Consider the following 110,237-nt stretch of genomic DNA (forward strand, 5'->3'; position numbering starts at 1 on the left):
TCCCTTCCAGGATTTCAGCACAAAGTCTAGGTTGACCACTCCAGTGCAATGCTGAGGGGTTTCTGCACTGTCTGAAGTGCTGCCTTTCTGATGAGATATTAAAATGAGACTCTGCCCTCTTAGATCCCATGGCACTATTTCAAAGAAGATTAGGGGACATTTCCTGGGCCAATGTTTATCCCTCAATTAACATTCCCAAAAAAACACCAGATTATCTGGTCATTATCACATAATGAGATTTTACTGTGCGCCAATTGGTTGTTGCATTTTCTGTATTACAACAGTGACTACACTTTAAAAGCACTTCATTGGCTGTAAAGCACTTTGGGATGTCTTGATGTGAAAGGCACTACATAAATCTGCATAAATACAAGTCTTTCTTTCTTTCTAATGGTTGGGTTCCACAATTAATTTATTAGTCACTAGTTTGCCTCACTCACAGCACAATAAGCTAGCTAGAAGAGTTGCTGTCTGGTTATAATGATTTGCTGATGCAGATGGGATGTCAAGGAGCAACCTATACTCTGATAGTTGCTAGAGGAAAGACTGCTACGTGACTCTTTGGTGATGGCCTCATTATATATTGGGTAATGTGCCAAAACCACTAGAAAAAAATCACCTTCCAGGATACTCAAATCAGATAAAGTTACTCTAAATAATGTAACCATTTTTTATTTCTTTAACCTGTGCAGTGTTGCAGAAAGTTGAGGCTTCATTTTATTTTGCCTTGTACACTAAAGAGGAGATGCTTTATGTGTTTTTGTTATTTAAAAATGTCCTTTATGAAAATTTGATTGAATGTATTTCGAAAGTCGGACTTCAATTAGCTGATTAATCAGTGCACCTGGACTCAGGCTGTGTCTGTGTTCTGACAACTAAAGAAATGCTAGATAATATATTAAAGATACTATGAAATTCCATTCACTTTTATCTTTTTTTGTATAAATTTGTATGTTAGGCTTTTAATCACAAGATCAGTTTCGATGAAGAAGACATTTTGGACGATTTGATCTCATTCCTTCACAATTCCAATCTCCGATCTGAACCCTCGCATCCCAACCCTTCCGAGACAACCTTTCCATCCCAATTCTTCCACCCCAACCCACCAATTCCATCCCTTTCATCCCAGCACTTCCATCTGAACTTTCCCTTTCCAATCCTCCCATACCAACTTCTGATTATAACCATGTGATCAGCTGACAACCCTGATCACTGTCTGTATTGAAACACTTCCTGATGTGTGTCCTAACATTGGCAATTACTACCTTGAACTTGCAGCCAATTGCTCTATTGTTTGGGAACAAGCTGAAAGTTGTGTCCTGGGCTTACATTCACAATCCCATTAAGGAGCTCATACACTCTCTGGGATCTAAATCTGTTCGCATAAGGGATACGTGCATACATTATGTTTCATACATCAAAAGTTGCAATCATGAGATCACCAAATCATGTGCAGATGTTGCATATTGAGTGTGCATGTATGTGTGAATACACATGTGTGGTTGTGTGTTCATGTCTATACAAGTAGTGATACCATTATCAGTCGCTGATATGTGGACGAATATGGAACATATATTTGCAAGGCTTCCACTCTCTCTGAGGAAATCCTGCCTCCCAGAGTCGCATCATAGTTCCATAGCCCTTTCTGCAGCAGTGCAGTCAGGAGGTTCATTGAATAACAGCACACATAATTCAGGATCTTTTTGTATATTGGTAAACAGGAATCTTCCTTTCCGGAATACCTAGTCAACAAACTCACATTTCCCATTCCATTGGTGGAGATCCAATAAAAGCCGAGATTGGTTACCCATCCACTAAACTGAGGATTCTCTGTCTTTCTCTTTCCACCTTCCCAACCCATCCATATTCCTTATCCTTCTCAACCTGTCTGTGGTCACACAGTTGTCCACAACATCCTACTCCAACACTTCGCTACCTTGGGACTGCTCTGCCTGGTTCCATTTTATCTATCTAATCGTAGCCAGAGTATAACTTACAATAGCTTCTCTTCCTGCTCCTGCACCATTACTTCTGGTGTCCCCCAAGGATCAGTCTTTGGATCCCTTCTATTTCGCATCTACCCCTCACCTTCTCATCCAAAAGCACAGCATTACTTTTCACTTGTATACACTACCTTATTGTCTCCTCTCTCAACTCCTCCACTGTTGCTAAATTGTTAGACTGCTTCTCTGATATCCAGTACTGAAAGAGCAGAAATGTCTTCTGATTAAACATTGGGAACTCTGAAGTCATTGTCTTCAGTCCTTGCTCCAAACTGTTCCCTAGCAACTGACTCTATTCCTCTTCCCTGGAGATGGTCTGAGATGAAACGAGACTGTTTGTAACTTTGTCGTATTTGACCATGAGATGAACTTCCGACCACACATCCATGCCATCACTAAAGCCGCCTATTCCCACCTCTATACCATCGCTCGACCCTGCTCCTCCTTCTTCTCATCTGCTGCTGAAATTCTTATTCATGCCTTTGTTACCTCTAGACTTGTTTATTTCAATGCACTGCTGGCTGATCTCCAACATTCTACCCTCAGTAAACTTGAGGTCATCCAAAACTCTGCCTTACTTGCATTATGCTCCACTCGCCTATCACCTCTGTGCTCAGTTCCCAGTTCAAATTCTTATCCTTGCTTTCAAATCAACCTATGGCCTTGCTCCTCCCTACCTCTGTAGTCTTCTCCAACCCATAAGCCTCCGAGATCTCTACACTCATCTAGTTCTGGCCTCTTGTGAATCCCGGATTTTAATTTTTCCACCAGTAGAGTTTCTGTAGCCAGGCCCTACCCTTGGTGAATTCCCTCCCTAAACATCTCAGCCTCTCTACCTCTCTTTCTTCCTTTAAGACACTCCTTGAAACCTACCTCTTTGACCAAGCTTTTGGCCATTTGCTATAATATTGCCTTATGTGGCTCTGTTTAATTTTGCTGTATAACCCTCCAGTGAAGAACCAAGGGGTGTTTTATTACATTAAATGTGCTATATAAAAATAAGTTGTTGTTATCATTGTTGCTGGTAATGATGTGGTTGCCTGTGAACATTCTGTTCCTAGGCTCCTCTTGCGTATAGGCAGTGTTTTGAAGAGTAGGTTTTTAAAAATACATATGTATTATATTGGAAACAAAGTACCACAATCATCCAGTTTAGTTTAAATGTGGTTTGGTCAGTAATGAGGGAAAATAATCCCTTATTGCAATTCCCACACTCTTTTCCAGTTCTATCACCCTCTGCTGTCAGTTGCAAGACATGTCTGTCAACGGGGCTGACGTTGCTGTCCTGTGCAGATAAACTTGCTGCCCTAACTATGAAATGCCTGCACTGTGAGTGGTAGTGGATAACCTTTCTGCATAGCTCCCTGAGAGGCTGCGGTTGTTACAAACAGTTAACCATCTTAAGGTGGTACCAGAAAGTACCACAAAGCTCTGCGGGAGTCAAACTATTTGTGGGCGAGAAAAAAAATACATCTGTAGGTCACAAAAGGACATTCTTGTGTTTTTGATTAGTGGTTAGGACAGTGTAATGTTTATGTTGGCGGACTTGTAATTCCTGTAGAACTGGACTAATTATTCCAGAGGATGTCAGTTCAAATCCCTCTACTGCAGTTTGAGAATTTGATCTCAGTTTTTTAAAAAATCATAGCACTAAAAAAGTCATCATCAGTAAAAACAAAGTGACCTTGAAGCTGTTAGATTGTTGTTAAAAACCCACAGTTGGTTCCCTAATGTCCTTTAGGACAAGTAATTCTGCCCATTTGTGAATCCAGTCCCACATCAATCGTGGTAGATTCTGAAATTTCTTTTTAATACGTTCAATTATATCAAACCGTTCCCACTGTTTCCATCAGCCCCTTCTCATGTTAACCAGCGACACTGACATCCTGAGAATTTTTTTAAAAATAGAGCCTGGAAGTGACAGGGTTAATCTCAAAAAGGGGGAAGGCTTTCACCCTCACTCTTTCACTCTGCTGGGACCTCACATTCAGTTTTACGAACATACAACTTAGGAGCAGGACTAGGCCATTCAGCCCCTTGAGCCTGCTCCGCCATTCAATAAGATAATGGCTGATCTGATTGTGGCCTCAACTCCACATCCCGTCTGCACCTGATCACCTTTAACTCCCTTTGTTAGTCAAGAATCTATCTCTGCCTTAAAAATGTTCAATCACCCTGCCTCCGCCACTCTCTGGGTAAGAGATTCCAAAGATTCACAGCCCTCAGAGAAAAAAAATTCTCCTCATCTCCATATTAAATGGGAGACCCCTTATTTTTAAACCGTGTCCCTCTGTGGAAAGAGGACAGAAGCTGGCATTATCCTCCCTAGAGCAGAGAAGGTTAATAGGAGATTTGAAAGAGGGTTTTAATCAAAATCATGAACAGTTTTGACAGAGCAACTAAGGAGAAACTATTTCAGTGGCTGAAAGGTCACAGCACGCAAATGTAAAGTGATTGGCAAAAGAAGCAGAGGAGACATGAGAGAAACATTTTTCATCTATCAGATTAATGATCTGGAAAGCGCTATCTGAAAGGGAATTGGAGACAGATTCAATATAACTTTCAAAAGGGAATTGGATAAATACTTGAAAAGGAAACATTTTAACAGGGCTATGTGGGAAAGAGCAGGGGTGTGGGATTAATTTAGTAGTGCCACCAAAGAATTGGTATAAGCATGGTGGGCAGAATTTATCTCCTTCCTGGGCTGTATCATTGTAGAATCTCATATTGTGAGAAAGAGACTAGTGACCCTTATTAATATTTCAGTAGTAACATTAATGGAGAAAAAAAAAGTGGACACCACAGACACTGATTACCCAGCTTGGATAAAAGCAAAATACAGGGATGTTGGAAATCTGAGATAAAAACATAAATGCTGGAAAACCTCAGCAGGTCTGGCAGCATCTGTGGAGAGAGAAACAGAGTTAACGTTTCAGGTCCGAATGACTCTTCTTCAGAGCTAAAGAGAAGTAGAAATGTGATGGATTTTATACTGTTTAAGAGGGGGTGGAGCAGGTGAAGCAAGATAGAAGGTTAGGGGTAGGTGGGAGCTCAGGGGAGATTGACAAAGATGGCATGGACACAAGACAAAGGGGGTGTTAATGGTAGTGGTAAGGACTATAGAAGTTGCTAATAGTGGCAGAATGTGTAAATAGCAGAACAAGGGTGGGCCAGTTGGGGTGGGGAGGGGTGGCATTGGGGAAAAATGATTAAAAAATGAATAAATAAAAAAATGAAAATAAATAAGAATAAAAATTAAAATTAAATTGAAATTAAAAGATAAATTGGATTAAAAAAGGAGTAGAGATGGTGGAAGAGAGTTCATGCTCTGAAGTTGTTGAACTCAATGTTGAGTCCAGAAAGCTGTAAAGTGCCTAAATACAAGATAAGATGCTGTTCCTCCAGTTTGCGTTGGGCTTCACTGGAACATTGCAGCAGGCCAAGGGTGGACATGTGGGCATGAGAACAGGATGGAGTGTTGAAATGGCAAGTGACAGGAAGATCTGGGTCATGCTTGGGGAGAGACCACAGGTGTTCTGAAAAGCATTCACCCAGTCTGACAAGGGTGGTGCTGTTGTTGACTGGCGTACTGGCCTATACCTTGCAGAGACTAAGCACCAACTCTCAGACACTCCTTCCTACCTCCCCCTGGATCATGACCTCACCACCACCAATCAAACCATTGTTTCCAGGACTGTCACTGACCTCATATCCTCTAGCGATCTTCTCTCCACAGCTTCCAAGCTCTCAGTCTCCCAACCCTGCACAGCCCGCTTCTACCTCTTTCCCAAAATCCACAAACAGGGCTGTCCCAGTCTTCTTAATGGCAGTGGTAAGGACTATAGAAGGTGCTAATAGTGGCAGAATGTGTAAATAGCAGAACGAGGTGAGCGCTCTGTGAAAGCACAACATAGAAACAAGTGGCAGTTAGTCCTGTAAGGTGGGGGGTGAAAAACACTAAGGGGCAAAAAACGTTAGTGGCGGTTGTATATAGACCCCCCAAGCTGTAGTGGTGATGTTGGGAATGGCATTAAACAGGAAATTAGAAACACATGCAATAAAGGAACATCTGTACTTATGGTTGACTTTAATCTGCATATAGATTGGGCAAATCAAATTAGTAACAGTACCATAGAGGAAGAATTCCTGGAGTGTATATCGGATGGTTTTCTGGACCAATATGTTGAGGAACCAATGAGAGAACAGGCCATCCTAGACTGGGTTTTGTGTATGAGAAAGGAATAATTGGCAATCCAGTTGTGCGAGGCCCCTTGGGGATGAGCGACCATAATCTGATAGAATTCTTCATCAAGATTGCGAGTGATATAGTTGATTCTGAGACTAGTTGATCTTGAAGCTTAATAAAGGAAACTACTATGGTATGAGGGGCGAGTTGGCTATGATGGATTGGGAAACGTTACTTAAAGGGATGACGGTGGATAGGCAATGGCAAACATTCAAAGAGCGCATGGGTGAACTACAACAATTGTTTATTCCTGTCTGGCGCAGAAGTAAAACAGGAAAGGTGGCAAAATCATGGCTTACAAGAGAAATTAGAGATAGTATTAGATCTAAGGAAGAGGCATACAAATTGGCCAGAAGAAACAACAGACCTGAAGATTGGGAGCAGTTTAGAATTCAGCAAGGAAGGACCAAGGGATTGATTAAGAAGGGGAAAATAGAGTATGAGAGTAAGCTTGCGGGGAACATAAAAACTGACTGTAAGAGTTTCTATAGGTATGTGAAGAGAAAATTATTGGTGAAGACAAATGTAGGACTCTTACAGTCAGAAACAGAGGAATTTATAATGGGGAACAAAGAAATGGCTGACCAACTAAATACATACTTTGGCTCTGTCTTCATAAAGGAGGACACAAATAACATACCAGAAATGTTGGGGAACATAGGGTTTTGTGAGAGGGAGGAACTGAAAGAAATCAGTATTAGTAGGGAAATGGCGTTGGAGAAATTGATGGGATTGAAGGCCGATAAATCCCCAGGGCCTGATAATCGACATCCCAGAGTATCTAAGGAAGTGTCCCTAGAAATAGTGGATGCATTGGTGGTCATCTTCCGAGGTTCTATAGACTCTGGAACAGTTCCTACAGATTGGAGGGTAGCTAATGTAACCCCACTATTTAAAAAGGGAGGTAGAGAGAAAACAGGGAATTTTCGACCAGTCAGCCTGACGTCGGTAGTGGGGAAAATTCTAGAGTCCATTATAAAAGATTTAATAGCTGAGCACTTGGAAAACAGTGACAGAATCGGACAGAGTCAGCATGGAATTTACGAAAGGGAAATCATGCTTGACAAATCTACTGGAATCTTTCAAGGATGTAACTAATAGGGTTGATGAGGGATAGCCAGTGGATGTGGTTTACTTAGACTTTCAGAAGGCTTTCGACATAAGAGATAAGCACGTAAAATTAAAGCGCATGGGATTGTTTGTAGTGTATTGAGATGGATAGAATACTGGTTGGCAGACAGGAAACAAAGAGTAGGAATAAACAGGTCTTTTTCCGAATGGCAGGCAGTGACTAGTGGGGTATCGCAGGGATCAGTGCTGGGACCCCAGCTATTCACAATATATATTAATGATTTAGACAAGGGAACTAAATGTAATATCTCCAAATTTGCAGATGACACAAAGCTGGGTGGGAGGGTGAGCTGTGAGGAGGATGCAGAGATGCTTCAGTGTGACTTGGACAAGCTGAGTGAGTGGGCAAATGCATGGCAGATGCAGTATGATGTGAATAAATGTGAGGTTATCCACTTTGGTAGCAAAAACAGGAAAGCAGATTATTATCTGAAAGGCTTTAAATTGAGAGCAGAGAATGTGCAACGAGACCTGGATGTCCTCATACACCAGTCACTGCAGGTAAGCATGCAGGTGCAGCAGGCGGTAAAGAAGGCAAATGGTATGTTGGCCTTCATAGCGAAAGGATTCGAGTACAGGAGCAGGGATGTCTTGCTGCAATTATACAGGGCTTTGGTGAGACCACACCTGGAATATTTTTGCAGTTTTGATCTCCTTATCTGAGGAAGGATGTTCTTGCTATAGAGGGAGTGCAGCGAAGGTTTACCAGACTGATTGCTGGGTTGGCAGGACTGACATATGAGGAGAGATTGAGTCCGTTGGGATTATATTTGCTGGAGTTCAGAAGAATGAGGGGGGATCTCATAGAAACCTATAAAATTCTAACAGGACTAGACAGGGTAAATGTAGGAAGGATGTTCCCGATGGTGGGGGAGTCCAGAACCAGGGGTCACAGTCTGATGATACAGGGCAGACCATTTAGGATTGAGATGAGGAGAAATTTCTTCACCCAGAGAGTGGTGAGCCTGTGGAATTCACTACCACAGAAAGTAGTTGAGGCCAAAGCATTGTATGTTTTCAAGAAGCAGTTAGATATAGCTCTTGGGGTGAAAGGGATCAAAGGATATTAGTTGGATGGTCAGCCATGATCATAGTGAATGGCGGAGCAGGCTCAAAGGGCTGAATGGCCTACTCCTTCTATTTTCTATGTTTCTATGACCCATCATGTCAGCCTGATCCTGCCCCATGGAACTCATTTCTTCCTATCTTGACCCCATTCTCTCTCCCCTTGTCCAGTCTCTTCCCACATACATCTGCGATTCTGCTGATGCCCCACATCATATCAACAACTTCCAGTTCCCTGGCCCTAACCGCCTCCTCTTCACGATGGACATCCAATCCTTCTGTACCTCCCTCCTCTACCAGGATGGTCTGAGGGCCCTCTGCTTCATCCTTGAACAGAGGCTCGAGAAATCCTCATCTTCCACTACTCCCCTCCGTCTGGCTGAACCTGTTCTCTCACTGAACAATTTCTCCTTTAAATTGTGTCACTTCCTCCAAATAAAAGGTGTGGCTATCGGTATCTGCATGGGCCCCAGTTATGCACGTCTTTTTGTGGGGTATATGGAATATTCCTTGTTCCAGTCCTACTCAGGCCCCCTCCCACAACTCTTTTATCGGTACATCGATGACTGTATTGGTGACGCTTCATGATCTCGTCTGGGGTGGAAAATCTTATTGATTTTGCTTCCAATTTCCACCCCTCTCTCACCTTCACATGGTCCATCTCTGACACTTCCTTTTCTCCCTTGACCTCTCTGTCTCCATTTCTAGTGATAGACTGTCTACCAATATTCATTACCGACTCCCACCGACTCCCACAGCTACCTCGATTACAAATCCTCACACCCCGCTTCCCGTAAAGACTCTATCCCATTCTGTCAGTTCCTCCACCTCAGTCACATCTGTTCTGATGATGCCACTTTCAAAAATGGTGCTTCTGACATGTCTTCCTTTTTCCTTATGCAAGATTTCCCACCATGGTTGGCAAGGCCCTCAACTGTGCCCGACCCACCTCCCGCACCTCTGCCCTCACACCTTCCTCTCCCTCCCAGAACCATGATAGGGACCCCTTGTCCTCACTTTTCACCCCATCAGCCTCTGCATTCAAAGGATCATCCTCTGTCATTTCCGCCAACTCTAACGTGATGCCACCACCAAACACATCTTCCTGTCACCACCCTTCCCTCGCCCCCCCATCAGCATTCTGTCGGGACCCTCCAATCCATGACACCCTAGTCCACTCCTCCATCACCCCCAACTCCTCATCCCCTTCCCATGCAATCGCAGAAGGTTCAACACCTACCCCTTTACCTCCTCCCACTTCAGTGTCCAAGGCCCCAAACACTCCTTTCAGGTGAAGCAGCGGCTTCACTTGCACCTCCCTCAGTTTAGTCTACTGCATTCACTGCTCCCAATGTGGTCTCCTCTACATTGGAGAGACCAAATGCAGACTGGGTGACCGCCTTGTGGAACACCTTTGCTCAGCGTCCAAGCATCACCCAGACCTTCCTGTAACTTGCAATTTCAACACCCCATTCTGCTCTCATGCCCACATGTCCATTGCCTGCTGCAATGTTCCAGTGAAGATCAACGCAAACTGGAGGAACATCCTCTATTTAGACACTTTACAGCCTTCCGGACTTAACATTGAGTTCAACAACTTCAAGCCATGAAATCTCTTCTCCATCTCTACTACTTTTTTAATCCAATTTTTTAAAACCACAATTTTATTTTTTATTTTTATTCCTATTTATTTCCATTATTTTTTATTTATTTATTTATGTTTATTTATTCATTCTTTTTTCTATCCTTTATCCCCAAACACCACCAGCACTCCCACACCCCACCCCCCAACAGGACCATCTATCACTTGTTTCTTTGTTGTGCTTTCACAGAGTGCCTACCCTTGTTCTGCTATTAACACATTATGCCACTAATCGCACCTTCTCTACTCTGTACCACCACCATTAGCACTCCAGTTGTATTGTGTCCAGGACATCTTTGTCAATCTCTCCTTATCCCTGACCTTCTATCTTGCTTCACCTGCTCCACCCCCTCTTATACAGTATAAAATCCAGCACATTTCTACCCCCTTTAGCTCTGAAGAAGTCATACGGACTCAAAACATTAACTCTGCTTCTCTCTCCACAGAAGCTGCCAAACCTGCTGAGATTTTCCAGCATTTTATGTTTTCATCATTATCCAACTTGGATCCTGATTCCTTGAGCGCAGCAGAAGATTCAGCTTGCGTGTTCCCGATCTAGGAAGCTTGTCCACACCTGCGGCAAGATGACTCCTTCACAGTAATTAGAAACAAGCTATGGTTTGTTTCTCATTCATTCACAGGATGTGTGTGTGTGTCATTGGATAGGTCAGCATTTAATGGTCATTCCTAATTGCCTTGAGACGGTGGGGGTGAGCCGCTTTCTTGAACCACTGTCGTCCATGTGATGTAAGGAGGGAGTTCCTGGATTTTACAACAACATGTAATTATATAGTGTCAGTATCATAATAAAGCATCTCCAGGCACTTCACAAACCAAATATAACACCAAGCCACATAAGAAAATGTTAGGTTGGTTAAAGAGGTAGGTTTTAAGGAGTGTCTTAAAGGAGGAATGTGAGATAGAGAGGCAAAGAGGTTTAGGAAGAGAATTCCAGAACTTAAGGCCAGACGGCTGACAGCGCGTCCACTAATGGTAGAGGAATTAAAATTAGGGATGCTCAAAAAGCCATAATTCAATGAGTGCAGATATCTTTGAGGGTTGTAGGGCTGGAGGAGGTTACAGAAATAGGAAAGGCCGAGGCCATGGAGGGATTTGTAAACAAGCATGAGAATTTTAAAATCAAGACGTTGTTGACTGAGAGTCAATACAGGCAGCAAGCACAGAGGTGACAGGTGAAAGGGTGAGAGTTAAGACATGGCCAACAGAGTTTTGGATGACCGCAAGTTTATGGAGGGAAGAATGTAGGAGACCTCCCAGGAGTATGTTGGAATATATGAGTCTAGAGGTAACAAAGGCACGAATGAGAGTTTCAACAGATGAGCTGAGACAGCAGCAAAGTCTTGTGATGTTAAGGAGATGGAAATAAGCAGTCTTAGTGATAGCGCAGATATGTGGTTGGTAGTTCAACTTGGGGTCAAATGTGATACCAAGATTGCGAACAAACTGGTTTAATCTCAGACTAATACCAGGGAGAAGAATGGAGTTGATAATGTAAGGAACAGAGTTTGGAGTGGGGACTGAAAACAACAGCTTCAATCTTCCCAATATTTAATTGGAGAAAATTTCTACTCATCCAGTACTGACCCAGCAACTGTGAAGGAATGGCAATATATTTCCAAGTCAAGATGATGTGTGACTTGTGGTTGATGGTGCTCTCATGCATCTGCTGCTCTTGTCCTTAGTTGGTAGAGGTTGCAAGTTTGTTCCTTCTCACATTCCCCTCTTCCCAGGATAAAGTCCAGTTGGTCCATGTGGCTCATGCAGAGAAAAAACATGTGCATTCCTAATGGGTTGAATAGCATGTAATATTCTATTATTTCTAAGCATTAAATGCTTCAACTAATGCTGGTGCTCCTGATACAGCCTCAGCCTAACCTGCCCACCTGCCCTTCATTAATGGTCTATGACAATGATAACTCATGCGCCTCAAGGTCCAATGCAGCAGCCCCGTCAGGCTGGGAATCAGCTAACCCAGCACAAACTGGAGATGGATGACATTTTTAAGCAGACTTGGGTGTCCGCTGTAACACACCTGTGCTCATGGGGCCTTCAGGAGAGAGGTGGGGGGTGGGGCGGGGGGGGGGGGAGGGGTGGTGGTTGGAGGATTAACTTTTATAAAATGACAAAGATGGGAAACCATCGACAATATATTGAGAATTCTCCTCCTACAGTGGAGCTTGATTTAGTTACATCTGCAAAAATAAAAGCTGTATTCATGTCTTAAATCTCATATCTCTATAGAAATAAAACATTGAGTCTGAAGTTTACATATATATATATACTTTAATTCAAATATTCAACAAAAATAGCCACTTTCTTTGATTGTCTACACATTTTGCCAAACCAAATAGTATCAGTTTCCCTTAAGGTTGGGCTCAAATTTTTTCAGAAAATATATATATTTTATATATATATTTATTTAATTGAAATTTTATAATTTCTACAAATCCAACATATTCACCATAAAGAACTGATTTGATCATTTCATGATTTTCAAAAGTCAGAAGCAGAAAGGGTGGGGGGAGTAATCATTTCACGTAAATAGAACAAGGATGAGAGTCAGTTTTGAGACAGGAACTTCCACGTTAAGCAGCTGCATCAGGAAGTTTGTTGTTGAGCTACCTGACCTGGCCTTACGAGCATACATGTTCATGCTGCTCAGTTTGACCACAATGATACCTCATGTAGAAAAAATAGTGTGTCGAAATCCATTGATGTGCCATGGGTGCTGAGACCTGAAAAATATCTCCATTTTCCATAAATTCCATAAACACCTAGTCATATAAGATAAAGAATTCAGTACAATGGAGGAAGGAAGGTTTAATCAATAGATTGAGATTCTTATTGAGATTCAGCAGCCGCCAATGCTGCAGGAGATCGAACAATATTGTCAAACATGTCCTTAGTTATAGTTAACATGCCAAGTGGGGGTTGTACACGTGTGAATCAAACATGCACCCATGGCCAACTCTAGTGCCCGGACAATTCCTAAACTGGAAAAAAGTAACTTGGCACACACCAAGGATTGGACTTGGGATCTTCCTGTTCAAAAAGTCTCAGTGCTGCCTTAAACTAGATAGTTATTTCAACTCTCTTCAGCCACCTTCAACTTGGTTGCTCAGGGATGAGATTTTCCGAAGTCCTACATCAGCTGCAGGATCTCACAGTGCTGGGTGCTATCAGAAAATGGCCAGCAAAGTGGCTACGGTTTCCCATCTAACGAGTCAATGGGCTAGATATCCACTGTTTTCCAACAAACCTTTATTCCACGCCAGAACCTGCTAAAGGTGTAGGGTGACTAAAGTTCTCCCAGTTTTACCTTTTGGACTTTAGCTGAATTTAACTTCCTTCCACCTTTCTACTGGAAAGTACAATATTGATTATTACAACAAAAATCAGCTGGCAGCATCTTTCAACCCTCAGTCAATTCACTCAAAGAACAGCACCAAACAACTGAAAAAATAAATCCATTATATCATTTTCCTTTCATTAAATGGCATCTATTTTTCCAATGATCCTGCAAAATATACCACTAGAAATTGCTGACCCGAAGCAACTCATCTTTATTCTATTGGTAATAAATTCAAAGAAATGAAGGTAAAATTGAGATTTTTTTAAAAAAAATTATGGCACTGATACTCAGGTTGCACCTCGGAGGTGTAGAGAGGGTGGACTCAGTGACCTTTCAGGGAGGGAGATGAAGGGGTTCTCCCTGGGGTATTCACAAAGCAAGGCTGAACAGCTTGTGACCTATCGTTCAGGTTTGTTGCCCTGGCTTCGGAAACAGTGTTATCAAGGGCAACACTGCAACCGGGGTCAGAGGCTATGCTTGCTTTGGGACATCTACGAGGTGGTTCCATTCCCTGTCTCTGTGCAGAGAGAAGGCAAAGCCAACTGATAGTGGGAGTAAATGGCTGATGCCAAGGATAGGAAGGGTTACACTTCACTTTGGCAAATTGGGTTGGAGGTCTCAGCTCTGCCCATTACTGCCCAGCTGTGCCATTGCTGACAAAGTCTGGAAATGCCTGAAGCTGGAATCCAAAAGTTGCAGATAAAATCTTAATGCAATTGTGCTAGGTATCCAAACTTTGCTATTTTAAACACACTAACTGGCCCATATTCATGTAAATACACGACACAGAAGCTGCAACATTGACTGTTAACAAGCCCTTAGCTGTGGACTATCACAGGAGCCCTGGACTTGGGCAGTCTCAGAGTATGGTGTCAGCTCTAGCTCAGTGAGAGCCATACTTGTCCCTGACTCAAAGTTGTGGGATCAAGTTACACGTCAGAGATATGAGGACATAGTCCAGAGACGCGAGGACATAATCCAGAATGACGCTCCTAATGCAGTACTGAGGGAGTGCTGCACTGCCGGTGGTGCTGTCTTTCAAATGAGATGTTAAGCCAGGACCCTGTCTGCTCTCTCAGGTGGATGTAAAAGATCCCTTGGTATTATTTCAAAGTAGAGCAGGGAAATTGTCCCTAGTGTCTTGGCCAATATTTATCCCTCAAGCAACATTTACTAGAACAGATTATCTGGTCTTTGTGGCATTTATGGGACCATAACGTGCAATGTTTCCTACATTAGAACAGTGAACATGCTTCGAAAGTATTTCATTGACTTAGGGATACCTTGAGCTTGTGAAAAGGTGCAATTTAACTGCAAGTGTCAGCTGTGACTCAGTTGGTAGCACTCTTGCTTCTGCACCACAAGGTTCAGGGTTCAAGCCCCACACTAGTGCTTGTGCACATAAAAGTCAAAGCTGACATTCCACTGTAGGCTGAGGAAATTGTCATTGTCAGAGGTGCCATCTCTTGGATGAGATATTAAACTGTGGTGCTGTTCAGGTGGATGCCAAAGATCCCATGGCACTATTTTGAAGAAGAGTCATCCCCAGAGCGCAGGCCAATATTTTTCCCTCAACCAACATCACAAGAACAGACTATCTGGTCATTATCACATTGTTAACCACACTCATAAATGTTGGTGAAATACTGTCCAGCTGTGATACTGACACAACCAAAGTAGAAGTTCTTTTACTGTTGAGAAAGTTTGCTGCTTGCCACATTGAATTGGGAACCACTTAATATTCAATGGTGACATCTGGAAGTGTCACCAGTTGTGTGCTGATAGCTCTAGCTGGTGTCATTTTACTCTTATGCTGTTGCTTATGGGCCACCTCCCCTCTGCACACCAGCGTAGTCTCTCTTATTAAAACTGAGCTGGAAGGTGCAGTTGCTTCATATCTGCTATAAATCCAGAATGACTGGGGCAGCCTAAGTCAAAGTGACACAACTTTAGACCAGAGCCAAGCCATTCAGGAGTGAAGTTCAGAAATATGTCTTCAGACAAAGGATGGGAAAAATCTTGAAAACTCTCCAACTAATTAATAATTTTGAAACTGAGATTGATGAATTTTTGCAAGATAAGAGTATTAAGGGATGCAGAGTCATGACGGGTAAATGAAGGTATGATTGGGGAAACTATGGTGTAGTGTTAATGTCACCGGACAAACAATCCAGAGGCCCAGACTAATGCTTTGGGGACATGGGGTCAAATCACAGCTGGCAGAATTTAAATTCAATTAATGAAATCTGGAATTAAAAGCTAGTCTCAGCAATAGGAACCATGAAACCTTTGTCAATTATTGTAAAAATCCATTTGGTTCACTAATGCCCTTTAAGGAAGGAGATCTGCTGCCCTTACCTGATCTGACCTACATGTGTCTCCAAACCCACAGCATAGTGGCTGACTTTTAACTACCCTCTTATCTGGCCTAGCAAGTCACTCAGTTCAAGGGCAATTAGGGATGGGCAACAAATGCTGGCCTTGCCAGCGACACCCACATCCCATGAAAGAATAAAAAAACCAGATCAGCCATCATCTCATTAAATGACAGGGCAGGTTCAAAGGGTTGAATAGCCTCCTCCTGTTCCTATGTTCAGTTGGACCAGCTCCTGTGTGAGGTAAATCAACACAGAGCTTAATCCACTTAAATTAATACTTGTGATAACAGCACAGAATCCGCTACAAGTGCATTAAACATTTATACCAAGAACAGTACCAATCCTAATGTCTACCCAAATGTGATAAGAACTCTTTCATCACTTAGATAGACAGGCAGAGGAATGAGCCAGCTGACTGATTGAGAGGCACAGCATGAGTCCCAAACTGTTTCAACAGCAACAACTTGCATTTATATAGTGCCTTTAGCATGATAAAACATCCCAAGGTGCTTCACAGGGGTGTTATGAGACAAAGATTGACTAGAACCAAATAAGAGGATATCAGGGCATGTGACCAAAGCTTGATCAAAAAGGCAGGTTTTAAGGAGTGTCTTAAAGGAGGAGAGAGAATGGAGGGGTTTAAAAAGAGGGAACTGCCAAAGGCTCTTACTTTTTGGAGAGAGGGGCCTCCGAGAGCCAGCATGACTACACTCTCAAAAACAGAAACTTGAAAATGAAAATAAATGAGTTGGAAAAATAACTGAGTAGGAAGAGAGAGAGAGAAATGAAAATAAATCGATGCACAGAATAAAACTCTTTTTCTGATGTGCTTTTCATACATTCTGTGACTGTGACTAATCATCTTGCAGGATTTCATTTAATGCAAGTGGGGTTAAGAGACAGTGAGGATTCACATTCCTCCCACACTGAAACTATTCTCATTTCAGAGAATGATTCAGCCCTTGGCATTTTCAACTGACTCCAACTCAATGCCACCAGAATAGAAACTCACTGACAGTGACGCCTCCTTCCACTGACAGATTTTAATATTTTTTCTCAGGAGGTGGGTGTCACTAGCAAGACCAGCATTTATTACCCACACCGATATAACTGGCTGACACGTTAGACTGCTTCAAAGGGCAATTAAGAGTCAGCACTTTGGCATGGAACTGGAGTCACATATAGGCCCAGACCAGGTAAAGGCAGCAGCTTTCCTTTCCAATCCAACAGTTTCCGGTCACTTTTACTAATACCAGGTCTTTCATAGCCCTCTTAGTTAATTGGATCAAAACTCCTGCAACTCCTGAAATCCTGCAAGATGATTAGTCACAGTCACAGAATGTATGAAAAGCACATCAGAAAAAAAGTTTTATTCTGTGCATCGATTTATTTTCATTTCCCTCTCTCTCTTCCTACTCAGTTATTTTTCCAACTCATTTATTTTCATTTTCACGTTTCCATTTTTGAGAGTGTAGTCATGCTGGCTCTCGGAGGCCCCTCTCTCCAAAAAGTAAGAGTCTTTGGCAGTTCCCTCTTTGATTAGGACTTATGTTTTACTTGCTTTATTAGCCCAGGTCTCTAGATTATTAGTCCAGTAATGTAACCTGCACTGCAGCATCTGGTCCGTCAGGTCAGCAATGGGGTAGAGGAGTTCGGGCTAGGGTGTGCTGAGGGCTATAATGACTGGGAAATCAGCACAAGATTCACATCCTCACTTTCCAGATGCCCCATAGAGCAGGAGACCAACTGAGGTCTACAGGAGTGGTAATCTAGTAGTTGTGGTTAGGCAACACCAAACTTTGGTTTTTTACTGCTTGCTGGATTACACATGGGAGTGGAAGCTATAGAAATTAATGAGTTCCACCATCTGGAAATGAATGAATGAATGAATGAAGTGTGAAATAGAATGAGATGAGCTTTCATTTCGATAAGGAATTCAAGTTCAGGTTGAATTCGATCCTGCCTCAGCTCATCTGCAGCTGGAATCGTCATAGTTACTCCTAGACTTGACTATTCCAAAGCTCTCTAACCAGCCTCCCATCTTTCACACTCCATGAACGGGGACTCTTCCAAGATCGCTGCCCAAATACTAACTCACACCAACCACCCAATCACACTTTGTGGTCGCTCACCTATACTGGCTTTCAGTCCTGCAACACCTCAATTTTAAAATTCTCATCCTCGTTTTCAAATCCCCTTATGGCCTTGCCCCTCCATCTCTGTAGCCTCCTCCAGCCTTACATCCCTCCAAGATCTCTGCACTCCTCCAATTCTAGTTTCTTGCGCATTCTCCATTTTAATCGCTCCATCATTGATGGCTATGCTTTCAGCTGCCTGGACCCTAAGCTTTGGAGTAGGCTGTATATAAATGCAAGTTATTATTGTTGAATCAGTTTAGTTCCACCAGATTTGGCTCAGTTTAGATCAAAAACCATCAAAATGCGGACAGGAGTTAAAGTCTGAAGCTGAGGTCTGGAATTTTCAGCCATGCCCGTGGTTTAAGAAAGAAAGATCTTGCATTTATATAGCACCTTCCACATGTTCAGGGCATTCCAAAGTACTTCACTGCCTGTCATTACATTTTAAGTGCAGTCACTGTTGTCACAGATGCAAACGCAGCTGTGAATTATCACACAGCGAGATCCTGAAACTGCCAAGAGATAAATAGCCAGTTAATCTGACTTTTGTTGATGTTGGCTGAAGGGTGAATGTTGGCCTGGACTTCAGCAGCTCTTCTGCGAAGAAGTGTCCATGTGACCATGCAGACAGGACCACAGTTTAATGTCTCACCTGAAACACCAAATGTTGGGAATGCTGCACCAATGATTCTAGGCCTGGAATACTTCACGCCATTTTAAGGGAGTGCTTAAGGCTAATATTAAAAATAGCACGCTCTGGGCTTACTGGCTAGGTTCCAAAATTAACCACGCTAGTTATTTAAAGTGACCTTGGAAGTTCTTCCATCTGTGGCGGTATGGCACTGTTTGCTCTGCTTCACCTCAACTATTTGCTGCAGACCTATTGCTGAATGGTGCACTGACATCTTGCAACTGGTTTCCATGCTGCAGGCGGTGATCGCAATACATAACACTTCCCAAACCTAAAACTTCCCCCACCTAGAAAGACAAGGGCAGTGGGTGCATGGGAAACAACCATCACTGAATGTGCCCCCTCAAAGTCACACACCATCCTGACTTGGAACTATACCGTCATCGCTGGGTCAAAATTCTGGAACTCCCTTCCTAGAAATATCGTTGGAACACCTTCCCCTCCACAAACTGCAACGGCTCGCGGCTAAGGCTCATCACTGCCTTCTCAAGGACGACTAGGGATGGGCAATAAATTTTGACCTTGTCAGAATGAACATTTTATTTTAAAAGTGACTTCCACCAATCACTTTGAGGGTGATGAGCTCGGTTAAACAACCCTTCCAAACACAGGACCTTGGGAACATCAAGGAGTAACAAAAATTATATGACCTTTATTAGGAATATAAATTATGAAGAGGTCGGGTCTGTTTTCTTTGGAATGGGGGGGTGGGGAGGTGGTGTCTGGAGGAAATCTCTTGAGCATTCCAAGATTGTGAGTGAAAAACCAACAATACAAAGTCTTGGTGCATTGTTTGTGGCGTTGAGAGGTTTTTAAATTGCAGGGAAATGAAAAGTTATGAGTAATAAGGCAATTATCGAGTGGGTCATTTTCACCCAGGACAATCAGTTTGTTGAAATTGCTATTAGAGAGGGTTATTAAACCGGGGAATTGTCTGCAGGGCTCAAGGGCAACTTAGATGGAGAACAGGGTTACCAACTCTGATTGGACAGGCCAGACTCCGGTTTCATCACAAGAACTTCAACTGCCCTGTCCTCCCACTCCTGCCATTGGTTCTGCAATAAATACATCAATCCTCATTGTTCCTACTTTTCCACACCCATAGCAAACGGACTCTTTGTTAGAAGTGAGTGGGTGATGATTGACAGTCGATCAAACCGTTTCCCCACCCACTGCCCCCTCCCCCCACCTCTGATTTTTGTTATGTGCCTATGATTTTTCTCCCCAGTTTTGCTCACAGTGGAAATTAATCTTTTACTCCTGGAGAATCTAAGATGAGCCTGGAGGGTTGACAACCTATACAGGCAATAGGGAGATAGAGGGTGGAGTTCAGGTTTATCAAAAAGTTTTGTTTAAATCTAATGAACTCCTCTTGCTCTGAAAAATATTTTTTTTTATTTTCTAGCAAACAGCTGTACCAGTTACAAACGTATAGGAAGAAAAGGCTTGTATTTCAATCGCACTGTGCGCTACCTCAGAATGTTCCACTCTTCACAGACAATAGCGTCATAGAGTAAGAGGCGACTTAATTGAAGCCTTTAAGATCCTGAGGAGTCTTGACAGGGTGGGTGTGGAGAGGATGTTTCCTCTTGTGGGAGAATCTAGAGCTAGGGGTCACTGTTTAAAAATAAGAGGTCGCTCATTTAAGGCAGAGATGAGGAGAAATTTTTTCTCTCAGAGGATCGTGATTCTTTGGAACTCTCTTCCTCAAAAGGTAGTGGAAGCAGACTCTTTGAATATTTTAAAGATAGAGTTGGATAGATTCTTGATTAATAAGGGGGTGAAAGATTACCAAGGGTAGGCAGGAATGTGGGGACAAGGTTACATTCAGATATGCCATGATCTTACTGAATGGCGGAGCAGGCTTGAGGGGCTGAGTGGCCTACTCCTGCTCCTAATTCATATGTTCTTCTGAAGTGTAGAGACTGTTGTAATTTTGGGAAACTCCGCAGCCAATTTGCACATAACAAAATCTCTCAAACAGCAAATGGCAAGATTTTTTTTAATAATATTGGTTGAATAATAAATATTGGTCAGAGAGAACACCTCTGAACTTCTTTGAAATAGTGCCCTGGGATCTTTCATACCTGCCTGAGAGGACAGAGCTTCGGTTCAATGCGTCATTTGAAAGATGGCACCTCTGACAGTGCAGCACTCCCTCAGTACTGCACTGAAACTGCCAGGCTAAAGTTTTCTGCTCTAGTCTCTGAAGTGGGACTTGAACCAATGATGTACACTCTGAGGTAGGAGCACCACCCATAGAGCAACAGCTGACGCTGATGTAAAAAAAGGTTAAATAGCAAGAAACAGAATTAAGTGTAAGGGGGAATGAACAGTGCTATGTAACTCACTCTTGAGTAATATTTTAAATCCTGGTTGAGGGAAGCAGAAATCACTGAAAATTGTATGGTTAAAACTCCCTGGTCTCAACATCAATAAAAGGAATTCTTCACCTTTCACTATCCCGAGTGTAATCATGTCAGAACACAGCAGGGTTCTAGAAATCCAGAAAGAAACAGAAACCTCAAAAGCATTACCAGCGCAAGGTGTAGTAATCAGAGCAGAGTTTAAGTATAATCCATCAATTCTTTTTTAAACAAAACCTTTTTTGCAGGTGTTTTTTTTTCCTAAAAGCACTTTGCACCATTCTGGGCAGGATTTTCATTAACTTGTTCACTTGTTTGAAGATGCAAAAATAGTATAACCCCACAGCTTCAAGTACTTTTCAATTCATCTGAACAGCATTAACACAAGAGGGGATCAAAACCTAATCCAAGGTCAATGTGAACAAGCCACCATCTTTACCTCCATTTTAATCATTTGGTTACATTGTTGGCGAGGGATTGGTGGGGTGGGGGGGGGGGGGGGGGGGGAGAGAATTTTCTGCTCATCAAGTTTAGCTCCAGATATGGAATATTTTTATATATATAACCTACTCTGAGTTAAAATGGAGCACACAGTCACAGAGTGGAACTCCCTCTTCTTTACACCCAACTTCCCTCTAAGTGCCCTCTATTGCACCAATGTGGCATTTTGTACTATGTCAGGAAGCATTTTCTTTAACATCCTTAAGGAGCTCAGGGCATCCCAGAGAGCTGAAGCATAGTAACTGTTGTAGTGTCATGAAACTCGGCAGCTGATTTGCACACAGCAAGATGCCCAAAACAACAACAAAGATAATCTGAGGGTTTTTTTTAAAGCAACTTTGGTCGAGGAATAAATATTTGCCAGGACAAATTGGAGAACTTCCACTCCTTGCTTCAAAATAGTATCAGGGATTTATGTACACCCAGGAGAGCAGTTGGGATCTTGCATCAACAAGCACCATTGACGCCCAGGTCAGATAACCTACATAATGATGCTTAGTGCCTTGCTATATTGTGTCACAGCAACATGGTGCTGTCAGGAACTAGAGCTTCTTTAAAATGAATTCTTTGTACTCAATGCCGGGTCAGTGTTAAATGTCCTATCCCAGCTTATAATATTCATGTTTTTGATAACTTACAGAAAAATAAGTGGGCACAGGCCTTTTGAAGCCAAACCCTTTGCCATTTTGGTCTGTACTATCAATGGCAAGTCAACAAGCCACACTGAGGGCTTTAGTTTCTTGTTCTTTTAATATGTCACATGACCTGACATGTTCTCAGCTGATTCACACAAAGGCACACTGCACACAACCAATTATTTTGTTGTCCTTCTTAAAGGGTTCTCTAACAACGAGGTTGATCAAGGAAAGTTTTTCCTTTCAAACTCATGTCAGCGCTAGTCATTCCAGGAAATAATGCAGGGTAGATGCAGAGTTAATTCTACCTTAACAATGCAACCTAACTTTCAGAGCACTCTTAAGAAATCAGTGTGACATTTCTTTTACCCCAACTCCTTGGGATTACTACATATGCAATTGCTAATTTGTACACTATAGACATACACCAGGTAGGAAATGGTGTCCCAGATCCATTTGAGTTAGAGAAGATATCCAGCAAACTGACCATCATTGCATTAGGCTAGGTTGGATTCCAACCTTGGGCCACAAAGGTGAAAGGATAGCGTTCCAACTAATTACAGTACCAATACACAGTCAAGAGTAGTTAACTGCACAATCCAGATCTCTGTTAAGCATTGTTCCATTGGTCCTGGTGCACTGTCTCAAACAGTGACCAGAAACATTAGCCACAAGCAATGAAAACCAAAGGGGTTGAACTCCATGTGACATTAGCAACAAACAAATGCAGGGACTTCAGCTACGTGTCAAGATTAGACAAGCTGGGATTGTTCCCTTTACAGCAGAGATGGCTGTGTGGATATTTAATAGAGGCCATTGAAGACTATGAAGGCTTTTGACAGAGCAGATGGGGAGAAACTGTCTCCACTGGCAGCAGCTTAGGTAACCAGAGGACAGATTTTAGATAATTGACAAAAGAACCAGGGGAAATGAGAAGATGCTTTTTTGAAAAAAAGCGCAGCAAGTTATGATGATCTGGGAAGAACTGTCAGAAAGGTTAGAGAAGCAGTTTCTGAATTAGCTATCAAAGGAAATTGGATTTACTTTTTGAAAAACAGAAAATTTTGCAGAGCTAAGGAAGAAGGCAGTGTGAGGATGGGGTGTGTGGAAACACGAATTGGATAGTTATTTCAAAGAGTCAGTATAGGCACAATGGACTGAATAGCCTCCTGTGATATTTAGTTCTAATAAATGAATGTGCTAAAAGGATAGGTTAATGCCTTTGATAAACAAAAAGGGAGGTTCATGTGAATGAACTGTGTATTCCATTCTAATATCACAGTATTTCAACCCCTAAGTTCTTTGTCTGGCAGAGATGTAAATGCAATTTATGATCAAACACATTACACCTTTACATTGACTATGTAGTCAAACAGCACCTATATACACAATTCCACTAATCACTAGTCAATCTGAAGGTATAAAGTATTAATAACTGTAGTGTCAACATGCTCTGATCACTTAAAAGCCCACAGATAGATTTTCAGTAAATGGAGGTTAATCCATAATGAATAAGCCCTGTTTGATCAGTTAACTGTTCAGTAACATAGATGTGATATTGCATGGCTCTTTACACTTTACATATTAAAAAATAATCAATAAACATGAACTTAAGACTTTTTCCCTTTTGAAACCTAAGTGCCATAGATACATTAAATAAGAATGTCACTGTTGAAGCCCCATAGCCTTTTTGGCTGATTCAGTTTCCTCAATTACATTAAAGAAAAAACACCCTAAGTCATCCTCCCTGATTTAAGGCTATTGGAAGCCGCCCATCTTTGGTCAAGAAGATGGGAGCTACCTGATGCCGTCTTGCTAATGGTACAGTTTACTCACTGTTAGGAGGGATGGCATCAGTGCTTGCACTGGATTAAGAGGAACTCTTCCTGGACATAGGGTTACCAACTCTGATTCCCAGAGGTTTCATCCCTGCCTCTGATCTTCCTGCCCAGTCAAACAGCCCTTTGCTTAAAAAAAATCTCCAATAGTTTTGTAATTAACAAACAAAAGCATTTGAAGAAAACATTTTTTTTTAAAAAAAACACTACTTTTTTTCCCTCCTAAGCAGCGACCAGAAGATTAACCTTTAATTCCTGGAATCTCCAGGACATTCCTGGAGGGTTGGCAACCCTAGCAACCCTAGCATCAATGAGCAGGGACTTAGCACAAGCAAGTTGGGGCTCTGCATTTTGGGTGACAACCAATTTCACACCATCATGGTTACGTCAGTTGGTCTCATGACCAATTTTTCAGTGCTATCCCCCTGCTGCCTTCCATGCCATGTCCGAAAAATATCGTCACAAAGCTCTCAGTAATAGACGGTGACTAATTTTACAACTCTCTATCCACCAGTTCCTTTCTTTCCCCATTGGTTGCCAGCCACCCAGTCTTGTCTTTCAGTGAGATTTTTTTTCTCTTTTAGAAATTTCCAAAATGTAAACAAGATGCAAAAGAAGTCTGATTTTTTTTTAAAGCTAGACTACATTTTTCCTCCTCTGCTAAGGAGGTGTTTGTTCTTAAGGATTCCGATGAACTTCCACCTTAAATGAAACAAATGAGCCCTCATCATCCTGCTCACATCCCTGAAAAGTTTTGAAATTGGCACCCCTAGTGATCGATTTCAGAGTTCTCACTAATTAAGGTTCTCTCCGCTTCTGCTGTGTTTTCAATACCAGGAACGATCCCACATCCCTTGTCTGTGGGATTGGGAAGCGAGTACCATTATCTACTGATGGTTATGCACTTGCAAGAACCAATGGAGACATTTACTCCACTTGCGAAACAGCAACCACCAATCAGCACTGGAGCCAGCTTAAAGCAGATTGAATAATTCTTTTAAAAGAGGGGAACCTTCTCAACTCACTTGCGTTCATTGAAAGTTAAGGAAAAGCTTTAAGTTCCATTAGGTTCAACTCCATTGCATTTATATTCTGCCAACTTGTTTCACTGTTAAATTCACTTGGTGCTGGTTAATGCTTGGCCACCTCAAGTGCCCAGAGAGCCTCACTCCGTGCAGGTTCACAGTCTGCCAGTTCCTTTCCATTAGTCCATTGGCGATTGATAAACAGATGCAACAATTATTCAAATCAAAATATCTGACCACATCATTAGAAAGTGTTCTTGTTCTCAAAACTTATTGGATCAGAGATTGTTACCGACTACCTCCATTGCCATTGTGCTGGCATCATCAGGTCTCGACTGCATCTGGCCCGAGCTCGATTTCAATTTGGTTGAGCAACAACTTCAATATTGATGACGCATGCTTTGATATATTTGCTGGAACATCTGAAAGGTGCTTTCATACAATGAATTCCTTTGTGAAGTGCAGCCACAGTAGCTGTACAGGCAGCTGAGGCAATTGTTCCACACCTGTAGCATCTCACGAATGCCAACGAGAAGAATGACCCGTTAATCCCTTTCCTTTTGTAGCTGCTGTTCGTCAAGGGAGGAATGTTGGCCAGAAGACCAAGCCAACAACCTTCTCTTCTCCAAATCACACCAACCTTTATGCCCACTTGAACCCCAAAAAAGCAGACAGCACCTTGGCTGATTCCAAAACATGGTGACACTACCCCTATAAACAAGAAGAAACACTCTTCAGCAATTAATCAAAGATTTGGATTGATGTGAAACAAGGCTTGGTTGGATAGGTTGAGCTGCTCGGGGGTTGAGATTGGCAAGCTGCTAGGATGCTGGCTACTAAATATGGCAAGTATTTATGTCTGTCAGTGTGCGGAATTCCTTGAATTGCAATGAGGCTAGGATTCAGAAGACTAACACAATATCAAAATTGATAATGTACCATTAATAAATTTACCAAAAAAAACCCATTTCCCTCTTTTTAACTTTAAAAGCACCAACCGTGTACATAAACATGCGGACATGATCCAGTAAAGGTCCACTTTAGTGGGAAGAGAACTGCTGTGACAATCATCACCTCAAGGAGGGAGTTTGGTTTTAGCACCTACCTGGAAGGATTTATATTGTGTGTGCAAAACCCACACAAGATCAGTCTTCATTCTAGTTAATAAATCAGCCCCCACCCTATCAGAAAAACATAGACACACAAGAGGAGATTTCGCCTACCTAGTGTTAAATACAACAACAGAAACTGATGCTGAATTTCAAAGAGTGCTTCGTCATTTTCCAACCTTCTTGCTGTAAAAAATGACTTCAAGCTTTTTCACTGCTCCCTTGCACAAAATTAACTTACCATTTCTTTTCGCAACTTTGAACTGAAAACCTTGAGCTGACTTGAAGGGCACTTTAAATCCATCTCATGATCAAGGGATTAGCCAGTGATGAAAGAGTGACGGTGAGAATGACATCATGCATATGATGGAGCAGAAAACGGAAGAAATGCTGAAGGACTGCAGATAGTATTTGCTGATTAGTGAGGGAGGGTAAAATACACTGAAACTTCCTATATAGAAGGAAAGGTGCACTGAATCAGAGGTGGAGATGTTATGACAGGATTGAACATTGGACTTAGGAGGAGTAGGCCATTCGGCACTTGGAGCTTCCTCCACCATTCGATAAGATCATGGCTGACCTGGTTGTGGTCTCAACTCCACCTTCCTGTCTGCCCCTCACAACCCTTAAACTGGAATTGGACGGGTAAACATGGGACGGGGAGGGATAAATAGATTGAAGGATGGGAGATGGCAGAATAGACAAACTGAAGGGTGGAAGATGGAGAGCTAGGCAGAATTGGAGGTGAAGTTAATGATGATTACTAGAAAACTGACAAGGGTATCTCGAACAAAGCTACAATGTAACCTGGGTTCAGTTGGTAAATCTAATTCTTCCACTCTGGCACAGCACCTTTGCCAAGCTGCTCTGAAGTGAAGTGGTGTTCATGAATTGCCACATAGGCACATTTGCAGAATGCCCTGATGCAATAGGCAAGAAGGAGCACACAGCATGGTCCTACAAGTCCATCACGTGCACATTGCAGACGTTGGACAGACCCTGCTTTGTCAGTTATAATTCACAAAGGCGGATGATCCTAATAATGGATACGAGGCAGGTCCATAGAGAGGAAGAAGAGGAGCAGGCTGCACCAATGATATGAAGTCTGGGTCCAGCTCCCTGAAGTCAGTTGCATGTCTGACCCTAATTCAGTCTCAATAATCATCATTTAATGAGGGAGCACTTTGAAAATTGTTGTTCACAACCTACAAATGAGTTGCAATCAGATACGATCTTCAGGGGTGTGACATGAGCTGTTCTTGGTCTTCCAGTTATCCATAATCTTCACCCTAAAACCCATTAATCAGTGAGTGTACAGACGAGAGAGGCAGCAATACAGATCTAAATAAAATGTCAACTGTGTCCCTGGAGATCACTTCTTCAAGCCAAACAATAAATTCAGTACAGGTGCAGGAGCCCCAAAATAACAACTAGATGGTTTCATAGAAATTGTGAGATATGCAAAAAGTTGTCCATCTTTTATCACTTGCATTGATACAGCATTAAATCTTGTCACAGTTTCTTGATTAAGCGGATTCAGTAAAAGAAGTGGATTCCAAATCAAATTTTTAAAAAATAAACAAAAATGGATCCTATCATTGCGACAGTTATGCCAGCATGTTGTGCTGCTCTGGGCAGGGACCTTTGATTACCGCTACCAGCACCGAAGACTCATAGACGTGGGCACCAAAGATTTTGAATTAGACTGGTTGTCATTGCCACCGGTCCTCTTTGTCTCTCAGATAGGGGTTCCCTTTGTAGCCTTGTTGCACAGCCATGCCTTTTTGACTTGTTAGGCCTTCTGAAGGTCTGGTGACAAGGATGCCGGAGTCGATGAGCCATCAACACTTGACAATGGGATCTGCATGTGACTGTTGGCGATATTAGGGAACTGCAAGGAAAGAAAACAGTTTCATTTTTTTTGTTTTTGCCGCTGCCCTTCTTTAAACTTTTCATCTTTAAACTGCAACTTACATTTATATAGCACCTTGAGCAAAACAAAACATTGCTTCACAGCAGCCATATTTGACTCTGAGTCATACGATATGGAAACAATCTGTAAATGGATAATTCTGAGGTAAAGGTTCCTGGCATGTTGATTGAGGAAAGGAAAGTGACTTTCACACCCAAATCTCTACTCCAGGCAAGGGCAGATAGGATTTGGTTTGATGACTCATCTGACAGTGCAGCATTCCCTCAGTACTGCAAAATCCAGCCTGATAGTTCAGTGCAGTACTGTGGGAATTTTATTCTTATTCACTTTTGGGATGTGGGCATTGCTGGTAAGACCAGCATTTACTGCCCATCCCCAACTGTCTTTGAAAAGGCTGTGGTGAGCCACCTTCTTGAGTACAGCCGAGTGGTTTGCTAGGCCATTTCAGAGGGCAGTTAAGTTACATTGCTGTCGGCCTGGGTTCACAGGTGGGCCAGAGGGTCGGGTAAGGACAACAAATTTTCTTTCCAGGTGGGTTTTTAATGACAATCCAGTAGATTCATGGTCACCGATACCAGCTTTTTAATTCCAAATTTTATTTAAATTTAAATCCTCCAGTTCCCACTGTGAGAATTGAACTATGCCTCTGGATTACTAGGGCAGTAACATAACTACCATGCTCCACTGGAGGGTCGGCCTAGAATATATACTCAAGTCTCAGGGATGAGACTTCAAACCACAGCTAATTCAAGAGGCAATAGTGTTACCCAATGAACCAGAGCTAACACCTTGGTCCACCTTAGTCCTATGCCTACAGTTAAATGCTACAAATTTAGGCTTTTATAACTACCTTGGGTCCTGTGATGTCAGTTACTCATGTGGGCAACTGGCAAAACAACCAAAGAGATAAGTGAGAAAGATTTATGCAACAAGTTGCTATAATCCAGAATACACTCCCCGACTGGGTGGTGGAAGCAGATACAATAATAACTTTCAAAAGGGAATTGTATAAATGCTTGAAAGGCAAAATAATTGCAGGGCTATGGGGGCAAGATTAGAAGTAGAGCTAATTGGATAGTTCTTTCAGAGAGCCGGCACAGGTCTGATGGGTCAAATGGCCTCCTATGCTGTATTGATCCATATGCCTCATTTTGACTCACACTGGTTGCACATTCGTCCAATTCTCTTCTTCACCAACAGTGTGTTCAACCAGTGCTGAAAGCTCTTGAAGCCCTTTGGGTTTCTTCATGCTTAGCGCCTCAAACTTTCAGAAAATATTCTCCTGGAAAAAGGACTGGAATATTAGCTTAAGTGAAGAGTGTCAAAAAATCAGCATGAAAGTCCTAATTGAGGTCATCAGAGCATTTGGACATTTTAAGGGGCTCTGATTTGGTGTCATCGCTGACTCTCTGTGCATCGATGCTGTCTTGACGAGGTTGAGGTCCACACAGGCATTTCAGAAGAGAAAATTTCTGATTGTGAATAACATATAATGTTTCCAGCATCTATGACTTGTAGTTTGATCCCTCCTGGACCATATAACTGGGTTTTAGTTGTCTTCAGCCTTTATTTTACCAGCCACAGCTCTTTATCTGACAAGACTGTTACAATTGCTCCTGTGTCCAATTTGAAATTAGCGATGAGTGCGTCAACCCAAATGTCTGCATTCCAGAACGTGCATCCTGGATCTTTGATCTCACCCAGGAAACATTGTTGTTCTTCTTCTTGCTGAGAGTCCTCTATTTCATTAATTGCCTTGCGTGCGAAGATTCTCTCTTATCGGCTGCGTCTCCAGAAGTTTTAGTTCCGCACATCTTTCCAAAGTGACCAAAACTTTTACAATGAAAGCGCTCTGCAGGGTTTGCAGGAGACTGTTCGCCCCTGTGGGGCTTTATAGCGCCACAGCACTGGCATGGGTTTGATGGCGTCTTGAACTTTTATTCCATAAGGCGTCTTTTTCCCTGGGGTGTCTCTGACATTCTTTTGTTTAATAAGCTGTGCTATCAATGGGGCTCTTGCGAACCATGGTTTGTCTTTCTCTCTTAGTATGGTTCTATTTTGCTGATGGACTTCTGAAAGACTAACTGTAATCGCCTTCTCCAAAGTTAAGTTTTCTTTGGTGTCAGAAAGAGTGTCACCGGTAACCCTGACTACGATGTGGTGTCATATCAGCTCAGATTTAAGATCACCGTATTCGCCACGTGATACAGGTCATTGATAAAAGTATCTACAGATACATCAGGCTCTGGACCCTGTTGTTGAACTTGGTTCTAATATCCTGTTACTCCGTAAATTAAAATAATTATCAAAGGCTTTTAAGACCTCTTCAAATTTGCCTGATGTTTCATAAATGCCTTGTCTTGCTATCGCATGATCAGCAATTGCTCTAATAGAGTATAGTAATGTATTGATCAGCCTCTTGACTTATTGTTCAATCCAGATGCAATTTTGAATCTTAAGAATCTCTTCCTCCATTGTGCCCAATTCTGTGTTTGGTCTGGTCCTTCCTTGTGCCTGAATCAGTCTGTCAAGGTGAATTTGGAATCCATAGCTCTTTTAAGCGCCCAGGTTTGTCTGCATTTTTTAAACTTCTGTTGCAGTAATGGAGTTTTCCCACATTAAATTGGTCTTTCCCTGATATCCACTGCAGATACTGACCTTTTCTGGTAATCGTTTCGAAACTCTGCGGAATGTTTTGAAATAATCATTGGGAATTACTATTAATCTCTGTTCACTGCTTTCCTCCCAGCAGGGAATCGTGTTTGGGCAGCCAACTCTACCCCCTCTCACACCCCCCCAACACCCCCCCACCGCCGCACCCCCCCCCCCCCCCCCCCGCCCCCCCCCAACGCAACCCCCCCCCCAACCCGCCCAATTGCTGCCACACGGTTGCCACTTGTAATGGTGCCAACCTCAGACCCGAGCTGCGGGATGTATCCAAACCCGCGCTCGCCAAAAACGCCAGATTACTGTGCTGTTAATCTGAAGGTTTTGAGCTCTTTTCAAGGTTTGCTCACCCATTCTCAATCGCCGCCAAGTTCTTTGACTCTGCTGCTGAACCGGAATGTTTCACAGGCCGCCACGTGCTGTGGTGTAGCCCTGAGTAAGCTGAACAGTTGATTTTTTTTTTCTGCCCCCTTTCTGCCTCCATGTCTTACCAAAGGCTTTTGTTTTTTTTTAAAGTCGTGTCTTTGTTCAGGTCAGATTTGCAAACATTTTTAAAGTTGCTTTGCAGAGATTTTGGGATCACACCACTGCCACCATGTTGTATGTGGGTTGTGATTGGCTAAGGAACGGTTGCAGAGACATAGATAGGTCTGAAAAATAACTGGTTTATTGGATGAACATAACTATTTACGGATATACAGTGTTACTCAGTCTGAGCCATGAGCTTTCTCCCTTTAGACTCCAAGTCATCTGGCTCTCCCTTATGTCATCATGTGGACAGCACTGTTTCTCCAGTCCCACATGTTAACCCTTTCAGCCCTGAATACCCTGATACTACAGACCTGAAGACGACCAATACTTACTTGAAATAAAGTGCTGGTTCCAGGGATTCTGGCAGGACTGAGTGAGGCCACAGGACTAAGAGTGCTCCAGAAATGGATGCTGGAGAGCAATGGACTGGGAGTCAGTAAGAATGGTGTCTGAAACAGAAAAAAGCAAAGATTAGAGTTGTCACTAGCTACAGATAAAAAGGACAAATTCACTGATCCAGCACTCCAGGCGTCCTTGATCCCAGGGAAGGCCCGCCACTAGCCAGGTAATATGGTGGACCTTCCCCAAAAGGATGCTGGAAATCTGAAACAAAAACAGAGAATGCTGGAAAAACTCAGCAGGTCTGGCAGCATCTGTGGAGAGAGAAACAGAGTTAACGTTTCGAGTCCGTATGACCATTCATCAGGGCTTGGAATTTGGAACACCAGAAACAGAGAGAAAATGTTAATATTATTTCATTAGCGAGTTGCTGAAATTCTATTACAGTAATTAAACCAGTCTTCCACCAATCAAAAAACCAAAAAAACCTATCAATCTCAAATTTAACATTTAAAGCTGATCTAGCATCAATTGCCATTTGCGGAAGAGAGTTCCAAATTTCTACTACTCTTTGTAAGAAGTTTTTCCTAATTTCACTCCTGAAAGACTTGGCTTTAATTTTTTGCCTCTGTGCCCTGGCCCTAGAGTTTCCAACTAAAGGAAAAGTTATTTAATAGGCAAATATCCATTTACCAAATCAGGTAGCAGTCATGAATCCCAACTGTTTTATAGTAAAATGATCATTCTGTACAAATACCAGTTTCCACTCTTCCCTTCTGGACCCTCTCCATGTCTAAAAGGAAATCTCAACTACTGGGGAAAAATCTAGCTCTTAAGCACAGGCTTCAATGAGCATCACTTGCTCTCAACTCACTCTGAAGCTTGTCCTGGTTTAATCTTAAATGGACCTGAATTTCTAACATTGTCAATAGTTTCTCTGAATCTCTCTGTTCCCCCAAATATCCTGAAAATTTTGCTCAAATCACTCCTTAATTTTCCAATGTCCAGGGAATACAACACTAGTTTATTTAATCTCTCCTCGTATCTTAACCCCTGGAGCCCAGGTATCATTCTAGTAAATCAAGACTGCACTCCGTGCAAGGCCAATATATCCTTCCTAAGGTGCTCTTATACAGCCCCTAAGATAGTCCAGCTCAGGGGAGCTTCACCGGAACGTAATCAAACAAAATGTGACACTGAGCTACACAAGCACAGGTGACCAAAAGCTTGTCCAAAGTTGTAGGTTTTAAGGAGTATCTTATGGAGTGTCCAACTATTCAAGAAAGGAGTCAATCAAAATATGTGTTGGGTTTTCTCGCAATGGCAAATGACAATGGTTAGCAACAGCCATTCTCAGGACCCGGTATTGTGTGATTGAGGGGAATGTTCTGTCTGGCTGCCTGCCTGTCTTCTGCAGCTGTGTCTGCACTCAGATGTCCCTGGAGAAGGAGCACGTGGGGTCCACTGATGTTTGAGGCTTCCTGCAACCAGTGGACACTGGAGGGGCTGATGTGCATCATCGACACGAGGAACAACATCATGATTTAATATTTAATACTTGTAATTTAAAGTTATTATTTGTTCCACTATGAAACGATGGCATTTTTGCCAATTTGATTTTTACTGGTGAGTTGGTTTTCATAGATGGCGAGAGGCTGCTTCTTCTAGATGGGGAATTAGAGCACTGGGTGACAATTGCAGAATAAGGGGTCGACAATTTAGCACTGAGGGGAGGAAAAATCTCTTCACTGAAAGGATTGTGAATCTTTGCAACTCTCTACCCCAGAGAACTGTGGATACTCAGTCATTGAGTATGTTCAAGACTAAGATTGGAAAACATTTTGGGATTAAGTGATATGAGGAAAGTGCAGGAAAGTTGAGTTGACTTACAGGATCAGCCATGAGCTATTGAACGAAGGATCAGCTCAAGGGGCAGTTTGGCCTCCTCCAGCTCCTCTTTCTTAAGTTTCTTTAACAATGCTATCCTAATTGAAACTTTTAAGAGTTAGACCAGAAATTTCATTAAACTCAACAGGAAATAAACACTGGGTCTGAAGAAAGTTCAGGATGGCTGACCTGGGCTAAGTAGGCCGGTGTTAGTGAAGCCGCTGGGAGGGGAGGACTTGGTAAAGCCAGAGGGCTTGGGTCACTGCTGGTAATGACCAATGCCGGAGTCAGTTCCAGTCCCTTAGGCTTCTTTGACCGGCCCTTTTGATGTCTGGCTTCTGGATTGTCCAACAACGGATCTTCCCCATCCGAGGAGAGCTCCAGAGGCCGCGTCAAGTCATCCGAAGGACTGGCAGCCAGCTCAGTCTTGACTGCTAAGGTAGTGGGAGGATCCAAGGAGGAGGCTAAAATGGGTGAGCCAGGGCTCAAGGGCAGGGGTGTGGAGGGTGAGACGGAGGAGATGGGCGGAGTAGTGGTAAAAGATGCTACGATGTTTGGCACGGACAGGGAGTCTTCCATTAACACCGGCTTTGGTGAGGTCACTGCAACTGAGGGCACCATTGCAGGTTCTACCACAGAGACTGGTGGCGGCCTTTTAGGTGGGTTGGTTATGAATTTAATGACGGTCACTGGTTCCTGATGAGAGGGCTTCTTCTTCTTCTCCTCTGGCAGTTTCTCGGCTGGGTTCTCGATTTTAATTGACTTAAAGATGTTCGGGTTGGTTTGCAACGAATTCAAGGTGAAGGACGAGTAGAGACCTGAGTGGATGTAATCGTTGCGGCTGGAGATCTTGGAGGACGAGGTTGCTTTCTCCTGGCTGTGGTTCTCCTTGTCCTTCAGTGGTCTATTCATTTCAGGAGAGCTTGTTTCCATCCCATTCTCAGCCCTGGCCACCATGTTGAGGTCCATGTTTAATATCTCCGGATAACACACAAATTTATATACAAATTTCTGTCCGTTCACCTTTTTAATAATGTTCTGTGGATTAAACAAAAAAAAAAAGAAACAGAATTAAAGAAAGAAGTGAACACTCCTACAATTCTCTCTCCCCGCCAAGGTATATGCCTTTTCTTTTTGAATTACAGCAAGACTCTGAATATAACTGAATCATGCGCATAGAAGCAAGGGCGGAATTCCCCATCAGTGATCCCAGGGACTTGGGGGAAGGTCGAGGGTATTTGGCCCCTCGAGCTAGTTGTGCCATTCACAAAGATCATGGCTGCTCTGTATCTTACCTCCATCCACCTACCTTGGCTCCATATCCTTTTATACCCTTGCCCAGCGAAAATCTATTGGTCTCAGATTTAATTGAGCTGGCATCCATTACTTTCCGTGGGCTACACTCCTGTCATGTTGTGATAATGGCATAGGTGCCAATCGCTCATAAGGGATTACAGAAAGACATTGTGGGTTCGTTTGTGTACACTAGGCACATGCGAACATTCATGTAAAGGCAGAAAACTTGATGACATCGGAGCTGTGCTGTGCTCTGCTCACAGGCAAAGGTGAAACTAAAACTGGATCGCATGACACACTTCCTTTCTCATGATGTCATGCCGTTGCATCTGGAAGGCATATTACAACAACTTCTACCGTTTCTATCATCCTTTGCAAAAGAAAAAACGTCGTCTAACTTCTCTTCTGATGAAAACTGCAAGTGCTGGAAATACTCGGCAGGTCTGCCAGCATCTGTGGAGAGAGAAACAGAGTTAACGTTTCGAGTCCGTAAGACTCTTCTTCCAAAGAAGAACGTCTTCTTCTGAGACTACTACATCTCAAGATGAGTCATATTCAACTCAAAATGGTAACTCTCAGATGCTGCCAGACCTGCTGAGCTTTTCTATCACTTTCTGTCTTTATTTCAGATTTCCAACATCTGCAGTATTTTGCTTTTATTCTCTCCCGAGTGGCTGGGCTCTGATTTGAAGGCTACCTTCCCTTGTCCAAGAGTCCCCCCAGCTAAGAAAATTTCTCTTCTATCTACCCTCTGATTCTTTCAAAATGCAAAAACTTCAATCACCCCTTCTACATTCCACGGAATTCAAGCCTAGTTTATGCAAGCGCTCCTCATAATCCAACACTGGGAGCCTGGTAACATTGTTAGGTGAAGAGATTAGGGGCGGAATTTAATGGTCACTGTGAGGTGGGCCTATCCACTGACTGGAAAACTGATGGCAACCCCAGTGTGGCCGTTTGCGGGAAGCCTGGTGGGATTAAGTCCTGATCAAGCACTTACCTTCCTGCCATCTGGCTTCCTGGAATTTACCTCCAGAGATCTTGGTGCGGGGCAAATGTCCCGCTTCTGGGAGCTGCCAGCCAGTCAGAGGCCATCAGCTCTCCCCTACCAGAGGCGTCATCTGAAGCATTGGCCACTGCTGGTGTTGCAGTGCGGCCTGGGCAGGGGATCGGCAATGAAGCGCCAGTAATAAGGTGAGCGGGGGGTTAGGATTGCTGAAGCCAGACAGGGAGGCCCTGGACCGCGGTGAAGAGAACCAATTTGAAAGGCAGTGGAGGGGGGGTCTTACTCTGGGTCCCTCCTTCCCCAATGGCTGATGCCTCTGTCGGGCACAGAATGTCTGGCAAAAAAGGACCTGCTTACTAGATCATTAGATTTTTGAGGACACCAAGAGAATTAAGGGCAAGTCTGAGAGCATCTCTGGAGAGGAACACAGTTAACGTTTCGAGTCCTTAAGACTCTTCATCAGAACTGAGGGAATATAGAAATGAGGTGAACTATAAGCTGGTTGAGGTGGGGTGGGGGGGTGTGGGGTTGGGGGGGGATGGTTGGGGGGTGGGGCGGGGACAGGTAGAGCTGGGTTGAGGGCCAGTGATAGGTGGAGGCAAAGGAGAGATTGCCAAAGATGTCAGAGACAAAAGGACAAAGGGGTGTTAACGGCGGTGATATTAGCTAAGAAATGTGCTAATGGTGACATTAAGGGTAGAAAGCAGGACAAGCAAGTAACAGATAGCCCTAGTGAGGGTGGGGTGGGGGGGAAGGGATCGAAATAGGCTAAAAAGTAGAGATGAAACAATGGATGGAAATACATTTAAAAATAATGGAAATTGGTGGGAAAAGAAAAATATATTTTAAAAATATATAAATTATTGGAAAAAGGGGGATCAGAAAAGGGGTGGGGATAGAGGGGAGAGTTCATGATCTGAAGTTGTTGAATTCAATATTCAGTCCGGAAGGCTGTAAAGTGCCTATCCGGAAGATGAGGTGCTGTTCCTCCAGTTTGCGTTGAGCTTCACTGGAACATTGCAGCAGGCCAAGGATGGACATGTGGGCATGAGAGCAGGGTGGAATGTTGAAATGGCAAGCGACAGGGAGGTCTGGGTCATGCTTGCAGACAGACCGAAGGTGTTCCGCAAAGCAGTCACCCAGTCTGTGTTTGGTCTCTCCAATGTAGAGGAGACCGCATTGAGAGCACCGAATGCAGTAGACTAAATTGAGGGAAATGCAAGTGAAGTGCTGCTTCACTTGAAAGGAATGTTTGTGCCCTTGGACGGTGAGGAGAGGGAAGTAAAGGGGCAGGTGTTGCACCTTCTGCGGTTGCATGGGAAGGTGCCGTGGGAGGGAGTTGAGGTGTAGGGGGTGATGGAGGAGTGGACCAGGGTGTCACGGAGGGAATGATCCCTACGGAATGCCGCCAGAGGGGGTGAAGGGAAGATATGTTTGGTGGTGTCATCATGCTGGAGTTGGCGGAAATGGCAGAGGATGATCCTTTGAATGCGGAGGCTGGTGGGGTGATAAGTGAGGACAAGGGGGACCCTATCATGGTTCTGGGAGCAAGTGGAAGGTGTGAGGGTGGATGCACGGGAGATGGGCCGGTCACAGTTGAGGGCCCTGTCAACCACCGTGGGTGGAAAACCTCGGTTAAGGAAGAAGGAAGACATGTCAGAGGAACTGTTTTGGAAAGTGGCATCATCAGAACAGATGCGTTCTTACATTAACTGTAACCAGCTTAAATAATAACCTGTACCTTATCATAATAATATCGTAGTGCTCTACTCAGCTTATCATAATTCATGTTGGGCTTGTTTTTGCGAAATCCCCACAGTTTAGCCACATCCTCAGCCTTGAGCAGTTTGAACTCGCCATCATTCGATGTCCAGCAGATCAGGTGGTCATTCTTGGGCTCCAGAAGAAGTTGCAGCAGGAACTGCCACAGCGTGATGGTGCTGTCCATGCCTGGCACTGCCACCTGTGGAACAGGCAGGAGAGCTGGTTAAAGAGAAAGCTCTGACTTTAAACATTATGTCCCCTCAACGTGGATTCCTCCAATTGTTCAGCACTGGGAGCTAAACAGCAGCAACTTGCATCTTCCGTCTCAGTTTTAATGAGAGACTTGGCCAATGCAGGTGAGGAAGGTGAGCCATAATCAACAGTAATTAGAGCAAAGTTTCCCCCGTTACATCTTCAGATACATTTATCAGTTCCCAGCCAGGAGCCTTACCAATATAGCCTTTGAGGTTTGCGTGCCTCCTGCCCAATGTGAAATCCATAGCTGGCAAACGTTCCCAATGATAAAAGAAAGATCTTGAACTGATATTTTCACAAGCTCAGGACATCCCAAAGTGCCCACAGTCAATAAAATACTTTTGAAGTTGTGATGTAAGAAAAGCATCAGCCAATTTGTGCATAGCAAGCAATGAGATAATGACCAGATAATCTTTTTTTTATATATTTTGTAAATATTGGCGAGCAGGCCAGGGAAAACTCCCTTGCTCTTTCTTTGAATCTGTGCCACAGAATTTTTTGTATCCACCTGAGAGGGCAGAAATGAGTAAAAACAGAAAAGTGCTAGAAGTAGAGTCATACTGGACTTGAAACGTTAACTCTGTTTCTCTCTCCACAGCTGCTGCCAGGCCTAAGTTTTTTTCCACCACTTTCTGTTTTTATTACAGATCTCCAACATCACAGTATTTTGCTTTTATTTTAGGGCAGAAAGCGGCTCTGTTTAAAGTCCCATCTGAGAGATGGCAGCTCCGACAGTGCGGCACACCTTCAGGGTTGACTTGGATTACATGATAAAGCGTTTGGAGTGAATCTTGAACCCGCCACCTACTGACTGAGAGGTGAGGGTGAAACCCGCTGAGCCAAGTTACATTAACTAAAAATTTAAACTGCCTGCATCTAGACATTGCCATTCTCCAAGATTATCATGGGTGGAACTTAATGTCCTTCCCCATGGGGTATTTGGTAGCAATGGGAAACTTAACTCAGGCAGGAGGGTGGGGACCTCGCTGTCTTCTTGCCTCCACCTTAATTAAGTCTATGGCGGGAAGGCCCTCAGACCCGCCCTGCCACCAATTGAGGCCCTTAAGTGGATTATCAATGCCCACTTAAGGGCCTCATCCCACCGCTGTTGGCAGTAACCCAGTGACAGACAGGGAGCTCGCCACGCAGGGAGCAAGACAAGCAACTCCTGCTGGCTCCGTGGGGGTGTGTGGGGGGAGGGTGGGGGTGGGTCCCCTCATCCAAAGGCATTCAGTGCCTGACTGAGGGACCTAGCATTGGGGGGGGACCTGATGAAAGCCATCTCGCTGCCCTTGCTGCCAACCCCACCCTCCCCTATGACTCCAACCCCATGAGCCTCCTCCCACCATCATCCACCTATGGCCTGGGATCCAGCAACGATACTAGGCCTCAGGTGGGTGTTGTACCAGCAGCCACCACCGCCTCCCTGGTGGCGCTGCCGTTCAATGGAGCTGTTGGCTTCCAATTGGCTGGCGGCTCTCGGTAGGCAGGGCATCCACTGCCAGCAGCCTGACAGGAAAGGCCCACTGCTGTCCAGATAAGTGCCTGATAATTCAGCGGGCCTTCTTTAAAAGGGGTAACACGGGGCTGTCTAGCCAGCAGGCGAGAAGCCCGTTGTCTCTATTAAATGCCGCCTCACACGTATTCACTCACAGCCATGTCAGACCCTCCTGTTCAAAGCAAAATAAAAAGAGGAAAATGCTGGTAACATTGGGCAGGTCAGGCAGCATCTGATAGAGAAAAGCTAAGTTAGGTCAATGTTCCAGGATGAATGGAGAGAGACAGAGTGGGCGGAGAAAGAGAGAGAGTGCTTGTAGCAGAGGCAAAGAGAAAAGGGGGCTAGAAAAAGAAGGGAAGAGCAATGGAGCTGGGAGATACAGAGGATAGTGAAAGGGAGATGAAGGAAGCAAGGAAGGAGAGAGAGAGAGGCAGAGATGCAAAGGAGAGAAACAGGGAGTATAACAAAGAGGTGGAGGGACATATAGACAGAAAGTAGCTGGAAGGAGAGAGCAGAGAGGGAGCCAAAAGAAAATGTTAAAAATGAAGCAGAAATACAAAACACATTCAATAGAAATGTAGACAATAGGAGCAGGAGTAGGTTATTTGGCCCTTCGAGCCTGTTCCACCATTCAATATGATCATGGCTGATCCTCTGTCTCAATGCAGCACTCCCACTCTCTCCCCACACACCTTCATACCTTTAGAGTTTAGAAATATATTTCCCTCTTAAATATGTTCAGTGACTTGGCCTCCACAGCCCTCTGTGGTAGAGAATTCCACAGGTTCACCACCCTCTGAGTGAAGAGGTTTCTCCTTGTCTCAGTCCTAAATGGTCTACCCTGTTTCCTGAGATTGTGACCCCTTGTTCTAGTCCCCCCAACCAGAGGAGACATCATCCCTGCATCCAGTCTGTCCATCCCTGTCACAATTTTAACATATTTATACAAATAAACATCAAGTCAGAGTGAGGAAGTGGAAAGGCAGGTTGACATGTCATGTGGGACCTTTCATCAGATAAAAACAAAAAAACTGCGGCTGCTGGAAATCCAAAACAAAAACAGAATTACCTGGAAAAACTCAGCAGGTCTGGCAGCATCGGCGGAGAAGAAAAGAGTTGATGTTTCGAGTCCTCATGACCCTTCGACAGAACTTGAGTTCGAGTCCAAGAAAGAGTTGAAATATAAGCTGGTTTAAGGTGTGTGTGTGGGGGGCGGAGAGATAGAGAGACAGAGAGGTGGGGGTGGGGGGTGTGGTTGTAGGGACAAACAAGCAGTGATAGAAGCAGATCATCAAAAGATGTCAACGACAATAGTACAATAGAACACATAGGTGTTAAAGTTAAAGTTGGTGATATTATCTAAACGAATGTGCTAATTAAGAATGGATGGTAGGGCACTCAAGGTATAGCTCTAGTGGGGGTATTTTTTATATAATGGAAATAGGTGGGAAAAGGAAAATCTTTATAATTTATTGGAAAAAAAAAGGAAGGGGGAAACAGAAAGGGGGTGGGGATGGGGGAGGGAGCTCACGACCTAAAGTTGTTGAATTCAATATTCAGTCCGGAAGGCTGTAAAGTCCCTAGTCGGAAGATGAGGTGTTGTTCCTCCAGTTTGCGTTGGGCTTCACTGGAACAATGCAGCAAGCCAAGGACAGACATGTGGGCAAGAGAGCAGGGTGGAGTGTTAAAATGGCAAGCGACAGGGAGGTTTGGGTCATTCTTGCGGACAGACCGCAGGTGTTCTGCAAAGCGGTCGCCCAGTTTACGTTTGGTCTCTCCAATGTAGAGGAGACCACATTGGGAGCAACGAATGCAGTAGACTAAGTTGGGGGAAATGCAAGTGAAATGCTGCTTCACATGAAAGGAGTGTTTGGGTCCTTGGACGGTGAGGAGAGAGGAAGTGAAGGGGCAGGTGTTGCATCTTTTGCGTGGGCAAGGGGTGGTGCCATAGGAGGGGGTTGAGGAGTAGGGGGTGATGGAGGAGTGGAGCAGGGTGTCCCGGAGGGAGCGATCCCTACGGAATGCCGATAAGGGGGGTGAAGGGAAGATGTGTTTGGTGGTGGCATCATGCTGGAGTTGGCAGAAATGGCGGAGGATGATCCTTTGAATGCGGAGGCTGGTGGGGTGATAAGTGAGGACAAGGGGGACCCTATCATGTTTCTGGGAGGGAGGAGAAGGCGTGAGGGCGGATGCGCGGGAGATGGGCCGGACACGGTTGAGGGCCCTGTCAACGACTGTGGGTGGAAAACCTCGGTTAAGGAAGAAGGAGGACATGTCAGAGGAACTGTTTTTGAATGTAGCATCATCGGAACAGATGCGACGGAGGCGAAGGAACTGAGAGAATGGGATGGAGTCCTTACAGGAAGCGGGGTGTGAGGAGCTGTAGTCGAGATAGCTGTGGGAGTCGGTGGGTTTGTAATGGATATTGGTGGACAGTCTATCACCAGAGATTGAGACAGAGAGGTCAAGGAAGGGAAGGGAAGTGTCAGAGATGGACCACGTGAAAATGATGGAGGGGTGGAGATTGGAAGCAAAATTAATAAATTTTTCCAAGTCCCGACGAGAGCATGAAGCGGCACCGAAGTAATCATCGATGTACCGGAGAAAGAGTTGTGGAAGGGGGCCGGAGTAGGACTGCAACAAGGAATGTTCCACATACCCCATAAAGAGGCAGGCATAGCTGGGGCCCATCCGGGTACCCATAGCCACACCTTTTATTTGGAGGAAGTGAGAGGAGTTGAAGGAGAAATTGTTCAGCGTGAGAACAAGTTCAGCCAGACGGAGGAGAGTAGTGGTGGATGGGGATTGTTCGGGCCTCTGTTCGAGGAAGAAGCTAAGGGCCCTCAGACCATCCTGGTGGGGGATGGAGGTGTAGAGGGATTGGACGTCCATGGTGAAGAGGAAGCGGTTGGGGCCAGGGAACTGGAAATTGTTGATGTGACGTAAGGTGTCAGAGGAATCACGGATGTAGGTGGGAAGGGACTGGACAAGGGGAGAGAGAAGGGAGTCAAGATAAGGAGAAATGAGTTCTGTGGGGCAGGAGCAAGCTGAGACGATCGGTCTACCGGGGCAGTTCTGTTTGTGGATTTTGGGTAGGAGATAGAAGCGGGCCGTCCGAGGTTGGGCGACTATCAGGTTGGAAGCTGTGGGAGGGAGATCCCCAGAGGAGATGAGGTCAGTGACAGTCCTGGAAACAATGGCTTGATGTTCAGTGGTGGGGTCATGGTCCAGGGAGAGGTAGGAGGAAGTGTCTGCGAGTTGACACTCAGCCTCTGCGAGGTAGAGGTCAGTGAGCCAGACAACAACAGCACCACCCTTGTCAGCGGGTTTGATGACAATGTCAGGGTTGGACCTGAGAGAATGGAGTGCAGTAAGTTCAGAGAGAGACAGGTTAGAATGGGTGAGAGGAGCAGAGAAATTGAGATGACTAATGTCGCGCCGACAGTTCTCAATGAAAAGATCGAGAGAAGGTAAGAATCCAGAGGGAGAGGTCCAGGTGGAGGGAGAATATTGGAGATGGGTAAAAGGATCCGTTGAACTGGGAGAGGACTCCTGCCCAAAGAAATGAGCCCGGAGACGATGACGGCGGAAGAAGAGTTCAGTATCATGCCGAGCTCGAAATTCATTGAGGTGAGGGCGTAAGGGTATGAAACTAAGTCCTTTGCTGAGCACTGAACGTTCAGCATCGGAGAGGGGAAGGTCAGGGGGTATAGTGAATACACGGCTGGGGTTGGGATTGGAAGAAAGGGTGGGGACGGAGGGACAGGCAGGGGTGGAGGGTCCTAGATGGGTGTTGGTGTCGATGAGTTGTTGGAGCTTGCTTTCCTTAGCACTTGAGAGAAAAAGTTTCTTGTTGAGGCGTCAGATGAGCCGAAGGATAAAATGAAACTGGGGGCACGCGCAGCTTTGAGAAAGGGTACGGCGGTGCTGCTGGAGGGAGAGGTCGAATGCGTTCATATGGCGGCGCATGGCACTCAGTGTGGATTTCAGAATGTGACAGGAACCGCAGTCCGAGAAACATTTTATGTCCCGGAGATACCTGTAATCCTGGGTACCTTCTCTCGATCTTTTCATTGAGAACTATCGGCGCGACATTAGTCATCTCAATTTCTCTGCTCCTCTCACCCATTCTAATTTCTCTCTCTCTGAACTTACTGCACTCCATTCTCTCAGGTCCAACCCTGACATTGTCATCAAACCCGCTGACAAGGATGGTGCTGTTGTTGTCTGGTGCACTGACCTCTACCTCGCGGAGGCTGAGTGTCAACTCGCAGACACTTCCTCCTACCTCTCCCTGGACCATGACCCCACCACTGAACATCAAGCCATTGTTTCCAGGACTGTCACTGACCTCATCTCCTCTGGGGATCTCCCTCCCACAGCTTCCAACCTGATAGTCGCCCAACCTCGGACGGCCCGCTTCTATCTCCTACCCAAAATCCACAAACAGAACTGCCCCGGTAGACCGATCGTCTCAGCTTGCTCCTGCCCCACAGAACTCATTTCTCCTTATCTTGACTCCCTTCTCTCTCCCCTTGTCCAGTCCCTTCCCACCTACATCCGTGATTCCTCTGACACCTTACGTCACATCAACAATTTCCAGTTCCCTGGCCCCAACCGCTTCCTCTTCACCATGGACGTCCAATCCCTCTACACCTCCATCCCCCACCAGGATGGTCTGAGGGCCCCTAGCTTCTTCCTCGAACAGAGGCCCGAACAATCCCCATCCACCACTACTCTCCTCCGTCTGGCTGAACTTGTTCTCACGCTGAACAATTTCTCCTTCAACTCCTCTCACTTCCTCCAAATAAAAGGTGTGGCTATGGGTACCCGCGTGGGCCCCAGCTATGCCTGTCTCTTTATGGGGTATGTGGAACATTCCTTGTTGCAGTCCTACTCCGGCCCCCTTCCACAACTCTTTCTCCGGTACATCGATGATTACTTCGGTGCTGCTTCATGCTCTCGTCGGGACTTGGAAAAATTTATTAATTTTGCTTCCAATCTCCACCCCTCCATCATTTTCACGTGGTCCATCTCTGACACTTCCCTTCCCTTCCTTGACCTCTCTGTCTCAATCTCTGGTGATAGACTGTCCACCAATATCCATTACAAACCCACCGACTCCCACAGCTATCTCGACTACAGCTCCTCACACCCTGCTTCCTGTAAGGACTCCATCCCATTCTCTCAGTTCCTTCGCCTCCGTCGCATCTGTTCCGATGATGCTACATTCAAAAACAGTTCCTCTGACATGTCCTCCTTCTTCCTTAACCGAGGTTTTCCACCCACGGTCGTTGACAGGGCCCTCAACCGTGTCCGGCCCATCTCCCGCGCATCCGCCCTCACGCCTTCTCCTCCCTCCCAGAAACATGATAGGGTCCCCCCTTGTCCTCACTTATCACCCCACCAGCCTCCGCATTCAAAGGATCATCCTCCGCCATTTCCGCCAACTCCAGCATGATGCCACCACCAAACACATCTTCCCTTCACCCCCCTTATCGGCATTCCATAGGGATCGCTCCCTCCGGGACACCCTGCTCCACTCCTCCATCACCCCCTACTCCTCAACCCCCTCCTATGGCACCACCCCTTGCCCACGCAAAAGATGCAACACCTGCCCCTTCACTTCCTCTCTCCTCACCGTCCAAGGACCCAAACACTCCTTTCAAGTGAAGCAGCATTTCACTTGCATTTCCCCCAACTTAGTCTACTGCATTCGTTGCTCCCAATGTGGTCTCCTCTACATTGGAGAGACCAAACGTAAACTGGGCGACCGCTTTGCAGAACACCTGCGGTCTGTCCGCAAGAATGACCCAAACCTCCCTGTCGCTTGCCATTTTAACACTCCACCCTGCTCTCTTGCCCACATGTCTGTCCTTGGCTTGCTGCATTGTTCCAGTGAAGCCCAACGCAAACTGGAGGAACAACACCTCATCTTCCGACTAGGGACTTTACAGCCTTCCGGACTGAATATTGAATTCAACAACTTTAGGTCGTGAGCTCCCTCCCCCATCCCCACCCCCTTTCTGTTTCCCCCTTCCTTTTTTTTTCCAATAAATTATAAAGATTTTCCTTTTCCCACCTATTTCCATTATATTAAAAAAAAACCCCACTAGAGCTATACCTTGAGTGCCCTACCATCCATTCTTAATTAGCACATTTGTTTAGATAATATCACCAACTTTAACTTTAACACCTATGTGTTCTATTGTACTATTGTCGTTGACATCTTTTGATGATCTGCTTCTATCACTGCTTGTTTGTCCCTACAACCACACTCCCCCCCCCCCACCTCTCTGTCTCTCTATCTCTCCGCCCCCCACACACACACCTTAAACCAGCTTATATTTCAACTCTTTCTTGGACTCGAACTCAAGTTCTGCCGAAGGGTCATGAGGACTCGAAACGTCAACTCTTTTCTTCTCCGCCGATGCTGCCAGACCTTTCATCAGATGCTATTTTTATTTAGGTGGCATTTATTTGTGCTGTAACATAGGAGGAGAATTGCATGCGCATGTGCTGAAGCATTACACTGACCGTGTTGCATCTACTGTACGCTCCAACCTAAAAGTATGCCTGAAAATGAAGGCCAGGATAGCAAGACCATGACAGAGTAAAAAGGGAAAATGTCAATGAGAAAGTAGTGGCAGTGCCAGCAACAATAACTGGTTCCCTAGGTGCTCCATCCAAATGGCTTCCAATGAAATGTGTCAACTGTAACGTTTCATCATGGAGCAAACCATCTCTGCCAAAGAATTGTGCTCAAACTACCTCGTCCAAAAAGTTTCTTGTTCAGTTAGTTGAGTGCAATTTATTACCTTGTTATATAAAATATTAAAATCATCACCTAATGTGGGGTTGGAGACCCTGACCCTGGGCCTAAGAGTCCCACTAACTACCAGCTGAGCCGCAGTCAGGCTGTACAGGAACTTAGCCATAAAGCCCTTTGACAGCCTTGCGCTGCTCAGGGATACGATTGCCTATGTGCTGGACAGAGGTGTGGATACCTGCCCCATCAGCCTGGATCAGGAGAAGGCCTTTGACAGAATATCACACACCTACATGGTGGATGTGCTCTCCACAGTGGGGTTTGGGGAGGGAATTCGCAATTGGATCCAACTGCTCTACACTAACATCAGTAGCGCAGTCTCAGTCAATGGGTGGGAATCAGATAGCTTTCCGATTAAATCTGGAGTCAGGCAGGGCTGCCCTCTCTCCCCTGTCCTGTTGGTGTGTTGCATAGAACCCTTTGCTGAGTCCATCAGTAAGGATCTGCGCATAAGAGGAGTGACGATCCCAGGCAGTGGAGGCACTCAGGTCAAAACCTCCCTGTACATGGACGATCTCGCCGTCTTCTGCTCGGATCCACTGTCGGTGCGCAGACTGATCCACAACTGCGACCGGTTCGAACTGACCTTGGGAGCCAAGGTAAATCATGGGAAGAGCGAGGCCATATTCTTTGGGGTCTGGGCTGACCGATCCTTTGTCCCCTTCACCATTAGGGCTGACAGCCTGAAAGTGCTGGGGATATGGTTCGGAGGGACCAGGGCATGCGTTAGAAACTGGAAGGAGCGATTGTCTATGGTGAAAAGGAAACTGTGCATATGGGAGCGACGCTTCCTCTCCCTTGCAGGTAAGAACCTGGTCATCAGGTGTGAGGCATTCTCGCTGTTGCTGTACGTGGCGCAGGTCTGGCCCATTCCACACTTGCGTGGTGGCGATCACCAGAGCTATCTTCCGCTTTATCTGGAGGTCGAAAATGGATCGTGTCCGCAGGGACGCGATGTACAAGCCTCTAGATAAAGGGGGAAAAAACTTGCCCAACATCGCCCTCATACTGATGACCACCTTTGTGTGTGGCTGCATCAAGCGGTGTGTAGACCCTCGGTACACAAACACCAAGTGTCACTACATGCTGAGGTTCTACCTGTCCCCAGTGTTACAAAGGATGGGTCTGGCCACGATGCCGCGGAACGCTCCAAGTAGTTGGTCCAAGTAACGTCTTAGAGGCCCTGCGGGAAAAGGAGAGGGTGGATCCTGTGGGATGGTTCCCTGAGCAGACTGACAAAGTCATTTGGCAGAATGCCTCATCGCCAGAACTTTCCAAAAAGCACCAAGACGTAGCTTGGCTGGTGGTGAGAAAGGCCCTCCCCATCAGATCCTTCCTACACGCCAGGAGTCTCACCCCCTCTGCACGTTGCCCTCAAGGTGGCTGTGGTGGGGAAGAGACCGTTGTTCACCTCCTTGTGGATTGTGCCTTTGCAAAGAAGGTCTGGAGAGAGATGCAGTGGTTGCTGTCGAGGTTCATCCCGAGCAGTTCTGTGACACAGGACTCTGTGCTCTACGGGCTGTTCCCAGGGTCACACACCGAGACAAACATCAACTGCAGCTGGAGGATCATCAGCTCGGCGAAAGACGCTCTTTGGTCTGCCCGAAACTTGTTGGTCTTCCAGCGCAAAGAGTTGACCCCGACTGAGTGTTTCAGACTGGCACATTCCAAAGTCCAGGACTAGGTGCTGAGGGACGCACTAAAGCTTGGGGCAGCTGGCGCAAAGGCGCAATGGGGAAGGGTCGCTGCCTAAGATCTTTCTGCCTCAGTGCACCAAGGGACTGGGAATTGTGTGGACCCCTCGGGCTGTACAGCTCAAAATGAATGTCTGCAGTGAATACTAATTGTATTATAATTGTATTGAAGCACCTCAGAGTGCAACATGATGTATGTTGATAACTCCAATACCATTGTCAGATTGTCTGCATTGACCATATGGAAATGATTGTAATATTCATTGATTGTATTGATGCACCTTGTGATCCACATGTAAAAGTTGAATCTGATTGTAATTTTGTGACGGTGATTTTGAAATGTTTTGGAATGTTCTTCCAGATATTTTATGAATAAAGTATATTTTTCAAAAAAAAGGTAAAGCCCTTTGACAGCTCCACAACTCACTACCCAAAACTCTTCCTCACCAGTGTGAGCAAGAAACCTTTGTGCAAGGTAGTTTCTTCAGAGTTTTTAAAGCAACTTTTAAAAAGTTCACCAATGCCCCTGCCAGCCACAAAGGTATCAGGAACAGTTACACATGTGCCAGCAGGAGTTAGTGTTTTATTTATTGCAGGTGGCTGCAATGCTGCCTTCAGTCTGTAGATGGCACTCAGTAATAATTCACAGAATCATCGAATCATAGATAATTCAGCTCTGAAGAGGCCATTCAGCCCATTGTGCCTGTGCTGGCTCATTGAAAGAGTTATCCAAATAGTCCCACTCCCCCACTCTTTCTCCATGGCCATGCCAATTACCTTCCCTTCAAATAGTCATCCAATTCTCTTTTGAATTGCTACTATTGAATCTGCTTCCACCACCCTTTCGGGCAGTGTGTTCGAGATCATAACAACTCACTGGGTAAAATTGTTTCCTCAAGCCACCTCTGGTTCTTTCACCAATCACCTTAAATCTGTGTCCTCTGGTTACCAAACTATTCTGCCATCGGAAACCGTTTTTCCTTCATTCCAAAGACATTCATGATTTTGACCACCTCTATCAAATCGCCTCTTAACCTTCTCTGCTCTCAGGACAACAATCTCGGCTCCCCCAATACCTGATCTTAATTCAGGCTGTATTTTAACACAAGACAACAGGCCTCCCATGAGCTTGCCATGAGTGAAAGACCAGAGACAAAGGGCAGAATGTTCCAGCTCTGCCAACAGCGGCGGGGGTGGGGAGGGGGAGCTTAGTTTGGCAGGAGGTCAAAAATCAGTTTCCTGACCGTGGGGTGAACTTCAGGAATTAAGGTCTCGGGACTGTAAAGGAGGGTTATAGGTGGATCGAGCTTCCTTGCCAGTCTGAAATTAGAACGTTCACAGTCACCACTGTATGCAAGTGGTATGCATCTTCCTCTAAGACTTTTGAGGTGAGTAGATGTTGATTTGGTCTTCTTGGGGACCGCTCACAAATCTCAGCTTGACTCAGACCGGGTGCCGCTAGGCCAAGCTGCACAAAGACTGGAAACGAGGGCAGGCTAAAGATGGAAGGGTGGGTTAAGGTGGAAGGGTGGAGTGGAGGCTGCTCAGGGGAGGCAGGCGAAAGGCGGGGGTAAGGGTGGGTGGCTGTTCGGGGAAGTAAGAGACAGTCCGAGGCAGGGAGGGAGGGAGGGAATGCAAGGGGGCAGTGACAAGGGGATGGAGGGGAGAGCCTTGTTTGCTGGGTCCGGGGGTCCTGTGGTTAGGTGGGGGAGGGGGTTTCCGAGCAGGAATGGTGGGAGAGAGATGGTCCTAGAGGGCAGGGTCAGTGCTGTCGACAGTGGCACCCTGGGGGCTGAACTGAGGGTACTGGGCAGCGGAGGGGACAGTCACAGTGAGACAGAGGAGTGGGATGTGGTAGGGTGGCAGGTCCAGTGTGATAGCTGGGTAGGTGAAGGCTCAGTATGTGGAAGGCTGGGGAGGACGAGGGGGTAACAGAAATGGATGAAACAGGTGGCTTGGATAATGGGAGGGGTCAGGGTTAGGCTGGGCTTGGGGATGGTAATGGGTGTAGCTCAGTGGGGAGGGAAGGCATGTGGAAGTGGATGGTAATTGGTACAAGGGTAATGTGGGGAGGTTCAAGAGTGAGAGAGGGGAGAGGAATGGCTATAGTGGGTGAGTCAAGGGTGATGGGGTGAAGTTGGTGGGTGACGGGGGAGGGTAGAAGGCAGTGGAGAGAGTCTCGAATCTCACATGCTCCACTTTGGGATTCTCACCAATACAGCTAATGTAAAACTGTGATACCGCGAAGTGCGAGGAGGGTCTTTTCGGGTGGGTGGAGTTAAAGGTCAGCACAAGTGGCCAGTTAAAGGGACATCCTAATAATCATGAGGAAACTGGATGTCGAAGTTGCTCAGTTGCGTTCTCCTCTCTATGGTGAACCCACACAGCAGCAGGTTTGTTCCCGACTCATGGGTCTCATAACATGGAGATCCCAGCAAGGTGTGGAGCTGCCGTTCATTCTGTGCCATATGACATGTGCTGCTGTCAGGGGCAGGGATGAAGGGAGGGATGAAGGGAGGGAGGGAGGGATAAAGGGAGGGAGGGAGCTGGATGCCTCCAAGGGGAACGGCTGGTGGACGGCAGCAAACTCCCGACTCCAAACCGCCATCCTCCTGGGTGGATGGTCATGGCTGACAAGGACTCGTGTGGTTAGTCTCTCTATGCTGCCAAGGCAATGGTCTCTCTATAGAGTCTCGAGGGTAGGGGAGGCAAGTGGGATAGTGTCAGAGGGAGGCTTCCTGCACATGGCCCTCATCACCCTGGTCAAAGAGCAATGTCTCCCATGCGCAGTCATGTATGAGTGAGAGGAGCATCCATCTCTGGTCCTCCAGGATTTCTTTCACCTGGAAGGGGTGGGCTGGGGATGCCATGTTTAGAGAGAAGCCGGGCACAGGGCTGAGCACTGGCTTGGTGGCTGCAGTTCATGTTGGTGTAGATACACCCACAGTGTTGTTAGGGAGGGAGTTCTAGGATTTTAACCCAGTGACAGTGAAGGAACGGCCGATATATTTCCAAATCAGGATGTTGTGTGGCTTGGCAGGGAACTTCCAGGTGGTGGAGTTCCCAGGCATCTGCTACCCTTATCTTTCTAGGTGGTAGAGGTCATCTGTTTGAAAGGTGCTGTTGAAGGAGCCTCGGTGAGTTGCTGCTGTGCATCTTATAGACTGTACACACTGCTGCCACTATGCAATGGTGCCAAAGGGAGTGAATGATGAAGATGGTGGATGTGGTGCCAATCAAGCAGGCTGCTTTGTCCTGGACGGTGTCAAGCTTCTTGAGTGTTGTTGGAGCTGCACGCTTCCAGGCAAGTGGAGCGTATTCCATCACACTCCTAACTTGTGCCTTGTAGATGGTGGACAGGCTTTGGGGAGTCAGGAGGTGAGTTACTTGCGACAGAATTCCCAGCCCCTGACCCACTCTTGTAGCCACAGTATTTATATGGCTGGTCCAGTTCAATTTCTGGTCAATGGTAACCCCCAAGATGTTGATAGTGGGGTATTCAGTGATGATAATGCCATTGAATGTCAGGGGGAGATGGCTGGATTCTCCCTTGTTGGAGATGGCCATTGCCTGGCACTTAAGTAGCAAGTTACATGTGTGCAACATATCAGCCCAAGCCTGGATGTTGTCCAGGTCTTGCTGCTTATGGACATGGACTGCTTCAGTATCTGAGGAGTTGCAAATGGTGCTGAACATTTCGCTGACGATTATACACATCTCCAGTTCTGATCTTACGATGGAGGGAAGGTCATTAATGAAGCAACTGAAGATGGTTTGGCCTAGGACAAATGCCAAAACTATATACAATGGTTGTACACCCATGCCACCTCTGTGCCTTCAAATCTTCTTTATCTTTCTTTTCCTACCACTATGTCTAGGTGCAGCCTCAACATCTGCAGCTAAGGTGGGGACAGCCCGCTGAATGTCATGTTGACTGTGATGACTGTGGTAGGCCTCTGGTGTCCGGAGGCCTAGAGGAATGCAGTCTCCTGCTCAGGTACTGGTGCACCCCCCTCGGCTTGAACTGCTGGAGGTGATGGAGTCAATGGCAGAGGGCGGGTGTAACGGAAAGGCACCCTTGAACCATCCTGCTATGAAGTCCCCGGGATGTCTGGCTGGTACTCCTCCTCCGTGTGTGTGTCCGGTGGCACCTCCCTGATCCCCTAAGGAGAAGAGGGACCTGGAGGGAGGTCAAGGTGCCCGTCCCCCTCTCGCCTATCCACTGCTGCACTGCGCCCATGCCTAGAGCGATGAAGTGCAGGTCTAAGCACTCAATCGGCAGCCACTGTGCGTTCCGCTGGACCTAGGTCTCCAAAACGGCCGCCACCTTCTCCACAGAGGCAGCTAAGCATTTGCATGCCAGAGTCATGTCATCAGACAGAATGTGGAGCCTTTGGTCCAGTCTGCACATGGCCTCTGGCATCTCTGCCTGACATTCCCCTGCCTGTCTCTACATCTGCAACAGGTCTCTTAGGGCCAAGTCCACAACTCATCATCTGCATAGGGCTGAGCAGGAGCCTGGTCTCCAGCAGACCTCGGAGTGTCAGGGACGTCAGCTGTCCCTTCTCTGCCAGCTGTTGACCCGTGCTCACCAGATTGTGGCCCCGAGCCGACTCTAGGATGTAGACAGACTGAGGTAGCTGGTGCAGAGTTCAGGTGAACGCCGTGATGGTGCATTCTCTGAAGCATCCTCCTCAGCGGTGGGGTTGGAGATGGAGCTGTGGCCGTTCACCGCTGTGAGCCTCCCGCTTTTCTTGCTGGTACCTGGAATGGAGAAGAGAGAGATTTAACGGATGCCTAAGCAGGCTCCTCAATTAAAGCCATGTGTCACTCTGAGGGGCACAGCTGACAACTGCAGATTCGAGGTATCCTCACTGGCTTCCCGGGGAGTCCTATCTCACCTTCTGCACAGGCATGATCCTGCCCCTTTCCGACTATCTCAGCGGCCTGCTCCTCATCAGGGGTGAGGGCTCGAATATCCAGAATGCTGCCTCTGATCTTGGCCCACTCCCTCTTCTTGTGGACAGTCTTGTCCTATAGACTGACAGAAGGATTGAGTGTCATCCCAATGGATGCATGAGCAGTTTAGGAACATGCATGCCTATGGTAGCTGCTGAGCCCTTCCCAGTAAGTGATTAATAAGCAGGATGTCCTGCAACTGATAGAATATTGAGAGCATGAAGTGGCTGGCACACATTTACTACACATGTCCCATCAGCTGGTGAGTGCTCCAACCCGGACCTTCGAACCCATGAGGTAACGGCGGGGAGGATCACTTCCTGCCCGTGCCTAGCATGAGATTCGCTGAGCTCCTTGCGGAATGAGCTGACCAGTGCAAGACTGTGCATGGTCAGCCATTCCGACCCCCAGCGGAAATCACTTCTACTTCCGCTCCCACCACTGACTCCAGAATGGAAGAACCCGGACAAAGTTTGCAAATAGTTTGATGAAGGAGCGAAGAAAGCATTGTAACATGTTTTCTCATTAAATTCCAGCCAAGCAGAAAAAGGTGAGTTTTTTTCTTGCAGGCATGATTGGTGCATGATATGGTTATACTGGAATCTTTAATATATTAATAAACTATATATATAAATAGAATCATACAATTTTACAATGTGGATGGGGCCATTTGGCCTAACGTACCTTATAGATCCACAAGTTTCTCCTTCTCAAGTATATATCCAATTCCCCTTTGAAAATTACTGTTGAATCTGCTTCAATCAGCGTTTCAGGCAGCACATTCTAGGTCATAAAACCTCGCTGCATTGAAAAGATTCTCATCTCCCACCTGTTTATGTTGAGAGATTGTTACCCTGAAGGTGCGAGGAGATCATGTTTTTGGCCCCATTTGTTAGTCTGTAAACAATACATTTCAAAAACTAATGGGTGGATTTCAACGAAAATTGACACACAGATAGGATATGACCCAAGGAAGAACTGATTAGTTTATGGCAAGAATGCAGATCCAGATCCTGGAATTTTTTTTTAAAGGATCCATTAACATTGGGAGATAGGGCAAATTGACTTATATTTTAGAATGTTTTGAATTGGCTAATTGAGAATGTTGTTTGCTGTCTCAGCTGCTGAGTTGGAATTTGTCACAGCTGTCAAAATATGAGCAGAATTTTCAGAGCAGATTGTTGGATGCGGATTGGTCTGAAGCCTCCTTAGTGAGATGGAAGCTCTTAATAGAAAGATTTGTTTTTTTCAGCTTTGTAGTTACAGAGCATCTACCAGGCAGGGAACAGCCTCAAGGAAGAACTGCGTAACTGTAATAATATTGAGCCAACGTAGCATGGAGGAGGTATGCGCTTTACTGAGTGCTCTCTTCACTTGTCTTATATATGTTTCCGCTGGTTACCAGCATTCCTGCCAGTGGAAACAGTTTTCCTCCCTATTAACTCTATCAAAACTCTTAATAATTTTCATTATCTCTATTGAACCTCCCCGTAATTACTCTACTTAAAAGAGAAAAATTCCACCTTCTCCAATCTATCCAGGTAACCAAAGTCCCTTGTAAATATTTTCTGCACCCTCTCTAATGCCTTCATACGTTCCTAAAGGATAGTGCCCAGAATTGGACACAATACTCCAGTTGACGTCAAACCAGTGTGTTATAAAGATTCACCATTGGGTTTGATGTCTGAATTTTTTTTAAGCTTCCAACCCACACCTTCAGGCAACCATTCTCTGCTGCCTTGTTATTTCCTGGAAAGCCAGTTGATGAAGGATGACACTGGAGCCAGTCTTTACTTAGTCTTACATTTATTTATGGAGTGGAATATTACAAGCATACACCTCCTAACTCAACCACAACACGGTTTCAATAAGTGTCTTTCTATTTGTGCTCAAGTGAACCCCCAGTTTGACACAATACTCAAGCTGAGGCCTAACCAGTCAGTTAAAGGTCAGAATAATGCCCTTGCTTTTGTACTCCATGCTTCTATTTATAAAGCCATGAATCCCAGATATGTTTTTTAAAAAAAGACAGATGTTGACGATATCTACATACCCTACTTTACTAATGTGAGGTGTGGTGCTCGGTAAATTTGTCTATGTCACAATGAAGTCAATGAGATTGTTCTTTGGGAATATGTTACATGGATACAATAGGAGCTGCTCTTCTGGGATCATTGGCACAGAGCAGCGGGACCTCCTCTCCCCAACCTAAAGTACGGCTCAAAAGTAGCTCTGCTCTCTGTATCAAACCTTCTCAGATTGACCAATAAAATTTAAAAATTTACAAACCAGCTATTAGTCTACATTTTACACCGAGGACACTTTCTTTGAAATAACATGTCCAGGTTCTGCATTGAAAAAAAATCAGTGGTGGTCCGCTATCGATTAAACAGCCTATCCTGGACTTCGCCATTAGTCCCTCAGTAAACCAGCAGGTAGGTAGGAACAGAAAGAGGCTATTCAGCCCCTCTAGCCTTTTCATTGAGTTCTTGGCTGATCTTTACCTCAACTCCATTTATCCATTTTTGATCCACATCCCTTGATAACCTTCCCCAACAAAAAACTGCTTTGAAAATTTCAGTTGTCCCCCAGCATCTATAGTCTTTTAGGGATGAGAGTTTCAGATTTACAGTGTGTGTGAAAAAGTGATTTCACTTCCCGATTCCACTCCTAAGTAGCTTAGCTCTAACTTTAAGATTATATGCCCTCATTCTCAATTCCAGTCCCAGAGGAATTCATTTCTCAGTATCTCCTCCTTCAGGTACCATGTCCTTTGGTCATTCAAAAAGTTTCAGCCCAATCCGATAATATGCAATCTCTAACCGTTCCCTATCACTAAGCTCCATATACTGACTAATAAACTCTTACTTCTCCCTTATTTTCATTGCCAACTGTGTAACCTTCACATCATCCAGTGTCCCTGCCATTTGACCAGCAGTGCTTACCAGATACCCTTAATGCAATCTACTCTTCTCATTTACCTGATCTCAATATAACTATTTTTCTGTACTGTGAGTCTATAATAACCGTCCTCACCCTCCTTCAGGTACCATGCCCTAAGAGGGTGTTGGTGACCACGGACTTCCAATGGATTGGCCCACAATTAAGCTTGGCCAAATGCTGCAGTGGTTTGCCTTGCTTTCTGCAGTATGGCTGACGAGGAAACTCTCCCGCTATTACCATCTGCCATTAAGCATATTGGAAGGATTTATAGGTTGATAATCAACCTGTTTGGCCATGTTATGGCACCTTCCATGGTCATCAAGTCCCTGAGTTGGAATTGAACCCAGAGCTTCTGACCCAGAGGTAAATACGCTGCCACTGCCAGTGTGCCACAAGACCTCCTCTCTCTGTATCTATCTTATGAAATTCCTTTACATTTTAAACACGTGATTAGAACACCTCTCAACCTTCTAAACTTAGTGACACAAGCCTATTTTATGTGCCTTGTCTTTTAGCTCCGGCATTATTCTGGTGAATAAGGAGAATAGGAAGCTAGGTAAAGATTGAAGGGTAGCATTGTTAATCAATGATGGCATTTGTGCAATAGTTTCAGGATGTCCTTAGTTCAGGAGATCAGGATGGATCAGGTTTGGATGGAGATGAGGAATAGTAGGGGAAAGAAGTCATGAGTGGGAGTGATCAATAGGCCCCTAACAGCAACCACAATGTAGGATGAAGTACACAAGAAGAAATATTGGGGGCTTGTGAAAAAGAGACGGCAATAATCATGGCCAGTTTTAATCTACATTTAAGCTAGAAAAGTCAGATTGGCAGGAATGGCCTGGATGAGAAGTTCATAGAATGCTTTTGAGATAATTTTTAAAAACAGCACATTCCAGAACTAACCAGAGAACAGGTTATATCGGATTTGGTATTGTGTAATGTGACAGGGTTAATTAACGACCTCTGGGTAAAGGCACCCCTCGCAGCAACCACAACATGACTGAGTTTTACACTCGACTCAAAAATTCTCAAAAAACATTCGGCATTTGAAGAGTTAAAGAGTTGGCGGTTTGAACTAAAATACGACATCCAAGCCAGGGCAGCAAAGATGGTTGATTGACATGGCAAGTAAGCGATTTATTGAAAAATTCCTCACAAAGAGATTAAGCAGGAATGATGCATTGGATTTACATGGCTGTATCCAATAATAAATTAATCTAGACTCCATTGTGTGGCTAGATCACAAGTCATCCCTGCTGATGGCCTTTCGTCGAGAATGGCTTGAGGAAACTATGATTGATGGCCACACAAACAAGTAGTAATCTGGCTTTAATCAAACAGAAAGAACCTGCAATGATATAGCACCTTTGACGATTGCAGAATATCCCAAACACTTCATAGCCAGTCTTGAAGTGTAATCATTGTATCATTGTAGAAAACCTGGCAGCAAATTTGAAACTCCCACAAGCAGCGGTGAAATGCTAACCAGACAGTCCGTCTTTATTGATGTTGGCTGAGGGCTGAATATGGTCAGGACACTGGTGAGAACACCCCCGTTTCCCTTCAAAATAGAGCCAAGGGATGTTTTACATCAACCCAAGAGGGCAGATGGAGCCTTGGCTTAACATCTGATTCTAAAAGGATAGCACTTTAAATAGGGCAGCACTCCCACAGTACTGCACTGCATTTTGTGTCTGCCTCTGGCCTTGAACCCACAATCTCCCAGCTCTGAGGTAAGAGTGTTGTCACTGAGCCTCAACTGACACTGAAAGAATGCTAACAAACCAGAAGCAAAGATTGTAAGCTAGTTGCTGAACATCACTAGGATCAGCAGGGTTCAGAGAAACTGGATTTTAATATAAAGGTGAAACCACTGGCTGACCAAAGAGGTTGTAGGTTTTCATATTAACCTCTTTCAGGACAAAGATGTTAACATGATTCCAACTTATTACTTAACAGTAAAACTGGAAAAAAACTAACATTGCCAAGGTTCAAAGTTAAAACTTTATTGTTAGGTTGAACTGTACAGAGCAAGAGTACTACAACTCTGAGTATGTTATAATTCACTAAGTCTAATGTAATTACTGCTGTCATTGTGATTCCAAAACCAATTATCTAGTCTGATATTCCAGTGCAGCACCCAAGATAGTGCAGCACTGTTAGGGATGCCACTTTTTGGATGAAACGATAAACCAAGGCCTTGTCTGCCTCTCAGGGAGAGATCCCCATTGGCACTCTTTTGTGGAAGAGCAGAGAAGTTTTCCCCAGTGTTCTGGCCCATATCCCTCAACCAACATCACAAAAGAAAGACAATCTGGTCATTCTCAAATTGCTGTTTTTGGGAGCTTGCTGTGCACAAGTTGGTCACCATGTTTTCCTATATTACAACAGTTACAGCATTTTAAAAGCACTTCATTGGCTGTAGAACACTAAGACCTGAGGTTGTGCTTTAGCAGTGCAAATTCTTTGTATCATTCTGTTTCTGATGATCACTGTCTTAAGTGAAAATAGTGTAATAAAGTATTGGCCAAGTTAAACATATTGTGTCCACGATATCGTTCAGGTGAACCAGCCGTCACTCTGCTAGGCTCGTGCTGGTGATTGAATTGTGTCTGGGTCCTGTTAATTGGGTTGGCTTATGTCAGATGTTTCAAAGGTCAAGCGTCACACATTAAATACAATTGATCCAATACAGTACCCCTCCGTGTACATTACCCCTCTCCTCCCAGAGGATCTTCCAGGGCCTCAAACAAGGTTAAGGTTAGGATGACAGCTGTGTTGCATGTGCAAATCCAGTCCCTATTTACTAACTCAAATTATCCTTTATGTAAAAGTGTAAATAAAGAATAAAGCGGAGAGAGAACAACCAATAGTTAAGGGCTTGGCCGGCACTCAAATATTCCACTGCCCAAGGGCAAATATCTGGCAAGTGATGGCTATAATCGTTGAGCTGGTAACTTCGGAGTAAACATGATCTTCTAAATATAGAATGGGTACAAATAGTCGTGCTGTGGCATGCCAGGTGGAGTGTGTGCTCTTATTCTTTGCAGTATGTAAGATAGAACAAAACTCTTGAACTTTTCAGATAATTTCTCAAATTAAAGTTTGATAGTGATGCTCCTGGAAGGGGGAACCCTGGGACTGCGTGTTTCCGATTAGCCTCCCCCTTCCCCCAGGTGACCAATCCCTCCAGGATTGTCCTGGAGTCTTCAGGAACTAGAGATTAATCTCCCAATCACTGCTGCACCCAAAATCCAGGAAGAAAAATCATGCGGGCACTTAAAAAAAAAATGGTGCGTTCTTGAATGCTTTTTAAAAAGATTGGAGGTTAGGAAAACAAGGCTGTTTGAATGGTGAGGCAGTCGTATGAGAAACCTCCAGGTGTATATCTGACCCGAGTTGGCAACTCCACTCCTCCTGGTGTTTCACTTTGGCTGACGGGGTGGTTCCTGTTACCTGCCCCACAATATCTGAGGTAGTGTGCTTAACACGGCTGCATGGTAACAGTGCTCAGCAAGCGGGCCGTGTACGAGATTCATAGAATCATTGAAATTTACAACATGGAAGGAGGCCATTCAATGTGTCATGTCTCCACCGGCCGACAAATAGCCATTCAGCCTCATTGCACTTTCCAGCTTTTGGTCTGTAGTCTAATAGGTTACGGAACTTCAGGTGCACATTCAAGTATGTTTTAAACGTTGAGCCTTTCTATCTCTATCACCCTTTCAGACAGTCAGTTCCAGAACCCCACCACCCTCTAGATGAAAACTATTTCCCTCAAATTCCCTCTAAACCTTCTTACCCCAAATCTACTCCCGCTCAGTATGCATGTCTCAACCAAGGGGAGCAGGCCTTCCTTTCCATGCTATCTGGATTCCTCATATACTTAACAATTTAATCTCTCCTGAGCCTCCTCTGTTCCAAAGAAAATAACTGCAGCCTATCCAATCTTTCCTCATAACTAAAATTTTCCAGTCCCACAACATCCTTGTAAATCTCCTCTGTACCCTTTCTACTGCAACCACATCCTTCCTATAGTACAGTGACCAGAACTGCATGCAGTGCTCCAGCTGCGGCCTAACTAGTGTTCTACGTAATACCGGCATAATGTCCAGGCTCTTGTATTCTGAACCTCAGCTAATAAAGGCAAGTATTTCATAAACCTTCTTGACCACTTTGTCCTCCTGTCCAGTCACCTTCAGGGGTCTGTGGACATGTACTCCAAGATCCCTCTGTTCAGTTACACTTCTCAGTATCCTATCATTTCTGCATTCCCTTGCCTTGATAGCCTTCCTCAGATGCATTAACCCACAATCCTTCAGATTGAACTCCATTTGCCACCTGACTAGTCCATTGATATTGTCCTGCAGTCTATAGCTTCCCTCTTCATAATCAACCACATGGCCAACTTTTGTAACATCTGTAAGCCCTACATTCAAGTCCATATCATTATTCACAGGATGTGAGCATTGGTGTCAAGGGTGGCATTTATTTCCCACCCGTAGTTGCCCTGAGAAGGTGGCGATGGACTTTCTTCTTAAACCACTATTAGTGGTTGCTACAGCTGTGTGGCTTGCCTGGTTAACATCAGAGGGCAATAACATATCAACCAAATTGGGATGGAACTTGAATCACACATAGGCCAATTTAGGTAAAGACAGTAGCTTTCCTTCCTTAAAAGGATAATAGTGAACTAGTTGTGTTTTTACAACAATCTAGATAGCTTCATGGTCACTTTTATTATTAACAGTTTTTTTTGTAAAGCAGAATTCAACATCTCAAACTGCATGGTGGGGATTTGAGTCCATGTTTCTGGATTATCATTTGCCTAGCAAAACTGGGGTCAATGGGAATCAAGATGAAAACTCCCCGCTGTTTGGAGTTGTACCTAGTACAAAGGAAGACAATTGCAGTTGGTGAAGGTCAATCATCTCAGTTCCAGGACATCACTGCAGGAGTTCCTCAGGATAGTGTCCTGCGCCCAGCCACCTTCAGCTGCTTCATCAATGACCTTCCTTTCATCATTAGGTCAGAAGTGGGGATGTTCGTTGATGATTGCACAAAGTTCAGCACCATTTGTGACTCTTCAGATACTGAAGCAGTCCATGTCCAAATTCAGCATAACCAGGGCAATATTCAGGCTTGGGTTGACAAGTGGCAAGTAACATTTGCGCCACTCAAGTGCTAGGCAATGATGATCTCCAACAAGAGAGAATCTAACCATCACCCCTTGATATTTAATGGCATTACCATTGCTGAATCCCCCACTGCTAACGGGGGTTGCCATTGACCAGAAACTGAACTGGCTAGCAATATAAATACTGCAGCCAGAAGAAGAGGTCAGAGGCTGGGAATTCTATGGAGAGTAACTCACTCCATGACTCCTCAAAGCCTGGTCACCATCTACATGGCACAAGTCAAGAGTATGATGGATTACTCTCCGCTTTGCCTCCAACAGCACTCAAGAAGCTTGACACCACCCAGGACAAACTAGCCCACTTGATTAGCACCCCCATCCACAAATATTCACTCCCTCCACCACCAACGCACAGTAGCAGCAGTGTGTACCATCTACAAGATTCACTGCTCTTTAGGCAGCACCTTCCAAACCCATGACCACTACCATTTAGAAGGACAAGGGCAGCAGATAGATGGAAACCCCACCAACTGGAAGTTCCCCTCCAAGTTGCACACCATCCTGACTTGGAAACATATCGCCGTTCCTTCACTGTCACTGGGTCAAAACCCTGGAACTCCATTCCTAACAGCACTATAGGTGTACCTACACCACATGGACTACAGCAGTTCAAGAAGGTGCCTCAACACCAGCTTCTCAAGGGCAATTAGGGATGGGCAATAAATGCTGGCTTAGCAGCGACGCCCACATCCCATGAACGAATAGAAAAATATCCAGGTCTCTGGATTACTATTCCATACTGAGTTGTACAGGTTAGATTTAATTCCAGGCTGCACTAAATTAGTTGGATTTACTTATGTAAAATTTAGAGGTCCTACGATTGGTCTCAGTGTCCCAAGCCTAGGGAAAAGTTGGGGGGTGGGTGGGGTGAAATATCAGCCAAAGTTCCTGCTCCAAATCACTATCCAACAGTTTCCATTGGAAAGCTAGCTGCATGGCTAGCCACTGATGGCAGGCCTGGGTTGTGCTGTTATGTCCGTTAGGGTCAATCAGCTTCTCAACTCTCGCTGACTTCACCAAGCCCCCAAGCTTGAGTCGAGTGACTGAGCCACTTCAGGGGAGAAAGCTGAAAGGAAAGGAAGGGTTTTGGGAGATTAAATAAGCAGAAACTGCTCCCACTGGCAAAAGGGTCAGTAACCTGAGGAGACAGATTGAACATAATTGGTAAAAGAACATGAGGGGTGATGAGGAAACATAATTTTATACTTTGATTGCACTGTCTGAAAGGATGATGAAAGCAGCTTCAATATTCACTCTCAAAAGAAAGCTGGATATATATTTGGAGTCCTTATGGCATAGAAGGAGGCCATTCATCCACTGATCAATGGAAACATTTGCCGGGCCATGGGTAAAGAGCAATGGGCTGATTTGTTTTAGATTTGCTCTTGACCTGGCCAGCAGCACCCACAATTTATTGCCCATCCCTAATTGCCCTCAAGAAGAGCTGCCTTCTTGAACTGCTGACTCCATGTGGTGTAGGTACACCCACAGTGCTGTTAGAAGGAATTTTGACCCAGTGACAGTAGAAGAACGGCGATATAGCTCCAAGTCAGGATGACGAGATTGATTGGAAAGTTCGTTCAAGGGGCTGGCACAGGCCTAATGGGCCAAATGGCCTCCTTCTGTGCTGTAAGATTCTATGATTCTATGAAAAAGGATCTTGGCCCAGCTGAAGCTGTATTACACTGCAAACTCTTGGATTTTAATTTCTGGGTTTGATGCATCGGTGCATGGAAACTGCACATCATACTAACTCAACTCTCCATCCCTTTCCCGGCTTGCTCCTCTCCCCACCCTGAGGCAGCATATATCATGGATCAGTGCCAGAGCAGTTTCATATGCAAACACATGGAACATTAGACAAAAGCAGATGGGACTTGTACAGACGAGCCTCAATATGAACTGGCAGCAATTCAAGGGGAGAGAGAAGAAAACCTGTAGAGACAGGCACCAGTCACTATGTGCTGACACTAAGCAGTCTTGTTTGTGAGATACAGACACAGGAAAGTTAGGTCAGTAGAGAAAAGTCTCAAAATAGGTCGCTACCATCCCAACTTATTGCATTTTGCATTGTAGTTCCTTATTTTAATGAATATGTAAAACAGTACAGGAAAAAAATAACTGGTTCACCGAGACATTCTGATTGTGGTCTCCCCATCACCTTCCCCTTTTCTCCACCCTGCATCCCCATTTGGAACAAAACAAAGGGATGAAATATTATAGAATCTTACAGCACAGGAGGGGGCCATTCGATCCATCATGCCTGTGCCAACTCTTTGAAAGAGCTATCCAATTAGTCCCACTCTCCCTGCTCTTTCCCCATACCTTTTCAATACTGATCCAATTCCCCTTTCAAATGTAACACTGAATCTAATTTACATCACTTCACCAGTGGTGGCCAAGCCTTCAGCTGCCTAAGCTCTGGAAGTTCCTCCCTAAACCTTTCCTCCTCCTTTGAAATGTTCCTTAAAAACCACCCCCTTTGACCAAGCCTTTGGTCACCTGTTCTAATATCTGCTTATGGGTCTAAGCGTCAAACTGTTTGATAACACTCCTGTGAAGTGCCCTGGGATGTTTTAGCACATTAAAAGGTGCTATATAAATGTAAATTGTTGTTGAATCTGTTTTGACCTTTCAAGCAGGATAGCCCAGATCACAACAATTTAGGAAAACGTTCTTAGAAATTCCTGTCCAATATTCCCCATCGCCCCTTCCCCAGTCACCCAATGGTGATCGAGCTCCAAGCCCTCGCCAACTGGGAGACACAAACCCAATGGTCCACTCATGCTTTAGTTATAGACACTGTTATGACCAATGCATTTGGGAAAGCGGAGCTATTTAAAAATCCCAGATGGAAACTTTAAACAACTGTCATAATCTATCATTTTAAGTGTTATGTTTGAGATGCCGACTCTAAATTCAGGAATCAGGCAACCAGTTCTTGAGGTTTTACATTAAACTAAAGGAAACATTTTATTAATTTACACAGGTTAAAATAGATATACACTTGGCGACAAATTACTACTATCATAACTTTTAACAAATTCCCAAACTAAACTCCATTAAGCAACAGCAACCCAAAGACTCAACCAAACACCAGGCAAAGCATTTTCACCTTATGAATTCAAAATTAGGTTCTTGTCACTTTGATTCTTGTAGAGCCAGTTGGAGGCTTACTGCTCCCTTTTGATCTCACTTTGCCTCTGCTTTGCACACTCGAAAACTACTGAAGTTATACTTACCAGCCCCACTGAATGTTAATTCTCATTGTATCAACAACCTCTGAACTAAACCACTCTAACACTCTAATAGTAAAACCTCTTTCATGGAGCCAACTTTATTATTGCTTGGTAACTGCTAGAAAGGTGTCAGTTTTCACCCCACTTCTTGAATGCTGTATTCAAAAAATGCAAATGCACACTATCTCTTTTACATATCAAAACTAGTACCCAAAGCACCCAGACTAGCTGACCTTAATCTAACTAAGACACATCCACAGACTAAACCTCTATTTTAAAAGAAAAATATTTTCCAAAATATTATATACCTTAATAATTTCATGACAGACACCTTTGCCAGTAAGATCTGATTGATATACTTGGGTGAAGACCAAATACTCAAAGCACAAAACAGCAACACACAAAAGATAAAGAGACAGGAACCTGGTTGAATAAAGTAGTAATCCTTGGTATACCGCCGAGTTTCCAATCTTAAAATATTGTTGGAGGGAGGGAATCTGTTGGAGGAAGGGAATCTAGAGTGATGTGAAGGGGGACTGGACTTAACGTCTTACAAAAGAATGCCCAGGAAGTGAAATAGATCATCCATCCATCCGATGACGAGTCACGGAGTAGGATGAGTGTATCAAGAGTTTGGGAAATGGCAGAAATATTTTCATAGTATTGCACAGTATTTACAGCAGAGAAACTGGCCAATTGGCCCAACTAGTCTATGCCAGTGCTTATGTTTCATACGAACCTCTACTCACTGACCTTCATCAATGCATCCTTAAGAGAAATACTAGTCATAATCTTGTTGGTAAAATTACAAACATGCCAATTGTCAAAATTTTGACAGCTATGTAGATACTTGCTTTCTCAATTCTTCAGTTGTCAGTTTTAAATTTTTTAAATTAATTCATTCATGTGATGTTGATTTCACTGGCAAGGCCAACATTTCTCTAGTTGCCCTGGAGAATGCGGTGGTGAGTTGATTTCTTGAATTGCTGAAACCCTGTGGCGACTATACTACCACAGTACTGTTCAGGAGGGAGTTCTAGGATTTTGACCCAGTGACCATGAAGGGACAGCCGATATATTGCCACCAGGGTGGAGTGTGGCTTGGAGGGAAACCCAGAGGCGGTGGGAAGTTGCATGTGATGCATTGTGTGTGTGTAAAAGGGTAGGGAGTTGATGGATGGGGTACCGTGTGTTAAGAGATGGGGAGGTGGATGGGTACAGTGTAGGTGTAAAAGGGTGAGGAGTTGCTGAATGAGATACAGTGTGTGTGAAGGATTGGGGAATTAGATGGGATATAGTGTGTGTGAAGGATTGGGGAGTTGATGGGGTACAGTGTTTCCCTGGTCTGGGTCTAGGTCAGAGTGCCTTTGAAAATGGGGGAGAAGTTGATTATTATAGAACTGTGAGGTAATTTTCAGATGAGCAATGGTCTGTTGAAAATCCAAATGTCACTTTGCTTGCTCTTTTTTCATAGGTTAAAATCCAGTCAACTGTGAATGATAAAAGTGCTTAAAATGATCCAGACTATCACATTCCTAATGTAAAAATACAACATTTTCTGCAGAAGCGTGCCATGAACCCTGTTAATTGTGCATCCAACAGTTGATTTTTTTTTTTTGCCTTCAGCCCTTCATGTTATTCTGTTTATTGTCTACAAGTAAAGGAATGTTTTGTATCCCAACATCAAAAAAGTACAAAGACCGAGGAACAGCTTGTTTATACATGTAGGCCAGTCTAGTATTTCTGTTTTTCTTCAGAAGCTATTGCTAATTTTCAAGGTTGCAATGTAGGGAATAGATATTCAACCAATGTGGGTAAAAAGGTTGGGACCTTAGAGTTCAGAGAAAGGTTGCCTTGGCTACTTCTGACCCTGCAAGGAGCTAAGGATACCGAGCAAAGGCTGTCAAATGGAGTTAAGATGCAGATTTACCATGATGTAATTGAATTGCCAAGGAGTCACCAAGCACCTCCAACACCTAGAAGTTACCCACTCTGAGTTCCTTTCTAACTTACACACTATCCTGATTTGGGCATTCTATCACCAATGCCTTCATTGTCACTGGGTCCTGGAGCTCCCTACCTAACAGTACTGTGGGTGTGTTTTCACCACATGGGCTCCAGCCATTCAGGAAGATGGCCCACAACCACCTTCTCAAGGGCAACAAATGGCAGTCTTATCAGTGATATCCATACTCCGTACACGAGTGAAAAGAACAGCAGGCTGGAGAAACTGAATGCCTGACACTCACTCATAATGTTTCTACATTTGTGTGTTCCTTTTTTTAAACTGAGTCCAGGACTCTGTGAAATACATTGAGAGGACAAATGATGGGGAGATGGGGGCATAGTGGTAATGTCACTGGACTAGTTATCCAGAAGTCTAGGCTAATGTTCTGGGGACATGGGTTCAAATCCCACCACGGCAGCTGGTGGAATTATTCAATCAATAATTTGGAATTGTAAAAAAGCTAGCCTGAGTAATAGTAACTATGAAACCATTGTCAATTGTTGTAAAAACCCATCTGGTTCATTAATGCCCTTCAAGGAATGATATCTGCCATCCTTACCTGGTCTGGCCTACATGTGATTCCAGACCCACAGCAATGTGGTTGACTCTTAACCGTCTACTGAAATAGCCTAGCAAGTCATTCAGTTCAAGGGCAATTAGGGATGGGCAACAAATTCTGGACTTGCCAGTGATGCTTGCATCCCATGAAAGAATTTAAAAAGAGCCTCCCACAAATGGGAGCCAATTTGAGCGCAATAAAATCCCACAAACAGCACTATGATGAATGACCAGATGGTCAGTTTTCTTTTGGGAGATGTTGGCTGAGATTTAAATATGGGTCAAGACACCAGATCTTATACATCCACATCAGAAGGCACACAATAAACATATCAACCAAAAGATGGCACATCCAACAGTTGAGCACACTCTCAATGCTGCACTGGAGTGTCGGCCTAGATTTTGTGTTCAAGTATCTGGAGTGACAGTTAAGCGCATAGCTTTCTTTATATTACAACAATGACAGCACTTCCAAAGAACTTTATTGGCTGAACTTCACTTTAGGACATCTCAAGGTCATGAAAGATGCTACAGAAGTACTTTCATTTTTTCTGAATCAGAGGCAAGTGTGTTTCAACTAAGCCACAGCTGACTTTAAGTAGTTAATGTCTGCACTAAGATGAGGCAATTGGAAAATCTAGGCCAGCATTTGAGATAGAGAAATAGGCAGGCAAACATAGAGGCACATGCTTAGATGGGGTGACTGAAAGAGAGAGGGAAAGAGAGATACACACAGAGTGACTGAATGGGAAACACACACACACAGATAATGTGAGAGAGAGATACACACACACACAGATAATGAGAGGGAGAGAGATACATACTCACATAGAAGGAGATATGTGCGATAGAGAGAGAAACGCACAGATGGACAGAGAAAGATATGCTGAGAGAGAAAGAGAGAGAGAGAGAGAGAGACAGATCTGCACAGATAGAGAGAGATCCACAGAAATAGACAGAGAGATTGAAGGAGATATGCACAGATTGAGAGCAAGTGAGATACTCATGTAGAGAGATACACACAAATAGACAGCGATATATATGTGGATAGAGATCCATAAAGATAGCAAGTTATATTTAGGCAGCTAGACATACACACAGATATAGTGAAAAATACAGAGGGAGACAAAATAAAAGTTGGGTAGACAGAAACACCCAGATTGGTACTTTAATATTTGTTATATAGTCTAAATGGTTACCACACCTGCCTCTCTTGTTAATGAATGTTCATGTAAGCAGATTTATTTATGCAGCTGAAGTTGCTATTTATATATATGTTACCTACCATAGCTGAGCAAAATGCTATTCAATATTTTCCAGGAAATGCCATTCATTTGGAACATCCCTGTTGTTTATGAAGAGAAGCCAAGAGCCAGCAGTGTGTATTTTATTGTTTAGCTCTGATTCCTGGCCCATGTAACCAACTGGAATTGGGATGGGGTAGTGTGGATTAAAAAAAAAGAGATTTCAGCGTTCTTGGATAGAGTTTATCAATCCTCCAGAACTGAGGATCAATCTCTTGGACACCAGTATGAGCAAAACATAGTTGAAAATTAGAGAGGCATTGAAAATGTGTTTTTCTTTCATTTTATTTGTATACCTCTGTTTGTGTTATAAATATATTGGAAATGGTATATAAAAAAAAATGACTGTTTGACTGATGGTCAAGAATCATCCAATCCACTTTCTAGTTGGTCTGGGGAGGCAAATATACCGTGAGGATGGACAGGAGACCAATCGTATGGACGGGTCATGTGGGAACATTTCCGGAAATACATTTGACCGGAGTGGATAACCCTGGCCTGAATTTTATGTTGATCGGGTGAGCGCGCACCCAAACCGAACGCATGTGAGATTGCACGAAATGATGTTGGGAGTGCATCCTTTCACCATGCGCATGAGCGATATTGAGGCTCCAACTCCTGCATGCGCCTGTCAACAATTAAGGTCATTGAAAACCCTATTGTCCACGATTTTACGTTGCCTCGTCCAAGAGTGGGATGAAGTGTCCAGGGTGATATATAATAAAAAAAAGATATCTGGGATCTGATTTTTTTTGAGTTCTGCTGTCAGGTGCTTGAATGTGCTGCATAGACACAGTTTGGCGCATTTTTTTATGCCATTTAATCTGTCCGGGTCTGCAACTCCCCGAGGCAGCTCCGCAGCAGCTGCCTGCCTTCAGGGAGCTCGCTGGAAGCGCCCACCCGCACCCTCACTTCTGTTGGCGCCCTCCTTCTGTCCAAGCCCTTGGCAGCACTGAGGCTCTCTCAGCGCCTGTTTCACGCTGGCTGGCTGTTATTTGGCCAGCTGGCGTGAAATTGCGTTCGGGGTCCAATCTCGGGCGGAAGCATGCTTCATGTCTGCTTCCAGGTCTGCCGAATTGTGCACATGCCAAGCGTGAAATTCAGGCCCCCGTCTTAGAAGTGAATTTAGCTTTTATCAGCATAAGTCAATATTGGGTCATGGCGAGTCGGGTGCCCATGTTAGACTCTGCCTGATTCTTGCCTGGCGAGTAAAATTGGAATGACTCTTGTACATACCCCACGGTTCCTCACTTCTGCAAGTTAAAACTGATCATATTAACTGTTAAATGGTATAGAAAAGGTAAATCCAGAATATTAATTAATAAAACCAGGAGCAAATCATGTAAATCACAATTGATGCAAAACACATTCAAAGACAACAACATCTATATTTAAAAAGATAAAAATTTTGAATATCCTTCCTGTGTTCTTGAGAAAGAAGCACATGCACCAAAGACTGCATTAATCAATAAACAATGCTGCCGCAGGCTCAATTGGGTCAACTAACTGATCTCCTGTGGCATCACCCACAGATGGTGTAAGGCACAGCTTAGCCTTGATGTTGCTAAAGTGGAACTGAGAGGGGTTTGGTTCAACTAAGCATAGCCTGAGGTCAATTACAGCCTAATCGCTGAGAGAATTTTCTTTATATTGGCAGCTGTTGGTTAATCCTTGGATTCAGCTTAAACCAGAAAACTACCAGGAAATTGCCACCTTTATTTAACATATATTTTTAACATTGAAGTGTTTTAAAGAATTATGGGTACTGCACATGCTATTTTCACAATATATAAATTGTTCAATAACAATATACTGTCATGCTGAATAATACATTTGTTGTATGATGGTCTTAATTCATGACCTCAAACTATTACCATTAACCCTGCAACCCCCAATTTGAGTGATTGACTTGGACTCACCAATACTTCACCCTAATGTCATGTAACTCAGAATGCTCTCTGGGGCAGAACTCAATTTTCGAAGAGCAGATTCATAAATTGGACCGCTATATATTCCCCACAGCTCAAATGGAGTACAATGGGAACAATTTTCACCTTCATGGAATTAAGAAAAGCTTGCATTTATAAAGCCTCTTTCACAACCTCAGAATGACCCAAAGTGCTTTGCAGCCAGTGAAGCACTTTTGAAGTGAAGTCACTGTTGTAATGTAGGAAACACAACAACCAATTTGCGCCCTTCAAGCCCCCACAAACATAAATGAAATAAATGACCAGAGCATCTGAATTAGAAACCCAAATGGTGGGTATAATATAAATGAATACAAATATAATATTTGAGTGACAGTTTGTCACAGTGAAAGTGGAAGTTAGTAACAATATGAAAAATTGGGGCTGTTATTAAAATCCTAGAGACAATATATATTACACTCCTATTATAGTTTGTCCACTGTCCGTAAGTGACATCACTCAACAGGACATATTGGAAAACTAAATCCCAGCTCCTCTATCAATCACACACCTTATTAAATTCTTCATCATCAGTCAACAACAACAACAACTTGTATTTATATATAGTGCCTTCAATGTACTAAAATGTCCTAAGTTATTTCATAGCAGCATTATCAAACAAAGCTTGGCACTAAGCCACATAAGTAGACCTTAGATCTGATGAAAATTTGGTCAGAGGTAGGCTTGAAGGAAGAGAGAGATAGAGAGAGGCGGAGAGGGTTAGGGAGGGAATTCCAGAGCTTAGATAACTGAAAGCATGGCAGCTAATGATGGAGCGTTTAAAATCTGAGATGGGCCAGAGGCCAAAATTGGAGGAGCATTGAGATCATGGGGGGGGGTGGGGCGGTGGGATGTAGGGCTGGAAGAGGTCACAGAGGTAGGGAGGGGCAAAGCCAAGGAGGGATTTGAAAACAAGGATGAGAATTTTAAAATTGAGGCATTGTCAAACTGACAGCCAACGTGGGTCAGTGAGCGCAGGGATGATGGGTAAATGTGGACTTGTAACAAGATAGGACACAGGCAGCAGAATTTTGGATGAGCTCAAGTTTACGGAAGGTGGAAGATGGGAGGTTGGCCAGGTGAGTATTGAAGTAGTCAAGGCTAGAGATAACAATGGTATTCATAAGGGTCTCAGTGGCATCCTCTACCATGCAGCTCTCACAAGCATACAACATACATACACAGAGTGCAAATGTAGGCATACAGTACTAGGTTTGAGTGAATTCTTGCCTTCTAGTCTTTCTACAGGAATTGGCACAGAAACATATGTTGAGGCAATCAATGCCAGATGTAGATAAATCACCAGATTGTGCATTACACTGCATCTTGCTCCTATCATAGCCTCACAGGGCAGCCAACTGGGAATCATGGCAATCTGAAGGAATGAAGTGCAGTTGTAAATTTCCAACTTTCCCTGAGATGGCTTTATCCGTTGAGAAGGCCGGAGATGATTTGAAATGATATCCCAGTGACAGGATGCAGAAACCCTCATCCTGGAGGACAGGTCTGGATTCAATTAAAAACTATATTTTTCTCAGTGCATTCTGCAAAGACATACAGGCCTGGAAAGTCCCAAGTACTGTGCCATTTCTGTGATAGTTTATTCAGTGTTGTCCAATAGAAATTATTGGCTAGCCGCATGCACTAATTTTAGCAGAAAATGCCTCACACGATACAAGCAAATGTACTTCCCATATGTATGTTAACTGGATTTCACATGTGCACATTTACTGAACAAACATCTACCACAATCAGAAGCAGGGCAAAGCTCTCACAACGATCGAAAATACACACACCCTTTCTCCAAACCTCCTAACCTTTTTGCACATTTGTTGATTAAGTTCACACGCAGTATTATTTACTAATCATAAATTCAACTATCCTCATTTGGATCCCCAACTAGTCACATGTGGCTAATTGGACAATGCTGAATTAATTAAGGGTAGCATTAAGGGCACTACAATTAGCCTCAGAACATGTGGATTCTTTTTCAATTCGTTCCCAGGATGTGGACTCGAGTTGCCCCAAATGGCTCCATTCAGAGTCAACCATGTTGGCATGGGACTGGAGTCAAGTGTAGGCCAGACATGGTAAGAATGGTAGGTTTCATTCCTTAAAGGGCAATAGTGACACAGTGGATTTTGATGACAATCCGTGAGTTTCATGGTTACTTTTAATGATACAGCAACAACTTTCATTTATAAAAGAATCTTTAATGCAATGAAAATTCCCAAGTTGGTCCATGGGAGCCATTATCAGACAGAATTTGACACTGAGCCACATAAGTGAATATTACTGCAGGTGACCAAAGGCTTGGTCAAAGAGGTAGATTTTAAGAAGTGCCTGACTAGGAGGAGAGAATGTTTCTGGGAGGGAATGCAAGAGCTTAGGTCCAATGAATCCAAAGGCACGTCCATCAATGATGGAGCGAAGGAGATTGGAAATTCTCGAGATGCCAGAATGTGAGGGGCACAGAGATCTCAGAGGGTTGTTGGAGGTGACAGAGAGAGGTAGAAGGGTGCACATCACTTTTTATTTACAGGCCAGTTTTTTATTTCCAGATCTCAGCTGAATTCATGGCATAGCCACTCACTTGTCTAATAACACTGCCACTAAACTATTAAGTCCCATGGAAGGAGGAGAGAGAAAAAAATGTTATCTAGTTATCCATGAATGGGTTTGTGTGTCTTACCTGTGACAGTCTGCAAGTGTGCTCCAGTAAGGATCACTCAGCAATCATTGCATCAGGGCACAATGCGGGATGTAAATTGACTTGTGAGGTGCAGCTCACAGCTAAACTTGAGCATATGTTGTTGGAAGCCCATTGTACGAATTTGCACTGGAGAGAGGTTACCATTTAAAAAGTTACTTTCTTTTGGCCTAGGAGAAGCAATGATGCAGTGCATCATCTGAGTCAGACGTCTGTGGGTTCAGAACCCATTCCGGGGACTTGAGTACACAACGCAGCCTAAAACATCAGTGCAGTACTGAGGGAGTGCTGCACTATCAGAGATGTCATGTTTTGGATGACTGAGGTCCTGCCTCCCCTCTCAGGTGGATGTAAAAGAGATAATGGCATTATTTTGAAAAAGAGCAGGGGGGCAATCAAGGCCTCCTAGTGTGCAGGTCAATGTCTATCACTCATTCAACATCACTAAAAGGGATTATCTGGTCTTCACCACACTGCTGTTTGTGAGAGCTTGCTGTGCACAAAATAGCTTTTGGGTTTCCAACATTACAACAGTAACTACACTTCAAAAAGTACCTCATTGGCTGGGGAGCACCTCAGGATGTCTCAAGGTTGTGAAAGGTGCTACATAAATGCAAGTCTTTCTGTTTTTATATTTGTCATCCCATTGTAGTGTCTAGGTCGAACCCATTACTTCCCCAGTTCCTCACATGATTTCGATACCTCAGCCCTGAAGTGGGGTACATGAGTTTTCCTACATGAAAGAAGTTTCCACTAATGTTCTCTCGCCCCATGCATCAGTGCCCCAACTGTGAGGACCATCCTTAAAGATCAGCCATCAAACTGCTGGTACCTTGCACAAGCTCCTAGCCTATGTGCATGAGGCTCAATAGTAACACCAGGAAATTCAACCATATGAGGAATCACAGCTGTGCATGGTTCTGTATTCCCCTTGATGTCCAGTTACTTTGCAACTGTGATAGGAACATAGGCCATTCAGCCCCTTGAGCCTCTTCTGCCATTCAATGAAATCATGACTTTTTGTTATTTGCTCATGGGTGGTCACTACTAAGGCCAGCATTTATCGTCCATCCCTAACTGCCCTCGAGAAGGTGGTGGTGAGCCAGTTTCTTGAACTGCTGCAGTCCACTTGGTGTAGTAACAACCACAGTGCTATTGGGAAGGGAGTTCCAGGTTTTAACCCAGTGACAGTGAAGGAACAGCGATATTATTCCAAATCAAGATTTATTGGACTGATTTGTATCTTAACTCCATTTACCCATTCTGGTTCCACCTTCCAGAATAACCTTAACTAATAAAAATCTACAAATACCAGTTTTGGAATTTTCAATTCACCCCCAGTCACAACAGCATTTTTGTAGAGGAGAGAGTTCCAAATTTGCACTATGTGTGGTGAAGTGCTTCCTGACATCATCCTTGAATGGACCAATTTTAAGGTTATGATCCCATGTTCTGGACTCCCACCCCCAGAAGAAATGTCTTTTCTTGCAATCTAAGCTAGCAACTTCTTTAATCATCTCAAACATGAGATCAATGGGTAACGATCAGGAGCTGGAATTGTTGCCGATTTTCTGATCCAGCGCCTCAAATGGTGCGATCAGTCATCTCAACACAGATGACAAACTGACAATAGCTAGGTATGTACCTTCTGCAGCCATTCCCTTGGCACCCTGTGAACTGTCGTGAATTTCAATCTCTCCAATTCAAGAACAGACTACCAACGAACACACAGTAGAAACACAAACTGACCCTCTCAATCACCAGCTCAGTACAGTACACTCATTCTACACAGCAGTCAGGACTGCAAATCTCAGGTTGCTATTTTGCAGGTGTTCTTCTGTTGTTTTGCACACAGACCATACTCTGATACAATAGATAATGGGGTTCTTAGTGGTACATTAGTGGTGGGATTTATCTCGGCTTCCCCGCAAAAATAGAACACTGGCCCAGATTTTGATTGAAGAAATAATGGTTTATGAACAGCACCTGCCATTATGAATGCACAAATCAGTCAGCAATTTGTAGCAAGGAAGAGATACCCTGTGAAATGCAAACCTCAACAAATTGCTGGCCAATTTGAGCTGCTGCACCATTAAGCTTCACGAAAATAGCATCTTTACCTCCCTGTGAGTTTCATGAAGTTGCTACATGTGAACATTAATTACCAGTCAAATGCACCACAGAAATTTAAGTCTAGTAATTAAAAACACAAGTCCCCTTTTAATAATGTACTAATTGTTAATTACTGCCAGCCAAGCTCTCCTATCCAGAAAGAGAGCTTCCAAGCGTCTCATTCCTTCAGGATTTGAACTTACTGAGCTGATTTTAAAAATTACTGATTTTAAAAGTAATTTTTTCTTAATTTTCTGTATCTTTTTCTCTCAATCTTAACCCAATCTTTCTTCCCCTCGCTTTATTTCTCTTTGCGTGACCGATTGGACGGGAATTCATTCCTCTTCACGGTCCTTCCTTTGTTTATTTCTCAAGCTTTGAATATCATTGATTAAGGAGATAGACTGTTGGTCACATCGTTACCAAGGTACCAGATGTCCCACTGCCCTCAGCACACCATTGTCATCTCACATTTCCAGCAACTTGGTGGGCATCACCTTTTAAAAACCTAAATGTGTGCAAACAAGGCTACCAGGGCTCACCTCGCAGGATGGCACAGAGCACTTTACAGCCAGTGAAGTAATTTTGAATTATCACTGTGCAATGTAGGCAATGTGGTAATTGATTTATGCACAGAAGGGTTCCACAAAAAAAAAAACATGTTTTAATGATGCTGGTTAAGGGGTAAATGTTGGCCAGAACTTCTCGGCTCTCTTTCAAAGATTGTCGTGGGATGTTTTACTAGCCACTGGAGAGGCTAGTTCAAACCTCAATTTAAGGTTCCATCAGGAAATCAGTATCTCTGACAGTGCAGCAGTCCCTCAGTACTGCTTTCCAGCCATCCCCAGGTACCCCTCTCCAGCAATATCAGGGCCATAATTCCATGTGGGTCATGTCTCAGTGGGTTCAAATGCCACTTCAGAGACCTTGGATTCAAAATCCACACTGGTACTGAGGGACTGCTACACTGTTCCTTAACCAGCATCACAAAAACATAATACCTTATTGCTTTTTTTTTTGTGAAATCTTGCTGTGCATAAATCAAATTCCTGCATTACACAGTGATGACAATTCAAAGTCACTTCATTGGCTGTTAAGTGCTTTGTGACCTCCTGAGATTGTGAAAAGAGGGATATGAGTCAGAAAAAAGTCAGTATGCAGGTACAGCAAGTAATTAAGGTGGCCAATGAAATGCTATCCTTTGTTACATGAGGGATTGCACATAAAAGTAAGGATGTTATTCTTCAGTTATACGGGGCATTAGTGAGACTGCACCTCCAATACTGTGTGCAGTTTTGGTTTCCTTATTTAAGGAAGGATGTAAATGCATTGGAGGTGATTCAGAGGAGGTTTACTAGATTGGTACCTGGAAAGAGTGGGTCGTCTTATGAGGAAAGATTGGGCGGACTGGGCTTGTTACCGCTGGAGTTTGGAAGAGTGAGGGGTGATTTGATCGAAGTATATAAGATCCTGAACAGCCTTGACAAGGTGGATGTCAAAAGGACGTTTCCTTTCATGGGTGAGTCCAGAACGAGGGGTCACTGTTTAAAATTAGGGGTCACCCTCTTAGGACGGAGATAAGGAGAATTTTTTCTCAGAGGGTTGTGCGACTTTGGAACTCTCTGCCTCAGAAGGCAGTGGAGGCGGGGTCATTGAATATTTTTAAGGCAGAGGTAAATAGGTTCTCATTAGGCAAGGGAATCAAAGGTTAGCGGGTGTAGATGGGAATGTGGAAATCGAAACACAAGATCAGACATAATCTTATTGAATGGCAGAGCAGGCTTGCAGGGCCGAATGGTCTACTCCTGTTCCTGTTTCTTATGTTCTTATAAATGTAATATTGCACTCAGTTCTGTACTGTGGGGAGGTCTTGGTGAGAAACAGATTAATCAGAATGATGCTGGGACTTTAAATTATGAGAATAGATTAGATAAACTTGGATTGTATCCCATCAAGGTTAGAAGGTTGAGGGATGATCTAAGGGAGCTGTTTAAAATGATAACAGGATTCACTAGGGTAGATGCAGAGAAACCATTTCCTCTGGTGGGGAACGCAGAACAGTGGGGTACTATCTTCAGATTAGAGATAAGCCATTCTGGAGTGAAATCAGGAAGCATAGTTCACCCAAAGGGTAAAGGAAACTGAAACTCTCACCACCAAAAGGCTGTTGAGACTGGGGGTTAATTGAAAATTTCAAGACTGAGATTGCTCGACGTGTGTTAGGTAAGAGTATTAAGAAAGGACTCAGACAGGTATTATGTGTATCATGGAAGGCGAAGTAGACAAACGGCCAAGCGGACAAATGAGTGGGTGCTTGAGCAAGCTGGTGTTGAGAAGAACTTGCTTGAGGCACTGATATGAAGGTAGCTCACATATTTTGGACATGTGATGTGAACAGGAGGGGAGTGTTCGGAAAAAAGAGGTGATGCAAGGCAAACCGCCTGGAAAACAGGCACAAGGAAGACCCAAGACAGCGTGGATGGATAATATCAGAACGTGGACTGGCCTCTCTATGGGACAGGCAGTAAGGGCAGCAGAGAATTGGGAATCGGTGGAGAAGGATTGTTCATAGTGCAGCCAACCCTTGGAACGAGGACAGAAAGACAGATTAAGAAATAAAAACAAAAAACTGCGGATGCTGGAAATCCAAAACAAAAACAGAAATACCTGGAAAAACTCGGCAGGTCTGGTAGCATCGGCGGAGAGGAACACAATTAAGGTTTCGAGTCCTCATGACCCATTCTGTCGAAGGGTCATGAGGACTCGAAACGTCAACTTTGTTCTTCTCCGCCGATGCTGCCAGACCTGCTGAGCTTTTCCAGGTATTTCTGTTTTTGTGACAGATTAAGAAATATAGAGCAAAGGTGGATAGGTAGAGTTGAGTTACAGATCAACCATAATCTAATTGAATGGCCAAGAAGGATAATTGAATCGCGTTATCCTGTTCCTATACAGTTCCCTGCTATTTACCTATTTTTCTTTATTCTTGGCCTCATGCTTTCACAAGGAGAAAATTGACTTGCTCACAAATAAATATTGACAAATCTTTGTTTGTGATAATTAACACTGTTGAAGCGCACTTCTCTAATGCTTTGACTTAAGCCCTGAACCATTTATATTTAACTCTTCCTTTAAGACAACAACAGAGGAATGACAGACAGACGGGTTAAACTGACACAAAAACAGAATTACCTGGAAAAACTCAGCAGGTCTGGCAGCATCGGCGGAGAAGAAAAGAGTTGACGTTTCGAGTCCTCATGACCCTTCAATAGAACTAGGTGAATCCAAGGAAGGGGTGAAATATAAGCTGGTTTAAGGTGTGTGTGTTGGGGGGTGGGGGGGGTGCGGGTTTGGTGGGGGGAGAGAAATGGAGGGGGATGGTGTGGTTGTAGGGACAAGCAAGCAGTGATAGAAGCAGATCATCAAAAGATGTCACAGACAACAGAACAAAAGAACACATAGGTGTTGAAGTTGGTGATATTATCTAAACAAATGTGCCATTTTAACACTCCAGCCTGCTCTCTTGCCCACATGTCTGTCCTTGGCTTGCTGCATTGTTCCAGTGAAGCCCAACGCAAACTGGAGGAACAGCACCTCATCTTCCGACTAGGCACTTTACAGCCTTCCGGACTGAATATTGAATTCAACAACTTTAGGTCTTGAACTCCCTCCTCCATCCCCACGCCCTTTCTGTTTCTTCCCCCTTCCTTTTGTTTTTTCCAATAAATTATATAGATTTTTCTTTTCCCACCTATTTCCATTATTTTTAAATATTTTTAAATCTTTTATGCTCCCCCCACCCCCACTAGAGCTATACCTTAATTCCCCAACCATCCATTCTTAATTAGCACATTCGTTTAGATAATATCACCAAATTCAACACCTATGTGTTCTTTTGTTTTGTTGTCTGTGACATCTTTTGATGATCTGCTTCTATCATTGTTTGCTTGTCCCTACAACCACACCACCCCCCTCCACTTCTCTCCCCCCACCCAACCACCCCCACACACCTTAAATCAGCTTATATTTCACCCCTTCCTTGGATTCACCTAGTTCTATTGGAGGGTCATGAGGACTCAAAACGTCAACTCTTTTCTTCTCCGCCGATGCTGCCAGACCTGCTGAGTTTTTCCAGGTCATTCTGTTTTTGTTTTGGATTTCCAGCATCCGCAGTTTTTTGTTTTTATCTCTGGGTTAAACTGACAACTACTCACGGGGCATAATCAGTTAACTAATCCTTTGAGTGAGGACCTCCTATTGTATCCAGTGAGCGCCCTTGGCAGTGTTACCCACGACACCTGCAAACCCACCCACTCTTAACGACAGCTCCGACTTCGTTGTCACTGCTGTATAAATAACACAATGTTATTACTGTTAAAAATAATGAGTGTGTGGGAGTGATTATAGTGAAGATAATCCAGCCCCCAGATTTGCTCTCACTGTTTTCTGACAAGATTACTTTGTAACTGCTTCCCAGCCACGCCATTGTTATCATTATCATTCCCTTGTGTGCTCCTCCTCCTCCTCGTTGTACCTGGTGGGTCCCTGCCTTGACTCCATTTCAGGGCACTGGGACACCAATGTGCCCAGCTGAGCTGAATGTTACCACCAACACGATAATAGCTCCAGAAGTGTATTTTAACAATAAGTACAACTCAAAAAGAAAACTCTTCAAATGGCCCCAGACCTCCTCAAGCCTCTGTTACATGCTCCCCTACAACTCTGCTGTGTTGTGTTCCCCCAAACATTCTAGAGGTGAGGGTGAGTGCCAACAGGTTATTTGCCTGTCCACTTTAGCTCAATTGGTAGCACTCTCACCTCAGTCATGAAGTTCTGGGTTCAAGTCCCACTCCAGAACTTTGAACACAAAAATCAAGGCTGATAGTTCAATGCAGCACTGAGGGAGTTCTGCACTGTCAAGGATGTCGCCTTTCAGACAAAAATGTTAAACCGAGGCCCCGTCTTCCTGCCCTCTCATGGCACTATTTTGTGGTGTCCTAACCAATATTTCTCCCTCATCAATATCACAAGAACGGATTATCTGGCCATGATCAGGTTGCTGTCTGTGGGAGTTTGCTGTGTGCAAAATGAACTGCTGGAATTCCTACATTACAACAGTGACTACATATCAAATTATTTAACTGGCTGTAAAATGCTTTGAAACATCGGGCGGTGGTGAAAGGTGCTATATAAATGCAAGTTGTTTTTCTCCTATTCGACCGAGTGTGGAAGAGGCATTAGATCTAAAAACCCACATCTACTCTCATCCCAGTTCTCTCCACACACACCCACTTCCCAGCAGCATAAGCGATCAGCAGCGGGAATCCTGGTTCATGCCAATCCCTAGCCCAAGGCCAATAAAGTCAACTGTAAACACCCACAAATGTTGGCCGAGTTCGTGATCCGTTCCTTAAAAGAGGAAACAAATCCCCTTTCTCCACAGCTTGGGGGTGGGGGAAGAGAGCTGGAGAAAAAAATAACCAGGAAGCGATAAGATTAAATGTAAAGCTAAATAACTTCAGATTCAACCCCAGGCCTTTAGAAGGCCCAGAGAGAGTTTACATAAGGGAGAGACACAGTCTCTTCACTTAAGAGCAACTCGTCTCTTTAAGCATTTATCTGTAATGCCGTTATTAATCTCCAGCATCATCCGCTGATTTTATATCCTTTTTTTGCTTGTTTTCTAGCAGTCATTTGCCAAACCCTTTTAATTAACTCCCCACTTCACCACACACAAGTCGACAGCTGGACTCGATTTCGCTACATCCGCTAGCTCGATACATTGTAACCCAGTGATTTCACCTCAAAACAAAATCTCGATACCAATTAACCAAGAACAAAAGGAAATGAAACAGTGTTGCAAGACAACGATTAAAAACAGATACAAATACACTCACCCCCAACTCCAGCGAGCCTTGTCTCTCTCTGCAAATTCCAGGATCGGCAGTTCCAGGGTGATCATGCTATTAATATTAAAATCAAATCAAAACAATTTTGTTCACAATCACAGAACTCCTCCGGTCGCTTTACTGGAGCTTGGGGGACTGGAGAGGAAGGAGGGAGGGAGAGAGTAGGTGAGCGCTGCATTTCCTCTCTGTCTTGTGAGCCAGGAGCTGCTCCGCTCGGGTCTCCCGCACGTCTCCACCGATCAGTTTCATGTCTGTCGATTTCCTTCCCCCCCACCCCTCTACCCTTTTTAATTTCACGGGTGTTTCCTATCACTTGGGGGATTTCCTCCAGCTGGGAAAAGGGGTGTGTGTGGTTCCCTCAGCTCGCGTCTTGTCCTGGGGGTTTGTGTGTGTATGTGTGTGATCAGACTTTCTCACCGCAGATTTTCTGTCACCCCTCCCCGCTCCGCCTTCACTGATCTCCGCCTCACACCAACCTCCCCACCAGCAGCAGCCCCCGGAGGGATAAAAAAGCTTCACAGCCCCTGACTCCCCCTCCTTCGCTCATAATCGCCTCCTTGTGTTGTTCCCCCCTCTCGATTTCTGTCTCTATCTTCCCCACTTCGCCCGTCTGTCTCCCGATCGATTTCCTTTCAGTTTCTGGGAGCTGTCAGCCTATCTGCGGGTATCCGCGCCGTCCTAGAGAGAGACACGTGTTCTACTCCAGATTTTGATGCAAGAACAGGTTAGGAATAAATTCGCGGTGCTATTTACCGAGCTAAAGCCTAAAGCACTGGCGAGACATTCCTCTGTCGTCTAAACTGAGGCGTTACACTACAGAACAAGACCTGGGGTTCTTCTGCCCAGGGAGTAAACGCGGGGCGGGGGTGGCGGGGAACCTACTAGAGGTCTTTAAAATTATGAAGGGGTTTGATTGAAGAGAATTGGATAAGTATTTGAAGAGAAAAAATATTGAGCTATGGGGGGAAAGCAGACAAGCGGGATTAATAGTACGGCTAGACCAAAGAGTCCGCACATGCATGATGGGCTGAATGGCCTCCTGTCCTTTTCTTATTCGTTCTTGGGATGTGACTGTCCCTGGCAAGGCCAGTATATATTGCCTTTGAGAAGGTGGTGGGGAGCTGCCGCCTTGAACCGCTGCAGTCAGTGTAGTGTGGGTACACCCACAGTGCTGTTAGGGAAGGAGTTCCAGGATTTTGACCCAGCGACAGTGAAGGAACGGCGATATATTTCCAAGTCAGGGTGGTGAGTGGCTTGGAGGGGAACTTCCAGGCGGCGCTGTTCCCGTGCGTCTGCTGCCCTTGTCCTTCTAGATGGTAGCGGCCTGGGGTTTTGAAGGTGCTGTCAAAGGAGCCTTGGTGAGTGGCTGCATTGCATCTTGTAGATGGTGCACTCTGCTGCTACTGTGCATCGGTGGTGGAGGGAGTGAAAGTTTAAGATCGTGGATACAATGCCGATCAAGTGGGCTGCCCTGTCCTGGACGGTGTCGAGTCTTGTGGGAGCTGCACTCATCCAGGCAAGTGGGGAGAATTCCATCACACTCCTGACTTGTGCCTTGTAGATGGTGGACAGGCTTTGGGGAGTCAGGAGGTGAGTTACTTGTTGCAGAATTCCCAGCTTCTGACCTGCTGTTGTAGCAAAAGTATATGGCTGGTCCAGTTCAGTTTCTGGTCTATGGTAATGCCCAGGATGTTGATAGTGGAGGTTTCAGCGATGATAATGCCATTGTTTACCCATGCTCTCCCATGCAAGGTTCAGGTGAATTATGTGGGTGTACTTATGAAGAAGCTAGACAAATATATAATGGAGAAAGGAATAGAAGGCTATATTAATAGTGTTAGATCAAGCAAACTGGAACATAAACACCAGCATGGACTAGTTGGACTGAATGGCCCATTTCTGTGCTGTACATTTTATGTAATTCTAAGTAAATTAACGAGTAGAGAGAACTGTCAAACCAACCTGTTAAGCTTTGGAATGCTAATATAGAATAACAGTGCTACAACACTCAGAAGGAGGATTTGTGGCTATCGTGTTTGTACATACTTTCTGCAAGAGCTACCCATTTATTAAAAATACTTGCATTTACATAGCACCTTTAATGTAGGGAGATAGAGGGCAACCAACAGATGTCATAAACATACATTTTCTGAAGGCTTTTGATTAAATCTTCCACAGGAGATCATTAGTATGAATTTGGAGATAATCTAGTAACGGGGCCAGGACATTGGCTGGGAAGTGGCAGAGCATTTAGAGAAGGGAGTCTGTTTGAGATCAGTTTTCTGGGAATGTATCTGTGGTTTTCTCTGTCCCTCTTTTTCAGTATCAGCCACGGGTAGTAATTTTGCTCATGAGGCAGAAGGTTGTGCATCCAAGTCCCACTCCAGGAGTTGAGCATGAGAATTAAGGTCGACACTTCAGTACTGCAGGGATGCTGCACAGTTGGAGGTGCTGTCTTTTGGATTAGATGTTAAACCAAGCCTTCTCTGCCTCAGGTGGATGTAAAAGATCCATTGGCACTGTTTGATGAAGAGCTGGGTTGTCCTGGTCAATATTTAGCACTCAACTTCCTACACTGCAACAGTGGCTACGCTTAAAAAATACTTTATTGGTTGTAAAGTGTGCTGGGATGTCCTGAGGCCATGAGAGGCACTATATAGGTGCATGTCTTCCTTACCTCCTTTATCCCACTGGTTGATGGTTTAACAATACCAACCACCACTTTCTTAGGGCAACTCGGGGTGGGCAGTTAACGCTGGCCTTGCCAAACGTACCTACATCCTGAGAATGAAATTTAAAGAACCTTAATGCAGTGAATGGCCTCCAGTTTTCATGCCTCAATCCTGATTTTAAAAACCAGCAGTTCCAAGAATGAAGCCCCTGTGAAAAATCCCTCAGAATGACAAGACTGCCCTTTAAAGGATTATTTTCCAATCCTTCTGTTCGTGAGAATCATACCAGTAAAGGCTGCATGAGCATTGGTAATGTTGGAACTGTACTGCTAGTAGTTATGTGGATGATTGTTCTACTAGTATCATTTATGCATGTGTTAAATGTAATAGCAATGGCTGTGTGATTGATGATTATGCTAGTTTTGCTTATGCTAGTAATAATTATACCATTAATGGCTATGTGGATGATGGTTATGTGGGCCATGATTAGGCCAGTGGTGACTGTGTTATTAATAGCTACATGAGTGAATATGATGTTAGTGATGGTTACTGGTGTATGTGATTGTTGCTGTTCGTGTTGTTGTCTCCTTAGATACCACATCTGTTGTATAGCCTAATCAATCCCTATTGGTTCAGGCTGATCTCATGGGAGAAAATTAATTGCTGGGGAATATAAAGAGACACTCTCATACAGGACTAGAATGTCTATTGCACTCGGGATATTACCAATGAATATGCATTATGTTTTGGATTCAAAATTAAGATTTCATCTCACGTTGAACATCATGAGACATGCTTTCTAAGTTAATTTCTCATTTCCTGTGCCTCCTACTCCACCTGCATTTTCCTCCAGAAGCAGAGGCCTTTTTCTTCCAACCCTACTCCTCCTTGTATCAACCAAATCATTTCCGCCATAACAGTGATCTCACAGCCCCATGGGAGGAACACCTTCCACCATTGTCACTTGGGTGGCAAGTTACCTTGGTGAAATCAGGAAGCGTTTTTCACAAAAAGGGCACCTGGAAATTTGCTTAAATCGACCATGCAAAATCACCTTCCAATTCGCTATCAACCTGTTTCACGCTATTGGCATCAACTAATTTCACCCTTGAGAATTTTTAGGATAGGAAAAGCCCATTTTTTTTTTGTTATTCATTCTCAGGGTGTGGTCTTCACTAGCAAAGCCAGCACTTAGTGCCCTTCCTCTAGTTACCCTGAGACTGCAATTCTTTGTAGCAGTTTGATACAATGGAATGGCTCACCAGGCAGAGGAGATTTACCAGGATGCTGCTTGAGCTGGAGGGTCTGAGCTATGAGGAAAGACTGGATAGGCTGGGGTTGTTTACCTTGGAGCAGCGAAGGTTGAGAGGGGACCTGATAGAGGTGTATAAGACTATGAGGGGCATGGATAGGATGGATAGGAAGGCACATTTTCTATTAGTGGAGGGGTCAATAGCCAGGGGTCATAGATTTAACGTCAGAGGTAGAAGGCTAAGAGGGAAGTTGAGGAGAAATTGTTTCACCCAGAGGGTGGTGGGAGTCTGGAACTCACTGCCTGAAAGGGTGGTTGAATCAGAAACTCTCACAACATTTAAATAGCATTTAGATATTTACTTGCATTGCCATAGCCTCCAGGGCTATGGGCCAAGCGTTGGAAAATGGGATTAGTGTAGTCAGGTCTTTGTTGACTGGTACGGACATGAAGGGCCAAATGGCCTCCTTCTGTGCTGTAGAAGTCTATGAGTCTATGAGCCATTTCGGAGGGCAGCTAAAAAGCAACCACACCAGTGTGGGACAGGAGTCACATATGGATCAGAGTGGCTACGGACAACAAGATTCCTTCTGACGGGCGTTAGTAAACCAGCTGGGCTTTAACAATATTTTTATTGATAGCAGCCTGATATTTCCAATGTTTACTTAGATTGAATTTGAATTCTTAAGCTGCTGCAATGGTATTTGAACTCATATTCTCTAGATTATTAGTCTAGGCCCCAAGGCCTGACATCCCTGTCTTTAACAATTATGACCTTTATGGTCACTGAATCCCTTTTACCTCATGAGATAAATTATGAAACCTGAAATGAAAGCACAATCAACAAAAATACCTAACCACATCTTGTCAAGGAACAAATTAAGAAAAGTACTTCTGTTCTGATCTTTAAGACGATGATCTCAACTTCAATTGGGACTCAAGTTTGTTTCACTCTAAATAATGTAGCTAATTCTGTTGAAATTATCCCTCAGCAGCTTGAACTTCTGTATCCCACAAAGCAAGGAAATATGAACATTTAAAAATTGTTACAATCATGTGTAGTATAGGATGGTTAGTTGCAAAGGAAAGCTCTCTCTGCACTTCCCCACCACTGCCCCCCCCCCCCACCCCCCCCCCCCACCCCCCGAACCCCCCTACTCCCCCCAACCTTGCTTTACCTGCGCTCTGACCCTCAGGGAGACCAGGGCAACATTCTTCCACTTCCTTCATCAATTATTCTTTGGCTTTGTGCAGAGAAACTCTAAATCGAGTGCCAAATTAGGCAGGGTTTTGTGGCTGCTGGGAAATGAGTTATAACTACCATCGGTCCATGTACAATAGGGCGCTGCAAACATGAGCTCCATATGTTTCTTAAGAATGCTTCTTTCCATGGCTATATAATCTCAGTGCTCTTACATAGTGATGTGTAAAGGGGCCAGCCGTCTCCGCTTCAGTAAACTTTAATGGATAAGCCAATTCTTGCAAACGTGTATTGATTTGGAGGCTTAATTTTGAGGCTGGGCCAACTGAGATGCCTTGACTGACATCAGCGCATATTTTCCACATCCTTCTGTCGGAAGCACTGTAAATTAAGCAATAAAGAGTGAATGCAAGAGATTGAGAGCAGAATGCAAGAGGAACTCCTTCATACACCTAGAACTGTGAGAATAGAGGATTCTCTTCCAGGGTTACCCGTTGAAGCAGAAACCATGTCAACATTCAAGATTAGATTCCATAGGTGAACGAAGTAAAAAAGGGATAAAGGAATATGGGCAAAGGGTGGTTAAATGTGATTAAAACTGTTTGTTCCCATGGAATAAAAGGGACAGTAGCAACATGGATACAAAATTGGCCGAGTAATAGGAAGCACAGAGTAATGGTTAATGGATATTTTTCAGGCTGGAAATAATTTTGTAGTAGAGTTCCCCTGGGGAATACCAACGTATTGGGACCCTTACTTTTCTTGAGATATATATACATATATTAATGATCTAGATCTTGGTGTGCAGGAGACAATTCCAAAGTTTGCAGATAATTTGAAACTTGGAAGCATTATAAACTGAGGAGGACAGTATAGAACTTCTAAAGGACATAGACAAGTTGGTGGAGTGGGCAGATAGGTGGCAGATGAAGTTCAATGCAAAGAACTGTGAGGTGATGTACTTTTCAAGGAAGAACATGGACACACAATATAAAATGGGGGTACAACTCTTAAGGGAGTGCAGGTGTATAGGTGCATAGATCATTGAAGGTGACAGAACAGGTGGAGAAAGCAGTTAATAAAGCCTACAGTATCTTGGGCTTATTAATAGGGGCATAGAGTACAAGAGCAGGGAGATTATACTAAGCTTATGTAACACACTAGTTAGACCTCAGCTGGAGTATTGTACACAGTTCTGGGCGCCACATTATAGGAAGGATGTGAACACCACTGGAGAGAGTGCAGAAGAGGTTTACAAGAAAGGTTCCAGGGATGAGAAACTTCAGTTATGAAGATAGGTTGAAGAGGTTAGGACTGTTTTCCTTGGACAGGAGAAGGCTAAGAGGAGATTTGATAGAGATGTTCAAAACCATGAGGGGGCTGGACAGAGTAGGTAGGGAGAAACTGTTTCCACTCGTAAAAGGATCAAGAACAAGAGGGCGCAGATTTAAAGTGATTGCAAAAGAAGCAAATGCGATGTGAAAAAAACTTCTTACACAGCGAGTGGTTGGGGTCTGGAATGCACCGCCTGGAAGTGTGGTGGAGGCAGGTGCAATCGAGACATTCAAGAGAGCATTGGATGATTATTTGAATAGAAACAATGTGCAAGGGTACAGGGAAAAAGGCAGAAAAATGGCATTAAGTCATGCTCATTCGGAGAGCTGGTGCAGACATGATGGGCTGAATGGCCTCCTCCTGTGCCATAACAATCTGTGATTCTGGGAGTAAATCTTAACGGGACAGGTAGGCCACATGCTCTATTACAGTTTTGTAACTTCTATGTACTTCTACTCAAATAAAGATTTCCACCACCCTTTGAGTGAAGAAGTGCTTCCTGAAATCACCCCCGAATGGCCTTGCTCTAATTTTAAAGTTATGACCCCTTTTTTGGGGCTCCCCCAACACAGCAAATACTTCCTCTGCATCTACCCAATCAAATCCTACAGTCATCTTGAACACCCCAGATGGATCACCCACTTAATTTCCCATACTTGAGGGAATACATGCAGAGTCTACGCAACCTGTCCGCATCACATAACCCTGTTGGCCCTGGTATCATTCTGATGAATCTGCGCTGTACCCCAGCAAATGCCAACACATCCTCCCTGACGTGCAGTGCATAGAACTGAGCACGGTTACTCCAGATGGGGTAGACCAGCAGCATTTCGGGCTTCAGGTTCAGAAAACATTAAAGCCAACCATCTAGGGAATAAGGACATGAAGGAAACTAATGGGGTGCTAAGGTTTATGGCAAGGGGCATAGAATACAAGAGTCAGGTTGCAGAGGACCTTGTGGCAGTTTTGGACTCCATGCTATTGGAAGGACATTGAGGCAATAGAGAGAATGCAGCACAGGTTAACCAGGATGCTGAAGCAAAATACCATGGGTGCTGGAAATCTGAAATAAGAACAAAAAAAAAAGCTGGAAAATCTCAGCAGGTCAGGCAGCATCTGTGGAGAGTTAACATTTCGCGTCGATGACCTGTCATCAGAACTGAAGAAAGAACACAAGAAATAAGAGCAGGAGTAGACCATACAGCCCATCGAGCCTGCTCCTCCATTCAATGTGATCCTGGCTGATCTTGGGCTTCAACTCCATTTTCCCGCCCTCTCCCCTTTTCCCTTAATTCCCTGAGAGACCAAAAACCTGTCTATCGTGCCCTTAAATGTATTCAACGATGGAGCATCCACAACCTTCTGGGGTAGAGAATTCCAAAGATTCACAACCCTTTGGGGGAGGTAATTTCTCCTCATCTCAGTCCTAAATGATTGACTTCTCACCCTGAGACTGTACCCCTCCATGTTTTAGATTCCCCAGCCAACGGAAACAGTGTGTCTACTCTATGAAGCCCTTTCAGAACTTTGTAGGTTTCAAATGAGATCACCTCTCATTTTTTCAAATTCCAGAGAGTATAAACCCAATTTACTCAGCCTTTCATCATAGTCCCTCATCCCAGGGACCAATTTAGTGAATCTTCACGGGACCGCCTCCAATGCAAGTATATCGTTCTTTAAACGTGGTCTACATAGAGGAGAAATAGAATAAAAGTAAGAGAAAGAAACAAACTCGTATAATGCCTTTCATGAAGTCCCAAATTTCCTTACAGCCAATTAAGTCCTTTTAAAGTGTGTTCACTGTTGTAATGTAGGAAATGCAGCAGTCAATGTGCACAGGAATGTGATAATGTCCATATAGTCTGTTTGTGTTTTATTCACTGAGGGATAACTATTAGCCAGGACCCAGGGAGAACTCCCCTGGCTCCACTTGGAAATAATGTCATGGGATCTTTCATATCCACCTGAGAGGGCAGACGTGGCCTCAGTTTAACATCTCATCTGAAAGACGGCACCTCTGACAGTGCAGCAATCCCTTAGTACTGCACTTGGAGTGTTAGCCCAGACTCTAATGCTCAAATCTCATGAATGAATCTTACACCCTCAAGCCAACTGGAGAGCCAGAGAAACTTTTTTTTGAAACAGACGATTGTGACTCTGTTGAATATATTACTAAAGTTGATGATTGAGGCAGCGAACATGTCAACATTTAAGGATAGATTAGTTAGGAAGTTGAAGTAAAGGGGAGTAAAGGAACATTGGAACAGAGTAGGTAATTGGGATTTAGGATGCTGCTCGTGTGGAGAGTAAACACTAACCCGACAAACTGAGTCCAAACTGCCTCTTTCTGTAATTCTCATGTAATTTTATAACCACCATCTGAACCTGAGATGGGATTATAGCCTTGAAATCTCTCAGAAGCATCTGTTAGGGCTTATATTCTTTGCAGCTGTACTGTGGTTTCATCCTGTTTTCTGTTCAAGGATGGGTCTGCCAAGCATCGGTGGCTGGAAGCCTTGAAGTACAATGATTGATGTTGTGAGCACACAGTAATTAATGACAGTGATGTAAGGTAAGTGATCAGCCACAGTTGATTTCCTGGAATAGCACAGCTAGTGCACAGGCTCGTCCACAAGTAGTGAATCCGTTTCTGCATGCAGCAAGACCTGGACAACATTCAGGCTTCGGCTGATGAGCGGCGAGAAACACTTGCACCACACAAGTGTCAGGTAATGACCAATTCCATTGAGAGCCAGAACAAAATCCTATGGCATCTGCCTCACCATATCCCCCCTCATCAACATTTTGACTGGGGGTGGGGGAGGATGGGGGTGGTGGTCACCATGAACCAGAAACTCAAAATGATTGAGCCGCATAAATATTCTGGCTACATAAGCAGATCAGAGGCTGGATATTCAAGCTGGACATCTTCAAGAAAGGTGACAAGTCCGACTGCGGTCACTATACAGGGATCTCCCTGCTGTCGGCCACAGGGAAGGTCATTGCAGGAATCCTCCTCAATTGCCTTCTCCCTGTGGCTGAAGAGCTCCTCCCAGAGTTGCAATGCAGATTCCGCCCACTAAGGGGCACAATGGACATGATCTTCACCGTGCAGCAACTACAAGAGAAATACAGGGAACAACACCAGCCCTTGTACATGGCCTTCTTTGACCTCGCAAAAGCCTTCGACACTGTCAACTGTGAAGGATTGTGGAGCATCCTCCCCCGTCTCGGCTGATGCCAAACGTCTGTCATCATCCTCCGCCTGCTCCACGATGACATGCAAGCTGTGATCCTGACCAATGAATCCACCACAGGCCCGATCCATGTTCGGATCAGGGTCAAGCAAGACTGTGTCATCGTACTGATGCTCTTCTCGATCTTCCTTGCTGCAATGCTCCATCTCACCCTCAGCAAGCTCCCCACTGGAGTTGTGCTAAACTACAGGACAAACGGGAACCTGTTCAACCTCCACTGCCTGTTGTCCCATCCTCTGTCATTGAATTCCAGAATGCAGATGATGCTTGCGTCTGTGCACACTCAGAGGCCAAGCTCCAAGCCATCATCAACAGTTTCACTCGTACGAGAGTATGGGCCAGACGCTAAACATCCGTAAGACAAAGATCCTCTACCAACCTGCCCCCTCCACACCGCACTACCCCCTGGTTATCAAAATCCACGATAAGGCCTTGGACAATGTGGACCACTGTCTATATCTTGGGAGCCGCCTGTCAACAAGGGCAGATACCAATGACGAGGTTCGACACCGCCTTCAGTGTGTCAGTGCAGCCTTCAGCCGCCTGAGGAAGAGAGCGTTTGAAGACCAGGACCTCAAACCCAGCACCAAGCTCATGGTCTACAGAGCAGTAGTGATACCCGCCCTCCTATATGGCTCAGAGACATGGACTGAGTACAGCAGGCACCTCAAAGCTCTGAAGAAGTACCACCAGCGCTGCATCTGCAAGATCCTGCAAATCCATTGGCAGGATAGACACACCAGCATCAGTGTTCTCAATCAGGCAACATCCCCAGCATCGAGGTGTTGACCACACTCGATCAGCTCTGCTGGGCGACCACATTGGCCGCTTGCCTGACACGAGCACTCTGCTCAGAGCTTCTACATGGCAAGCGAGCCCCAGGAGGACAGATGAAACACTTCAAGGACACCCTCAAAGCCTCCTTGAAAAAGTGCAACATCCCCACCAACACCTGGGAAACCCTGGCCCAAGACCACCCGAAGTAGAGGGAAAGTATCCGGGAAGGAGTTGAACACCTCGAGTCTCATCGCCAAGGGCTAGCTGAAGACAAGTGTCAACAGTGAAAGGAACATGTGGCAACCCAGGCACCCAACCCACCCGTTTCCCCTACCACCGTCTGCCCCACCTGCGACAGAGACTGTAGTTCATGCATTGAAATCTTCAGCCACCCGAGAACTGATTTTTAGTGTGGAAGGAAGTCATCCTTGACCCCGAGGGACTGCCTAAGAGAAGAAGAGAGAGATTCTGTGGTGAGTAGCTCAGCTACTGACTGGCCATAGCCTGTTCACCATCTACCAGGCACAAGTCAAGGAGTGTGATGGAATACTCTCCACTTGCCTGGATGAATGCAGCTCCAACACTCCAGAAGCTCGACACCATCCGGGACAAGGCAGCCCATTTGATTGTCACCCCATCCACCACCCTAACATGCACTCCCTCCATCACTGATGCACAGTGACAGCAGTGTGTAGTGTAGCATCTACAAGATGCAGTGCAGCAACTTGGAATGCCAAGCCTTCTTCAACAGCACTTCCCAAACACGAACTCTACCGCCTAGAAGAACAAGGGCAGCAGATGCAAGGGAACAGCACCACCCAATGCATGTTACTCTCCAATCACACATCCTTCTGACTTGGAAGTGCATCACTGTCCCTTCACTGTTACTGGGTCAAAATCCTGGAGCTCTCTCCCTAACATCACTGTGGGTATACCTACACCACATGCACTGCAAAGGCTCAAGAAGGCAGCTCACCACCACCTTCTCAAGGGCAGTTAGAGATAGACAACAAATGTTGGCCTAGTCAAGGACACTTATGTCCCATTAATGATTAAATTAAAAAAAAAACACCTTCTGTGGCAAAGTCCAAAGCTAGGCAAGGAGCAACATTGGGTGATGTGGGCAGGCAGATGGATTTGGAACAACATTGTTCTGAGGGATTTCTGTGTCGTGTGGCTTTGTCTCTCTGTAAACTTCCCAGCCCTAAGTGCCTTTGAAATCACTGTACTCTCAAATTCTGGCCTCTTGTGCATCCTGATTTTAACAGTTCCACTGTTGGTGGCCTTGCCTTCAGCTGATGAGTCACTAAGGTCTGGAATTCACTCCTTAAAGCTGTCTGCTTCTTCATCTCTCTCTCCTCCTTTAAGACACCCTTTAAACCTTACCGGCTTGATCAGGGTTTTGGCCGTGCACCTGTCCTAATGGTTCTTGGTGCTAAATTTTGATTGATTTTGCTCATGTGAAGTGTTTAACCGTGTTAGAGGTGCTATATGAATGCAAGCTGTTGTTGGTGATACAAATAAAACCCCTAAATATTAAACAGCTCAATGTCATGAGACAAAGACCCAAGTGGGAAAATGAACATTCATCTTAGGAGCCATGTTTTTAGCGCTCAGTTTGCCTCAGCGATGAGCTTGATACACTGAAGGAGACCGAGACTGGCTGGACAATGGTAGCCATCAATTAAGGTTGCCAACCCTGGCTGGGTGTATTGCTGGAGTTTTCATCATGTGATCTCCTTCCTCCATCCACCCTGCCACCCCCAACATCCCCCCCCCACCGCCTCCCCCCCCCCAAGAGTTGTTTCATTGAATGTCCGACATGTCCGTCACTGCGCCCATCTTTGTTGACCAGCTGGATGATTCTTGACCACCAGTCGAATAACCCAACTTTTCATTGTCAGGACTCGGAGTTTGGACGTATCAGGAAAAATTGAACTTTTGGGTTTTTTTTCCTCCAGAAGGCGGTGGAGTGACCTGGTGGAGGAGGAGTGACCTGGCGGAGGAGGAGTGACCTGGCGGAGGAGGAGTGACCTGGCGGAGGAGTAACCTGGCTGAGGAGGAGTGACCTGGTGGAGGAGGAGTGACCTGGCGGAGGAGTGACCTGGCGGAGGAGTGACCTGGTGGAGGAGGAGTGACCTGGAGGAGGAGTGACCTGGCAGAGGAGTGACCTGGCGGAGGAGTGACTTGGCGGAGGAGTGACCTGGCGGAGGAGGAGTGACCTGGTGGAGGAGTGACCTGGAGGAGGAGGAGTGACCAGGCGGAGGAGGAGTGACTTGGCGGAGGAGGAGTGACCTAGCGGAGGAGTGACCTGGCGGAGGAGGAGTAACCTGGCGGAGGAGGAGTGACCTGGCGGAGGAGTGACCTGGCGGAGGAGGAGTGACCTGGAGGAGGAGGAGTGACCTGGCAGAGGAGGAGTGACCTGGAGGAGGAGGAGTGACCTGGCGGAGGCCTTCAAGGCCTGAATTTTTCATCCGTCGGGCGCACGCGATCGGCGGGTCCAGGAACGGACGGGAAATGGGCCTCCGGCCGCTAATGGCCCTGAACGCGATTCCAACATTGGCCGGCCAATTAGCGGCCAGCCAGCGTGAAACACGCGCTTAATGCCCAGTGCTGCCGGGGTGGGGGGGGTGGGTACGGGGAGAAGGCGGGGGCCGACCTAACTCGAGGGTGGGGGAGGGGTGGTGAGCACTTCTAGTGAGCTCCCTGAAGGCAGACAGCAGCCCCTCCCCCCAGGGGAGCCGCAGACCCCCACAGACTAAAGGAAACGACAAAAAAATGCTGCAAAATGTATGTCCACGCAGCACGACCGAGCACCCGATAGCAAACCTCATAAAATAAAACCAGGCTCCAGGTATCTCTTTTTATTTTATATCCCCACCCCCCACCCCCCCAACCCTCCCAACCCCACGGAGATTTCCCTGGATCGAGGTCGGAGCAAATAAAAATGCGAATGCCGCCTGGGAGAACTGCAAACGCGGCCGGGACACGTGAGATCGCTGTTCATCGCATCGTTAACAGGCTGAATCGCCCGCTTAATCATCGGCGGGCGCGCCCTTCCCAACTGGTGTCCACCCCCACCGAGCGAAACATCGGGCAAGCGCCCGACGACGTCTCTCTCACTGTTTCACATCCATGTAGGCCGGGCACACGACCACCCACGGGGCGTAAGATTCTGGCCCAAGATCGCGAAAGGGCGACACGAGATGTTTCCACCTCTGGGGGCGGAGGGAGGTGGGGGGTGGGGGGGAGGGGTGAGGGGATGCGTAAAGTTTAGGATAGTCACTGACGAAGCTCTCTTTGGGGGGAGGAGACACCCTCACCCACCTCCTCCTGGAATTACACCTTTGCGGAGAAGATCCTGAGATAGATGCAGTGGCTTTCGTCGAGGTCCGTTCTGAGCTTGCTGGGCATCCTTGACTCCACGGGACTGTTCCCAGGAACACGCGCCAAGGTGACCATCAATCGGCTGCTGGAAAACCACAACCCAGTCAAAGACGTGCTTTGGTCTGTCCGAAACCTGTTGCTCTTCCGGTGCAAAGAGCCACTGACGACTGAACGTCACCGACGGGCACTTTCTGAGGTCCTTGACTGGTTCTTGATCGGTGAGGGGATCAAAGGTTATGGGGAGGAGGTGGGAGAATGGGGTTGAGAAACCTATCAGCCATGATTGAATGGCGGAGCAGACTCGATGGGCTGAATGGCCTAATTTCTGCTCCTCTGTCTTATGGTCCAAGTGTATGTGCTAAGGGGGTGGGGGGTATTAAAGCTTGGGGCAGCAGCTGCCGCAGAGGGTCAATGGAGAAAGGCCACTGCTGCACTGAGAGACTGTAACCCATCTAAAACCCCCAGGCCACTGCACAAGGGAATGTTTGACATGAAATGTAACTCTTGTTGAGTTAAAACAATTAAACTAAATTAACAAAATTAGGATAAATCAGGCACAGGCCCTAATTCAGGTCAGCTGTAAAACCAAGAACAAAGTTTAAAGGAAACTTACAACTTTAAACCAAAATGTGATAAAAGGGGTCAATAAAGCACCCCAGTCCCCGCGGTTGACATGAAATGTAAATGTACATTGTAAATAGAACCGGTAATTGGAAGTGTGGTGCGACAGCTCAGAGCGTTGTATGCTGCACTGAAAAAATTGAACTGTATTGTAGTTTATTGTATCAAGTTTGAACTGTTATGTAATATGCTTTTGCCAATGTTGCATATAAAGTATGGTTTTTTTGGAAAAATAGACTAATAGATCCAATGGGAAACTCAGGAGAAACTCCTTCACCCGGAGAATGGTGCGAATATGGAATGTCGCTGCCACAGGGAGTAGCTGGAGGCGAACAGTGTAGGTGCTTTTAACGTGAAGCTGGATAAACAGATGAAAGAGAGAGAAAAGAACAGAAGGTTATGTTGATAGGATGAGATGAAAAGGGTTGGGAGGAGTATTAACACTGGCATGGACCAGTTGGGCTCAATGGCCTGTTTCCATGCTGTAAATTCCACGCAATACGAGCACTGAAGTCAGAAAGAAGAGCTCCTTGACGATAAATGCAGAACATTGCATTGGGCTAGAGGCCAAGAACAAAAGTGTAGAAGAACACGTAACAGCACTGTGCTTCCGGGTGAACACACGTGACCAGTGAGTGTCTTATCCCTAGTTACTCTTCTTTGGGATATTTTCAGTCATTGCCACCCTCTAGTGGTTAACCAGAGAATGACAGAGGATGTTATACACTTGGAAACAAGTTGACACTAAAATGACTGTAAACAGGTGATGGACAAAGGGAATTTGATGTTAAAAAAATTGACGTTCACAAGGAGATATCGCACTGTTTCATTGCTATCCTACTCCAGAGACCTGAGAACAAAATCCAGGTTAACGCTCTCAGTGTAGTACTGAAGGAGTTCTGCACTGTCAGAGGTGCCATCTTTTGGATGAAATGTTAACTGGGTCCTGCCTGCCCTCTCAGGGGCACATAAAATATCCCACAGCACTATTTTGAAGAAGAGGAGAGTCATCCCTAGTGTCCGGGCTAATGTATATCCTTCAACCAACACCACTAAAACTGATGATCTGGCTATTATCTCATTACAGTTTGTGAGAGCTTGCTATGTGCAAATTGGCTACCAGGTTTTTTACATTACAACAGTGGCTACACTTCAAAAGTACTTCATTGGCTGTAAAACACTTTGCAATGTCCTGAGGTCATGAAGGATACTATATAAATGCAAGTATTTCTTTTAGATACAAGTACAGATCCTCACAACAGATTGGCAGTTCAGCAGATTGGCAGGTTTGCTATGTACAAGGTGGGGTGAATTTCTGCAGTTCTTCAGCTTGTCAGGAAGGAACTTGGGAGGAAGGTGAGTAGAAAGGCATAAGCCAGGTGTAGATGCAGGAGAACCTCATAGAGATTCTTCAGTCTCCACTTTCTCTCCCCCACCCCCCACCCACACCCCCCCCCCCCCACCACCACCACCCCCTACGATCACCCCCCACCACACCCCCAACGCCAACCCCCGCCTCAAATTCTGCCCACCATGGTGAATTGTATGAACATTTGCTAATCAGACTGGGCAATCATTGAAATAACTAGTATAGAGGAGGTGCTGTGCATGACATCAGCATAAACTGAGCCACCACTAAGTGGCCTGAACTTGGATAACTGCCGTGAAATTAAATATCCCATAGTCATTACTTTCTATAATTTATACAACAAACACAGTTGATTCCTTTTGCTGCTCAATTTGCATCATGCAACAGAGGGCGCTGGTGTACAGATGAACAAACTATTTCCTTCGTAACTAATTAACTGTTAAAAAGTTGAGTTTTAATTTGGTGGAAAGTGGGGATCATTTCGTTTCTTCCTTGCAGTGGTACATGTGTATGGCCATTAGCTACCCTCTAGCAAAGAAGGAACTTGCATTCATGTCACTCCTTTCACAACCTCAGGACATCCCAAAACACTTTACAGTGAAAGTACTTTTCAATGTTGTAGTGTAGGAAATGCAGCAATTTTCTCACAGCACACTGTCACAAACAAGGAGATCAATGACTGTATCATAAGGACCTAGGAACAGGAGGAGGTCGGTCAGCCCCTTTAGCCTGTTCTGTCATTCACTGAGATCATGGCTGATCTGCATCTTAACTCAATATATTTGTCTTGGCTCTGTATCCTTAGGAAATATCTGGTAGCATTCTGGTGACTCTGCACTGCTCTCCTTCCAAGGCATTCTGATTCAGAACAAACAATGGTTCAATGATAGTCTTCTGAGTCAGCAGGTCATGAGTTCAAGTCTCATTCCAGAAAGCTCCATAACAAGCTAGTGAGTTTGATTCCCTGTTGGAGGTACTGTCTCTTGCAAGATGTTAAATTGAAGTCCTCTCTACCTTTTTAGGATGTGAAAGATCCATGGTATGATTCAAAGTGTAGTGATTCTCCTGGTGTTCTGGTCAATTTATCCCTCATCCAACATGTGAAAAGCAAATTAGAAGTGATATTTTTTCACAGGACGTGGGTGTTGCTGGCTAGGCCAGCTTTGTTGCCCATCCCTAACTGCCCTTGAGAAGGTGCTGGTGAGCTGCCTTGAACTGCTGCAGTCCATGTGGTGTAGGTACACCCACAGTTCTGTTAGGGAGGGAGTTCCAGGATTTTGACCCAATGACAGTAAAGGAACGGCGATATATTTCCAAGTCAGGATGGTGTGTGGCTTGGAGGGGAACTCCCAGGCAGTAGTGTTCCCATGTGTCCTTCTAGGTGGTAAAGAATTTGGAAGGTGCTGTCGAAGGAACCTTGTTGAGCTGCTGCCGTACATGTTGCTGCTGCCACTGTGCATCAGTGGTGGAAAGAGTGAATGTTTGTGGATGTGGTACCAATCAAGCGGGCTCCTTTGTCCTGGATGGTGTTGAGTTTCTTGAGTGTTGTTGGAGCTGCACTCATCCAGGCAAACGGGGACTATTCCATAACACTCCTGACTTGTGCCTTGTAGATGGTGGACAGGCTTTGGTGAGTCAGGACATGAGTTACTCGTCGCACAATTCCTAGCCTCTGACCTGCTCTTGTAACCACGGTATTTATATGGCTAGTCCAGTTCAGTTTCTGATCAATGGCAACCCCCAGGATGTTGACAGTGGGGGATTCAGTGATGATAAAGCCATTGAATGTCATGGGGAGATGGTTAGATTCTTTCTTTTTGGAGCTGGTCACTGCCTGGCACTTGTGTGGCTTGAATGATACTTGTCACTTATCAGCCCAAGCTGAATGTTGCCCAGGTCTTGCATTTGGACATGGACTGTTTCAATATCTGAGGAGTCACGGATGGTATTGAACATTGTGCAATCGTCAGCGAACATCCCCTTATGATGGAGGGAAGGTCATTGATAAAGTAGGTTGGGCTGAGGACACTAACTTGAGGAACTCCTGCAGCAATAATTGTGTGGACAACTAACATTACCAGTCGGACTTACTTGTTGAGGTTGCGCTGTCTTCCCATAGTTTCCTACTTTAACCTGCTCTCCTGAGTAGCTGGGACATACAATCTGCAAATTTCTTCTGTAAATATGCAAACTGGGTTCCACAGATGTCATTCAAGCCCACCTGCTATTTTAAACAGAGGCCTGCGGTCCATCCTAGTGAAAGGAGAGCCAAGACAAGAAGAAACCGCAAAAGCTTAAGGGATTTAACTTCCATGAGGGATCAGGGGAAAGAACTAAATCTGAGAGTCCCCTGCCCCAGCATCTTCACACCCTCCCCTCCCCAAACACAAGACCCTAATGAACTCGCTCTACCTGAGTACCAGGGACCTGCTACCAACCGGCATTCTGCTCCTTCCCACCTGCAGCTGCCGTTCCCATCAGATTTGGATGGAAGACTGGCCAACCAATGGAGGTGAGGCCAGAGCTTCAAAACCTCCTAAGCTTCAGGCTGCTAAGGACAGGGCGGTTTTACTGCTTTTCTCAGCCCCTACCCGCTGGATTACCTGATCATTACCATTCCCGGGAGCTTGCTGTGAGCATATTGATTGTCATGTTTTCCTACATCACAACAGTGGTTCAAAGAGAAACGTCGTTGACTATAAAGTGCTTTGGGTTGATCAGAGGTTGTGAAAGATGCTATATAAATGAAATTTCTTTCTTTCTAGGAATCACTGGAATGATATAGACTACAGTAAGAAAATGAAGAACGGTGAGATCTAGTCCCAAACTCTGGTCCACAAACTGATTAATTTTCATATTTTTCCATTATTTCTCACCCCCAACCCCCTCCCTCAACGCTAGTTCCTCCAATCAAGCTGGGGAAGGGTGGAATGAGCCAATTGTTCATGATCTCGGCAGAAGCTTCCAATGTCAATGCTTAGGACCAGATGCTAGAGTGCATGCTAAATGGTCTAAGACAGGGACGACTTCTCAAGCCATAATTGGGTTTCATTCTATTTAATTGATCAATCACATGGAAGGCAAATATTTAAAAAAAAACAGATACATCACTTAAAGAACTTGTTTCATTGAGTTTTGATTGTGGTCCCAAGTCTCCTGATTGAGCATCTTCTTGTCCTTTGCATTGCCAGTTTAACAAGTCTAGTTAATGTTAATAACGTTAGCTTTTTTAATAGTGATTATGTTGGGGTTTTGAATGATATCCTCATCATGTTTTCTAATGGTGGGCCTTTTGGTCTTTTGAATGATAGTCTTGGTGGCCTTGTCAATGGTGATATCATTTACATGTTCAGCAGCAATCCTGCTGGAGTTTTGATGAGCAATTCTAATGGGTTTTTGAGTGGCAATTTGGCTGGGATATCGAGAGGCAATCCTGTTGGGTTTTTGGACGGCGATTCTATTGGGCTTTTGGATGGTGATCCTGTTGGAATTTCGACTAGCACTGCTAGCACTACCACTGGCATTCTTATTGGAATTTTGAACAGTGTCAGTGTAAGGAATGTTAATAATAACATTATTTGGCTTTCTAGTGCCCACCCTGTTTTGGTTTCTAGCTGCCGGTGAATTTCCAATGGCAACTGTTTTAGGATTTCTACTGGCGATTGTCAAAGAGTTTCGTCCGGCAGTCACCCATGGACTTCTAGTGGTCGTTATCAAAGGATTTTGAATGCTGGTCCTCCTTGACATCTGAAAGGGAGTCACCGAAGGTTTTCTATTGACCATTGCCCTGGGGTTCTTACTGATGGTTGCTGATGGCCTTTCAGTGATGTTTGACATAGGCTTTCTCATTACAGTATCCCAAGGGCTTCTAGTAGTAGTTCTACCAGATCTCTTAGTGGTAGTTAGCCAAGTACTTTTCGTAGGAATCACCAAAGAGTTCCTAAGAGGATTTCTCCTTGGCATCTTAATAGTGTTTCTGGTAATAGTCGTTCGAGGGTTGTGTGTGACAATTGCTGAAGTGCTTCCTGTGATGCTTGACTCAAAGTTCTTGGTTACGTTTTTCCAAAGATTTTTAGCAGCATTGGCCAAATTTTGTCTGAATAAGCCTCTGTGAAGCACCTTGGGATGTTTTACTATGTTAAAGGTGCTATATAAATGCAAGTTGTTTCTGGTGGTGATTGTGGAAGGGTGTTTACTGGTCTTAGTGGTATGGCTTTTAGTGGCAATTACCCCTTGATTTATAGGTGTTGTTGCCCGAGGACCTCTATTGGTCACCATGTTATTGCCAGGAGCCCTATTTTCCGAGACTGTAAAATATTTTTTATCTGCACGCAGCAATTTCTTTGTATCAGCAATTAAAGGGATCTTGCACCTGCCATGGTACCCTGTCCTTTCAGGGATATAGAAGTTTTCTAGGTCTCCTGGGTCCAGGTCCATCCCAATAATTTCACTCAGATAGGAGCTGGTATCCGTGTCAACTGGAAGAGATGCAACAAAAAGGTTTGTTCATCACCACAGCTAAAATAAGGAAAACTTCACCCATAAAACCATTTCTCAACTAAGAAAAACTGTAGATGCACCTTGGTTAGACTACACTTGGAGTACTGTACCCAAAAATGGGTACAGAGATACTGCAGATGGTGCAAATAACATTCACGAGGATGATACCAGAATTGAAAATGTCTGCTCAGCAGGGAAGGCTAGGGTTCTTTACTTTAGAAGAGATGTGATTTGATAAGAGATCTAAAAAGATTATGAAAGAGTTTGATGGACTAGACATAGAGAAAATGCCCCCACTTGTGGGGGAGACTGAAACTAGAAACCATAAATATAAGACAGTCACTAATAAATCCAATAGGGAATTTGGGAGAAACTTCTTTATCCAGAGAGTGGTGAGAATATAAAACTCCATATCACAAGGAGTAATTGAGGTAAATAGCATAGATGCATTTAAGGGGAAGATAGATAAACACATGGGAAAGGAACAGAAGGATAAGCTGATAGGTAAGGTGAAGAGGGCTCTTAAAGAGGTTATGTGGAACATAGATTTTGGTATAGACCAGTTGGGATGAATGGCCTCCTCCTGTGTTGTAAACTTGATGTAACACAATGAATTTAAGATCATATTTCATTATTAAATGTGTCTGCACTAGCTCTTTCAAAGAGCAATTCAGATAGTCCCAATCCCCTCCTCTTGCCCTATATCCCTGCAATTTTCTCTCCTTCAAGTATTTATCCAATTCCCTTTTGAAGACAACTATTCAATCGGTGTCCATCACCCTATCAAATGCATTCCATTTCCTAAATATTGTATTAACTAGAGCAACCAACACAGATCATTCAGTAACATTACACAGTGTTTGACGGGACACACTTTAACACGTTAAGTCTGTTTGAATAGCTGCACGTATGTGGAAAGTGATACACTGCTTAAGGATTATCATAATTCCAGCCATTCCCTTCTTGTTTCAGGTTGCTACTCTCCCTATTTCTCAAGTGGGGAGCCATGCATCCTTGTACTGGCCATTGGAGACGAGAGGGCTTTGTGATATTTATGTTATGAATTTCACATTATGGGGATGTGTCCCAGACTGCATGGTATACCTCCAATCTTAAGTGTATCGTATACCGCATACCACACTCAATCCGATTGGTATATGTTGCGGTACACCTTTAGGGGGTGTGTGGTTAAGTTTTCTGTAAACATCACTAGAGGGAAAATGATGCAACATGCCATGTGATTCAGGCTTAGTCTCAGTTTGTTCTGAGGAAGCTACTAACTCAGGCATGTGCACAAGTTATCTGTGTAATACCAACTTCTCAATTCCTTAATAAATGAACCAAACATATTGTGTGTTAACCAATCCATTATGCATAGCTAGCGCATTGATCTTTATCTACTAAGTAAGCACAAGGAGAAGAAAAACACAATAGACCATATTCCAGTCACGCTTCACCTTTATGGCCAGTGTGCAGATGTACACAACATGGGAAAACATTAAACAGAGGAGCAGAGGGGAATTATTAATGCACTGATAGGCTGGAAACGTTGAGTATGTGGCATGTAAATAATCACAGTTATCGAGTAAACCTCTCAATGTGTGGTAAATGCACTTTTGCCCTAAGGGAGTCTGCTGACCATAGTCGATTTGACAACAAATTGCTTAATGTCTTTAGCTTTACATCTGTCAGGCTGGATCAGGCAATCCATCAATATAGAGAGATCAGCAGGTGATTCAATTACATCTTGCATTCACATAGTGCCTTTAATATAGCAAAATTTTCCAAGGCATTATAACACAAAATATGATCAGAGCCACCTAAGGAGATAATAGGACAGATGACTAAAGCTTGGTCAAAGAGGTAGGTTTTAAGGAACATTTTGGAGGAGGAGAGAGAGAGAGAGACAGAGAGATCTAGGAAGGGAATATTAGAGTGTGGCGCCAAGGCATCTGAAGTCATGGCTGTGGAGTGTTAAAGATTGGGGATGAGCAAGAGGCTAAACTTGGAGAGTGCAGAGACTCTGGAGAGTTTTTGGGCTGGAGGTGGTTTCAGAGATAACAAGGTGCAAGACCATGGAGATGTTTTGAAAGCAAGGATGACAATTTTAAAATTGTGAGGTTGCTAGTCTGGGAGCTAATGTAGGTCAGTAAAGCCAGTGGGTGATGGGTGAACAGGACTTGATGCAAGTTAGGATTTAGGCAGCGGAGTTTTGGATGATGTATGAGCCATTATTTAAAATTAATTCAAGCTGCATTGACACTAAAAGCATAGTGTCGGTCAGAGGTTGGGGAAGGACTATTGTAGGCTGGAAGACCGGGGAGGATGAATGTAAGGTTGGAGGTTAAAGAGGGAGGGAGAGTTGGGGGAGTTACGCTGTAGTAAATGCCTTTGCAGAGTTTTTGTTAAAACTGTCTCCTACCAAATTTTTCGAAAATGTTGCCCATCCTAAATCAATATCAGTTGTGACTTGCTGTCCTCCGTCCTGTGCTGTACAGAGCTGATACCACACAGCAATTCAAGTACTTTTCAAAAAACTGGAGGAAAAAAAAACACAACCAGATATAATGTTGTAAAACTGTCTTGTTTATATATCACTATGTTGTTTGTGAATGTAGAAAGTTACTCAGCAAAGATTTTTTTCTGTTTGAGGAAGGGAGATGATTGAATGGTCCTTTTCATTCACGCAAGTGGAAGGGCCATTGTGTTATTTATATTTTTAAAGCTGGATATTTTTGATCCAAAAATCCAATACAGTGGTCCTTTAAAAAAAATAAAATGTCAGAAATCACATTTTATAAACAGAGCCCATCTTTGCTACCAAGATAAAGTTAGGGTAATTGCCGAAGGAACCAAAGGCAAAATGAAGAGAATATTTGTATGCAGTGAGATGTTATAATCTAGGGTGTGCTGCCTGAAAGGGCAGTGGAATTAAATTCACTAATAACTTTCAAAAAGGGAATTGTCACTATTCCTTGACATCCCCTTGCTCAGAGTAAAGAAATTCTGCTGGCTGTCAGGCTCCACTGATGCTAGTATGAAACCAGCTGCTTGAAACAGGCTGCACATGCTCTCCCTTGGTTGATTCAGAGAAACGAGGGGTCTTAGAGCCACGGCTAAGACTCCAAACCAACTTTGTGAGGCCTTGTGACCACCAGCTCATGTCCCACCATGGGGCGGTATCGCTGCATTCACTCAGTTCCCCTAGGAACATTGGAGCATTAGGGATAAGAGGAGGCCATTCGGCCCCTTGAGCATGTTATGCTATACAATTAGATGTTGGTGGATCTGTACCTCAGCTCCATTCTTCTATCTTTGTTCCATATCACTGGATACCCTTGCCAAACAGTATTCTATCTCTCTCATTGATGAATGCTCCAATTTTCTCCCAGCATCCATAGCCTTTATGTGAATAGTATTAGATTTTTTCTGCCCTTAGTGGGAAAAACAGTGTTGACTTCAATTCTACGCATCATGCACTATAAACACAACACAGTAGCTTCCCGATAACTTAGTACGTTGATGCAACATCACACAGACCAGATCCAATCTGCAGTCTGTGAAAAATTAGCCAAACGTGTGTTATGACCACAGCCGGTGTTAATTGCTGTGCAAACCAAATCCCAGAGGGAAAATTGGCTCGTGGGTCACAACCTTTATTTTTGTATTCTGAAAACAAGACGACGACATACTGATCTCAACAGTAAGAGGTCCAGTAACACCTTTGGGATGTTAAAAATTAAAAGTAAAAGTTTTAATGACAAGAATAAAGGAAAACTTAAGCACCAAGATTACAGCTGTACAATTAATGTTAGTTTTACAAACATTCCCCCCCAAAAAACTCGCCACTTGGTCAGACCCACCAATAAGCACCTTGCAAGCAACACTCCCTTATCGATAAAAACAAAAAAACTGCGGATGCTGGAAATCCAAAACAAAAACAGAATTACCTGGAAAAACTCAGCAGGTCTGGCAGCATCGGCGGTGCTGCCAGACCTGCTGAGTTTTTCCAGGTACTCCCTTATCGATGTTTAACTTTAAAAAATTCAGTAATATTACCCAATGCAAACTGCTGTAGCTTTAATAGAGACATGACCTATTAACTCTCTCCCACTCTGCTGTGGAATCCAAACTTCAGAATAAAATTGTTTGTTGTAGCACAAGACTTTTCCGGCTTGACTGGATGGTTGGTTCAAAGGGCATTTCCTCCCAGCCCAGAGCTAACAGCTCCCAACTCAGCTCCAGTTGCTCATCTCACAGTTGAAACAGCAGCTCCGACTATAGCTACCCCAAGCTCACCACAGTACTCTAAACTACCTTTCTTTCCTTTTATCTCAGGTTCCATTGTTCTCACATCTCTTTGAAACTCAAATCCTTCCAAATATAAAATCTTTCATGTCTCCACCTTGTCTTTGCTTTTGGGTAAATAAAATATAACAACCCCCTTCTATTTACCTATGGAACTCCTGAAAGATGCAAACATGTTTCTTGTTACCCTTGACTCTCCTTATCTCAATTTATCTAAAAATACAAATATTAGATCTAACCTATTTACCTGTACCTCAAACCTAACACCTTCATCATTTCATGTTTCAACCTCCCCAGACAACTTGTCTCCTATTAATCTCTGCTCAGTTTAATTAAATCTCTCACACAGACACAATTTTCCACAGAATAACACAATATTCCCCCAAAATATTGAAAGCAAAAGATCCATTTCTCACACTTATTTCAGATGTTTAGGCACAGCTACTGGATTTTCACCGGGGTTAGTGAGTTGAAATGACCATTGGAGTTCCCCTGGGCTAGTGAGTAGAAGTAACTATTAGCTACCTCCTGGAATAGTGAACTGGCTCTACCAGGTAGTAAGTCCAATCCATTGGATTCTCCTTGGATTGCTGATTGGGAAAGCCATTGTACTTCCTCTGGACTAATGAGTGGGAACATTAGCCAGGGCTTCTGTTCCTAATGGAAAGTACACGCTTGTATGTTAGACAAGGAGAGGATCAGATTTCGCTGTGTTGTCATCTACTAGTTGTACGACTTTGCTGACACATACTGCCCTGGTCCATACACAGTAAATGGCAATTGAGCAAGAGTGCCAATGGTGCCGTGGAAATGGCTCGTCAGCACTTAAGGTGGAAGAGGGGTAAGCTGGAAAGAACTAACAAAATAAAAAAGGCACACAGTGGAATATAGAAGTAATTGACAAGAACAGTGGTACACTAAATTACCACAGAAATCCAGCACCGTAATTTACCCACCCTGCAGCTTAAACAAAGGAAGGAATCACAGTATCTCACGCCCTCGTAACTGGAAAATCTTAAGCCAGTTCCCCATTTTAGAAATAACGTTAGACATTTAAAATTAATCAAACACATTCAGGAAGCAGCACTGTACCTGTAAAAGTAACCACAAGGGAAGCGGAGGAAACCTAAGGATGTGGATCTCACTCATGCACAGAATTTAAAGTCAAATATGGCTCCTCCCCTCAAAAAACTGATTCATTGCTTTAGCATCCAAGCAGACCATTAGGAGCAACCCATAAAACCAAGTTTAGAATAACATAGGATTGTGCTGTGCGTGGGAAGGTAGTTAGTTTGTGCAGTACCTCACTAATCACTACCAGTGTGTACAGGATGTTTCTGAATCAGTAATGAAAACATTCCTTGAAGAAGGAATGTTAGCCAGGCTCAGGCCACTCATTTTTACAAACAACCCTCCTTGCATGTGCTGTTTACAATGACTGCGAGCCTAGAGATGAAAGATCACATTTTCAATGCAGGAGCCTAGACACTATTAGTGAAACTAGTGGATGACTGCCTTGTTCATCATTTTAACATGCATGTTAACATGTGTATTTTAAATATCAGGTACCACCTTTAGTTCAGTGGGTAGATTTCTCACTTCTGACTCAGGAGGTTATGGGTTCAAATCCCACTCCAGAGACTTGAGCAAAAAAACTAGACTGAGACTCTCAGTGGTGCTGAGGGAGTGCTACACTGTTGGAGGTCCCTTTTTTAAATTCATTTACAGGATGTGGACGTCGCTGGCTAGTGCCCATCCCTAATTGCCCTCGAGAAGCTGGTGGTGAGCTGCATCTTGAACCGCTGCAGCCCCTGCAGTGCAGGTACACCGACAGTGGTGTTAGGCAGGGAGTTCCAGGATTTTGACCCAGCAACAGTGAAGGAATATATTTCCAAGTCAGGATGGTGTGTGGCTTGCAAGAAAACTTCAAGGTGGTGGTGTTTCCATGTATCTGCTGTCCTTGACCTTCTCGATGGTAGTGGTCATGGGTTTGGAAGGTGCTTCCAAAGGAGCCTTGGTGAGTTCCTGCAGTGCATTAAAAGATGGTACATACTGCTGTCACTGTTTGTCAGTGGTGGAGGGAGTGAATGTTTATGGAAGGCATGCCAGTCAAGTGGGCTGCCGTGTCCTGGATGGTGTCAAGCTTGAGTGTTGTTGGAGCTGCACTCATCCAGGCAAGTGGGGAGTATTCCATCACACTCCTGACTTGTGCCTTGTAGATGGTCGACAGGCTTTGGGGAGTCAGGAGGTGAGTTACTCACTGCAGAATTCCTAGCCTCTGACCTGCTCTTGTAACCACAGTATTTATATGGTTAGTCCAGTTCAGTTTCTGGTCAATGGTAACCCCCAGGATGTTGATGGTGGGAGATTCAGCAATGGTAATCCCATTGAATGTCAAGGAGTGATGGTTAGATTCTCTATTGTTGGAGATGGTCATTGCCTGGCACTCGTGTGGTGCAAATGTTACTTGCCATTTGTCAGCAAAAGCCTGAAATTGTCCAGGTTTTGCTGCATTTGTACATGGACTGCTTCAGTATCTGAGGAGTTGCGAATGGTGCTGAACATTGTGCAATCATCAGCGAATATCCCCACTTCTGACCTTCTGATGGAAGGATGGCCATTGAAGCAGCAGCTGAAGTTGGCTGGGCCGAGGGCAGTACCCTGAGGAACTCCTGCAGTGATGTCCTGAAACTGAGATGATTGAACTCCAACAACCATAACCATCTTCCTTTGTGCTAGGTAGGACTCCAATCAGCGGAGAGTTTGCCCTGATTCCCATTGACTCCTGTTTTGCTAGAGCTCCTTGATGCCACTCTCTGTCAAATGCTGCCTTAATGTCACAGGCAGTCACTCTCACCTCATCAGCTTTAAAATGAGATGTTAAACCCAGCTGCCTTTTCAGGTAAATGTAGAAAGTCCCTCAACACTTCAAAGAAGAGAAAGCAGTTTACCCTATTTATCTCTCAACCAATGATACAAAATAAATTTAGTCATCCCATTGCTTTGTGGAATCTTGGTGTGTGCAAATGGACAGCTGTTTTACTACGTTACAATGGTGACAACTTCAGAAGTACTTTAATTGCTGTATTGTGCTTTGGGAAATACTGAGGTTATGAAAGTTGGTATGAAAATGCAAACTAAGAGTTGCAACATACTTGTTTTTCCCCCATTCAGTACTTTTGGCTCTTGATATTTTTAAAGCCTTAAAGATTTTGTTGTCTCAGTAACAATAAAGGAACAGAAAATATATCATTGGGAATTTGGAAAAAAATCCTTCAAATTCTAAACTTGGAAGAAAGGCAAGAGCTTGGCTTTCTATTTCCTTGTTCTCATCACCTCTTCCCTATTCACCCTACAGGTAGGACTTAGCAAAATTCTCCCAGACAGCTAATGTCAACACTACATGCATTATTGGAATAAAATTGTTCAAGAAAATGTTCAATGAGAAGAAAAATCCAATGACCAAGTTAATCATAAATAGAACTTGCTTCATTGTTCCATAGTGCTGATGATAAAACATCCCCCACCCCATTAAAGTTCTCATTGTAGAACACAATGTCCTCAAAAGTGATAGGCAAACATTGTTTTCATTTGCTTTGAAGGTTAATTGAAACCACAGGATCAGTTTTAATTCCAGGAGATGTCAATTCTGGGAACAGTCAGCACAATGTCCCTTTCAAGCCTCTGGACACTATGGTCAGAATGGACCATTGTGCTTGCCTCAAAATAAAAAGCGCGTGGATCACCAAATACTGGATAGATTTAGTGGCACATTTGTCTTTGTGGTTCCTTCATTTGTCTATAATTGGAGGGTAGGCCATACAAACATGTGGCTTGTTCCTTTGACACTCAGTCTGGGGATAGACTTTTGAGACAAATGGAAAGACCTCTAAACAATAGAGAGAAAGCGATACATTAGCACCTTCTCAAAGACAGCTAGAAGAATAAACAGATGGATCGAATGGCTTCCCTCATCTATAATTATCATTAAATCATACAGCGCAAAAGGAAGCCGTTCAGTCTACTGTGCCTGTGCTGGCTCTTTGAAAGAATTATCCAATGACTCCCACTTCCCAACTATCTTTGGGATGTGGCTTCCTTTTGCTGAGGCAGGCCCAATTGTAATTAATAATTTGGGGAGAAGGGAAGATAATTACTTGTAGTCTTTGGACTTTCTGTCACCCTGTCAATCAAATGGACATACAACAATAACTTGCGTTTACATAGCATCTTTAATGTAGTAAAATGTCCCAAGGTGTTTCACAGGAGCATTATCAAACAAAATTTGATACTGAGCAATATAAGGGGATATGATAAGCAGAGTTAGTTAAGGGGAACTGGTAGATGTAGTATGTTTGGGTTTCCAGAACACATTCAATAAGGTGCCACATAAAAGGTTATTGCACAAGATAAGAGCTCATGGTTTTGGGGGTAATGTGTTAGCATGGATTGAGGATTGGTTAACACACAGAAGACAATGAGTCGGGATTAACAGGTCTTTTTCAGGTTGGAAAGATGTAACTAGTGGAGTCCCACAAAGATCAGTTCTGTGGCCTCAATTATTTACTATCTATATTAATGACTTGGAGGAGAGGGCAGAGTGGATCCAAATTTGCTGACGATACAAAAATAGGTGGGAGTGCATGTTGTGATGAGGACATGAGGAATCGACAAGGGGATATAGACAGGTTGAGTGAGTGGGCAAAATCTTGGCAGAACTTAATGTAGGAAAGTGTAAGGTCATGCACTTGTGTAGGAAAAAAAATCAAAAGGTAGACTATTACTTAAGTGGAAAGACTCCAAAAAAAG

At 44.4% G+C, this 110,237-nt stretch overlaps 2 protein-coding genes and 1 long non-coding RNA gene across 5 annotated transcripts; 1 reads left to right on the top strand and 2 right to left on the bottom strand.

The window, feature by feature from the left end:
* Positions 1–25,076: 25,076 nt before the first annotated feature.
* Positions 25,077–81,547, bottom strand: elk4 (ETS transcription factor ELK4). 3 transcript variants are annotated; one of them, XR_005944036.1, is made up of 6 exons: positions 80,738–81,374; positions 37,542–37,763; positions 33,688–34,536; positions 31,605–31,721; positions 26,383–28,032; positions 25,077–25,743 (listed from the first exon to the last, which is right to left on the bottom strand). XR_005944036.1 is itself a non-coding variant. In XM_041195934.1 (6 exons), the coding sequence occupies exons 3-6, from the start codon at positions 37,746–37,748 to the stop codon at positions 27,934–27,936; spliced, it is 1,272 nt and encodes a 423-aa protein (XP_041051868.1). In that variant the 5' UTR covers positions 37,749–37,763; positions 80,738–80,803; positions 81,503–81,547; the 3' UTR covers positions 25,077–27,933. The 3 variants fall into 3 exon arrangements, 2 of the variants coding, with proteins under 2 accessions (XP_041051868.1, XP_041051867.1); XM_041195934.1 differs by adding an exon at positions 81,503–81,547 and having other exon boundaries at positions 25,077–28,032; positions 80,738–80,803; XM_041195933.1 differs by having other exon boundaries at positions 25,077–28,032; positions 80,738–80,803; positions 81,167–81,179.
* LOC121282289 lies at positions 76,303–93,232 on the top strand. The gene is made up of 3 exons (XR_005944037.1): positions 76,303–76,359; positions 89,693–89,781; positions 93,208–93,232. It is a non-coding gene; the product is annotated as an uncharacterized LOC121282289 (long non-coding RNA).
* Positions 93,233–99,661: 6,429 nt separating this feature from the next.
* On the bottom strand, positions 99,662–106,539 carry LOC121282534. The gene is made up of 3 exons (XM_041196265.1): positions 106,521–106,539; positions 103,543–103,657; positions 99,662–101,098 (listed from the first exon to the last, which is right to left on the bottom strand). The coding sequence occupies exons 2-3, from the start codon at positions 103,565–103,567 to the stop codon at positions 99,822–99,824; spliced, it is 1,302 nt and encodes a 433-aa protein (XP_041052199.1). The 5' UTR covers positions 103,568–103,657; positions 106,521–106,539; the 3' UTR covers positions 99,662–99,821.
* Positions 106,540–110,237: the final 3,698 nt, after the last annotated feature.

The sequence above is a fragment of the Carcharodon carcharias genome, chromosome 9 (assembly GCF_017639515.1).
Source record: "Carcharodon carcharias isolate sCarCar2 chromosome 9, sCarCar2.pri, whole genome shotgun sequence".
NCBI lineage: Eukaryota > Metazoa > Chordata > Chondrichthyes > Lamniformes > Lamnidae > Carcharodon > Carcharodon carcharias.

Bases quoted from the DNA above. Each gene is read 5' to 3' on its own strand.
- elk4 (XM_041195934.1), bottom strand. From the start codon at position 37,748: ATGGACAGCACCATCACGCTGTGGCAGTTCCTGCTGCAACTTCTTCTG. The intron at 34,537-37,541 runs GTACAGGTTATT...TTTAATCCACAG, and splicing joins TACGATATTATTATGATAAG to AACATTATTAAAAAGGTGAA. The intron at 31,722-33,687 runs GTCAGCCATCCT...TTTCTGTTTCAG, and splicing joins CACCGGCCTACTTAGCCCAG to ACACCATTCTTACTGACTCC.
- LOC121282534 (XM_041196265.1), bottom strand. From the start codon at position 103,567: ATGGGCAACATTTTCGAAAAATTTG. The intron at 101,099-103,542 runs GTAGGAGACAGT...CATCTCTTCCAG, and splicing joins CAACATTTTCGAAAAATTTG to TTGACACGGATACCAGCTCC.